The 144,179-nt window shown below is 40.4% G+C and overlaps 3 protein-coding genes across 3 annotated transcripts; 2 read left to right on the forward strand and 1 right to left on the reverse strand.

The window, feature by feature from the left end:
- Nucleotides 1–8,423: 8,423 nt before the first annotated feature.
- LOC122738873 (serine protease inhibitor Kazal-type 1-like) lies at nucleotides 8,424–26,054 on the forward strand. Its single transcript, XM_043980762.1, has 2 exons — nucleotides 8,424–8,478; nucleotides 25,987–26,054. The coding sequence occupies exons 1-2, from the start codon at nucleotides 8,424–8,426 to the stop codon at nucleotides 26,052–26,054; spliced, it is 123 nt and encodes a 40-aa protein (XP_043836697.1).
- A 33,079-nt stretch (nucleotides 26,055–59,133) lies between these two features.
- Nucleotides 59,134–71,422, forward strand: LOC122743742 (serine protease inhibitor Kazal-type 1-like). Its single transcript, XM_043988874.1, has 4 exons — nucleotides 59,134–59,247; nucleotides 63,363–63,394; nucleotides 66,829–66,935; nucleotides 71,289–71,422. Exons 1-4 carry the CDS (start codon nucleotides 59,193–59,195, stop codon nucleotides 71,332–71,334), a joined length of 240 nt encoding a protein of 79 aa, XP_043844809.1. The 5' UTR covers nucleotides 59,134–59,192; the 3' UTR covers nucleotides 71,335–71,422.
- Nucleotides 71,423–130,232: 58,810 nt separating this feature from the next.
- Nucleotides 130,233–130,664, reverse strand: LOC122740183 (40S ribosomal protein S12-like). Its single transcript, XM_043982077.1, has one exon. The coding sequence runs from the start codon at nucleotides 130,662–130,664 to the stop codon at nucleotides 130,266–130,268; it is 399 nt and encodes a 132-aa protein (XP_043838012.1). The 3' UTR covers nucleotides 130,233–130,265.
- Nucleotides 130,665–144,179: the final 13,515 nt, after the last annotated feature.

Here is a 144,179-nt window from a genome sequence, read left to right on the forward strand (position 1 = left end):
GATTCCTGACATGCCAACCAGTGTGCCAGGCGATTGGAGTCCATAAGCACCAGGTGCCAAGAGATGCCAAGTAGTGTGCCAGACAGGGCTGGTCCCCAAGAATTCAAAGGGTTCATTAAAGATGAGGAATGCCATGTCTAGTGATACAGAAAAGGAAGAAAGTACACCTCCCTAAAATTCCCAAAGACAGCCCTTTGGGAGACAAATTAGAAATCTGGAATACATTTGAGAAGTATAGAGGAAAATGCAAGAAGAGAATGATAACATATTGTTGCCTAATATGGGCTGGGGTTCCCCTCAAGGGAGGTTCAGTCCTTTTGCCTAAATTTGGGTCTAATGAAAATTGGGTATGCCAAGCCTTAAATGTATATGTGATCCTTACTTGGGAAGGGAAACAGAGTTCCCAATAATAGAAATGAAAAGCATGTTTCTCAGATATTTCTGGCCTCTCTGCCTCTGTTTCTTTACTCTGACAGAAGGGACTTCTGGCCCAGACTCCTTGAGTTTCCAGCTCACCAATTTAAGCCTGGAGACTGGGTTTTGATAAGAGCCTGGAAGAACAACAAGTTGGAACCTGATTGGAAAGGGCCTTTCCTGGTGTTACTTTTCACTGACATTGCAGTGAGGACTGTGGAGCAAAACTGGACTCACTACTCTCAAGTAAAAGGGACACCTTTTCCAGAAGAAAAACCAGAGCCAAAACATGAGCAGTGGACTGTTAATAAGGAACCTGATCGACCAAGGGTGAAGTTTAAAAAAACTTTAATGTACAATATACCAAGCCTGGTACAAAAAAAAGGGGAAGGGAGGTAACATTTTGAGCAGTGGGAGCTGCTCAGGCAAACAAGTAGTGGAGGAACAAAAAGGATTTTGTATATGGGCATCTGAAGGAGGAACTGATCCCGTAGGAAAATCTCATGGATCCTACATCCCCCTATCCTTTTAAGACTCCAGAAATAACCTCTCCAAGCCCAGAAGGGAAGTTAGGAAACCCAATAGGCCAGTGAAGTTAAGGATGTGAGACAGACAATGGAGACAGAGACTGGGGTTGGAGATTCAAATGCTCGGATGGAATGGGTCAGTGCTTTGGGAAGACCAGCTGCCCATACTCTAAATCCAGATTAGCCTGGAGGGGTTCTGGTGTCTCCTTCAATTATACCAGAATGGGTTGGCAAAGAGTGAGAGTTGCAGGGATTTGGGAGCTACTCTTCCCCGTGATAAAAATGACAGCAGAAAAGATCATACCCACTTTTGTTGGAGTCCCAGGAAACCATCCTGCCTGTCTCTCCAGATAGGTAAGAGGTTTTTTGGTCTTGGGTAATATGAGTTGTGTCCAAACATGGGAAGTAACCGAGAACAACTCGGTAGATTTTTTATCCCTGATCCTCCCCTGAGCTGACCTATGGTGGTATTGTGGTGGAAGATCAACCTTACCCCCTAAGTGGGCTGGGACTTGTGGGTTGGTGCAGCTAGCCACTCTCTTTACCATGGCATCTGAGCATTTCTCCAAATCTGAGTCTAAATCAACAAAGAAACACAGCCCAGAGGGGCAAAAAGGGTCATCTGATGCTCTAATCTGCCTAGATAGCATAGGATTCACAGATTTAGACCAAAAGGCAGAGGAGATATTCAATAAATAGAATGAGAGGAGCCAAATAGTTAAAAATAAAGAGGAGGGATTGTGAGAAATGGGTAGTTGTCTCCTCTCAATGTGGATATAACAAGTCAGTCATACTCCCCTGACCTGTTTGTAGGACAAAGGTCTCAGATCCCCTCCTCCCCCTCAGGTTAGCAAGGTCACATGGTTCAAGGAGCCCTGGTCTCAATTAGGTCCTCTCCAGAGTTCTGTCCATATAAGGAAGTATAAGGTCCACTCCTGAGTTATGCCCATACAAGAAAGAGGGGTGGGAATACTGCGTTCCAATTAGCTAGTTTTTGCACGTAGATTGTAACCCCAAGCAGTGATGAAAAAGGGGAAGGTCCATTCGTGTTAGGGACTAGGGTATAAAACAAGGCCTGCGAGCCCCCTTTCTGGGCACCCACTAGCTGCACACTAGGGTGCCTCCTTCTCATGAGAAGAAAATAAAGCCTTTGTCACCTTGCTGCTGAGTTCCTGAGAATTGAGAAGAGGATGAATTTTTCCCTCACAGTTATACATGAGTAGTCATGAAAAACATCTCTACATTATCCAGGTTGTATAACTATAAACCTTAATCAACAGAACTAGAAATTAGCAGTCAAAGAACACACAGATGAAGGACTCATTTTCTCAGGGCTCACTGCAAAGTCCTTATCCATAAAGTGTCTCTAGTGGCCCTGGCTATTTTGATCAGTCTATTCTCATCTTCCTGCAGGGATAAGAACCAAACATGACCAGACTGCCTCAGGGGAAGAAGCAGTGAAAGGAACACCCATTCTGTACCTGATGCTGAAACATGAGACACTGGTTACTGAAGGAAAAAAAGACAGTCTTTTCTTGGAAGAAAGTTACTGCTCCATCATAGATTTTGTGACTCTGGAGAGAAAAAATAGCTATCATCTGACATACACCTTAGTTTGAGGGAGGGCAGATGTCAGAGCATGCAGAGTTGAAATCTGCCCTCAAACACTTACTAGCTGTGTGACCCTGGGCAAGTCACTTAATCCTGTGTGTCCCCATTTCCTCATCTACTACAAAAAGAGCTAGAGAAGGAAATGGCAAACCACTCCCATATCTTTGTGAAATGATGTTACAAACAGTCCGACAAGACAGAAATAACTAAAAAACAACAACAAAGTTTCAGAGGATTCAGAGAAAGAATATATAGGTTCCTGTGGCCTAAAATTTTTTATGGGAAGTGCACCTAAGGGAGATTGAAGGGAAGTTTTCAAGACTCCAGTTCTAAAGAGAAACACCCTACAGGGCCATAACAGAGAAAGAAAATTACCAATCAATTTCCCTAATGAATATTGGTGCAAAATTTTTAAATAAAACATTAGCAAAGAGATTACAGCAGTTTATCATCAGGAAAATACACTATGAACAGGTGGGATTTATACCAGGAATGCAGGGCTGTTTCACCATTAGGAAAACTGTCAACATAATCAACTACAACAATAACAAAAGGAACCAAAATCATATGGTTATCTCAATAGATGCAGAAAAAGCCTTTGACAAAATATTGCACCTGCTTCCTAATAAAAACATTAGAGAGCAGAGGAATAAATGGAGCTTTCCTTAAAATGATAAGAAGTATCTACCAGAAATCATCAGCAAACATTATATGTAATGGGGATAAGTTAGAGGCCTTTCCAATCAGGCAGTGAAACAGGGATGCCCGTTATCACCTCTATTATTTAATATTGTACTAGAAATGATAGCATTAGCAATAAGTGAAGAAAAAGGAATTTCAGGAATTAGAAAACGCAAGGAGGAAAGAGAACTATTAGTCTTTGCATATGATATGATGGTATACTTAGAGAATCATACATAATCAACTAAAAATAACTTGAAATGGGCAGCTAGATGGCACAATGGATAAAGCACAGGCCCTGGATTCAGGAGGACCCGAGTTCAAATCCGGCCTCAGACACTTGACACTTACTAGCTGTGTAACTCTGGGCAAGTCACTTAACCCTCATTGCCCCGCAAAAAAATAAAAAGAAAAACAAAACAAAAGAAAAACTTGAAACGATTAACAGCTTTAGCAAAGTCTCAAGATGTAAAAAAATCACATAAATCAGCAGCATTTCTATACATGACCAACAAATCTCAGAAGCAAAAGATAGAATGAGAAATGCCATTTAAAATAACAGTAGACAATAGAAAATATTTGGGAGTCTACATGCCAAGATAAACCCAGGAACTTTATGAACAAAATAAGAAAACACTTTTCTCACAAATAAAATCAGATCTAAACAACTGGAAATATATCATCTGCTCATGGATAGGCCAAGCTAATATAATAAAAATGACATTTCTACCTAAATTAATTTACTTATTCAGTGCCATAACAATCAGACTACTGAAAGTTATTTGGTAGAGCTAGAAAAAATAATAATAAATTCATCTGGAAGAAAAAAAAGTCAAGAATATCAAGAGAACTGGGGTAGCTAGGTGGCACAGTAGATAGAGTACTGGCCCTGGAGTCAGGAGGACCTGAGTTCAAATCCGGTCTCAGACACTTGACACTTACTAGCTGTGTGACCCTGGGCAAGTCACTTAATCCCAACTGCCTCACAAAAAGCAAAAACAAAACAAACAAAATAAACTTATGGGGCAGCTAGGTGGCACAGTGGATAGAGCACTGCCCCTGGAGTCAGGAGTACCTGGGTTCAAATCCGGCCTCAGACACTTAACACTTATTAGCTGTGTGACCCTGGACAAGTAGCTTAACCACAATTGCCTCACTAAAAAAAAAAAAATATCAAGGGAACTAAAGAAAAAAAATGCAGATGAAGGTAGCTAGCCATAACAAATCAAAACCTATAGTATAAAGCAGCAGTCATCAAAACTATTTGGTACTGGCTAAGAAATAGAGTGGTAGATCAGTGGAATAGATTAAGCACAGGAGAAATGATAGAAAGGACTCTAGTGATCTACTTTTTGATAAACCTGAAGACTTCAGCTTCTGGGATAAGAACTCAATATTTAACAAAAACTTCTGGGAAAACTGGAAGATAGTATGGCAAAAACTAGGCATAGATCAACATCATACACCACATACCAAAATAATGTCAAAAAGGATACATGATTTAAACATAATGGGCAATACCATAGGCAAATTAGCAGAGGAATGAGTAGTTTACCTCTCAAATATATGGAGAGGAGAAGAATTTATGACAAAACAAGAGAGAGAGAGAATTTTATGAAATTCAAAATGAATGATTTTGATTACATTAAATTAAAAAAGTTTTGTACAAACAGAAGCAATGCAGCCAAGATTAGAAGGAAAGCAGGAATCTGGGAAACAATTTTTTCCAGCCAACGTTTCTGATAAAGGCCTCATTTCTAAAGTACAAAGGGAACTGTTGAAATATTTTGTTAAGTAGGGCTAATTTTGGGGGGCTAAACTATGGATGACTAATCTGGGGACTTTTGACTATTTGGCTATCTGACTGTGTTTAATTTAATATGGGCCGTTTATAAAGTTCTGCTCCACTACCAAATTGATAAGCACAGGATTAAGAAGCCTCTTAACTAAATAATCCTAGCAGAGTTTATTTATGAGATACTATTGAAAATTAAGAATACAGGGAAATAAAGTGTACAACCTGACTGCTTTCCTGCTGTCTCTTTCCACTGAGTCTCTTTCCCATCTGCTGCACTTCGAACTTCTTGAATACAATAAGGGCCTTAGCCGCCTCTGGCCTCAGGGCACGTTACACTTTCCCTGGTTTGTATTAAGGCCTGTAACCTTCTGTCTGTCTGCTCTGTCAGTTTGCCCTTCGGCCTCTCTTTTGCCTGCTTCTAGTCCTTCTCATCTTCTCCTGCGTCCTTGTAGCCCAGTCTCTAGTCTCCAATCTTTGCCGTCTCCTCAGCCACCCCTTGACCTCTTCTTGTCTGTCCGAACCCTTGAGTCTTGTCTATCTATCCATCCTCAGCCCATCCTCTAGTCTGTCCTTGCTCCTTTTCTATCTAGTCTGTCTCCCCACCTCCTGTCTCACTCCCAGGTCTATATATACCTTTTCTTCTCTCCACTCAAATCTCGGGGCTTCCTTCGCCCCCACAGACCAAGCTAATCCACCAGCCAGAGCTGCAGCTGGGAGGGGGGGAGGGGGGAGGAGGGCGGTGTGCTCTTGAGCCTCATGCCTCAGCACAGGCTATCTTTCAGATAGCTCCGCTTAGGTCAGAGGGAGCTGGGGGCTTTGTTTTTTCCCCCAGCTGTCTGACCTGGCGTCCTGTATAGTCCACGGGGCTTTTTCGCTCAGCTAAAGCTGAGGAGGAGGGGGAGAGAGACCCTGAGGGCCTAAGGCTTTCTAATCTCAGCCTAAAGGTAGGGTCCCCAAATCAAAATAAATTTCCACAGAACTAAATCAAATGTATAAGAATACAAGTCATTCTCCAATTGAGAAATGGTCAAAGTTTATGAATAGGCAGTTTTCAGATGAAGAAATCAAAGCTATCAATTGCCATATTAAAAAAAAATGTTCTAAATCACTATTGATTAAAGAAATGCAAATAAAAACAGCTCTGAGGTACCACCTCACACCTATCAGATTGGCTAATATGACAAAAATGGAAAAAAATAAATGTTGGAGAAGCTGTGGAAAAATTGCAACATTAATGCATTGTTGGTGGAGTTGGGAACTGATCTAGCCATTCTGAAGAGCAATTTGAAAGTGTGCCTAAAGGGATATGGGGCTGTACATACCTTTTGACCAGGTAATACCACTACTGGGTCTCAATCCCAAAGAGAGAAAGTTGTGGTATATGATTATGATAGAATGCTATTGTGCTGTAAGAAATGATGATCAGGCATATTTCAGAATAACCTGGAAAGACTTAAATGAACTGATACTGAGTGAAATGAGCAGAACCAGGAGAAGATTGTACACAATAATAGCTACATTGTGCAATGATCAACTATGATAGACTTAGCTCCTCTCAACAATACAATGATCTGAGACAATTCCAAAGGATTCATGATGGAAAATACTCTTCACATTCAGTAAAAAAGAGTTGCCGATTCTAAATGCAGATTGAATTATACTATTTCTACTCTTTTTTATTTTTTTCATTTTTTTCCTTTTGTTCTGATTCTTCTTTCACAATATGACTAATGCAGAAATGTTTAATGTGATCATACATATATAACCTACATCAGATTGCATTCTGTCTTGGGGAGGGAAGGAGAGAAAGGAGGGAGGGAGAAAAATTTCGAACTCAAAATCCTATAAAAACAAAAGTTGAAAATTATCCTTACATATAGCTGGAAAAAATAAATACAATTAAGACTGGAAAAAAAAAGGAGAAATCCTCTATTCTAATGAAGAAGAAAAGGAAAAAAGCTGCCTAAAGAGAATAATGAGACTGCTTAAAATCATGTAAATAAATAAAGTACATAGTAGTTCAAATATTAAGTGCACAAAGAAATTATTGAGCAATTAAATTTTTTTAAAATATAGACATAATAATGATGATGATGATTTTGGGGCGTTTTGGGGCTATAAAAGGATGGAAAAGAAGAGCCAAGAAGTGACATGGCTCCTTATACATAAGAGGGGACAATGATAATGGAAAGGAGGTGTATTTGCTCAGTTGTTATTTTGGTCCTATTTTCCTTGATGAAAATGATCTCAGGACGGGGGCGGGGGAAGGTAACATGTGGTGGAAACCCAAGATCAGGGAGGAAATGGTAAAATAGGACCTAACTTCCCTCACTGAGTTCATATCACTCCACCTAGAAAAACAATTCCCAGCATAGAGATGAACCAGAAGAAAAGGAAAAAAATCACTAAAAAACAAACTAAAACAAGTATGCTTCAAACTCCATTCAGACTCCAAAGTTCTTTCTCTGCATGTGGAGAGCATTTTTCATCATGAGTCTTTTGTAATTGTCTGGGATCACTGAATTGCTGAAAAAAGCTTAGTCAATCACAATTCATCATCTCACAATGTTGCTGTTAAATTTTCCAATCTTCTCCTGGTTCTGCCCACTTCACTCTGCATCAGTTCTTTTAAGTCTTTCCATGTTTTTCTTAAATCCACCTGCTCATCATGTCTTAGAGCATAAGAGTATTCCATTATTTCCATATACCACATGCTGTTCAACCATTCTCTGATTAATAGGTAACCCTTCAATTTCCAATTCTGTCCTTCCACAAAAAGAGCTGCTACAAATATTATTGTACAAATGGGTCCTTTCCCCCTTTTTATGATCTCTTTGGGATACAGGCCCAGTAGTGGTAGTGTGAGATCAAAGAGAATGTAGAGTTTTATAGCCCTGTGAGTAGAGTTCCAAATAGCTCTCCAGGTGAGATTATAAGAACACAGACAATCACAAATGGGAGCAAGACTGGATAAAAGCACACACCGCAAGGGGAGAGAACAGGAACACAAACACAAGGGAGAAGGGGTTGCACATGACTGAAGAAGTGAAAGGTTGGGGGTTGAGGGTAAAGACATTAAAATATTTACTCACCAAATAGTGGGGGTGAGGGAGGAGGAGGACATAATTCACCTACAGGTCTAGGAACACACACAGAAGAGAAGATGGGGGTTGGGTGGGGGCAGGGAAGGTGGAATTGGACTGGTCCAGAGGAAGGTTCATCTCTAGGCCAGCTGGGCAGAAGGGAAGAGGCCTGGTGTGAGAGCATGATGTAATACAGCAGGTGGAGCCCATGGCCCCTACATAAGACAACCTTCCAGGCTTCTATGAATTCAGGACACCTTCCCTCTCTTGAAATCTTTCAGCTTCAGCTAGAGGTAAAGAAGGCTGATTATGAGGCCTCTTGGCATAATCCTGCTGCTCTCCCTGGCTCTGTACTGCTTTGTGGGTAAGTTTCTCCTTAGGAACATTGCTTTCACACTGGAGCCAGTAGCCCTCATAGCCCTTCATCCAGAGCCCAATTTGACTTTATCTGCACCCTTCTAGGAGTTTGTCAAGGATCATGTACAGGGACTAAATGCTGGTGATACAGCTGCAAAAAGAAAGCTGCTGAGGCTAGAAGCTTTCTCTACAACCATGCTGTGTGGGAGGGAACAGAAGTAGTGTTAGTCTTGCTTTACAGAGGAGAAAACAGATACCAGAAAGGGCACCTGACCATACAACTAGCCATTTGGAGACCCCACCCTTGAACACAGGTTTTGTAGCCATGTAAGAAACAGGTAAACTGAGGCACAACTCCTTGTCTAGTGCAAAACAGGAAGGCCATTTTATTATGACCTTGCAAGAAAGGACACACATCTCCAAAGAAGTTGTGCAAAGCATGCTCGTTGTAGTGAGCCTTAAATTACGTCCCTAAGCAAATATTCTCTCCCCTATTTTGCCATTTATCGGGCTACTCTGGATGCACATTCTTCTTGACACTCCTAAACTTGATTTTTACCAATCATATAAAATTCTCTTACCCTCTTATTCTCTCTCAAACCCACTTCCCCTCAACAATTTTGGAAATTTTAAAAAATTCATCATATTCACCCTTCTCCTGGTCTTGAAGGTATTACCCTTGTAGGATTGTAAGGGTTAAACATTAGTCACTTTAAACAGGCAACAAAGCATATTTTGATGGAATTATCAAATAAAAAGGAGGAAAAGGAGGAAAAGAAGGAAGGTTCAGTTCCATAGGAACCCAGAAAGGAGAGAATGCCTAGGATATTGAGTGCTCAACATGGTGAGAGTTTCACAAAGAGATCAAGATGGATAAGGACTGAGAGGACAGTGAATTTAGCACTTAGGAGATTATTGGTAACCTTTGAGAGAATAATGATTATCCAGGCACATCAGGAATGTTCTCATTTATGTGACTGCTCAGTTTCCTTTCCTTGAAAGGCACGTCCTTCCTATGTCTATCTGTCATAATACCAATTCCAAAACCAAACTCCTCCAAGAAGTCTTTGCCTTTAACCCATTGCTTAATGGATTTTTCCATTGTATTATATTACATTATATATATATATATATATATATTTTTTTTTTTTGAGGGGCAATGAGGGTTAAGCGACTTGCCCAGGTCACACAGTTAGTAAGTGTCAAGTGTCTGAGACCAGCTTTGAATCAGGTCCTCCTGATGGTGGTCTAAACACTGGGCCACCTAGCTGTGCCTTGTTTTCTATTATTTTTATTGGTATCTTTTCTCCTAGTTAGATCTCTTGTCTTATTTCTATTTGTATACCATTTTAGTTTCTCCAACATTAGACTCTCAATAAACCTTGATTAAATTTTTTAAAAGAATATAGAACAGAGGATGTAGAATATGGGGTACAGAACATAGGGTGCAGAACAGAAACTCTTAGAGCTGAAAGTGACCTTTGAACACTAAACATCAAACGTCAGGACTGGAAGAGAACCCTTAGATTATTTAGTCCAACTGAAAGGAAAGTGAAATGAAGTGACAGAAAGAGACTTGTTTAAGGTCACACAGTGACTGAGTAGCACATAGGACCAACCCCCAGGGCTTCTGATCCCTGGAGCCAAGAATTTCTAAGTGAAATAAAGGGTGGAAAAACACCTATGTCTTTGTTCAGTTGACTGGACTTTTGTCTAATTCTGCCACATTTCAGGAGGCAGGGGCTTGTGGGAAGACCAGTGTGGTGGCATCAGGCAGGCTGCAGAGATAGAGAAGGGTGGGTGGAGGGGCTGTGGCTGGAATCTGGAATCCTCTGGCTCCCTTTTTCTCCCTCCCCCAGCCCCAAAGTATCTCTCTTACAAACAAGGCAAACCTAACCTTGTCAAACTTTGTTTCCTAGATACTGCTCGACATAAAAAAAAAGACTACAAAGTAAGAAGCGCTTCTGCTTTATCATTCTAACACATCTCCCATGCCAGGGTGAAGGGACCATTGATGCACACAGTCCATTCAGCATTCACCACCTAAGGGCATTCAGGCACCATTAAAGAGCTAAGGGCATTCAACACCAAAATGGCGCCATTCTTTGGCTGAGATCAAGTTACTGAACCTTAAGCAAGTCACTTCCTCTTTCTGGGCCTCAGCTTCCTTCACAGTTAAATGAAGAGATCATAGAAGATGATCTCTGACATTCCATGTCCTATGTTCTGGTCTCCCTTACAACCCTATATACTCTGACATTCTGCATTATGTATTCTGAAGTCCCTTCCAGCTCTAAGATTTCATGTTCTATTCTCTGAGATGGCATATCCTATGTTCTTATCTCCCTTCTAGCTCTGTCTTCTGTGTTCTATGTTCTTACATTCTGTGTTTGGTATGCTAGGTCCCTTCCAGCTGTAACATTTCATGATTTGAGTGCTGACATTCCATGTCCTATGTCCTGGGCTCTCTTCCAAGTCTATCTGCTCTGTTTTATGTTCCAACATATCAGGTTCTGGATTCTGAGGTCTATTCCAGCTTTGACATTCTGTGTTCTAGGTTCTAAGCAGGCTTCTAGCTCTATCATTCTGTGTTCTTTTTTTTAAGTTCCTTGCAGCTCTGAGTCTTCTACAATATTTAATCTATCTCCCAGCTCTCCTGTTGTAAGATTCAAAGACATTCTGAATAATGAATCAAACCTCAGTGCTTGTTTTATCAGTGATCATTTCAGTGTCTTTTCTGATTGTTAAAAGATGCTTATTGATTAAAAACAAAACAAAAATTAAAAAGAAGTATCCAGGAAAGCTTGTCAGAAAGGAATAGAGTAGCCCAAACTATGGGACTCAGAGGATTTCTCTGCATCAGCTATAAGTAATCAGTGCTAGACTTCTCTCCACTCACCTACTTTCAGATTGATCATGGGGTAGCTGCCACTCAAAGTCTCCATCTCTGCAGTGCTTTCCACTTCATAATGTGATTGCCACATATTGCCTCACTTGGACCTCACAAAAGTCTCCCAAGGGAGTGAGAGCAAGGGTTATTTATTTCATTTTACGAAAAAGAAGACTGAGGCCCCAAAAGGGAGTATTATAAAATACTATTTGGAAATTATATTAGGTCCCACTTAGTCCTATCTTTTCATTTATAGATAGTGGAGAGAAATTATACTGATGGAATTCTGAGTTACATTAGGAGGCATCTTGTCCAGAACAAAAGAAGTGATAGTCCTATGACACTCTGCTCCAATCAGACCCCAACTACCACATTTATTATATCCCTCATGGGCAACCTGTATTAGGAAAGGCATTGTTCAACTGCAGCAAGAATGCAAGGATGAGTAAGGTTGCTGTTAGGACAGAAGATTATGCCCTCTGAAGAGCATGTAAAGAATTGTGAATATTAACCTGGGGAAGAGTAGATTTAAAGGAAACATGATTGCTGAAGGGTTGTCATGTAGAAAGTGATTCACTTGAGTTTGTTCAGATCCAGGAATATGAAGAAGTAAGATTCTCTCTCCAGAGAAGTAAGATTAATGAAGGGCACCTACAAAGAGGCAGATCTTGGCTCAGTGTAAGGAAGGGTTAGGGATTGACAATTCCAACTGTACTAAAGGGAAATAGACTGCCTTGGAAGGGACAGAGCTGCCCATCAGAGGAAGCCTTTGAGCAGAGGCTGGACAACCCTTTCTAAGATGTTGTAGCAGAGAATGCCTTTTAGGAATAATGGGACTATTTCTCTTCTGAGATTCCATCATTTTGCCAAGTGCCTTGGCAAAGGTCACTTGGCCAGACTGAGACATACACCCAAGTCATTTGATTCTTCATATACTCCAACAATTCAGTTCAACTCAACATGCCAGGTAAGAAGAAACATGACATATGCATAGAGAGCAGGCCTTGGAATTAGGAAGACATAAGTTCTAGCCCAGTATCTGTCACATCCTGTCTATGTGACTCTGAATATGTCACTTAAGCTTGTGGCAACCTCAATAAACCAATATTATAATTAACTCTTACAGATCAATTATGGATGTGCATGGATAAAGGGTGTTTTCTCACCAAAAGGTCCATGTACAAATGAAATTATTAGTGCCTCCCACCCCAACCTGAGAAAGAAGTGTCAGGCACTGTGGCAGGCTATGGGAAAAACAAAGACAAAAACAAAAACCATGCTGGAATTGAAAGAAGTCAAATTGGACCTTATACAGATAAGTGTAACTCCAGAATCCATTAAAGTGAATACAAAGCACCTTCTGGAAGAAGAGGGGCACTAAATGAGAAGTCAATGAAGGGCTGATTTAGAAGATTCTACATGAGTTGAGCCTGGAAGGGAGGTGGGGATGACAAAACAGGGTGAGGAAGGAGGGCATTTCTGGCCCTGGGAGCAGCCTTTGCAAAGATATGGAGGCTCTGGAGAGAGAATGGAGATCCTGGGGAACACCAGGCAGACCATAGGCAGGGAACTCTATTGACCTGACCAAGTGGTCATCTATTGTCAGAGAAGCTCCACACCAAATTCTCCATGGCAGCCTTGTGTGTACAGATGCTCTTTACTAAAGATATCCATAAGCACAGCAGGGGTGTTCAAGCAAAGGCTGAATGAATTTTTATCAGGTACCTTATAGAGGGGAATCCCTGTTAAATAGTGGATTGTGCTACAAGTCTACCTTCTACAGGAAACTTCTTCCCATCCCCCTTATTTCTGCCTTCCCTCTGTTGCATATTTCGATTTTGTCTGTTATATAGTTTGGATCAAATATCTTGCTGTTTTTGAGTCATTTTCAGTCATGTCCAACTCTTCGGGACCCCTTTTTGGGGTTTCCTTGGCAAAGATCGTGGAGCATTTGGACATTTCCTTCTCCAGTTCATGTTACAGGGGAAGAAACTGAGATAAATTAAGTGACGCATAAAAGGATTACAAAGTTAATAATTGTCTGTGGCTGTATTTGAACTCAAGTCTTCCTGACTCCAGGCCACTTAACCACTATGCCCCCTAACTATAATTGGTTGTACGTTACCTCCCCCGTTGGCCTGTTGATGGTGTCTTTCTATCCACAAGCAGGCTTGTCTTCCCACCCTTTGATGGCAGGGACTGTCTTTTACCATTCTTTGTATGCTCAGTGCTGAGTATACTGCCTGGCACATAACAGGTGCTTAATAAATGTTTTTTCACTGATTGGCTCAGTGGCTGGTACAGATTACTCCCAGCTCCAAAGTTCTGAGCATGTGGGTTTCTATGATATAACAGAAAAATTGATCTGTGCTTGTTACTCTTCTAGGGTTTGGTATTTATATATGTTCAATGCCTGAACATGTATAAGCATAGCCATGTCTGTGGCTCTGATGGAATGACTTACATCACTCCATGTGAAGTGCGTGTGCAAAATTTGTAAGTACCACCAAGACTTTCTTTAGGGACAACATTTTAAAGCTCAGTGTGTCCATTTCCTTAAACTTGGATTTTGAGGGGACCTCATAGGTGATCTAATCCAGAATTTGTAAATTTGGATCCCCAGCCCATCCCCCAGAAAACAGGTCAGTGGAAAAACTTCATGAAGTCCATGAACTTGGATAAGAAAAAAATTATATCTTTATTTTCAATTATTTCAAATGGAAATTTCTCATTTTCTACAATTAAAAAAGTAGGGAACGGGGCAGCTAGGTGGCACAGTGGATAAAGCACCGGCCCTGGATTCAGGAGTACCTGAGTTCAAATCCGGCCTCAGACACTTGATACTTGCTAGCTGTGTGACCCTGGGCAAGTCACTTAACCCTCATTGCCCCACCAAAAAAAAAAAAAGTAGGGAACAAAATGATAGGTGATCTGTGAGCTTTGCCAAAGTGGCAAACAGGTTCACACCTCTCTCTCTCTCTCTCTCTCTCTCTCTCTCTCTCTCTCTCTCTCTCTCTCTCTCTCTCTCTCTCTTTCTCTCTCCTTCTCACAGACCCACATACACACACACACACACACACACACACACAGATTTTTTAAAAAACCTGATCTAGTCCAAAACCTTCCTTTGACAGAGATCATGAGGAAGAAGATACTGACTTGCCCAAGGCCTCCCAGGTCATAACTTAGAGAAATGGTATTCAACCCTAGCTCTACTAGCAACTGATCCTGTGCTCTTTCTACTATACGACAATGACTCTAAGTACTTGCATCTGTCTAGATGGGAACAAGTTCTACACAGTCAGCTGGGTCAAAGGGACAGTGAGAGAAGAGTGGAGATAATGGAAATTGGGGCACCATTATAATTTTGTCAAGGAAGAGAGTACAATGGACAGTGAAGAGTCTCTCATAAAGTATTCTCTTAAGTACATTTTAAAACATGGAAGGAGAGGAGGAATTATCCTAGTCTTGGAGCCTGTAAACTTGGGATCTAGGCCTAACTCAGCTGTGATATTGCTCCATGATCTGGCCAGGTCAATTAAATTCTGTATGGTTAGGTTTCCCCTTCTGTCACATGGAGGATTTGGACCAGATGGTCTTTAACTCCCCTTACTTTTTTTTTTTTTTTGGCGAGGCAATTGGGATTAAGTGACTTGCCCAGGGTCACACAGCTAGTAAGTGTTAAGTGTCCGAGGACAGATTTGAACTCAGGTCCTCCTGAATCTAGGGCTGGTGCTATTATCCACTGCGCCACCTAGCTGTCCCATTAACTTCCCTTACTTGAACTACTATACAGAATCAGAGGTTTGCATCTATATTCCTCTTAGCAGCAGCTCAAGGAGTATTAGCCAGTGTTCTGCACAGGTTAAGTGTACAGGGGTTAGGGCATGGCCTACAAGTCAAAGCCCATGGACTTCAACTCTGATTCCCCCTTTACCGACATTTCCACTGGCCAAGATTTGCTACATTCCTTTTCCTCAAGGGTTCTCAACACTCTAGCTGGAGACACTAGACACATACACTTGAAATAATAGAGGAATCAGGAGGGCTAAATAGCAAGGTGTGTACTCATAGCTTCATTGTTAGTTAATCTCCTTCATGTACTCTGAATCTCAGCCCAACTGACTTATTTGCTGTTCCCTACAACATGGAATTCCATCTCTTCCCTTGTGCCTTTGCACAGGACATACCCTATGTCTGAATGCCATCCCTCCACACTTCTGCCTCTTGGACTCCCCAGCTCCATCAAGGCTTTTTTTCAGTTATGACCTACTGCAAGTAGTAGGTGATTTTTCTTAATCCTCCCAGTTGTTGAGTCATTCTCCCCATTGCTCCAAACAATTAGTTGGTGATTACTCAAATAAATTGAGCTTCTTGAGGGCAAAGATTGTTCTATTTTTGTGTTTCGTTTTTTTATCCCTAGTGCCTAGCACACAGCAGGGGCTTGATAAATGCTCCCTAAATTGAATTAAATCAAATTTGAAACACTCCTCAAAGTATAGAACACCTGATCTGGAAGGGACCTTATAGACTATGCAGGCCAGCTACTCTATTGCAAAGAAGAGACTGAATTAACCAGGGAAGATAATTTACTTGCCCAAGGTCACACAGATCATTAGCAAAAGAGCTATAATGCAAATCAGATCCCCAGTTTGCTATTCACTGCTCTTTCCTAAGGGCTACCAAATCTGCCCTCAGACACTTGCTAACTGTGTGTCAGTTTTCTCATCTGTAAAATGAGCTGGAGCAGGAAATGGCAAACCACTCCAATTGTTGTTTTTCCATCTCTCTCAAAGAGGACCAGTATCTTTGCCAAGATCGCTCCAAATGGGCTGACCAAGAGTCAGACATGACACAAAGAGTGAAGAACCATCACACCAACAAAGGAGTTCAAAGCAGGGAGATGTCAGTGACTTGTGGAGGAACAAGGGAGGTGGAGACCATGAGACTTGAAGAATGAATATAATTTGAACCAAGTTAAGGAAAGGGGAGGGCCTTCCATACCAAAGGAACAACTTGATGAGAGGGCCAAGGGAGGGCTTATGCCTGGTCAGACTATGGAATCTGAGTCCTAAGGCTGAGATTGATGATTAAGGTTTACATTTCTTCCCTGTATAGGACACATTTCCAAATTATCTTGCAACTTTACCCTGGCTTTGTCCCCCATCACAGGCCTCTTCCTTATTAAGGGCTGGGAGAGTTGGGAACTGACCAAAGCTGATATGCCATTTTGGTCCCATTTCCTGGGCCTGACTTAGTATTTTGTGACATTCCATGTGGCTGATGTTGTCCACCCATTTACAAATGTTGCTGAGGTGAACTTGGCCTGGCTAAGTTGTTGACATGAACTTAAATCTTTATCATCATGAGGGGCCACAAACAAAAATCATGTGACCTGGATTTTCAGAAAACCAACAGGTTCCAAGGTAAAATCATAAACTCATAGATATAGACTGTCAGGGCTGGAAATGACTTTAGAATATAGAGTTTAGAATGTACCTATACCTTAAAATTGTATTTTCCCATTGAGTAGAATCTCAAGGAAAGTTCTGTATAAAGACCTAAATCAAGGATCCTTATTTTTTTTTTGGTCATGAATCCTTTAGCTCCCTGGTGAAACCCTTCTCAGAATCATGTTTTTAAAAGCATAAAACAGGAGACAGGATTACAAGGGAATTGGAAATAGTAAACAAAATAAAAACAAAGAAAACATTAACAGACTCCAGGTAAAGAACTCTTAGCTGGACTTTTACTGACTACCCTGTCCAGATTCAGGGTGATGAAAATGTTATGCTACATTATACATCAAAAGTAAGCCATTTATACTCCCTGAGCAAATTTGGTTCTATGATCTTCGATGTTAAGTTTTATGTGTAACTTTTTTTTTTAACAAAAAAAAGAGTAGATTGTGCATAGGGCAGAAGGAATAATCAAGGTGATTAAACTGAAGGGGAGCCGGGTTCTAGCATAGAACTCCATTTAATTCATGTGGCAATGAGGAGTCCTGGGGGAAAGAGGATAGGAAGAATGGAGGGATTCTGAGGCACTTATTAGTAATAGCTATGGTACCCACAATGTGCAAGGTAATGTGCCAATCACTTTACAATTATTACGTCATTTGATCCTCATAAAATCGTTGGGAGGAATGTGCTATTATTCTTCATTTTGAAGATCAGGAAACCGAGGCAGACAGAGATTAAGTGACTTGCAGAGGGTCACAAAGCTAGTAATTGTCTGAAGTTGGATTTGAACTCAGATCCTCCAGACTTCAGGCTCTCTACTTCTATCACCTGTGCTTCCTAGCTGCACTTGAATTTATCCAGACATAAAAGATCATTGTTGTTTTCAATCTCTGGGTATGTAAAAGCCAGAGAACAGAAAAGAAAGGGTGTTAGTGAGAAAATCATAGAGGAGGGGATATTATTCACTGCCTTTCAATATGGGGAGGATTGTTGAGGTAGGAAGGATGTACTTTGTTCTTCTTAGCCCTAAAAGGCAGAAACTAGCAATGAGCAGAAATTGCCAAGAGGCCGATTTTGGTCCAAAAGAAGTTTCTGACAAAAAAGAATCTGGCCATGAAACAACTGACATTGAGATGCTCTTTGCTCTAGGTTTCCTTCCAACTTTTACATTCTGTGTTCTAAGGTTCCTCCCTGTTCTATTGTTCTATCTTGTCCTTGTTCTAATGACTTTCTGGGTGGAGTTTTCTTTCTCACTTCAAGGTCTAGATTTTTGTACTAGTGTGACTCACAGGCCTCTGTTTTTTCATGTCTTCTACAGCCATACAGGATATAATGTCCAGATCGTAAAATATAAGAAATGCTGAGGAACCAAAAGACCCTGAGGTCCTGAGGGGAGAGCCCCATGGCTGGCCACCTTGATTCTTTAATAAATTTATGAAGTTGATTGCTATTCTTTAGGTGATTCCTTGTGAAAAATATGTTGGAGAAAGTATGGCATTGTGGATAGAGGACTGGCTTCTGGGTCAGTACATATCCTGTACCTAACCCCTACTGTCTGTGTGACATATCACCTCTCAGTCTCTTAAGCAACTCTCCAAGAACATAACACACAGAGCTTACTTTCTTACATTGATAAAAAGAGGTATTCCCCAGAAGCTCCATATAATGATCAAAACATAGTTCTGATTCAAAAAAGAAGAAGAAGAAAATAATGGCCAAGATCTAGAGGAGAGGTTAGGAACAGGGGCTAGTAACCACTCTAATTCCTTATATTTGTATAGGGGCAGCTAGGTGGTGCAGTGGATAAAGCACTGGCCCTGGATTCAGGAGGACCTGAGTTCAAATCCGACCTCAGACACTTGACACTTACTAGCTGTGTGACCCTGGGCAAGTCGCTTAACCCTCATTGCCCCTCCAAAAACAAACAAAAAACATTTGTATAGGGCTTTAAAATTATCAAGACAACTATAGTAGTTTATGCCATGCAATGCTTGCTACAACCCACTATGTAGCATAAATATTCTCATCATCATTTTATAAGTAGGAATTCCAAAGGTTAAAAGAAGTGACTTGTCCAGAGTCACACCTTAAGTTAATGAAAGAGCCAGGATAAGAATACAGCTCTTCTGACTGCCAGCCCAAGACTCTTTATATTGCATTACATTGACTTTCAGCATGACCTGCAGGATGGGGAGATGACAGGATCCTAGTAGTTTAGAAATGCAAAGGATGTTACTGACCATTTATTCACATCCCTTCCTTTTATGTTAAATAGTCATTTTGCAAGTAAAAGACCAGAGAGGTTCAGTGATTTGTCCAAGATCAGATACTGGTACAAAGTCAAGATTCAAACTCTGATGGTCTGTCTCCAAATCCATTGTTCTTTCCATTGTGTCACCCTGTCAATAAGGACACTATGATTACAGGAAAGGGCTGATTTCTCCTCCCTGACTCCCATGAAAGCTGCATTGCATATTAAAAAGAAACACTCATTAGAGGAAATCCAAGAACAGAAGGGAGAAAACATGATGGAGAGCCTTCTGGTAGGGATCAATGAAGGAGATAAAACAGAAGAGATGTTGTCACACAAGAAGAATAGAGGAAAGAGGGCCAGAAGATGATAGATAAAGAGTTCAGGACACAAAGTCCAAATACAGCATGCACCTACACTACAACAACAAAGAAGGGCTTCAGTGGATTCTCTGAGCACCCCCAGGAGCTCCTTCTAAGCCCACATCAGAGCAGCTGACACATTCCTGACTTGCTGTGAATAATCATTTCATTTTCCCAAAGGTTCATTTCTAAGTTCAAGGCAGACAGAGGCACAGCTCATGCTAATGGGAACTTGCCACACAGAAGTTAATTAAGAGCAAAAACAAAGACCATAGTGAAGGGCATGTGCCAGTCTCTTGTGAAGCCACCCAAGTCCAGGCCTGTCTCCTCATTATGCCATGGAGTAGCAAGGCAGGATGTTCCACTAGGATCTGGCCAGCTCAGGCAGGACTGATAACTAACTCATCACAAGTGCCCTCTGCCCTTACCTAAGGCACCTTTGCCAACAAATGAAATAGTCAGAGGTGTTTTACAAATCTAATACCCAATATTGCTATCACTATGAATCTTAACCATCTAAACCAGAAATTAGCAGTCAAAGAACACATAGAGCAAGGCCTCAGTTCTTCAGGGCTCACAGCAAACTCCTCCATAAAGTGGCTCTAGTGGCCCTGGCTATTTTGGTCAGTCTGTTTTCCTCATCTTCCCCTGGTCATAAGGACCAAATGTGACCAGACTGGCTCCGGGGAAGAAGCAATGATAAGGACACCTATTCTGTACCTGATGCTGAAACATGGAGACAGACACTGGTTATTGAAGGAGAAAAGACATGTGAGATTTAAAATTGGATATTAGATCATAAATCTCCCCTCTTTAACCTTTCCCTTAATTTATCTCCCAGACTAGTAAATGGAAGAAGCTTCTGGTTTTCTAGATGGAGCTTTTTTCCTGCTCTGCTGGTCTCCTGACTGCGCTGCACAGGCAGCGCTTGCTCTCGCGCTTTCCTGGGGACTCTGGTGGAGAGTGGAGCTAGAAATGTGCTCTCCCTTTAATAGATAGGAATCTAGGCCTTTCTCTTTCTTTACCAAATTCTTATTCTCCTTAATAAATGCTTAAAAGTCTAACTCTTGCTAAAGCTTATAATTTAATGGGGACCACTCATTAGATATTTTAGACAGTTTAGCTAGAATTTTAGCCCTTAACAGACAGGAGTCTTTTCTTGGGAGTAAGTTACTGCTCCATCAGAGTTTGTGACTCTAGAGAGAGAATATGGATATTATTTGACACACACTCGAGTTTGGGGGAGGGCAGATGTCAGAGAATGCATACTTCAAATCTGCCCTCAAACACTTCATAGCTGTGTGACCCTGGGCAAGTCACTTAACCCTGTGTGTCCCCATTTCCTCAGCTACTACAAAATGAGCTGGAGGAGGAAATGACAAACCACTCCAGAGATTGCAAATATATATAACCTAAGTATAGAAAATGATAATAATAGTTAAGGTGTTTACTATAAGCCAGGCTCTATTCTTAATGCTATACAATTATTATCTGATTTGATCCTCAAAACAATCCAGGGGTTGGGGGGATAGGTGCTATTATTATCCCCTTTTTATAAATGAGGAAACTGAGGCAAACCAAGGTTAAGAAACTTACCCAGGGTCACACAGCTAAAAAGTGTCTGACCATAGATTTGAACTCAGGAAGATGAGTCTTACTGACTCCAGGTCAAAAACAACAAAACAGTAACTCCAATCTGGAGATTTCTGAGGTGGAAATACTCATACAAAAACAATAACAGTCACTTTTCCAAGTCAGTTAGAGCTGGCTCTGGCACATGCAAGCCTAACTTTCAGCTATGGTGGGTTCAAGAGGGCTTCCTTTCCCAAACTGAAAGTCTCTGTGCAAAATATTGAACAGAATAGGATGGAGGGAAACAGTTAACAATAGTAATCATGAAAAAGAGAAAAGGGGGAAAAGTGTTCAAAAAATATTTAAGCAACTCTGTGATAGCTAAGAATTGGGAATCAAGGGAATGTCTATCAATTGAGGAATGACTGAAGAAGCTGTGGTATATGATTGTAGTGGAATGGTATTGTGCTATAGAAAATGACAAACAGGATGATACCAGAAAAATCTGGAAAGACTCATATGAACTAATGTATAGCGAAGTGAACAGAACTGGGAGGACATTGTACATAGTGACAGCAGTATTGTTTGATGAGCAATTCTGAATTACTTAACCACTCAGCAATACAATGATCCAAGACAATTCCAAGGGACTGATGATGAAGCATACTATCCACCCCCATAGAAAGAAATGATAAAAAGAGCACTTGTGAATTGTACATATATAACCTGTTTGATGTCTTATGGAGGGGGTAAGAAAGGAAGGGAGGGAGAAAAAAATGGAACTCTAAATCTTATGAAAATGGATTTTGAAAACTACCCTTACATGTAACTGGAAAAAATAAAATAAATGTTTATTGAAAAGAAAAAAAAAAAAGATAAGACCAATGCATTACTGAGCAACAAACAGATGATTCTGAACAAGCTGAAAATTGCTTTAATTTCCATTTCATTGGTGGTGAAATCACCCATTTCATTTTTGATACTGGTAATTTGGTTTTCTTCTTTCTTTGTTTTAATCAAATTAACCAATGGTTTATCTATTTTCTTGTTTTTTTTTTTTTCATAAAACCAGCTCTTAGTTTTATTGAATAATTCTATAGTTTTCTTACTTTCAATTTTAGACAACAAAACTATACTAGTGGGGGATCTGAACCTTCCCCCTTCAAAAATAGATAAATCTAACCACAAAAAAATAAAGAAGAAGTTAAAGAGGTAAATAGAATGTTAGAAAAGTTAGATATGATACATATCTGGAGAAAATTGAATGGGGATAGAAAGGAATATGCCTTTTTCTCAGTGGTATATGGCACATATGAAAAAATTTAGCATGTATTAGGTCACAAAAACCTCATGGTCAAAGGCAGAAAGGCAAAAATAGTAAATGCATCCTTCTCAGATCATGATGCAATAAAATTTACATGTAATAAAGAGCCATGGAAAGGTAGACTGAAAATTAATTGGAAACTAAATAATTTCATTCTAAAGAATGAGTGGGTCAAACAACAAATCATAGAAACAATCAATAACTTCATCCAAGAGAATGACAATAATGAGACAACGTACAAAAATCCATGGGATGCAGCCAAAGCAGTGCTTAGGGGAAATTTTATATCTCTAAATGATTACATCAATAAAAAAGAGAAAGAAAAGATCAATGAATTGGTCATGAAACTTAAAAAGCTAGAAAAAGAACAAATTAAAAATCCCCAATTAAATACTAAATTAGAAATCCTGAAAATTAAAGGAGAAATTAATGAAATTGAAAGTAAGAAAACTATAGAATTAATCAAATTAATGCTTTAAAAAAAAGTCTAGGATGACTCTCAGGTTGTAAATCCAGCTGCCTCAAGGCATGGTGGTGTCTTTGATATGAATAGATACAGTTGGAAGGAGGGTACATTTTAGGACAATATTTTGGACAAGTTAAGACTTAGAATGCATGTGGGACATCGAGGATGGGGTGACCAGGGCACAGTACATGATGCAGGATTAGAACTCACATGAAAGACATGAGGAGTACTTTGTAGCACTATGAGTCATCTGCAAAAAGATTACAGTGGAATTATGAGTTGATCAAATCACTAAGCCAGAGAATGTTAAGAGAAAAGGGAAGAGAACCTATGACAAAGCCCTGGGGAATGTCTCTGTAAAGGTTTCAGGATATAGATGAAGAGGCAACAAAGCAGATTGTGATGGAGCTATCAAACAGAAAAGAGGGAAACCCAGAAGGAGCCATGCCATAGAAACCCAGAAAGGAGAGAATGCCTAGGATATTGGAACACTAAACAATGTTGAAAGTTTCAGAAAGAGATCAAGATGGATGGGGACTGAGAAAAGGTCCCTGAATTTAGCAGGTTGGAGATATTTAGCAACCTTTGAGAGAACAGTGATTATTCAGGTGCACCAGGAATGCTCTCATTTCTGTGACTGCTCAGTTTCCTTTGCTGTCTAATTCTACCTGTCACAAGACCAGTTCCAAAACCACAGTACTTCTTGAAGTCTTGCCCTTTCCCACATTAGTTAATGGGTTTCTCATTTCATTTTATTATTTGTATTTGTATCTTTTCTCCTGGGGAGGTCTCTTGTCTTATTTGTCTTTGTATCCCATTCTAGCTTCTCCAACATTATAGACTCTCAATAAACCTTCATTAAATTTTTAAAAGGCAGTGTGATGAGATAATGGGATTTAGCAGATACTCAAAGACCCACCTGGAGATTAATCTAGACTGATTGAATCAAGTGAGAGTGATTGACTGCTGATTAAGCCTACTTCAAGTTAATTGGATTGTAATCACACCTGGCTATCCCTTAAGAAGGTATTGTTCTCAGAAACTAGACTGTGAACTCAACTTGAGAACACCTTCAAAGCCAATGGATTTGGATGAAGCCAACCAATCAGCTTGAAGCAGTGTGTAAGGACTGCCTCTGTTCCAGATCTATAAAAAGCTTCCACAAACAGCTTGCTAGAGTGTTCCTGATTAAAGCAGGCTCGTGGAGGAGGACTTCAGGAAGAACCCAACCAGGCTGGAACTCTAGGCTAGACTGGAGTTGAAGCTTCTGATTTAAGGCGACCACAATTTAGATTTTAAATGTCACAGCAAAATCCAGAACAGAGGATGTAGACTATGGAACACAGAACATAAGGTGTAGAACAGAGACTATTAGAGCTGAAAGTGACCTTTGAACACCATACATCAAATGTCAGAACTGGAAGGGAACCCTTAGATGATCTAGTTCAACTGAAAGTGAAATGCAGTAGTGGAAAAGACTGGTCCAAGGTGACAGAGTGATTGAGTAGCACAGTTAGGACCAAGCCACAGTTGTCTTGATTCCTAGAGACAAGGATTTGTAACTGAAATAATGGATGGAAAAACATTTCTTTATTTGTTCAGTTGGCTGGAGTTTTGTCTAATTCTGGGGGCAGGGCATTGTGGGAAGACCAAGGTGATGGCATTTATTAAACCATTTCTATGTGCCAGGTAAGAAAAAACATGGCATATGCAGAGAGACCAGGCTTTGGAGTTAGGAAGACCTGTCTCTATCACATAATGTCTATAAGACCCAGAGCAAGTCATTTAACCTTGTGGTAACCCCATTAAACAAAAATTTTCATTAACTATTATAGAACACTTATAGATCTGAAAAGAGAAAAGGTGTTTTCTCACCAAGAGTTCCATGTACCAGTGAAATTATAAGTCCATCCCACCCCAACCCTTCAAAAAATGTCAGGCACTGTGCTAGGCCATGGGCAATACAAAGATGAAAAGACAAAGTCAGTACCTTCAAAGAAGTCATATTGGACCTTACACAGATAAGTGTAACTCCAGAATACATTCAAAGTGAATACAAAACACTTTCAGGAAGAAGAGGAGCACTAATAATGAGAAGTCAATGAAGGCCTCATGTGGAAAATTCTACTTGAGTTGAGCCTGGAAGGGAGGTGGGAATGACAAAACAGGGTGAGAAAGGAGGACATTTCAGGCCCTGGGAGCAGCCTTAGCAAAGATAAGAATGCTCTGGAGCTAGAATGGAGATCCTGGGGAACACCAGGCAGATCAGTTTGGAGGTGGGGCTCAACTGCAAATATCCCATAGGCAAGGAACTCTACTGGCCTAACCATGTGCTCATCTATTGTCAGAGAAACTCCACACCAGATTCTCCATGGCAGCCTTGTGTACACAGATGCCCTTTCCTAAGGGTATCCATAAACACAGCAGACAGAGGTGTTCAAGCCAAGGCTGGATGAATTTTTGTCAGGTACCTTGTAGAGGGAAAGTGCTATTAAATAGTGGTACCAGCTATATTCCCATCTTCTACAAGAAGCCCCTCCCCATGCCCCTTTATTCTGATGCCTCCCCTTTTTGCTTATTTCCATTTTATACTATATGGAGTTTGGATCTGATTTGTTGTTGTTGTGGAGTCATTTTCAGTCATTTCCAACTCTTTGGGACCCCTTTTGGGGTTTTCTTGGAAAAGATACTGGGCCACTTTGCTATCTCCTTCTCCAGCACATTTTACAGAGGAAGAAACTGAGGCAAACAAGGTTAAATGACTTGACCATGATTACACAACTAATAAGTCTCTGAGGCTGGATTTGAACTCAAGTCTTGCTGACTCCAGGCCTGGCGCTCTAACCACTATGCCACCTAACTCTCTATAATTGGTTGTATGTTACCTCCCCCATTGGCCTGTTGATGGCATCTTGCTATCCATAAGCAGGCTTGTCTCCCCACCCCTTGATGGCAGGGACTGTCTTTTACCTTTCTTTATATCCTCAGTGCTGAGCATACTGCCTGGAACATAAGAGGTGCTTAATGAATGTTTATTCACTGACTGACTCAATGGTTGGTACAGATCCCTCCCAGCTCCAAAGCTCTGAGCATGTGAGTTTCTATGATATAGCATGAGAATCAACCTGTTTTATTACTCTTCTAAGTTAACTGTGATAAGTATACAGCTAAATGCCCCAGAAACTAAGTTCCTGTCTGTGGCACTGATGGAATGACTTATGGCAATGAATGTGTGCTGTGTCTTGAAAATGAGTAAGTACCACCAGGACTTTCTTTAGGGATAACATTTTCAAGTTCAACGTGTTCATTTCCTTGAACTTGGAATTTGAAGGGACCTTAGACCTCATCTAATGAAAACGTTCTTTTTTTTCTTTTTTTTTTGCAGGGCAATGGGGGTTAAGTGACTTGCCCAGGGTCACACGGCTAGTAAGTGTCAAGTGTCTGAGGCTGGCTTTGAACTCAGGTATTCCTGAATCCAGGGGCGGTGCTTTATCCACTTCGCCATCTAGCTGCCCCCTAAATGAAGACATTCTTAACCATGGGTCTCCAGGTTTGCCTCCCTGCCAGCAAGTCAGTGGAAAAATTTCATGAGGTCCATGAACTTTGATAGGAAAAAAATTATATATTTATTTATACTAAACTCAAATCGAAATTTCTCATTTCCTAAAGTTATAGAAATAGGAAACAAAATGAAAAGGGGTCTGTACATTTTGACAAAATGGCAAACAGGTTCATTTCTGCCTATGTCTCTGTCTCTGTCTCACTCAGTCTCACTCAGTCTCACCGTCTCACCGTCTCTGTTCTCTGTCTCTGTTCTCTGTCTCTTTCTATCTGTCTCTTTCTGTCTGTCTGTCTGCTGTCTGTCTGTCTCTCTCACACACACACACATATACACACACACAAATTCAAAACAAAACCTTATCTAGTCCAAAACCTTCTGCTGGCAGAGACCATGAGAAGGAAGATACTGACTTGCCCAAAGCCTCCCAGATCATAACTCACTGAAATGGGATTCAACCCTAGTTCTGCTGGCACCTAATGCAGTGCTCTTTCTACTACATGATGATGCCTCTAAATACTTGCATCTGTCTAGATGGGAACAAGTTCCACACAGTCAGCTGGGTCAAAGGGACAGTGAGAGAAGGGTGGAGAACATGGAAAATGGGTCACCACTACCATTTTGTGAAAAAAGAGAGTACAGTGGACAGTGAGGAGTCTCTCATAAAGAATGGCCTTGGGTATATATATATATATATATATATATATATATATATATATATATATATATATATATATATATATATATATTTTTTAGTGAGGCAATTGGGGTTAAGTGACTTGCCCAGGGTCACACAGCTAGTAAGTGTTAAGTGTCTGAGGTCGGATTTGAACTCAGGTACTCCTGACTCCAGGGCCAGTGCTCTATCTACTGCGCCACCTAGCTGCCCCCCTTGGGTATATTTTACAACATGGAGTGGGAGGGAGAACAATCCTGGTCTTTGAGGCTTGAAAATTTGTATCTAGGCCTAATTCAGCTCTAATCTTACTGCATGATCTAGGACAAGTCACTGCCCTTCTGTAAGATTAGGTTTCCTTCTCTGTCAAATGGAGGATTTGGACCAGAAAGTCTTTAACTTCCCTTCCCTGAACTCCTAAATAGAGTCAGAGATTTGTGTCTATATTCCTCTGAATAGCAAATCAATGAGTGCTACCCTGAGGGGATGCTTCTGCACAGGTTAATAGTCCAGGGGTTAGGGCATGGCCTCCAAGTCAAAGCCCATTCACCTCAACTATGACTCCCCTCTACCACCATAATCACTGGCCAATCTTTGCTATATTCCTTTTCCTCAAGGGTTCTCAACACTCTAGCTGGAGACACCAGACACACACACTCCATATAATAGAGGAATCAGGAGGGCTAAATAGCCTGCTGTGTACTCATAGCTTCATTGGTAGTTAATCTCCTTCATGCACTCTGAATCTCAGCCCAACTGACTTATTTGCTGCTCCCTATACATAGAATTCCATCTCCTCCCTTTGTGCCTTTGCACAGGACATACCCTATGTCTGAATGCCATCCCTCCACACTTCTGCCTCTTGGACTCCCCAGTTCCGTCAAGGCTCTTTTTCAGTTTTGACCTACTGCAAGTAGTAGGTGATTTTTCCCAATCCTCCCAGTTGTAGAGTCATTCTCCCCATTGCCCCAATCAATTACTTGGTGATTACTAAAATAGATTGAGCTTCTTGAGGGCAAAGATTGTTCTATTTTTGCTTTTTGGTTTTTATCCCTAGTGCCTAGCACACAGCAGGGGCCTAATAAATGTTTCCTAAATTGAATTAAATCAAATCTGAAACACTCCTCAAGGTATAGAACACCTGATCTGGAAGGGACCTTATAGACTATGCAAGCCAACTACTGTATTGCAAAGAAGAGACTGAATTAACAAGGGAAGATAATTTCCTTGCACAAGGTCATATAGGTCATTAGCAAAAGAGCTATAATGCAAATCAGATCCACAATTTGCTATTCACTGCTCTTTCCTAAGGGCTACCAAACCTGCCCTCAGACACTGCCTAGCTGTGTGTCTCTGGGAATGTCCCTTAAGCCTGTTTGCCTCAGTTTTCTCATCTGTAAAATGAGCTGGAGCAGGAAATGGCAAACCACTCCAGTTGCTGTTGTTTGGCCCTCTTTCTCAAAGAGGACCAGTATCTTTGCTAAAAAAGCTCTAAATGGGGGCAGCTAGGTGGCACAGTGGATAGAGCACCGGCCCTGGAGTCAGGACTACCTGAGTTCAAATCCGACCTCAGACACTTAACACTTACTAGCTGTGTGACCCTGGGCAAGTCACTTAATCCCAATTGCCTCACTAAAAAAAAAAAACAAAAAAAAAAAACCTCTAAATGGGCTGACCAAGAGTCAGACATGACAGAAAGAGTGAAGAACAATCACACTAACAAAGGAGTTCAAAGCAGGGAGATGTCAGTGACTTGTGGAGGAGCAAGGGAGGTGGAGACCATGAAACTTGAAGAATGAATATAATTTGGACCAATTTAATGAAGGTGAAGGACCTTTCATACCAAGGGAACAACTAGATGAGAGGGCCAGGGGAGGGTTTGTGCCTGGTGAGATTATGGAATCTGAGGGCTAAGGCTGAGATTCAGGATTAAGATTTACATTTCTTCCCTGCACAGGACACATTTCCAAATTATCCTGCAACTTTATCCCAATTTTGTTACCCCATCAGAGGCCTCCTCCTTATTAGGGACTGGAAGAGTTGGGAAATGCTCAATTCTGATACACCACATTAGTCCCAGACTTGTGTCCCTCAGTGTGAGGTATTATGAAGAGCCCCCATTTCCTAGGCCTGACTTGGTATCTTGAGACATTACAGGTGGCTAATGGTTTTGATAAAGGGTTGGGACATATCGAGGAATTAAAGGATTATTAAAGTTTAAACTGGTCAACTAGCTATCATGATGGACACACCCAAGAAGTAGGGGGAGCTTAAATTCTATTGCAAGAAACTCAGGCCTATCTATGACCTGAGCTAGGAGACAGAGATAACTCCAGAAGTCAGGACTATCATTCTGTTATGGGAAAATTGATAGGGGTTTGGAGTAGGGGTCCTTCAGAATTCCTCTTTAAAGAATTACATCCTCTAGCACACAAATCCAATTAGAATAAAATAATAGGTTATTTAGGTGCTAGGGAAAGGAAACCAAGAGAGAAGTCCTTGGACTTCTTCTCATGGGGAGAACACATGGCCCAGAGGCATGGCTCTCTGAGATACCTTTCTACATGGAGCAGGAGACAGACAGATACTTTTATAGAGGACTGATGGTGGTCCAATGAGGTGATCATCTTGATGTGGGATGGAATTTAGGGTCAAATTGATCATGAGTCATCCCAAAAGAATTACAAGACTCAGTGACACAGTTTCCCGAGCTTTATGGCAATACTGTGAGTGACCACCAGGAGAGAACCAGAAAAGTGGAAAGGTATCTCTCAAATAGGTAAAGAAAAGATCATTATATTTATAGTATTGTCATGGGGTGCAGAGCACCCCAGAAATTCTCTGGGGCACATCAAGGAACCTTCTCCTTGAGAAACTAAACCAGAGGACAGATAACGCCTAGAGAGATAAACTGAACCAAATCAGACTGAGCTAGCTTCAGATTCCCACCCTTCATTCTGGTCTCCCTTGGGTGTGGCTGCAGCCTTTGTGTCCTGGAGAGCCACACCTCACCGAATTCCTCTAGTCACTACCAGTGGGGGATGGTCCTCCACTCCTCACCCAATTCCCCCAGCTACCACCAGTGGGGGATGGTCCTCTCTCACTAAAGGAACTTTTCACGGGCAGATGGTCCACCCCCCATCAGTCCTCTATAAAAGTACCTTCCAGTCTCCTGTTCGAGAAGATTTGGTACCTCTGAGCCAAGTGCTTTGTGCCTATCTCCCCATGAGAAGTCCAAGGATTTCTTTCATGGTCTCCCTCCCCCCACCCTTCCCTTCCTTTGCTTCTAAATAAACTACCACCTTATTCTAACTACTTTGTGTGTGCAAGAGGGTGTAATTGTTTAAAGAGGAATTCCTAAGAACACCAACCCCTACCCCAAAACCGTACTCCATTTTCCCCCTTTACAGTATGGATAAATTGATTATCAGTCTCATTATAATAATCTCCACTTTAGGGAGGTACATGGGAGGGCTTATCCTAATTTGGAGCTCCTGGGGGCTTGAGCCAACACCTGAGGTGGATACCTTTTTCCATGGTGGTGTGTTTTGGGGGTTTAAATGTCATAAGGTGAATCTGGGGACAAATTTGGCCTTTTCTGCACATGTCACTTTTTGATTCCCATGTCCAGTTTCAAAATATCTTCATTTATCAGTTTGAATTTCTATGCCCTATCTGTGTATCATTGTTATAATTAAGGTCTCTATGACCTGCCTCTTTATGTTCTTGTTATGGGTGCTAATTAATATAGGTAACAGAAACCTAGGCCCTGACTTGTATTAATGAAGACTCAAATCTTAAATTATCCATTAACTGGGGGTCTGAATCCCTTTTAGAGCTCATATCTGAATTAGAGCTTGGGTCTTAGGTTTTTCTGTTAACCCTTTTTTTGCCTCCCACATCAATCTGACTGTGATTATCCCCCCAATGGTGGTGGCTAGGGGAAGTTGGGTGAGGGGCAGCTCTGGATCTCTCAAGCCATCTCTCTCCCTCTCAAGCTACAAAGGCAGTAGCCATACCTAATCTTATCTCCCCAAGGCATGGGGGAGACTGGAATGAAGGGTGGTGGTTTTGGAACTAACTCAATCCTGAACCCAATGCCACTTATCTCTTTAGGTGTCCTTTGGTTTAGTTTCTCAAGGAGAAGGTTCTTTGATTTACCCCCAAAAAACTTCTGAGGTACCCAGGGCCTATTATAATTCCAAAAGAAAATTCTTCCAGACTCTCAGGAAGATTTCCCCACCCCCAAAGGGAACTTTCCATAGTCAGATGGTCAACCCATCCATCCCCCCACCACCTGTCCTCTATAAAGACTTTTCCTCCCTCCTTGTCATCGAGGAGCAAGATGTTTCTAAGATATCTCTTCCCCTCAGAAAGAAAGCTTTGACTTCCCTCTTGGCTACTTTCTGTTAGCATCTAAATAAAAGACTATTTTACTCTAATTGGATTTGTGTTTCAAAGTTGTAATTCTGTGAAGAGAAATACCTAAGGATCCCCCCACCACCTATTTCCTCCATGAGAGTTTCCACCCATTTACAAATCTTTATAAGGTAAACTTGGAACCATCTGGTAATTTTCCCACGGCCTGGCTATGTTGTTGACATAAACTTACATCTTTATCAGCATGAGGGGGCCACAAACAAAAATCAGGTGACCTTGATTTTTAGAAACCCACCAGGTTCCAAGGTAAAATCTATTAACCTGGAAATTAAGGAAACAATCAATATAGGAGAAAATAAGGTCTTTAATGGGGCAGAGGAACTATAGCTCCTGGTATCTCAAAGCAAGAATTAAGGAATACCCAAAGATGGAAAGGAAGACACTGTTTTTATGGGGTAACAGAACAAAAGGAACCAAAAGACTCCTCTGGAGTCAAGTACAGAAACATCTTAACTACTTAATGTAAATGAACCTTTAACCAAAGAAAATATGGGACTGCTCCAGAGTTAATTATAGATGCTATTTAACTCTGAATAGAAACTACTTAATGTAGGTGGATGCTTTTACATAACAACATAAAGTCCAGGGAGTCAGGTAGGGGCTCATTTTTCTTGGGGGGAAGTCCATAAGTAGGTCATGAGTCAGCCCCAGGCAATTCACTTGCCTGGGCAGGGGACTGGGTGGGGATCAATCAGTTCTCAGTAAATTTGTAGTTATCAAATCATAACCCATAGGATACAAATTGTAAAAGCTAGAAATAACCTTAGAACTGATAACCACAAATTTATTGAAAACTGACTGATCATCACCTACTCCCCCTTCCCAGGCCAATGGATTGCCTGGGGCAATCCAGACTCTTGATTGACTTATGGATCTCCCCCAAACAAAGTATCCCCTCCCAAATATTCCCAACCTTACTACCTGGACTTTAGGTTATCATTTGAAAGGGACCATTTACATTAAATAGTTTCTACTTTGAGTTAAGTAGCTTCTATACTTAACTCAAGAGCAGTTTCAGGGTTCCCTTTGTTCTGTTACCCCATCCCCCATACCCCTGTCCTCAGTCCCCATCTTTGGGTATTCCTGGCATCTTTCTTTGCTATACCAGGAGCTACAGTTCCTCTGCCCCAATTAAAGACCATATTTCTCCTATATTGATTGTTTAACAGGTTAACAGAACACAGAACTTAGAATGTACCAATACCTTAAATACATGTTGTCATATTGACTAGAATCACAAGCAAAGCTCTGTATAAAGGCCTAAATCAAGGATTCTTGATTTCTTTTTTGTCCTGAATCCTTCAGCTCCCTGGTAGAACCCTTCTCAGAATCATGTTTTTAAAGGCATAGAACAGGAGACAGGATTACAAATATTATGGGGGAAATGGGGTGAGGGTTGGGGGTTAGGGGTTGGGGTTCTTAGGAATTCCTCTTTAAAGAATTATACCCTCTTGTACACAAAGGCAGTTAGAATAAGATGGTAGTTTATTTAGGTGCAAGGGAAGGGAAGGGGTGGGGAGGGAAACCATGAAAGAAATCCTTGGACTTCTCATGGGGAGAGAGGTACGGAACAAAGCACGTGGCTCTGAGGTACCAATCTCCTCGAGCAGGAGACCAGCGGGTACCTTTATAGGGGACTGATGGGGGTGTGACCACCTGCCTGTGGAAAGTTCCTTTAGTGAGGGAGGACCATCCCTCACAGGTGGTAGCTGGGGGAATTGGGTGAGGGGTGGCTATGGATCTCTCAAGCCATCTCTCTCTTCAGAACACAAAGGCCATAGCCACACCCAAACTTATCTCCCCAGGGGTAAGGGAGACCAGAATGAAGGGTGAAGGTCCCAAAGCTAGCTCATTCCAAACTGGTTCTGCTTATCTCTCTAGGCTTATCTGTCCTCTGGTTTAGTTTCTCTAGGAGAAGATTCCTTGATGTGCCCCAGAGAATTTCTGAGGTACTCTGCACCCCATGACACAAAGGAAATGGAAATAGTCAACAAAATACCAAAAAAAAAAAAAAAAAGCAGTTAACAGACCCAGGTTAAGAACTCTTAGCTGTACTTTTCCTGACTACCCTGTCCAGATCCAGGGTGACGAAAATGTTATACTATGTTATGCATCAAAAGTAAGTCATTTATACTCCCAAAGCAAATTTGGATCTATTGATGTTCAATGTTAAGTTTTAGGTGTAACATTTTTCTTTAAGAAAATAAAAAGAGTAGATTGTGCACAGGGTAGAAGCAATAACCAAGGTGATTAAACTGAAGGGGAGGGACAGCTCGGTGGCACAGTAGATAGAGCACCTGCCCTGGAGTCAGGAGTACCTGAGTTCAAATACAACCTCAGACACTTAACACTTACTAGCTGTGTGACCCTGGGCAAGTCACTTAACCCCCAAGTGCCTCACTAAAAAACAAACAAAACAAACAAACCAAAAAAAAAAAAATTTAAGGGGAGCATAGTTTTAGCATAGCACTGCATTTAATTCATGTGGCAACCAGGAGTCCTGGGGGAAGAGAGGATAGGAAGAATGGAGGGACTCTGAGGCACTTACAAATACTAAAATAGCTAAAGTACTAATGGGCCAGGTAATGTGCCAAGCACTTTACAATTACTGCCTCATTTGATCCTCACAAGAACCTTGGAAAGAAGGTGCTGATACGAGCCTAGGATAATGCAGAAGTTTTGTGTAGGGGCTAGATTGGAATAGGTTAACTAAATATAGTATGATTTCTGTACTTGAGCAACAGCCCCTGTGTCATCAGCTGGAAGACCAGCAATATGACATCAGGGCTATAGCCAAGATACAGAAGTACAAGTTATGAAGAACAAGATACAAACATATGATTAGATAGAATGCACTAACAGAGTGTTTTGGTCATACTAGCCGAAAAATATCCCATTCCTGATATTCATCATTGTGAAAGTTCTAATGTTACATTGATTAAGTTTGCTCCACTGACATAGATATACTGGTCAGCCTTCTGATATGTTTTTTATATGTGCTCAACATCCTGTGATTAAATTTTGTCTCTTGTGGATGACTTGAGACCCCTGCTCTTCTCGTTTGTTTTGTCCTTGAGAAGCAATACTAAGGGGCAGCTAGGTGGCACAGTGGATAAAGCACTAGCCCTGGATTCAGGAGGACCTGAGTTCAAATCCGGCCTCAGACACTTGACATTTACTAGCTGTGTGACCCTGGGCAAGTCACTTAACTCCTATTGCCCTGCAAAAAAAAAAAAAAGGAGAAAGAGAGAGAAGCAATACTAAAGGATGGACACACCTAAGGAGAGGCACCCAGGGGCAGAGATAACTCCAGGACCAACACACTTCATTGAAGCCTTTCCCATCCTATCCCTCATTCAAACCCTTCCCACCCCACCCCTAATGAGGGACTTTCCACTTTCAGATGATCACCCCACTTACCCTCAATAAAATCATTGTTCTTAGTCTGGTTGGAGGGAGGTAAAAGTTTTAAACTTTTCTCTAGGTGAGGTTCCCTTATACTGAATAAAACTGTTTTTTCTCTTTAATCAGGACCTGTGGGACAGTGTAATTCTTTACCAAGGAATACCTAAGGACCCTCATAACCTATTTCCCCCTTGACCACTGTATGGGACAATTGCCTCAGTTTACCCAAATAATTCGAGAAGACCACCAAGTCAACCAGAGACAAATTTATTTCATTATCATGAGAATGGGCTACGTCTTGCAAGGAATGAGGAGCGAGTAGATGAGCTCATGAGTTGGGCTTTTATGGAAGTTTGAGGGGGCAGTCCCCTGGTATACAAGGTGGGCTCATAATCTAACATCCTATCATGTCCCACCTGATACAAATGCTGAGCTTGTGACCAGGGTATGGAGGCATGCTCAGGTAGGTCCCAGAGCTGGGTAGAAGGGGATGGGGAAAGGGTGCAGGTGGTTATGAAAAGTGAAGGGCAGGGGGAAAGGGGGAAACCACTCCATTCATGTAAGGAGGCAAGGGGAAGAAGGGAGGGGTGGTACCAGGAGCTGGGCTTAGGAATGCAAGAAGGGAGAGGTAGTACATGGGTGGCTTTGCACTGACATGAGACAGCTCTCCTACTTGGCCACAGAATAAGGGGGTATTGGCAGCGTGGAGAGATGTGTTTAGCAATGGGATGGAATATGGACAGAATGGTCTAGCAATAACAGGCACTGGGGGCTGTGTACTCTTCAGACCCCAGCCTCAGAGTCTGAAATGAATCAAGTCCACTATATCCTATCCCACTCAACCATGCTATTATCATTCATTTGAAGAAAAGGAAACTGAGGCAAACAGATTAAATGACTTGCAGAGGGTCACGTAGCTAGTATCTGAGGTTGGATTTGAACTCAGATCGTCCAGACCCCAGGCTCCACTGTGCTTGCTAACTATACTTGATCTCATCCATACATAAAAGTTTGTCCAATAAAGATGCTGTTTGAAAGCTCTGGATATATTAAACCCAGAGAACAAAAAAGGCAAGGGGGCGAGGAAAAAAGCAGACAGGAGGGGATATTAATCACTGCCTTTCAATATGGGAAGGATTATTGAGATCCAGAGACTGTACTTTGTTCTTTCTAGCCCCAAAAGTCAGAAACAAGAAGCAATGAGAAGAAATTGCCAAGAGGCTGATTTGGGTTCAAAAGAAGAAGTTTCTGATAAAAAAGAATCTGGCCATCTATGAAATAGCTGACATTCTGATGCTCTTTGTTCTAGGGTTCCTTCCAATTTTTACATTCTCTGTTCTAAGGTTCCTTTCTATGTTAATGTTCTATCTTGTTCTTCCTTGTTCTAATGATGAATTTCTGGGCAGAGTTTTCTTTCCTGCTTCAAGATCTAGATTTCTTTAAGAGTGTGACTCACACCATTCTATCTTTTCATTTCTTCTACAGAGAAAGAGAAACCGAGGTTCAGATCCAAAAATTTGGGCAGTACTGAGGAAGTAAAATATCCTGGATTCCCCATGGAGTAGCACCATGGCTGGCCAGCCTGATTCTTTAATAAACTTAGGAGGTTGATTGCTGCTGTTTATATGATTTCTTCTTGCTTTCTTGCTTTCTTGCTTTCTTTCTTGTGGGGCAGTGAAGGTTAAGTGACTTGCCCACGGTCACACAGCTAGTAAGTGGCAAATATCTGAGTCCGGATTTGAACTCAGGTCCTCCTGAATCCAGGGCTGATGCTTTATCTACTGTGCCATCTAGCTGCCCCTTATGTGATTTCTTCTAAAAAAGTTGGAGAAAGTATGGTGTTATGGATAAAAGGCTAACATCTAGGTCAGTTCAAATCTAGCCCCTGACCCCCTATTCCCTGTGTGGGTTCAATCTCTGCCCCATTCCTCCTTTTATCTGTGTAAATTCAAGCCTTGTCCCTGACCCCTACTTCCTGTGTGTCATATTACCTCCTAATCCTCCAGTCAACTCTCCAAGATTATAACATGCAGAGAGTGCTTACTTACATTAGTAAATAGAGTTACTTCCCAGAAGCTCCATATAATGATCAAAGCATAGCTCTGATTTGAAGAAGAAGAGGAGAAAACAAAAGAATGGCCAAGATCTGGAGGAGGGGTTAGGAATAGGGGCTAGCTACCACTCTAATTCCTTACATTTGTATAGGGCTTTATAGATATCAGGACGATTACAGTAGTTTATGCCATTCAGTGCTCACTGCAACCCACTATGCAGCACAAATATTGCCATCATTGTTTTATAGGTAAGAATTCCAAAAGTCAGAAAGGAGAAGTGACATGCCCAGAGTCACACCTCAAGTTAATGACAGAGCCAGGATTAGACTACAGCTTTTCTAACTGCCAGTCCAAGGCTCTTTACATTGCATTACATTGTCTTTCAAAGCCATGGTCTGAAGGATAAGATCTTTACTTTAGAATTGGAAGGAACCTTATTGACCATTAATTCAAATCCCTTCATTTTATGTCAACTGGTCGTTTTACAAATGGAAGACAAGAGAGGTTCAGTGATTTGCCCAAGATCACACATCTAGTACACACAGATGTGATTCAAACTCTGATGGTCTGTCTCCATATTCATTGATCTTTCCATTGTGGCACCCTGTCAATAAGGACACTATAATTAAGGAAAAAAGCTAATTTCTCCTCCCTGACTCCCATGAAAGCTGCATTGCATATTTTTTTTTTAATTCATTAGAGGAAATCAAGGAACAACAGAAGGGAGAAAACATGATGGAGAGCCTTCTGGTGGGGATCAATGAAGGAGAAAAAACAGAAGAGAAGTTGTCACACAAGAAGAAAAAAGAAAACAGGGCCAGAAGATGATAGATAAAGAGTTCAGGACACAAAACCCAAATACAGCAGGCACCTACACTACAACAACAAAGAAGGGCTTCACTGGATTCTCTGAGCACCCCCAGGAGCTCCTTGTCTGCCCACATCAGAACAGCTGACACATTCTTGAATTTCCATTGTCACCACAGGGGAAATAGGTAGATGCTGGTTCTTAGGTCCTGGTCCTCTTTAAAGAATTACAACTCTAGCACACAGTCCAATTAAAATATGATAGTCTTTTATTTGGGCACAAGACAAAGTGACCAAGAGTGAAGTCAAAGAATTCTCCTCCAGGGAAGGAGAGGGCTTAGAGACATCTTTCTCCTCAACCTGAAGAAAGACAAAAACTTTTATAGAGAATCGATAGGGTGAAACCTGACAAGGGAAAGTTCTCTTTGGGAGTGGGGTGGGGGAAGCTGGAATGAGGGGAGGTGGTCCTGACTTCTAGAGTTCTCTCTGACCTCTGGTGCTTCTCAGGCAGCAGCCACACCAAAAGAGATTATCTCCAGGTCAGGTGGGAGAGGCTTGAATGAGGGGTGGTGGTCCTGACTTCTGGAGATATCTCAGTCCAGGGCAGGCAGGCTTATCTCCCTTGCTTCTTAGGTGTGTCTTTCCTTTAGTTTAGCTTCTTAAGGAGAAAGTTTTCTAAATTAACTCAGAAAACTTCTGAGGTACCTCAGACCCATACCACCTTGAATGATCATGTCATTTTCCCAAAAAACCATTTCTAAGTTCAAGGCAGACAGACGTACAGCTCATATTAATGGGAATTTGCCTCACTGGAGTAACTAAGAGCAAATACAAAGGCCACAGTGAAGGGTATGTGCCAATCTCTTCTGAAGTCACCCAAGTCCAGGCCTGTCTCCTCATTCTGCCATGGAGTAGCAAGACAGGAAGCTCCACGAGGAGCTGGCCAACTCAGGCAGAACTGATAACTAACTCACCACAAGTGCCCTCTGCCCTCACCCAAGGCATATTTACCACCAAATGAAAATGTCAGAGGTGATTTATAAATCTAATACCCCAAACCTCTATCACTATGAATCTTTTTTACTTTATTTAGAATTTTATCTTTCCAAATCACATGTAAAACAAATTTTGACACCATTTTTTAAAACTTTGTGTTCCAACTTCTCTTACTCCCTCCCCCCCAAGAACTCAAAGAATTCAATATGAGTTATACTTGAGTAGTCATGCAAAATATCTCCATATTAGTCAACAGGTATCACTATGAATCTTAACCATCGGAACCAGAAATTAGGAATCAAAGAAGACACAGACGAAGGATTCATTTCCTCTGGGCTCACTGCAAAGTCCTTATCCATAAAGTGTTTCTAGTGGCCCTGGCTGTTTTGGTCAGTCTGTTCTCCTCATCTTCCTCTGGAGATAAAAACCAAACATGACCAGACTAGCTCAGGGGAAGAAGCAATGATAAGAATACCTATTCTGTACCTGATTATGAAACATGAGACACTGGTTACTGAAGGAAAAGAGACAGGAGTCTTTTCTTGGGAGAAAGTTACTGCTCCATCGTAGATTTTGTGACTCTGGAGAGAGAATATGGATATCATCTGACACACACTTTATTTTGGGGGAGGGCATATATCAGAGCATGCAGAGTTCAAATCTGCCCTCAGATACTTCCTAGCTGTGTGACCTTGGGCAAGTCACTTAGCCCTCTGTGTCCCCATTTCCTTATCTACTACAAAAAGAGCTAGAGAAGAAAATGGCAAACCACCCCCATATCTTTGTCAAGAAAACCCCAAATGTTCTTACAAATAGTATGACAGAACTGAAATAATTCAACAACAACAACAACAAAGTTTCAGAGAATTCAGAAAAAGAATATGCAGTTTCCTATGGCCTAAAATTCTTTGTGGGATGTGCACCTAAGAGAGATAGATGGGAAGTTTTCAAGACTCCAATTCTAAAGACAAACAACCTACAGGGCCATAACATGGAAAGAAAATTATCAATCAATTTTCTAATGAATATTGATGCAAAATTTTTAAATAAAACATTACCAAGGGGATTACAGCAACTTATTATCAGGATAATACAGTATGAACAGGTTGAATTTATACCAGGTACGCAGGGCTGGTTCAACATTAGGAAAACTGTCAAAATAATCAACCACATCAATAACAAAAGTAACCAAAATCATATGATTATCTCAATAGATGCAGGAAAAGCCTTTGACAAAATATTGCACTGCTTCCTATTAAAAACATTAGAGAGCAGAGGAATAAATGGAGCTTTCCTTAAAATGATAAGAAGTATCTACCTGAAACCATCAGCAAACATTATATGTAATGGAGATAAGTTAGAGGCATTCCCAAGAAGTTTAGGGGTGAAAAAAAGAATGTCCATTATCACCTCTATTATTTAATATTATACTAGAAATTTGCTTTAGCAATAAGAGAAGAAAAAGGAATTGAAGGAATAAGAATAATCAAGGAGGAAAGAGAACTATCACCTTTTGCAAATGATATAATGATATACTTAGGAAATCATACAGAATCAACTAAAAACAACTTAGAATAATTAACAGCTTTAGCAAAGTTGCAGGATATTAAAAAAAATAAATAAATCAGCAGCATTTCTATACATGACCAACAAAGCTCAACTGTAGATAATATAAAATATTTGGTAGTCTACATGCCAAGACAAACCCAGGAACTCTATGAACAAAATTACAAAACACTTTTCTCACAAATAAAATCAGATCTAAACAATTAGAAAAATATCAATTGCTCATGGATAGGCCAAACTAATATAATAAAAATGACACTTCTACCTAAATTAATTTACTTATTTAGTGCCATACCAATTGGACTACCAAAAATTATTTTATAGAGCTAGAAAAAATAATAACAAAATTCATCTGGAAGAAAAAAATGTAAATAATATCAACGGAACTAATGGGGGAAAAATGCACATGAAGGTGGGCTAACCATACCAAATCTAAAGCTATACTATAAAGCAGCAGTCATCAAAACTGTTTGGTACTGGCTAAGAAATAGAGTGGTAGATCCATGGAATATGTTAGGCACAGGAGAAACAATATTAAATGACTACAGTAATCTGCTTTTTGATAAACCCAAAGACTTCAGCTTCTGGGATAAGAACTCAATATTTGACAAAAACTGCTGGGAAAACTGGAAGATAGTATGGAAGAAACTAGACATAGACCAACATCATATGCTGCATACCAAAATAATGTCAAAATGGGTACATGATTTAGACATAATGGGTGATACCATAGGCAAATTAGCATAAGAGGAGTAGTTTTCTCTCTATGGAGAGGAGAATTTATGACCAAACAAGAGAAAGAGAATATTATGAAATGCAAAATGAATGATTTTGATTACATTAAATTATAAAGGTTTTGTACAAACAGAAGCAATGCAGCCAAGATTAGAAGGAAAGCAGAAATCCGGGAAACAATTTTTTCCAGCCAGCGTTCCTGATAAAGGCCTCATTTCTAAAGTACATAGGGAACTAAATCAAATGTATAAGAATACAAGTCATTCCCCAATTGAGAAATGGTCAAAGGATACGAACAGGCAGTTTTCATATTAAGAAATCAAAGCTATCAATTGCCATATGAAAAAAAAAATGGTCTAAATCACTATTTATTAAAGAAATGCAAATTAAAACAACTTTGAGGAACCACTTCACAGCTATCATATTAGCTAATATAACAAATATGGAAAGAAATAAATTTTGGAGAATCTGTGGAAAAATTGCAACACCAATGCATTGTTGGTGGAATTGGAAACGGATCTAGCCATTCTGTAAAGCAATTTGGAACTATGCCCAAAGGGATATGGGGCTGTGCATACCTTTTGACCAAGTAATACCACTAGTAGGTCTCAATCCCCAAAAGATCATAAAAAGGGAAAAGTACTGATATGTACAAAAGTATTTATATCTGTTCTCCTTTTGGTGGCAAAGAATTGGAAATTCAGGGGATGTCTATCAATTGGGGAATGGCTGAACAAGTTGTGGTATATGATTATGATAGAATACTGTTGTGCTGTAAGAAATGATGACCAGGCATATTTCAAAATAACCTGGAAAAACTTAAATGAACTGATGCTGAGTGAAGTGAGCAGAACCAGGAGAACCTTGTACACAATAACAGCTACATTGTGCAATGATCAACTATCATAGACTTAGCTCCTCTCAGCAATACAATGATCTAAGACAATTCCAAAGGATTCATGATGGAAAATGCTCTCCACATCCAAAAAAAAAAAAGGAACTGTGGATACTAAATGCAGATTGAATCATACAATTTCTAGTCTTTTCTTGTTTTTTTTTTTCCTTTTTTGAAGTTTTCCCTTTTGCTCTGATTCTTCTTTCACAACACAACTAATGCAGAAATGTTTAATGTGATCATACATATATAACCTACATCAGATTGCATTCTATCTTGGGGAGGGGGAGAGAGAAGAGAGGGAGGGAGAAAAATTTGGAACTCAAAATCCTATAAAAACAAAAGCTGAAAATTATCCTTATATATAACTGGACAAAGAAGATAAATGCAATTAATAATGGAGAAAAAAAAGAGAAACATCCTCTATTCTAATGAAGAAAAAAGGAAAAAGCTTCCTAAAGAAAATAGTGATACTGCTTAAAATCATGTAAATAAATAAAGTACATAGTCGTTCAAATAGTGTAAGTGCACAAGGATATTATTGAGCAATTAAATTTTTTTAATATAAAGACATGATGATGATGATGATGAGAGGTAACATTTATATAGCTCCAATATCTACTAGGCTCTGTATTAAGCACTTTCCAAACAGATTCTCAGTTCCTCTTCACAGGAACTCTGGGAAGTAGGTACAATTATGGCCACCATTTTATGGGGGAACTGAGACAAACAGAAGTCAAGTGACTTGTCCAAGATCAAACAGACAAGTATAAGAGATGCAAGGAAGTACAGGTGTCAAAGGAAACATATGAGAGTGACAGTTTAAAAAGCACAGCACTAGAATCCCTAAATTCAAAATCAGCTGATCCTGAGGAAGGGTATCAAGGACAACAAAAAAGGGATTTTGTTGTGTGGGGGTTTTTTTTTAGCTATAATAGGATGGAGAAGAAGAGCCAAAAAATAACAAGGCTCCTTATACATAAGAGGGGACGATGATAATGGAAAGGAGGTGTATCTGCTCAGTTGTTATTTTGGTCCTATTTTCCTTGATGAAAATGATCTCAGGACAGAGGGAGGGGGGCAGGGGGGGGGGCGGGGTAAGGTAACATGTGGTGGAAACCCAAGATCAGGGAGGAAATGGTAAAATAGGACCTAACTTCCCTCACTGAGTTCATATCACTCCACCTAGAAAAATACTTCCCAGCATAGAGATGAACCAGAAGAAAAGGAAAAAATCACTAAAAAACAAACTAAAACAAGTATGTTTCAAACTCCATTCAGACTCCAAAGTTCTTTCTCTGCATGTGGAGAGCATTGTTCATCATGAATCTTTTGTAATTGTCTGGGATCACTGAATTGCTGAGAAAAGCTAAGTCAATCACAATTCATCATCTCACAATGTTGCTGTTACTGTTTCCAATCTTCTCCTGGTTCTGCCCACTTCACTCTGCATCAGTTCTTTTAAGTCTTTCCATGTTTTTCTTAAATCCACCTGCTCATCATGTCTTAGAGCATAAGAGTATTCCATTATTTCCATATACCACATGCTGTTCAACCATTCTCTGATTAATAGGTAACCCTTCAATTTCCAATTCTGTCCTTCCACAAAAAGAGCTGCTACAAATATTATTGTACAAATGGGTCCTTTCCCCCTTTTTATGATCTCTTTGGGATACAGGCCCAGTAGTGGTGGTGCGAGATCAAAGAGAATGTAGAGTTTTATAGCCCTGTGAGCAGAGTTCCAAATAGCTCTCCAGGTGAGATTATAAGAATACAGACAATCACAAATGGGAACATGACTGAATAAAAGCACACACGCCAAGGGGAGAGAACAGGAACACAAACACAAGAGAGACACTGGGAGAAGGGGATACACATGGTTGAAGAAGGGAAAGGTTTGGGGCATAAGGTGAAGACATTAACATATTTACTCACCAAACAGCAGGAGTGAGGGAGGAGGTAGAGGTAAGTCACCTACAGCCCTAGGAACACACACAGAAGAGAAGATGGGGGTCGGGTGGGGGAAGGCAGGTATAATTGGACTGGCCCAGGATAAGGTCCATCTCTAGGCCAATTGGGCAGGAGGAAAGAGGCCTGATTAGGGGTGGTGTGAGACCATTATGTAACTCAACATGTGGATGTGGTGGCCCATAGGTAAGGCAGCCTCTCAGGCTCCTATGAACTCAGGACACCTTTCCTCTCTTGAAATCTTTCAGCTTCATCTAGAGGTAAAGAAGGCTGATCATGAGGCCTCTTGGCATAATCCTGCTGCTCTCCCTGGCTCTATACTGCTTTGTGGGTAAGTTTTTCCTTGGGCACATTGTCCTCACATTGGGTCCATTAGCCCTCAGACAGCCCCTTATCCAAAGCCCGCCACCCATGGGACAACTTCTGGACGGGGATTTCAAGGTTCTCCTGTTATTTAACGTTAGACAAATAACTGGTAGCTCAGCAGGAAAAGTAATTTGAACAATGTAGTCTGTCCTAGCTGAGAAGAACATTCTCCACTGGTTCCTCTCAATTGTAACTGCTGGCTCAGCAGTAAAAAGAAGGGGATGTTGGGGAGAAGAAACCCCCGGGGCGTGAACAATAGGAAGAGTACATTTGATTCTCTCAATCCTTCCTCTTTTATTTCTTCATTTCTGTCTCTCTTCACCCTTTTTTCTCCTCCCATTCCAAATAAATCTTATCCACCATTTTTTCCACATCCTGATCTAGACTTTGTTTAATCCCTTGTCAGAGGATCATCATTTGATATCCTTCTCCAGCTCCTTTCTGTAGAGTTACTACCTGCATCTCCTCTACCACCCTAATAATTAAGTTAATAAAGCAAGCAATTAGATGTGGACTTAGTATCAATCCAGAAAGTTTACATAATACAAAGAAACCAACTTGTTTCCACCAACTTCAGTGAGCCATGATATCCAGTCACTATTCCTATAGGAGTTCTACTTCCGTACTGGCATGTTCACCATTTTTAATATTAATTGCTATTCCCTTCACTACTCTCCTATTATTATCAATTTTTAGGCAACAAGTGTTTAAATTTAATTTCCCATAGAAACCCCCTTCTTTGGTCAACAGATAGTCTAGGACCATCCTTATGTTGTAACACACCTTCCCTCATCTTGAGTAAATTGATCTGCCAATAGTTCAGTGGCAGTCTGACTGGTTATTATCTCTAACATATCTTACAGTCTGATAAGCCTATTTAGAATATAGATTGGGGTTCAATAACCCCAACTCACATCTTATGCCAAAGTACCTGGCCCATAAATCTGAATTATTCTCTGTGAAGGCCATTAGCATTCCCTGTAGCAGCAAGTCCTGTGTCTATACTTCTTTTTTCTTTTCCTAGCTCTTCATACAACTGAATACCTAATCCTGTCCCATAGGTATTTTTCAGGAAGAAAAATTAGGGCCTAATTAACCCAATAAAGCATATACCTGTCCAACTTTGGGGGAGGCATGTGTAAGTAGTCTGGCCACAAATCCAATAGTGTCCTTTCAAGACTGGTTTTGTTACTTGGAAAATTCTATCCTCATTGTATTTTTGGTAACAACCCCCAGATATAACAAGATTATAACAGCAAGCATGGTTAACTGCATTACCTAATATCAAGTCTCTTTGTAATTTCAGTAACACACTCCCAGTGTCCATTCAATTAGCAATTTCATCTTGGATCTCAGATGTCCCACATAGTTATCTGGTCTCTGGAACTCTTTTTCTTGGGGCAGTCTGGAAGATGTTTTGCCTCCAGTGCACCTCTCCAGTAGACTTACTTCTCTGGTTTCAGATTAATTATAGAGACGCCCCAGATGTTCCTCTTAAAATCACTTGCAAAAAAATATCAATACAAATTGGTATAATCTCTCAAATTATGCTCCTCCATGTGGTAGAAACTACCTCAAACCTTATGGTTTTGATCTTATTATCAAAATCAAGGTCTCATAGTTTACCTGAACTTTAACGAATTTGTAACATGAGTGCCCTCTGCTGTTTATAGATTTATCTAATTCTTTATCTCACAAACATTATTAACAACACACTAAATGGTTGCCACTACCTTGATACATGCAAACCATATAACCTAAATGTTTCAAAATACCACAGAAGACAGAACTATTAAATTCTTCCAAATTACATATATATCCATTTGACCTTATTTCTCCAAAAATTTTTACTTAATTGCTTAAGATCTAGCCCTCACATAAAGCAGGTTATACAATATTTTGTAAGAAGATGACCACAAATAAACTTAAATAAATATTACCAAGTTAACTTTAATTGTAGTAAAAGACTTAGGATGACACTTAGGTAATTAGTGTCAAAATGGTGCACATCAAATAAATTGTCCATTATAAACCATGCTTGTACTATAGGATATGCTCTACAGACAGGTGTTATTTCCACGTTACATAATAAACTTGAAGTTGATCTTTCCATAAGTGTAACAAAACATTCTATGTTGCCCTGTCTAAGAAAATTGGTTTCATTAAAATTATTTTCTTCAAAACAAACTTGAGATATTTCTAATCCATTTATAAAATACATAACTGATAACAGACATATGACAAAGCTGGATGCTTATACATTCTAGTTGTTTAGAATCCAAAAAGCACTAGAATTTCCAGGTTAAACAGTTTGAATCTCATATGAGCATCTCACCCAGGTATTACAATATTAACCTAAGGGATGAAGATGCAATACTATGTTCATGCTGAACACCTGACATGATTATAGGAATTTGCCATAAAGAAGAGGGACAAAACTCTCAGAGAATAATGCTTCCCAAAACTTCATATCCGCTCCAGGAAGGAGTTGTATAGAGATCCAATTGCAGTGGGCCAGACTTAGAATCAGCCAGGTGAGACAGTTTACCTTCCGTGTGTCATATTGGGAAAATTGAATCAGGAGAATCCTACCTCAGCCTTTGCCAAAAATCATTCTCCCAGCCTTTCCTAAGAGAATTCCACCTGCAGTACACACATGTAAAAACCCTATACGGTTGCTGGCATCATGGGTCATATTGGCACTTTGATGATCATACCTTGAGTTAGATTCAGAATAATAACAGCAAGCTCTAACAATCAGTACTTCAAGTGAATTTCACTTCTCAATGATCGTATATGCTAGGTAGCAAGCATTAACCATACTTGTACTTATATTAAATAGATGCTTTTCATCCCTAAGTTAACATTACAGAAAAGAATTTCCTTTGAGATGCTTAAACACAAACATCAAGGATTGAAATAAGCACAAATCATCCCAAATTGCAAACAGAGAACAGACTAGAAAATGTTTCACGTAATAGTATATAGTAAAACAGGTTTAGTTATTAACCATATAGGTGTAAAAATAAGATACTGCCCTCAGAATTCCTTTAAACAATGAGAAAATCTTTGAGATGATTCATCTGATTTACTTGTGTTTCTAGTCCCAAATTAAATAACGAACATGGCAGTTCATAAGTTACTACTGTCCACTAGCATATCTTATTAAGTCTTAATACCAATAAATTCAGATCCAAACAGAAAGTTCTTTCTCACAGTTTATTACAGTAATTTAGATGCTTTAGTATTAAATTAATAATCAATTAATTCAATATTGCAATAACTTTCCACTTTGTCTACCCTGATGATAAAAATATACACACAAACCTAAAAATGAAAGAGAATATTCAGTATCCCAGAAAAGCTTACCCCTCAATTAATAAAACCTCACAAATCACAGTAGGTTTGAACATAATTATCATCAATATCAAATTGTCCCTGCAACAAATTAGCTTACAAATAAGATTGCAGGCCTTCTAAAATCACACATGTATTTATTGAAAATGCACAGAATATATCGTGAAAATACTTTTCTTTTGAGAAACAGGTTAAAATTTTTTCCTGATTTTAGGAAAAATATTCACCAAACTTTCATGAGATAAAATACTTTCACAATGACAAATCTCTCTCTCTCTTATTCAATCTTCAATTCCAAAAAGGAATTTTACCAGGCCCTTTAAAATTCTCTCATCATCTCATTCTCCTTTTTTTTTGTTTCAATTTATAGTAGTCCAAAATATTATAACACAAAATCAATGAGGCTAATAATGTAACCTAACAGTTTTCAGCTAGACCAGGTCTTTTTTCTCTAGATTTTGTTTTCCTGTCTTTAACCATAAGGAGCTGCTCTAATGGTTTCCAAGTCCCATCCGCCTTGGAATACAAACTATTATATACCATTGCATTTCATATATACATATATATATATATATATGTCATTGCTTCATGATTATATTATCTACTAACTACTTGCTCTGATCATAGAAATCTGCTTATGTAAGACCAGGACTATCCTCTCAGTCTTTTCCCAAATACCTCCAATTGTAACAGCACATTCTCTTCAAATCACTTGTGGCATTCTGTACAGAAGTAGATTACTAAGTTAATGATCCACCAGACAATTATACCTGAATTCAAAACTCAAAACAATATCAATTACAGTCCCAAAATATTTTATCACGTTTAAACTTATCCTGCTGTAAAGATCAATCATTAACGATTATTTTAAACCCAATTTAAAAGTTACTTTAAAATTGACCATTACTTAACTTTGGTTTGCAAGACTCCTTAAATATCCAACTACATCTTTCAAACAAATTACTTTTGGTTCTTCCCAGACTCATAGAGCTATTAATTGCAGGTAAACACTTAAACTGACAGTACACTCTTTTTCTTCTTTTTTTCTAAAGTTTCCAAACTTTATTTTTAGATTCTGTATCCACACTGTCAGTGCAAAAGGGGTATAACTTTCTTTCTACTGGCTTTTGCCAATCATACAAAATTCTCTTACTCTCTTTTTGTCTCTCAATCCTCCACCCCCTTCAGCAATTTCAATAAAATTCCTCCATGTCTTTGCCTTTCCCACATTACTTAATGGATTTATCCATTATATTATTTGTATTTGTATCATTTCTCCTAGGTAGCTCTCTTGTCTTACTTATCTTTGTATCCCATTCTAGTTTCTCTAACATTATAAACCCTAAATAAACTTCGATTAAATTTTTTTTTTTTTTTTTAGTGAGGCAATTGGGGTTAAGTGACTTGCCCAGGGTCACACAGCTAGTAAGTGTTAAGTGTCTGAGGCCGGATTTGAACTCAGGTACTCCTGATTCCAGGGCTGGTGCTCTATCCACTGTACCATCTAGCTGCCCCGATTAAATTTTTAAAAAGAAGAACAGAGGATGTAGATTGTGGGGTACAGAATATAGGGTGTAGAACAGAAACTCTTAGAGCTGAAAGTGACCTTTGAACACCAAACATCAAATGTCAGAACTGGAAGGGAACCCTAAGATTATCTAGTCCAAATGAAAGGAAAGTGAAATGCAGTGACAGAAAGAGACTTTTCTAAGGTCACACAGTAACTGAGTAGCACACTTAGAACCAACTCCCAGAGCTTCTGATTCCCAAAGCCAAGGATTTGCAAGTGAAATAAAGAGTGGAAAAACACCTTTATCTGGGGAACCTAGATGGCGCAGTGGATGGAGCACCAGCCCTGGATTCAGGAGTACCTGAGTTCAAATCCGGCCTCAGACACTTAACACTTACTAGCTGTGTGACCCTGGGCAAGTCACTTAACCCCAATTGCCTTACTAAAAAAAACAAAACAAAACAAAAACACCTTTATCTGTTCAGTTGACTGGACTTTTGTCTAATTCTGCCACATTTCAGGAGGCAGGGGCTTGTGGGAAGAACAGTATGGTGGCATCAGGCAGGGTGCAGAGATAGAGAAAGTAGGGTGGAGGGGCTGGGGCTGCAATCTCAATTCCTCTGGCTCCCTTATTCTCCCTCCTTCAGCCCCAAAGTATCTCTTTTACACACAAGGCAAACCTAACCTTTTCAAACTTTGTTTCATAGATTCTGCACGAACTAAAGGAAAAGTCCGAAATGTAAGAAGAGCTTCTGCTTTGTCATTTTAACACATCTCCCATGACATGGTGAAGGGACCATTGATGCACACAGTACATTCAGCATTCACCACCTAATGGCATTCAGGCACCATTAATGAGCTAATGGCATTCAGCACCAAAATGATGCCATTTGTTGGCCTGAGATCAAAAGTTACTGAACCTTGGACAAGTCACTTCCTCTTTCTGAGCCTCTGTTTCCTTCACAGTTAAATGAAGAGATAGCACAAGATGCTCTCTGACATCCTGTATGTTCTATGTTCTGATGTCCTTCCCAGCTCTAACATTTCATATTCTGTGCTCTGACATTCCATGTCCTAAGTTCTGGGCTCCATTCCAGGCCAATCTGCTCTGTTTTATGTTCTGACATACTGGGTTCTGGGTTCTGAGGTCTATTCCAGCTTTGACATTCTGTGTTCTAGGTTCTAAGCAGGCTTCCAACTCTAGCATTCTGTGTTCTTTTTTTTTTTTTTAAGTTCCTTGCCGCTCTGAGTCTTCTACTCTATTTGTCCTAATATCTCTCCTAGGTCTCCTGTTGTAAGATTCAAAGACATTCTGAATAATGAATCAAACCTCTGTGCTTGTTTTCTTTGTCTTATCAATGATCATTTCAGTGTCTTTTCTGATTGTGAAAAGCTGCTTATTGATTAAAAACAAAACAAAAATTAAACAAACAGAAATAGCCAGGAAAGCTTGTCTGAAAGGGATAGAGTCCTCTATCAGAGGATTCCCTGGTATTATTTCTCTGCATCAGCCAAAAGTAATCAGTGCTAGACTTCTCTCCACTCACCTACTTTCAGATTGATCATGGGGTAGCTGCTATTCAAAGTCTCCATCTCTGCAGTGCTTTCCACTTCACAATGTGATTGCCACATATTGTCTCATTTGGACCTCACAAAAGTCTCCCAAGGGAGTGAGAGCAAGGGTTATTTATTTCATTTTACAGAAAAGGAGACTGAGGCCCCAAAAGGGAGTATTATAAAATACTATTTGGAAATTTTATTAGGGCCCACATAGTCCTATCCTATTTATAAGATATATTATTTATCCTTTTTATAGATGATGGGGAATTAAAGCCCAGGGAGTTTTTACTGATGGAATTCTGAGTTACATTAGGAGGAAACTTGTCCAGAATAAGGGAAGTGATAGTAATACTACACTTTGCTCTGATCAGACCCCATCTATAGCATTTAGTATATTGCCTTATAGGCAACCTGTATTAGGAAAGGCATTGGTCAACTGCAGCAAACAAAGACAAGATGAGTAAGGCGGCTGATGGGACAGAAGATTATGCTCTCTAAAAAGCATGTAAAGAAATTGTGAATGTTAGCCTGATGAAGAGTAGATTTAAAGGAAATATGACTGCTGAAGGATTGTCATATAGAGAGCGATTCACCTGAGTTTACTCAGATCCAGGAATTAGAAGTAAGATTAATGAAGGGCACCTACAAAGTGGCAGATCTTGGCTCAAAGTAAGAGAGGGTTAGGGATTGACAATTCCAACTGTACTAAAGGGAAATAGACTGCCTTGGAAGGGACAGAGCTGCCCATCAGAGGAAGCCTTTGAGCAGAGGCTGGACAACCCTTTCTAAGATGTTGTAGCAGAGACTGCCTTTTAGGAATAATGGGACTATTTCTCTTCTGAGAGTCCATCATTTTGCCAAGTACCTTGTGTAAGGTCACTTGGCCAGACTGAGACATACATCCAAGTCATTTGATTCTTTATATACTCCAACAATTCAATTCAACGTGCCAGGCAAGAAGAAATATGACATATGCATAGAGAACAGGCCTTGGAATTAGGAAGACATAAGATCTAGCCCAGTGTCTGTCACATCCTGTCTATGACTCTGAATATGTCACTTAAGCTTGTGGCAACCTCAATAAACCAATATTATAATTAACTCTTACAGATCAATTATGGATGTGCATGGATAAAGGGTGTTTTCTCACCAATGTACTAATGAAATTATTAGTGCCTCCCACCCCCACCTCAGAAAGAAGGGTCAGGCACTGTGGCAGGCTATGGGGAAAACAAAGACAGAAACAAAAACCATCCTGGCATTGAAAGAAGTCAAATTGGACCTTCTACAGATAAGTGTAACTCCAGAATCCATTAAAGTGAATACAAAGCACCTTCTGGAAGAAGAGGGGCACTAACAATGAGAAGTGAATGAAAGGCTGATTTGGAAGATTCCACATGAGTTGAGCCTGGAAGGGAGGTGGGGATGACAAAACAGGGTGAGAAAGGGGGGCATTTCTGGCCCTGGGAGCAGCCTTTGCAAAGATATGGAGGCTCTGGAGAGAGAATGGAGATCCTGGGGAACACCAGGCAGACCTGTTTGGAAGTGTGGCTCAACTGGAAATGTCCCATAGGCAGGGAACTCTAGTGACCTGACCAAGTGGTCATCTATTGTCAGAGAAGCTCCACACCAGATTCTCCATGACAGCCTTGTGTGCACAGATGCCCTTTCCTAAGGGTATCCATAAGAACAGCAGAAGTATTCAAGCCAAGGCAGGAAGAAATTTTGTCAGGTACCTTGTAGAGGGGAATCCCTGTTAAATAGTGGTCCCAGCTATATTCCCACCTCCTACAGGAAGCCTCTCCCCATCTCCCTTAATTCTGATGCCTTCCCTCTATTGCGTATTTCTATTTTGTCCTATATGGAGTCTGGATCTAATTTGTTGTTGTTGCTGAGTCATTTTCAGTCATGTCCAACTCTTTGGGACCCTGTTTTGGGGTTATCTTGGCAAAGATACTGGACCAGTTTGCCATTTCCTTCTCCAGCTCACTTTCTAGAGGAAGACACTGAGACAAACTAAGATAAGTGACTTAGAAAAGGATTGCAAAGTTAATAATTGTCTGTGGCTATATTTGAACTCAAGTCTTGCTGACTCCAGGCCTGGCACTCTAACCACTATGCCCCCTAACTCTCTATAATTGGTTGTATGTTACCTCCCCCATTGGCCTGTTGATGGCATCTTGCTATCCACAAACAGGTTTGTCTCCTTACCCCTTGATGGCCGGGACTGTCTTTTACCTTTTTTTGTATCCTCAGTGCTGAGCATACTGCCTGGCACATAATAGGTGCTTAATAAATGTTTATTCACTGTCTCCCCTAGTGGTTGTTACAGATCCCTCCCATAGCTCTGAGCATCTGATTTTCTATGATCCAGCAGGAGAATTGATCTGTTCTGTTACTCTTCTAGGATTTGGTCCATCTATATGTTTATTGCAACAAAAACTCTATCCAAAAGCCAACCTGTGGCTCTGATGGAATGACTTACAACACTCCATGTAAACTATATGCGAAAAATATGTAAGTACCACCAGGACTTTCTTTAGGGATAAAATTTTAAAGCTCAATGTGTTCATTTCCTTAAACTTGGAATTTGAGGGGACCTCTTAGGTCAGTCATCTAATCCAGAACTACCTAACTTTGGATCCCAGCTCAGCCCCCTGCAAACAGGTCAATGGAAAAACTTCATGAAGTCTTGGACTTGGACAGGGAGAAAATCATATCTTTATTTTGACTAATTTCAAATGGAAATTTTTCATTTCCTACAATTACAAAAGCAGGCAACAAAGTGAAAGGGTGTCTGTAAGCTTTGTTAAAATGGCAAACAGGTTCACCTCTCTCTCTCTCTCTCTCTCTCTCTCTCTCTCCCTTAAATACACACATACACACACACACACACACACACACACACACACACACGCACGCAGATTTTTCAAAACAAAACCCTGATCTAGTCCAAAAGAAACCTCTTAGAGAGACCATGCTATAGGGGCTGCTAGATTGCCCAGGCCTCCTGGGTCCTAACTTAGAGAAATGGAATTCAACCATAACTCTGCTAGTACCTGATCCAGTGCTCTTTCTACAATATGATGATGCCTCAAAGTACTTGCATCTATCTAGATGGGAACAAGTTCCACACAGTCAGCTGGGTCGAATGGACAGTGAGAGAAGGGTGGAGAAGATGGAAATTGGGTCACCACTACTATTTTGTCAAAGAAGAGAGTACAGTAGACAGTGAGGAGTCTCTCATAAATAATTCCCTTGAGTACATTTTATAACATGGAAGGGGAAGGGGAATAATACTGGAGCCTGGAAACTTGGGATCTAGGCCCAACTCAGCTCTGATCTTGCTCCATGATCTAGGCCAGGTCACTTGCCTTCTGTAAACCTAGGTTTCCTCTTCTATCAAATGGAAGATTTGGAACAGAAAGTTTTTAACTTCCCTTCCCTGAACTCCTATATAGAGTCACAGGGAATGCTTCTGCACAGGTTAAGTGTACAGGGGTTAGGGCATGGCCTCCAAGTCAAAGCCCTTGCACCTCAACTCTGATTCCCCTCTACCACCATATTCACTGGCCAATCTTTGCTATATTCCTTTTCCTCAAGGGTGCTCAACACTCTATCTGGAGACAACAGACCCACACACTTCATATAATAGAGGAATCAGGAGGGCTAAATAGCCTGCTGTGTACTCATAGATTCATTGTTGGTTAATCTCCTTCATGCACTCTGAATCTCAGCCCAGCTGACTTATTTGCTGTTCCCTACACATGGAATTCCATCTCCTCCCTTTGTGCCTTTGCACAGGACATACCCTATGTCTGAATGCCATCCCTCCACACTTCTGCCTCTTGGACTCCCCAGCTCCATCAAGGCTCTTTTTCAGTTACCACCTCCTGCATGTAGTAGGTGATTTTTTCCAATCCTCTCAGGTATTGAATCATTCTCCACATTGCCCCAACCAATTACTTGGAGATTACTCAAATAGATTGAGCTCCTTGAGGGCAAAGATCATTCTACTTTTGTTTTTTTCTTTTAACCCTAGTGCCTATTACACAGCAAGGGCTTAATAAATGCTTACTAAATTGAATTAATTCAAATCTGAAACATTTCTCAAAGTATAGAACACCTGATTTGGAAGGGACCTTATAGTCTATGAAGGCCAGCTACTCTATATAAAGAAGGGAAGATAATTTCCTTGCTTAAGGTCACACAGATCATTAGCAAAAGAGCTATAATGCAAATCAGATCCACAATTTGCTACTCACTGCTCTTTCCTAAGGGCTACCAAACCTGCCCTCAAACACTGCCTAGCTGTGTGTCTCTGGGAAAGTCCCTTAAGCCTGTTTGCCTCAGTTTTCTCATCTGTGAAATGAGCTGGAGCAGGAAATGGCAAACCACTCCAGTTGCTGTTGTTTGGCCCTCTTTCTCAAGAGGACCAGTATCTTTGCCAAGAAAGCTCCAAATGTCCTGACCAAGAGTCAGACATGACACAAAGATTGAAGAACAATCACAACAACAAAGAAGTTCAAAGCAGGGAGTTGTCAGTGACTTGTAGAAGAGGAAAAGAGGTGGAGACCATGAGACTTGAAGGATGAATGTGATTTGGACCAACTTAAGGAAAGGGGTGGACCTTTCATACCAAGGGAACAACTAGTTAAGAGGTCCAAGGAAGGGTTTGTGCCTGGTGAGGCTATGGAATCTGAGAGCTAAGGTTGAGATTGAGGATTAAGATTTACATTTCTTCCCTGCATAAAACACATTTCCAAATTATCCTGAAACTTAACCCTAGCTTTGTCCCCCATTAGAGGCCTCCTCCTTATTAGGGACTGGGAAACTTGGGAACTGCCCAAGTCTGATACATCACAATAGTCCCAGACTTCTGTCCCTCAGTGTGAGGGATTATGAATAACTCCCATTTCCTGGGCCTGACTTGGCATCTTGAGACATTCCATGTGTCTGATGGTTTACACCCATTTGCAAATCTTGCTAAAGTGAACTTGGAACCATCTGGTAATTTTCCCATGGCCAGGAAAAGCTGTTGACATGAACTTATATTTTTATCAGCATGACGGGTTACAAACAAAAATCATGTGACCTGGATTTTTAGAAAACCACAAGGTTCCAAGGTAAAATCATAAACGCATAGGATACTGACTGTCAGGGCTGGAAATGACCTTAGAACACAGAGCTTAGGAAGTACCTCTACCTTAAAAACGTATTTTCTTGTTGACTAGAATTTCAATGGAAGCTCTGTGTAAAGACCTAAATCAAGGATTCTTAATTTCTTTTGGGTCATGGATCCTTTGGCTCCCTGGGGAAACCCTTCTCAGAACAATGTTTTGAAAGACATAAAACAGGAGACCGGATTATAAAGTAAATTGAAATAGTCAACGAAATACAAAGAAAACATTAACTGACCCCTGTTGAGAAACTCTTAGCTGGACTTTTCCTGACTAGTCTTGATAGTAAAGAATCAGGGTGATGAAAATGTTATGATCCATTATGCATCAAAAGTAAGCCATTTATACTCCCTAAACAAATTTGGTTGTATTAATGTTCAATATTAAGTTTTATGTGTAAAGTTTGTTTTATTTTTTTAAGAGTAGATAATGCATCAGGTAGAAGTAATAATCAAGGTGATTAAACTGAAGGGGAGTAGGGTTCTAGCATAGCACTGCATTTAATTCATGTGGCAACTAGGAGTCCTGAGGGAAGAGAGGATAGTATAATACCTAAAATTTGTAAGGTAATATGCTAAGCACTTTACAATTATCACCTCATTTGATCCTCACAAAAACCTTAGGAGGAAGGTGCTATTATTCTTCATTTTGAAGATAAGGAAACTGAGGCAGACACAGAGATTAAGTGATTTGCAGAGGGTCACATAGTTACTGAGTGTCTGAAGTTGGATTTGAACTCATGTCTTCCAGAAATGAGGCTCTCTATGAACTGTGCCTCCTAACTGCACTTGATTTTATCCTGAGATAAAAGATCAACCTATAAAGTTGTTGTTTCAAGTCTCTGCATATGTTAAACCCAGAAAAAAGAAAAAGAAAAAGAGGGGAGAAGAAAAGCACAAAGGGGGGTCTATCGATCACTGCCTTTCATTATGGGGAGGATTGTTGAGGCAGGAAGGATGATTTTGTTCTTCCTGGCCGTAACAAACAGAAACAAGCAATGAGCAAAAATTGTCAAGAGGCTGATTTTGGTCAAAAACAAGAACTTTCTGACAAAAAATAATCTGGCCATCTATGAAATAGCTGACATTTTGATGCTCTATGCTCTAAATTTCATTCCAACTTTTACACTGTGTGTTCTATGGTTTCTTCCTACTCTAATGTCCTATCTGGTCCTTGTTCTAATGATGACTTTCTGGGCATAGTTTTCTTACTCACTTCGAGGTCTAGATTTTTGTAATTGTGTGACTTACAGTGCTCTATCCTTTCATTTCTTCTACAGCAAAGAAGGATATCATGTCTATATCACAAAACTTACGCCCTGTTGAGGAACCAAAGTACCCTGGGTCCTGAGGGGACAGCACCATGTCTGGCTATCTTGATTCTTTAATAAATTTATGCAGTTGATTGCTGCCCTTTATATGATTTCTTGTGAAAAATGTGTTGGAAAAAGTATGGCATTGTGGATAGAAGACTGACCTCTGGGTCAGTACAAATCCTGTACATGACCCTCACTGCCAGTATGACATATCACCTCTCAGTCCCCCAGGCAACTCTCCCAGATCATAACATGCAGAGAGAGTACTTTCTTACATTTGATAAAAAGAGCTATTCCCCAGAAGTTCCATATAATTATCAAAACATAGTTCTGATTCAAAAAAGAAGAAGAAAAAAAAACAAAAGAATGACCAAGATCTGGAGGAGGGGTTAGGAACAGGGGCTAGCACCATTCTAATTCCTTACATTTGTATAGGGCTTTACAATTATTGAGATGACTACAGTAGTTTATGCCATGCAGTGCTTGCTACAACCCACTTTGTAGCACAAATATTCCCATCATCTTATTTTTGTTTGTTTGGTTTGGTTTGGTTTGGTTTAGGTTTTTTTGCAGGCAATGGGGGTTAAGTGACTTGCCCAGGGTCACACAGCTAGTAAGTGTCAAGTGTCTGGGGCCAGATTTGAACTCTGGTACTCCTGAATCTAGGGCCAGTGCTTTAACCACTGTGCCACCTAGCTGCCCCTCCCCCCCGACCCGTCATCTTTTTATAAGGAAGAATTCCAAAAGTCAGAAAGGAGAAGTGACTTGCCCAGGTCACAGACAACCCAGGTGAGATTCCTTTTTTGTAATATTATTTTCTTTTTACTAATTACATGAAAAGATAATTTTCAACATTCATTTTTAATAAGATTTTGAGTTCCAAATTTTTCTCCCTCTCTCCCTTTCCTTCATTTCTTCTAAGAAAGCAAGAAATCTGACATAGGTTATATGTGTACAATCATACAGGGCCTATTTCCACATTAATCATATTCTGAAAGAAGAAACAGAACAAAAGGAAAAAAGAGAAAGTGAAACTAGTATGCCTCAAATTGAATTCAGAATTCATACATATTCCTCTATTTGTGGAGAGCTTCTTTCATCATGAGTCTTCTGGAATTATCTTGGATCACTGGATTGCCAAGAGGAGCTAAGTCCATTAGAGTTGAACACCTCAACAATGTTGGTGTGACTGTGTACAATGTTCACCTGGTTCTGCTCCCTTCACTCAGGATCAGTTCATTTAATTCTTTCCAGTTTATTCTGAAGTCAACTTGCTCATCATTTTTTATAACACTACAGTATCCAATTACATTCATATGCCACAACTAGTTCAGACATTTCCCAATGGATGGGCATCCTCTCAATTTCCAATTCTTTGCCATCACAAAAAGAGCTTCTATAAAGATTTTTGCACATATGGGTCCTTTCCCCCTTTTTATGATCTCTTTGGGATACAGACTTAGTAGTGGTAGGACTGGATCAAAGAGTATGCACAGCCTTATAGTCCTTTGAACAGAATTCCAAATTGCTCTCTAGGCAAGATTATAAGAACACACACAATGACATATGGGAGGTAGACTTGATATAAGTACATGCCGTAAAGGGGAAAGACCAGGAAAACAAACATGAGAGAAAGAGTGGGAGGAGATGCACAAGTCTGAAGAAGGGAAAGGTTGGGGGCTGAGGGTGAGAACATTAATATATTTACTCAGTAGACAAAGGGCGAGAGGGAGGAGGAGGAGGGAAGTCACCTACAGCCCTAGGAATACATACACAGAACAGGAGGTGTTATTGGGTGGGGACAGGGCAGGTGGAATTGGACTGGCCCAAGATAAGGTCCATCTCTAGGCCAGTTGGGCTGGTGTGTGAGAGCATGATGTAATTCAGCAGGTGGAGCCCATGGCCCTACATAAGGCAGCCTCCCAGGCTCCTATGAACTCAGGACACTTTCCCTCTCTTGAAATCCTTCAGCTTCAGCTTTAGCTAGTGGTAAAGAAGGCTGATCATGAGGCCTCTTGGCATGGTCCTGCTGCTCTCCCTGGCTCTGTGCTGCTTTCTGGGTAAGTTTCTCCTTGGGCACACTGAACTCACACTGGGCCCAGTACCCTCAGATAGCCCTTCATCCAGAGCCCAATTAGACTTTAGCTGTACTTACTAGGAGTTTGTCAAGGATCATGTACAGGGACTTGATGCTGGTAAAACAGCTGCATAAAGAGAGCTGCTGAGGCTAGAAGCTTTCTCCACAACCCTGCTGTGTGGGAGGGAACAGCAGGAGTGTTAGTCCTGCTTCAAAGAGGAGAAAACAGACACCAGACAGGGCACCTGGCCACACAACTAGTAGGCTGGAGACCCCACCTTTGAACTCAGGTCTCCTGTTTATACGACCCACAATACAGACTGCAGCAGTGATAGAGGAAGGGAAGTGATAGGTATATCATAGACAGGATTCCTCCACTAGATGGGAGGTTGCATGAGAATGTTGACTTACATTTATGCAAAAAGAAAATGACACAGATACAGAGAAAAAGAGGCAGAGAAAAGCCAGAGGCAAACAGACAGACACAGAGAGAGAAAGAGACAACCAGGTGGCACTCTTGGATTCAGGAAGACCTGAGTTCAAAACCTACCTCAGAAATTCACTAGCTCTGTGACCTCCTGCAAGTCACTTCATGTCTTTCAACCAGGCTCCTCATCTATAATATGGGGAAAATAATAGTACCTAACTCACAGGGACATCATGAAGGTATGAGATGAACATGTAAAAAGCTTTGAAAGCCTTAAAGTGCTACATAAATTATAGCTATTATTTCTTCTTATTATTATTCTTATTTTCATGCTTTCATGTCACCCTAACCACCCTAGACGGTAAGTGTTTTAGCAATTGTTGCATTTCTTTTACACAGGGGGAAGTGGACTTAAGGGAATCATTCAGAGTCAAACAACTGTTGACTGGGTCAGGATGTGGGCCCAGATCCCCTGATTCCCAAACCAATACCCTTGCATCCATAGTATGTTGTTACTTGTGTTATCTGATTACAGATTCAATAAGCTGAGAGGTAGAGGAAAGATCCCTAAGCTAATGGCCAGGATACTTGCCTTAGAATCTTGGCTCTTATTTTGAGTTATGTGACAATGAGCAAGTTGATTCATCTCCCTGAGCCTCAGTTTTCTGATCTGTAACTTGGGAATAATAATGATCTGTCTGTTTATCTCATGAGACTGTGGGAGTAAGGGCTTTTATACATGCTAAAGTGTCATCTCAGTTGTTGGCTTCTAACAAAATTCTAACATCCATAGAATGATATAGGACCATAGGATCATAAGGGGATCCTACCCTCTGCATTTTTATAGAAGAGGAAATTAGGCACAAGGAGGTTATGTGCCTTACCCAGGTACTATGTGTCTGAGGTAGGATTTGAATCTACATCTTCTTGACTGTTAGAATGTAAGGCCACTCTCTGGCACTGGGAGTTTCAGAGCAGGTAAGGATCTGTCTGGGTTGAGAGAATACACTGAGTCAGAGCTCAGACATTGAGTCCATCCTCCCTCCTGGGCCAAGAATCCTTTCTGCAGATATCCCAGGAGGGAATCACCCAACCTCTGCTTGAAACATGCCAACGACAAGAAGCTCATTGCTTCCCAATGTTATCTATTCCATTTTTGGACAGATTCCCATATTAGAAAGCTCTTAGATTCAGCCCAAACAGTTACCTATACCTCTCCCCCCACGCCATTCTGCTCTCTGAGGCCAAATCAAACTAGTCTAATCCCTCACTGATGTGGCAACATAGGATCACAAAGAACTAGCAGAGCTTCGTCAAGAACAGGTCATACCTAATAAACTGAATTGCCTTTTTCAGTGGGGCAATTTACCTGGAGAGGTCAAGAGAGTACTGCAAATACAGACCACCTTAGATTATAGGCAAATATTTGACAAAGGATCTCATGCCATTCTTGTAGACAAAGCAGGTTGTCACAAGCCACACAAGAGTATGAGGAGGAGGCTTCAGAGACATTTTAATGGACAGAGTCAAAGAAAATTCACAGGACCATAGATTTAGAGCTGTAAGGGACCGTGGAGGTCATCAATCCAATGCCTTCATTTTATAGATGAAGAAAGGGAAGGGCTCAGGGCTAGGGTCTAAATGACCTGCCCCCATCCCCAAAGTAGCAAACAACAGAGGCGCACTTGGAAGCTAGGCCCCTTCAATCCAAATCCATCATTCTTCCCACTGCATCATGCCACTCCCATCATTCCTCCTTGAATATCAACTTCCTTGGGGAAAGGTCCCTACTGGAGGGTCCCAGGAAATTGTGCTGGCTCATAATTTTCTGTATATTTATAGTATATCAATATTATCAATATTATATATTACATAAAAACTAGAATTATTTTACACTATTTGTAAATTATGGTGATTGATAATTTTATAAGTGACTCTAAAAAAGACAAAGTTGGCATGCACTTTCAAATGAGATCATTGTATTAATAAAACTGAAAGTAACCACAAAAAGGGGCAGAAGAAGATGTCACTTCATATTTTACATGGGATAGGCTTGTTTCAGTCACTCCCTAAGAATGCAATTATTGGCTTAATTATGAATATTTGTGATTGGGCAAAGAAAGTCGTCTATTTCATTACATAGATCAAATTAATGGTTTAAAAAAAGAAAATCTAAGATGGCTGTCAGGTTGAAAATCCAGCTGCCTTGATGCATGGTGGTTCCCATCATAGAAACAGGGACAGTTGGAGGGAGGGTAGGTTTGGGGGAGAGTGTGATGACTTTTCATATTAGACCTGTTGAGATGGAGGATATTTATGCCACATCCAGGATGAGGTGGCTGGTTGACTCCATGATGTAGGATTAGAGCTCAGGAAAGACATGAGGGTTTGCCATGTAGCTCTCTGTGTCATCTGTAAAGAGATGACACTTGAACTATGGGAGCTGATCCAGTCAATAAGCCAGAGAATGTTGAGAGAGAAGAGAGCCCATGACAAAGCCCTGGGGCATGCATGTGCAAAGGTATGATGAGGCAAAGAAGCCAATTGTGATGGAGCTGTCAAGCTGCAAGAAGGAAACCAGAAAGGGGAGAATGCCTCGCATATGAGAGTAGTCAACAATGCTGAGAGCTTCAGAAAGAGACCAAGATGGAGGAGGACTGAGAAAAGGTCCCTGAATTTAGCAGTTCAGAGACATCTGGTAACCTTTAAGCAAGGGGTGATTACCCAGGCAAGACCACTTAGTTTCCTTTCCTTGAAAGGAACTGCCTTCCTATATCTACCTGTCACAATACCAGTTCCAAAACCACAATACTTCTTGAAGTCTTGGCACTTTCCAAGTCACTTAATGGATTTTTGCATTGCATTATATTATTTATATTATCTTTTCTCATGGGGAGGTCTCTCTTCTTCTCTATCTTTGTATCACATTCTAGCTTCTCCAACATTATAGAATCTCAAGAAACCCTGATTAGATTTTATTTATTTATTTTTGCGGGGCAATGAGGGTTAAGTGACTTGCCCAGGGTCACACAGCTAGTAAGTGTCAAGTGTCTGAGGCTGGCTTTGAACTCTGGTCCTCCTGAATCCAGAGCTAGTGCTTTATCCACTGTGCCACCTAGCTGCCCCCAACCCTGATTAGATTTTAAAGAGGAAGAAAATAGAGCATAGGATGTAGAATATAGGACAGAACATGGAGTGTAGAACAGAGACTGTTAGAGCCGAAAGTGACCTTCAAACACTAAGCATCAAATGTCAGGACTAGAAGGGAACCCTTAGATAATCGTGTTCAAGTGAATGGAAAGTGAAATGCAGGGAAGGAAAGAGATTTGTCCAAAGTCACACAGTGATTGAATAGCACAGTTAGGACCAAGCCCCAGGGGTCTTGATTCCCAGAGACAAGGATTTGTAAGTGAAACAATGGATGGAAGAACACCTCTGTCTTTGTTCAGTTGACAGGACTTTTGTCTAATTCTGCCACATTTCAGAGGCCAAGGGCTTATGGGAAGACCAGTGTGGTGACATCAGGCAGATTGCAGAGATAGAGAAGGGTGGGTGGAGGGGCTGGGGATGTAATCTGGAATCTTCTGGCTCCCTTTTTCCCCCTCCTCCAGCCCCAAAGTATCTCTCTTACACACAGGGCAAACCTAACCTTTTCAAACATTGTTTCCTAGATGCTGCACGAGCTGAAGACAAAGCCCAAGATGTAAGGACAACTTCTGTTTTATCATTTTAACACCCCTCCCATGCCAGGGTGAAGGGACCATTGATACACACAGTCCACTCAGCATTCAGCCCCTAAGGGTATTCAGGCACCATTAAAGAGTTAATGGCATTGAGCACCAAAATGGTGCCATTCTTTGGCTGAGATCAAGTTACTGAACCTTGGGCAAGTCACTTCCTCTTTGTAGGCCTCAGGTTCCTTCACAGTTAAATGGAGAGATCATACAAGATGATCTCTGACATTCTCTGTGTTCCATGTTCTGATGTCCCTTCTAGCTCTGACATTTCATGTTCTGTGCTCTGACATCCATGCCCTATGTTCTGGGATCTCTTCAAGCTCTGATCCCCTGTGCTCTGGGTTCTGATACTCTGGGTTCTGGGATCTGAGGTCTATTTCAGCTTTGACATTCTGTGTTCTAGGTTCTAAGTAGGCTCCTAGCTCTAGCATTCTGTGTTCTTTGTTCTAAAGTCCCTTGTAGCTCTGAATCTTCTACACTATTTGTCCTAAAGTCTCTCCTAGCTCTCCTGTTGTAGGATTCAATGACATTCTGGGTAATGAAGCAAACTTCAGTGATTTCCTTTCTCTTATCAATGATCATTTCAGTGTCCTTTCTGATGGTGAAAATCAGATTGTTGACTAAAAAAATTAAACAAACTGAAACAGGAAAGATTCTCAGAGAGCTAAGGGGCCCCAAGAATATAGGACCCAGGGGGCAGCTAGGTGGCACAGTAAATAAAGCACTGGCTCTGGATTCAGGATAACCTGAGTTCAAATCCAGCCTCAGGCATTTGACACTTACTAGCTGTGTGACCCTGGGCAAGTCACTTAACCCTCATTGCCCCACCAAAAAAAAAAAAACCAACAAAAAAAAAAAACAGACAATAAAACATAGAGGATTCCCAGGGGGTGGTATGTCTCTATATCAGCTAAAAGTTACATGTGCTAGACTTCTCTTCACTAACCTAGTTTCAGATTGAACATGGGGTAGCTGCCACTCAAAGCCTCCACCTCTGTATCTACCTTTAACTTTACATTGTGATTGGCACATATTAACTCGTTTGGATGTCACAAAAGTATTCCAAAACACTAAAAGAAGGGTTATTTCTCCCATTTTACAGAAAAGGAAACTGAGGCCACAAAAAGAGAGAAATATTAAACATGAGTTGGAAAGTAAATAAGGGTACACTTAGTCTATCCCTTCCTTTTATAGATGATGGAGAACTAAAGCCCAGGGAGGTTATACTGATTGGATTCTGAGTTACATTAGGAGGAATCTTGTCTAGAGTAAGAGGAGTGATAGTCATACTACACTCTGCTCTGATCAGACCCCATCTACAGCATTTATTATATTCCCTTATTGGCAGCCTATATTAGGAAAGGCTTTGGTCAACTGCAGCAAACAAGGCAAGGATGATCAAGGTGGCTGATGGAACAGAAGATTATGCCCTCTGAAGAGCATTTAAAGAAATTGAATATGAGACTGGGGAAGAGTAGATTTAAAGGAAATATGAATGCTGAAGGATTGTCATGTAGAGAGTGATTCAGCTGAGTTTGCTCAGACCCAGAAAGTAGAAGTAAGATTAATGAAGGATACCTACAAAGAGATACATCTTGGCTCAATATGGGGGGGGGGAGCGGGGATTGACAATTCCAACTATCCTAAAGGGAAATATACTGCTTTGGAAGGTAGAGAGCTCCCCATGAAGGAATGCATTTGACCAAAGGCTAGACAACTCCTAGGATGTTGTAGCACAGATTCCATGTTAGGAATAAGGACTATTTCTCGTCTGAGATTTCTTCCAACTCTGGGATTCCATCATTTTGCCAAGTTCCTTACCCAAGGTCAGAGGGCCAAACTGAGATATACACTCCAATTCATTTGATTCCTAATATACCCCAACAATTTAATTCAATTCTACAAGCATTTATTAAACACTTTCTATGTACCAGCTAAGAAGAATTATGACATATGCATAGAGAGTAGGTGTCAGAATTAGGAAGACTTGGGTTCAAACCCTGTATCTATCACATAATGTCTAAGAAATCCAGAGCAAGTCACTTAAACTTGTGGTAATCCCAGTAAACAAAGATTATCATTGAATATTATAGAACACTTACAGATATGAATAGAGAATTGGTGTTTCCTCACCAAAAGTCCCATGTACGATTGAAATTATAAGTCCCTCCCACTGCTGATCCCTGAAAAAAATGGTCAAGCACTGTGCTAGGCCATAGGGAAAGCAAAGATAAAAACAAAAACCAGTCCCTGCATCCAAGAAATTATATTCTACCTTACATAGATAAGTAACTCCAGAATCCATTCAAAGTGAATAGAAAGCAACTTCAGGAAGAAGAGGGGCACTAACAACAAGAGTCAATGAAGGCCTCATGTGGAAGACTCTACTTGACTTGAGCCTGGAAGGGAGGTGGGGATGACAAAACAGGGTGAGAAAGGAGGGCATTTCAGGCACTGGGAGCAGCCTTAGCAAAGATAAGAATGCTCTGGAGAGAGAATGGAAATCCTGGGGAACACCAGGCAGACCAGATTGGAGGTGGGGCTCAACTGCAAATATCCCATAGACAAGGAACTCTAGTGACCTAACCATGTGCTCATCTATAGTCAGAGAAACTCCACACCAGATTCTCCATGGCAGCCTTGTGTGCACAGATGCCCTTTCCTAAGGGTATCCATAAGCACAGCAGAGGTGTTCAAGCCAAGGCTGGATGAATTTTTGTCAGGTACCTTGTAGAGGAGAATGCCCATTAAATAGTGCTCCCAGCTTCAACCCCATCTTCTACAGGAAGCCTCTCCTCATCCCCCTTTATTCTCATGCCTTCCCTTTCTTGCTTATTTCCATTTTATCCTATATGGAGTTTTGATCTGATTTGTTGTTGTAGAGTCATGTTCAGTCATTTCCAGTTCTTTGGGACCACTTTTATGGATTTTCTTGGAAAAGATACTGGGCCACTTTGCCATCTCCTTCTCCAGCACATTTTACAGAGGAAGAAACTGAGGCAAACAAGGTTAAATGACTTGACCATGATTACACAACTAGTAAGTCTCTGAGACTGGATTTGAACTCAAGTCTTCCTGACTCCAAACCTGGAACTCAAACCACTATGCCACCTAACTCTCTATAATTGGTTGTATGTTACCTCCCCCATTGGCCTGTTGATGGCATCTTGCTATCCACAAGCAGGCTTGTCTCCCCATCCCTTGATGGCAGGGACTGTCTTTTACCTTTCTTTGTATTCTCAGTGCTGAGCATACTGCCTGGCACATAAGAGGTGCTTAATGAATGTTTATTCACTGACTGGCTCAATGGTTGGTACAGATCCCTCCCAGCTCCAAAGCTCTAAGACTCTGATTTTCTATGATATAGCAGGAGAATCAATCTGTTTTATTATTCTTCTAGGCTAACTGTGAAAAGTATACAGCTAATTGCACAAAAGAGTATCACCCTGTCTGTGGCACTGATGGAAAGACTTATGGCAATGAATGTGTGCTATGTCATGAAAATAAGTAAGTACCACCAAGACTTTCTTTAAGGAAAACATTTTCTTTTTTTTTTTTTTTTTTTTTTTTTTAGTGAGGCAATTGGGGTTAAGTGACTTGCCCAAGGTCACACAGCTAGTAAGTGTTAAGTGTCTGAGGCCGGATTTGAACTCAGGTACTCCTGAATCCAGGGCCGGTGCTCTATCCACTGAGCCACCTAGCTGCCCCCAAGGAAAACATTTTCAAGTTCAATGCGTTCATTTCTTTGAACTTGGAATTTGAAGGGACTTAGAGCTCATCTAATGAAGACGTTCTTAACCATGGGTCCCCAAGTTTTCCTCCCTGACAGTAGGTCTGTGGAAAAACTTCATGAGGGCCATGAACTTTAATGGGAAAAAATTATATCTTTATTTAAACTAAACTCAAATTGAAAGTTCTCATTTCCTACAATTATAGAAGTAGGAAACAAAATGAAAAGGGGTCTGTACATTTTGACAAAATGGCAAATAGGTTCACTTCCGCTTATGTCTCTGTCTCACTCTGTCTCTCTGTCTCTCTGTCCGCTCTGTCTCTCTCTGTCTCTGTCTCTCACAAACACACACACACACATAGAGTTTCAAAACAAAACTCTGATCTAGTCCAAAAACCTCCTCTTACAAAGACCATGATGAAGAGACTACTGACCTGCCTAAGGTCTCCCAGGTCATAACTTAGAGAAATGGGATTCAACCCTAGCTCTGCTAGCACCTAATGCTGTATTCTTTCTACTATATGATGATGCCTCTAAGTAGTACATCTGTATAGAGGGGAACAACTTCCACACAATTAGCTGGATCAAATGAACAGTGAGAGAAGGGTGGAGAAAATGGAAATTGGGTCATCACTACCATTTTGTCAAGGAAGAAAGTACAGTGGACAGTGAGGAGTCTCTCATAAAGAATTCCCTTGGGTACATTTTACAACATGGAAGGGGAGGGGGAATAATCCTGGTCTTGGAGCCTGGAAACTTGGGATCTAGGCCCAACTCAGCTCTGATCTTGCTCCATGATCTAGGCCAGGTCATGTCCCTTCTATAAACCTAGGTTTCCTTCTCTGTCAAATGGAGGATTTGGACCAGAAGGTCTTTAACTTCCCTTCCCTGAATTCCTCTACAGAGTCAGAGGTTTGTGCTCTATATTCCTCTTAGCAGTAGCTCAATGAGTGCTACCCAGAGGGGATGCTTCTGCACAGGTTAACAGTCCAGGGGTTAGGGCATGGCCTCCAAGTCAAAGCCCTTGCACCTCAACTCTGATTCCCCTCTACCACCGTATTCACTGGCCAATGATTTGCTATATTCCTTTTCCTCAAAGGTGCTCAACACTCTATCTGGAGACAACAGACCCACACACTTCATATAATAGAGGAATCAGGAGGGCTAAATAGCCTGCTGTGTACTCATAGATTCATTGTTAGTTAATCTCCTTCATGCACTCTGAATTTCAGCCCAGCTGACTTATTTGCTGTTCCCTACACATGGAATTCCATCTCCTCCCTTTGTGCCTTTGCACAGGACATACCCTATGTCTGAATGCCATCCCTCCACACTTCTGCCTCTTGGACTCCCCAGCTCCATCAAGGCTCTTTTTCAGTTATCACCTCCTGCATGTAGGAGGTGATTTTTCCCAATCCTCCTAGTTGTTGAGTCATTCTCCACATTGCTCCAATCAATTACTTGGTGATTACTCATATAGACTATGTTCCTTGAGGACAAGGACCATTCTATTTTTGGTTTTTGGTTTTTATCCCTAGTGCCTAGCACACAGCAGGGGTTTAATAAACACTTCCTAAATTAAATCAAACCAAATCTGAGGGACTTCTCAAAATATAGAACACCTGATCTGGAAGGGACCTTATAGACTATGCAGCCCAGCTACTCTATTGTAAAGAAGAGGAGACTGAATTAACCAGGGAAAATCATTTCCTTGCCCAAGGTCACACAGATCATTAGCAAAAGAGCTATAATGCAAATCAGATCCACAATTTGCTACTCACTGCTCTTTCCTAAGGGCTACCAAACCTGCCCTCAGACACTGCCTAGCTGTGTGTCTCTGGGAAAGTTCCTTAAGCCTGTTTGCCTCAGTTTTCTCATCTGTGAAATGAGCTGGAGCAGGAAATGGCAAACCACTCCAGTTGTTCCTGTTTGTCCATCTTTCTCAAGAGGACCAGTATCTTTGCCAAGAAAGCTCCAAATGTCCTGACCAAGAGTCAGACATGACACAAAGATTGAAGAACAATCACAACAACAAAGAAGTTCAAAGCAGGGAGTTGTCAGTGACTTGTAGAAGAGGAAAAGAGGTGGAGACCATGAGACTTGAAGGATGAATGTGATTTGGACCAACTTAATGAAAGGGGTGGACCTTTCATACCAAGGGAACAACTTGAAGAGAAGGCCAGGAGAGGGCTGTGCCTGGTGAGGCTATGGAATCTGAGGGCTAAGGTTGAGATTGAGAATTAAGATTTACATTTCTTCCCTGAATAGGACACATTCCCAAATTATTCTGCAACTTTACCCTAGCTCTGTCCCCCATCAGAGGCCTCCTCCTTATTAGGGACTGGGAGAGGGTTGAGAACTGCCAAGTCTGATACACCACTTTAGTCCCAGACTTCTGTCCCTCAGTGTGAGGGATTATGAAGAACCCCCATTTCCTGGGCCTGACTTGGTATTTTGAGACATTCCATGTGTCTGATGGTTTCCACTCATTTACAAATCTTGCTAAGGTGAACTTGGAACCATCTGATAATTTTCCCATGGTCTGGCTAAGCTGCTGAGAATGACTTACATATTTATCAGCTTTAGGAGCCACAAACAAAAATCAGGTGACCTGGATTTTTAGAAACCCACCAGGTTCCAAGGTAATTGTCAGAGCTGGAAAAAACCTTGGAACAGAAATCTTAGAATGTACCTATACTTTAAACATGTATTTTCCTATTGACTATAACCTCAAGGAAGTTCTGTGTGAAGGCCTAAATAAAGGATTCCCAATTTCTTTTGGGTCATGAATCCTTTGGCTCCCTGGTGAAACCCTTCTTAGAATCATGTTTTTAAAGGCATAAAACAGGAGACAGGATTACAAAGGAAATGGAAATAATGCACAAAATACAAAGAAAAAACCATTAACAGACCCCAGGTTAAGAACTGTTGGCTGAACTTTTCCTGACTAGTCTGACAGTCCAGATTCAGGGTGATGAAAATGTTATGATGCATTATTCATCAAAAGGAAGTCATTTTAAAGCACCAGCTCTGGATTCAGGAGTACCTGAGTTCAAATCCGGCCTCAGACACTTGACACTTACTAGCTGTGTGACCCTGGGCAAGTCACTTAACCCCCACTGCCTGCAAAAAAAAAAAAAAAAAAAAAAAGGAAGTCATTTATACTCCCCAAGCAAATTTGGATCTATTGATGTTCAATGTTAAGTTTTAGGTGTAATATTTTTCTTTTTTTTTTAAAAAAAAGAGTACATAATGCACAGGGCAGAAGCAATAATCAATGTAATTAAACTAAAGGGGAGTATGGTTCTAACACAGCACTGAATTTAATTCATGTGGCAACTAGGAGTCCTGGGGAAGAGAGTATAGGAAGAATGAAGGAACTCTGAGCCACATAAACATAATAATATCTATAGCACATACAATGTGACAGGTAATGTGCCAAGGACTTTACAATTATTATCTCATTTGATCCTCACAAAAACCTTGGGAGGAATGTGTTATTATTCTTCATTTTGAAGGTAAGGAAACTGAGGCAGATACATAGATTAAGTGACTAGCAGAGGGTCACATAGCTACTGAATGTCTGAGGTTGGATTTGAACTCAAGTCTTCCAGACCCCAGGTTCCCCCACTACATCTATTGTGCCTCCTAGCTGCACCTGACCTTATGTAAAGGAAAAAGATCAACCAATAATGTTGCTGTTTGAAAGCTCTAGATAGGTGAAACCCAGAGAACAGAAAAGGCAAGGGGGTGAAGAGAAAAGTAGAGGGGAGGGGAATATTAATCACTGCCTTTCAATATGGGGAGGATTGTTGAGGCAGGAAGAATGTACTTTGTTCTTCCTAGCCCCAAAAGGCAGAAACAAGAAGTAATGAACAGACATTGCCAAGAGGCTGATTTTGGATCAAAACAAGAAACTTCTGACAAAAAATAATCTGGCCATTCATGAAATAGCTGACATTCAGATGCTCTTTGCCCTAAGGTTTCTTCCAACGTTTACATTCTGTGTTCTAATGTTCCTTCCTGCTCTTAAAGATGAGTTTCCAGGCAGAGATTTCTTTCCCATTTCAAGGTCTAGATTTTTGTAACGGTATGACTCACAGTGCTCTATCTTTTCATTTCTTCCACAGGAAAAGAGGAACTCATGTCCGGATCAAAAAATCTGGGCAATGTTGAGGAAGCAAAATATCCTTGGGTCCCCTATGTGATAGCACCATGGCTGGCCACCCTGGCTCTTTAATAAACTTATGATTTTGATTGCTGATGTTTCTGTGATTTCTTGTGAAAACATATGTTGGAGAAAGTATGGCATTGTAGATAGAAGATTGGACTCTGGTTCAATTCATATCCTGCCCTTGAGCCTCTATTGCATGTGTGAGTTCAAGCCCTCCCCCTAACCATGAATTCCCTGTGTGGGTTCGAACCCTGCTCCACATCTCATATTACCTGTGTGGGTTTAAGCCCTGACCCTGACCCCTACTGGCTGTGTGGCTTATCACCTCTCAATTCCCCACACAACTCTCCAAGATCATAACATGCAGAGAGAGTGTTTACTTACATTGATAAAAAGAGCTACTCAACAGAATTGCCATATAATGAGCAAAGCTTTGCTCTGATTTGAAAAACAAGAAGAAAAAACAAAAGAAATGCCAAGATCTTAGGGAGGGGTTAGGAACAGGGCCTAGCACCACTCTAATTCCTTACATTTGTATAGGGCTTTTACAGTTATCAAGATGATTGGAGTGGTTTATGCCATTGAGTGCTCACTATAACCTTCTACATAGCACAAATATTCCTATCATCATTTTATAGCTAAGAATTGCAAAGATCAGAAAGGGGAAGTGACTTTCCCAGAGCCACACCTCGAGTTAATGACAGAGCCAGGATTAGAATACAGCTCTTCTGACTTCCAGTCCAAGGCTCTTTACTTTGCACTGCATTGTCTTTCAAAGCCATGGCCTGCAAAATAGGGAGATCACAGGATCCTAGTAGTTTAGAATTGGAAGGCACCTTATTGATCAATTATTCAAATCCCTTCATTTTATGTTACCTGGTCATTTTACAAATGGAGGACCAAAGAGGTTCAGTGATTTGCCCAAGATCACACAGCTAGTACACACAGATGAGATTCAGACTCTGATGGTCTGTCTCCAAATTAATTGATCTTTCCATTAGGCCACCCTGTCAATAAGGACACTATAATTATAGGAAAGGGCTGAATTCTTCTCTCTGACTCTCATGAAAGTTTCATTGTATATTAAAAAGAAACACTCAGAGGAAATGCAGGAACAGAAGGTAGAAAACATGATGGAGTCTTCTGATGGGGATCAATGAAGGAGAAAAAACAGAAGAGATGTTGTCACACAAGAAGAAAAGAGGAAACAGGGCCAGAATAAAAGATAAACAGATAAGGAAACATAAAGATAAAGAGATAAAGAGTTCAGGAAACAAAACCCAAATATGGGAGGCACGTACACTACAACAATCCAAGAAGGGCTTCACTGGATTGTCTGAGCACCCCCAGGAGCTCCTTCTCAGCTCACAGCAGAACCACTGACACATTCTTGATTTGCCTTGAATGATCATTTCATTTTCCCAAAGGGTCATTTCTAAGTTCAAGGCAGAGAGAGGTGCAGGCTCATGCTAATGGGAACTTGCCTCACTGGAGTAAAGTGATTCTTGAGCATTCTCTAAGTATACCATCATATCATCTGCAAAGAGTAATAGTTTTATTTCCTCCTCGCCTATTCTAATTCCTTTAATTCCTTTTTCTTCTCTGATTGCTAGAGCTAACATTTCCAGTACAATATTAAATAATAGAGGTGATAATGAACATCCCTGTTTCACCCCTGATCTTATTGGAAATGCTTCTAACTTATCCCCGTTAAATATAATGTTTGCTGATGGGTTTAGGTAGCTACTGCTTATTATTTTAAAGAAAGCTCCACCTATTCCTATGCTCTCTAGTGTTTTTAATAGGAATGATTGTTGTATTTTATCAAGCACTTTCTCTGCATCTATTGAGATAATCATGAGTTTGGTTAGTTTTGTTATTGATATGGTTGATTATGTTGACAGTTTTCCTAATGTTAAACCAGCCCTACATTCCTGGTCATAGTGTATTGTCCTGGTGATCACTTGCTGTAACCTCCTTGCTAATATCTTATTTAATATTTTTGCATCAATATTCATTAGGGAAATTGGTCTGTAATTTTCTTTCTCTGTTTTGGCTCTGCCTGGTTTAGGTATCAACACCATATTTGTGTCATAAAAGTAATTTGGTAGAACTCCTTCTTCACCTATTTTTCCAAATAATATGTATAGTATTGAAATTAATTGTTCTTCAAATGTTTGGTAGAATTCACTTGTAAACCCATCTGGCCTTGGAGATTTTTTCTTAGGGAGTTCATTGATGGCTTGTTCAATTTCTTTTTCTAAAATGTTTTTGTTTTTTTTTTTTTTGCGGGGCAATGGGGGTTAAGTGACTTGCCCAGGGTCACACAGCTAGTAAGTGTCAAGTGTCTGAGGCCAGATTTGAACTCAGGTACTCCTGAATCCAGGGCCGGTGCTTTATCCACTGTGCCACTTAGGCGCCCCAGCTAAAATGGGCTTTTTTAAGGAATTTATTTCCTCTTCAGTTAATCTGGGCAATTTGATTTTTGTAAATATTCATCCATTTTATTTAGATTGTCAAATTTATTGGCATACAATTGGTCAAAATAGCTCCTAATTATTGCTTTAATTTCCACTTCATTGGTGGTAAAATCACCCATTGCATTTTTTAATTTTATTTATTTATTTATTTGTTTGTTTGTTTGTTTATTTAGTTATTTAGTTATTTATTTATTTATATTGGGGGTGGGGGTGAGGCAATTGCGGTTAAGTGACTTTACCAGGGTCGCACAGTTAGTAAGTGTTAAGTGTCTGAGGCCGAATTTGGACTCAGGTCCTCCTGAATCCAGGGCCGGTATTCTATCCACTGCACCACCTAACTGACCCCCTTTCATTTTTGATACTGGTAATTTGGTGTGTTTTTTTTTAATCAAATTAATAAAAGGTTTATTATTTTGTTGTTTTTTCATAAAACCAGCTCTTAGTTTTATTGAATAATTCTATAGCTTTCTTGCTTTCAATTTTATTAATCTCTCCTTTGATTTTCAGGATTTCTAATTTAGTATTTAATTAGGGATTTTTAATTTGTTCTTTTTCTAGCATTTTTAGTTGCATGCCCATTGATTTCCCCTTTCTCTATTTTATTCATGGAAGCATTTAGAGAGATAAAATTTCTAGGTTTTGGTATGTTGTCTCATTATCGTCATTCTTTTGGATGAAGTTGTTGATTGTTTCTATGATTTGTGGTTTGACCCACTCATTCTTTAGGATAAGATTATTTAGTTATTAATTTTCAGTTTACCTTTCCATGGCTCTTTATTACATTTTTATTGCATCATGATCTGAGAAGGATGCATTTACTATTTCTGCCTTTCTACATTTGACTATGATGTTTTTGTGCCCTAATACATGGTCAATTTTTTAATATGTGCCATGTACCACTGAGAAAAAGGTATATTCCTTTCTATCCCCATTCAATTTTCTCCAGATATCTATCATATCTAACTTTTCTAACATTCTATTTACCTCTTTAACTTCTTTATTTTGTGGTTAGATTTATCTAATTCTGAGAGGTGTGGTAAAAACATATGAAAGTTTTTTAAAAGTCAGTTAGGATAACTGAAAGACGCCAGTTTTTTTTTTTTTAAGGACCACCCTTTCGGGGAGGAGACCAATGGCATGAGCTACGCATGCCAGTCCGCCTGCTTCGCACGCCAGACTGCCTGCTAGCACTCCACTTCCAGGGTGCGAGCTAAAAAGGCAAGGAGAGAACGGAAGTGGGAGTTTTTTCCTGCTCTGCTGGTCTCCTGACTGCGCTGCACAGGCTGATGCTGATGAGAGTTCAACTGGGCCCGGCTCGCGGTTAGCAGCAGCACGTGCTTGACATGGTCTCTCTCTCCCCAAAGGTGGCCTTCGGCTTTTGGTGAGTTTTATATGGAATATAGACTAAGCTTAGACTTAAGACGATTTGTATTGTGTTTCAACTTTCCTATCCTTCTAATCAACATCACCTTGTGACTACCATACAATAAAAGCTCTAACTAGAAAACCAGAAGCTTCTTCCATTTACTGGTCTGGGAGATAAATTAAGGGAAAGGTTAAAGAGGGGAGATTTATGATCTAATATCCAATTTTAAATCTCACAGAGGGGAAGGTTTGGATCAACCACTAGTATAGTTTTGCTGTCTATTTCCTCTTATATTTCATTTAACTTCTCTAAGAACTTGGATACTATACCACTTGGCACATATATGTTTCGTATTGATATTACTTAATTATCTATTTTACCTTTTAGCAAGATGCAGTTTCCTTCCTTATCTCTTTTAATTAGAATTATTTTTCCTTTTGTTTTGTCTGAGATAAGAGTTGCTACCCCTGCTTTTCTTACTTGAGCTCAAGCATAATATATTCTGCTCCAACCTTTTACCTTTACTCTGTGTGTATCTCTCTGCTTCAAATGTGTTCCTTATAAACATATTGTAGGATTCTGATTTTTAATCCACTCTGCTATTCACTTCCATTTTATGGGAGAGTTAATCCCATTCACATTCACAGTTAAGATTACTAACTGTTTCATTCCCTCCATGCTCTTTTCCCCTTTGTTTGTACTTTTTTTTCTTCTTTGACCCTATTCCTCCTCACAAGTGCTTTGCTTCTGCCCACTGCCTCCCTCAAGCTGCCCTCCCTTTTATCTTCTATCCTTTCTTTTATTTCCCCTTTCTTCCACTGCTTCTGCCCTCCTTCCTATTCTCCTTACTCTTTTACTTCCTTAAAGAGTAAGCTAAGTTTCTTTATGCAAATGGGTGTATATGTTATTCCCTCCCTGAACCAAATCTGATGAGAGTAAGGTTGAAACAATGTTCACCCCTCCCTTCTTTCTCTCTATTATAAAAGGATTTTTTTGTGCCTCTTCATATGATGTAATTAACCCCATTCCATTTCCCCTTCTCTCTCCTCCCCCATTCTCCTTTTATTCTGCCCATTAAGTTTCTTTGTATCACCACATCAAAGTTTACTTAATAACAATACCCCAATAGATAGATCTCAAGAGTTAAAAGTATTATCCTCCCTCATAGGGATGTAAACATTTTAACCTTATTGAACAGCCCTTTCCTCCCTGTTTACCCCCTTTATACTTCTCTTGAGTCTTGTATTTGAAGATCAAATTTTCTATTCAGTTCTGGTCTTTTCTTCAGGAAACCTTGGAAGCCCCCTATTTCATTGAATGTCCATCTTTTCCCTGAAAGATAATGGTCAATTTTGCTGGGTAGTTGATTCATGGTTATAATTCAAGCTCCTTTGTCTTCCAAATATCATATTCCAAGCCTTGCAATCCTTTAATGTTGAAGCTGCCAGGTCCTGTGCAATCCTGACTATGGCTCCATGATATTTAAATTGGTTCTTTGTGGCTGCTTGAATTACTTTCTCCTTCACCTAGAATTTGACTGCTGATTCCTTGGAGTTTTCCTTTTGGGGTCTCTTTCAGAAGGTGATTGATAGACTCTTTCAATGATGATTTTATCCTATGAATTTGCAATATCATGGCAGTTCTCCTTGATAATTTCCTGGAATATGGTGGCTAGACTCTTTTCTTGATCATGGCTTTCAGGTAGTCCAATAATTCTTAAGTTATCTCTCCTGGATCTATTTTCCATGCCAGTTGTCTTTCTAATGAGGTATTTCACATTTTCTTCTATTTTTTTCTGTGTTTTTATTCTGCTTGTTGTCTCATGGAGTCATTAGTTTCCACCTGCCCAACTTTAATTTTTAAGGCATTTTTCTCAGTAAGCTTTTGTATCTCCTTTTCCATTTGGCCAATTGTATTTTTTAAGGAATTGTTTTCATTAGTCAATTTTTGTACTTCTTTTTCCAGAGTAACTCTCATTTCTCTCCTTTCTTTTCCCATTTTTTTCTTCTGTCTCTCTCATTTGATTTTTAAAAGCATTTTTTAGCTCCTCCAAGAAGGCTTTTTGGTTTCTGTCTCTGCAGTCCCCTTCTCCAACAAGTGAATTCCTTCTTCCACCTGGCATTATCTTCCTCAACTCCTTTTTAGGTGTCTTCCCTTATTAGAATATCACGTGGGAATAAGGTGACATTGTGGATAGAGTGCTGAACCTGGAGGGAGAGAGATTCATCTTTCTGAGTTCAAATCTGGTCTCGGACACTTACTAACTGCGTGAACCTGGGCTTGTCACTCAACCATGTTTGCCTCAGTTTCCTCAAATTCTCAGACTTGGAAATTGTCTGATTTGTCCAAAGTTTTAAAGGTCTGGTTCTTATTTCTCCCATTATGTGCCATGGACAAACCAAAAGAGGGAAAAAAAAAAAAGGACAACTCTCCCAACCTTCAGCCACTCATGTGAGATAAACACCTATGAAATGTTCTTCTACTGCCCTAGGCAAACTTATCCTGAGACAGACCATGAGGGATATGAGAAAAGATGAGCAAAGGACAATGGGGTCTTTAACACTTTTTAGGTGGAGTTAGAAATTTCTTTTAAAAAAGGTTGAAATGACAGTGAGGAACAATGACTCAAACTTAACCCCATAAAATGAAGAATTGTTGTCACATCTGAGCATGTCTCTTGAAAGGACATGTGTCCCATTACTAGCACAGCTGCCATCCTGCAAGAGGGCAGCAGGTGCCCTGTCTGCTATTGTCACTGATGACATGATTCTTTTGATATGGCTAGAGGACTTTCTGACTTCAGGCCTGGTGTTCCATGCACTGCCCTACCTCACTGCCCTCAAATAAGACTAAATGGTCTCTAATGTACTTTCTAATTCTGAAGCTCAGTGAAACAAGCTGACTTAGAGAAGACTCAGAATGCTCATCCCTCCTGCCCTGGGGCCTGTAACCAGGTGCATGCTGGCAAAGGATTAACAATTGGCCTGGGGAAGGCAGAGGGGTGCAGAGAATACACACACACACACACACACACACACACACACACACATATATATATATATATATATATATATATATATATATATATATATATATATATATATAAATAACTTAAGTCTAGAAAATGATAATAATAGTCAATATTTATATGGTGCTTACTATGTGCCAGGCTTTATACTTAGTGCTTTACAATGTGGTAAAAAAAATATGAAAGTTTTTTAACAGTAGGTTAGGATAACTGAAAGACTCCAGTTTTTCTTTAAGGACCACCCTTTCGGGGAGGAGACCAATGGCATGAGCTATGCACGCCAGTGTGCCTGCTGCGCATGTCAGACTGCCTGCTATGCACTCAACTTCCGGGGTGCAAGCTGAAAAGGGAAGGAGAGAACGGAAGTGGGGCTTTTTTCTGTTCCGCTGGTCTCCTGGCTGCGCTGCACAGACAGACGCGGACTGGAGTTTGACTCCGCCTGGCTCTCGGTTAACAGCACGCGCTTGACTCAGTCTCTCTCCCCAAAAGTGGCCTTGGGTTTTGGTGAGTTTCATACAGAATATAGACTAAGCCTAGACTTAAGACGATTTGTATTGTATTTCTACTTTCCTATCCTTCTAATCAACATCACCTTGTGACTACCATACAATAAAGGCTCTATCTAGAAAACCAGAAGCTTCTTCCATTTACTAGTCTGGGAGATAAATTAAGGGAAAGGTTAAGTAGGGGAGATTTATGATCTAATATCCAATTTTAATCTCACAACAATTATTGTCTCATTTGATCCTCAAAACAACCCAGAGAGGGACAGGGGAGCAGGTGCTATTATTATTCCCTTTTTATAAATGAGGAAACTGAGGCAAACAAAGGTCAAGAGACTTACCCAGGGCAACACAGCTAGAAAGTGTCTGACCATAGATTTGAACTCAGGAAGATGAGTCTTCCTGACTTCAGGTCAAAAACAACAAAACAGTAATTCCAATCTGAAGATTTCTGAGGTGGAAATACTCACACAGAAACAATAACAGCCACTTCTACAAGCCAGTCAGAGTTGGTTCTAGCACAGACAAGCCTAATTTTCAGCTATGGTGGGTTCAAGAGGGCTTCCTTTCCTGAACTGAAAGTCTCTGTGGAAAAGATTGAACATACAAGTTCTTTGTTCTCCTTTTCTTTTTATTAAAAAAAAAATGCTTTTATTGATATTGTCTGCTTATCCAAAATATACCCCTCCCAGCCCCCTGATGCAGAGGACCATCCCTTGTGCACAGCTGTAACGCCCTACCTCTGTAAAGAAGAGCACAGACATATTCTATGAAAGCACAGAAATGAGGTTTGAGGCAAGGGGAAAAAAAAAGAAATAAAGCAGCCCAGATTCCTCAGGGCATCTTTTCTGCCTCAGGGCAATGAAGAGAGAAGAACAAGAATAAGAGATACTTGCAAAGCTCAGAGACTCTCACAGCTCCCAGAACCAGGCACAATACTCCAGGAGGAGTCTGACCAGGGAGATGGCATTCCTATTGCACACAGAGGATGCTGCCACATTAAAGAACATTTGAGATTCTCAGGTCTGAGAGTTCATTCCTGGAGCCTTCTCCTCAGCTGGGCCTGACACCCTTATATCATGTGGGTGTCAAGTGTCTCCATTATCAGGCTTCCCATTATCCATCTGACCAGGAATGTCTAATAAGGCTGTTGAGGGAAAGAGATTCTTGCCTCTGACCTGTTTCCATCTTCCTTCCCTACTCCCTATAATGCTGGCTCAGTGGACTAAGGGCCAAGAGGCCATTGTTTTAGCTGTGACTCAGCCAAGAACTCCCTCCTTCACCTGGAGGAATTGCTCTGAGCTCTCTGGGTCTTAGCTTCCCATCTGTAAAATGGAGAAAATAACTCCTGTCTTCTTTCCCTCGTGGCTGCTATCAAGATGAGGTGAGGGAAGGGGAGGCTCTGTAGTTTCAAAAGGAAAGAAGATCCTTCTCCCATGTGGAGTGCAGGAGGGACTGGAGCTGAAACAGGCCCCAGAGGTCTCTACTCCTTTATCCCAGCTCCCATTTTACAGAGAAGGAAACTAAGGCTCAGGTCAGCTAAAGAGTTCACTCAAAGAGACACAGAAAATTAGGAGTAGCAGAGGGGGTTTGAACCTAAGGCCTCTGACAACAGACAGTGGCCTCACCACCTGCCCATGTCTTTCCAAGTAGTATAAACAGTCAGATGTAGGAGGAAATTGTAGAGATTATTTTGTCCAACTGAGACTCTGGTGGAGTGGATACTACTCCTCTTCCCCTAAAACAAAGCAGTAGAAGGAAGGAAACTGGCATTTATCAGATTTCAACTACATTGCAGGCCCAGTGCTAAGAGCTTTACAAATATTATCTCATGTAATCCTCACAACAACCCTGGGAGGTAGATACTGTGACTATTCTTATTTTAAACTTGAGGAAATTGAGGAATATGGAAATTAAGTGATTTACCCAGGTTCACACAGCTAGGAATGCCTGGGGCCAGATTTGAATTCAGTTCTTCTTGACTGCGGGTCCAGCTTGTTATCTACATCTCCACTTAGAGGTCACTCTCACACAGACAAATACACACACACACACACACACACACACACACACACATATATTTGTGTGTGTGCATGTGTTTATATGTGTGTGTATGTATATATATATATACATATATATACATATGTATATAATCACACACAAACACACACACATATGATGGAGGCCTACTGAATAGGGTCAAGAATGAAGGAAGTTATAGGTCACAAACAACCCAGGTGAGATGCTTCTTTTTTTTAATAGTATTTTCTTTTTTCTCAATACATGAAAAGATAGCTTTCAACATTAATTTTTTATAAAATTTTTAGTTCCAAATTTTTCTCCCTCCCTACTTTCCCTCATTCCAAGGAAGCAAGCAATCTGATATAGGTTGTATATATGCAATCATGTTAGAAATATTTCCACATTAATGAAGTTCTGAAAGGAAAAACAGAATAAAAGGAAAAAAACACTAAAAAACAAATGAAGTGAAAACTATTATGCTTCAATCTGCATTCAGATTCCATAGTTCTTTCTCTACATATGGAGAGCTTTTTCCATCATTAGCTTTTTGAATTGTCTTGGATTGTCAGAATTGCTGAGAAGATCTAAGTGTATTACAGTTTATCATCTCACAATATTGCTATTACTGTGTACAAAGTTTCTCCTGGTGATGCTCAAATCACTCAGGATCAGTTCATTTAAGTCTTTGCAAGTTTTTCTGAAATCTACCAGCTCATCATATCTTATACCAAAATAGTATTCCATTATTTTCATATAACACGCCTTGTTCAGCACTTCTATGATTATTGGGCATTCCCTCAATTTCTACTTCTTTGCCTCCACAAAAAGAGCTGCTATAAATATTTTGGTACATGTAGGTCCTTTTGGTTTTTTTATGATCACTTTGGGATACAGGCCTAGTAGTGGTGGTGCTGGATGAAAGGGAATGCAGAGTTTTATTAGCCCTGTGAGCAGAGTTCCAAATTGCTCTCCAGGAGAGATTATAAGGACATGCACAATTAAATATGGGAGGAAGACTGGATAGAAGCACACACCCGAAGGGGAGAGAACAGGAACACAAACAAAAGAGAGACACCGGGAGAAGGGGATGCACATGACTGAAGAAGGGAAAGGTTGGGGGCTGAGGATGAAGATATAAACATATTTAGTCACTAGACAAAGGGGGTAAGGGAAGAAGAGGTAATTCACCTATAGTTCTAGGAATAAACACACAGAACAGAAGGTGAGGGTTCAGTGCAGCAGGACAGGTAGAATTTGGCTTAGGATAATGTCCATCTCTAGGCCAGTTGGGCAGGAGGGAAGAGGCCTGGTTAGGGCTGGTGTGTGAAAGCATGATTTAATTCAGCAGGTGGAACCCATGGCCCCTACATAAGGCAGTCTCCCAGGCTCCTATGAACTCAGGACACCTCCCCTCTCTTGAAATCCTTCAGCTTCAGCTTCAGCTTCAGCTTCACCTAGTGGTAAAGAGGGCTGATCATGAGGCCTCTTGGCATGGTCCTGCTGCTCTCCCTGGCTCTGTGCTGCTTCCTGAGTAAGTTTCTCCTTGGGCACACTGACCTCACACTGGGCCAGTAGCCCTCAGATAGCCCTTCAGCCAGAGCCCAATTAGACTTTAGCTGCATTTAATGCAGCTAAAGGGGTCATGTACAGGGATTTGATGCTGGTGAAACAGATGCATAAAGAGATCTACTGAGGCTAGAAGCTTTCTCCACAACCCTGCTGTGTGGGAGGGAACAGCAGTAGTGTTAGTCCTGCTTCACAGAGGAGAAAACAGACACCAGACAGGGCACCTGGCCACACTAGCAGGTTGGAGACCCCCACCTTTGAACTCAGGTCTCCTGCTTATACGGCCCACAATACAGACTGCAGCAGTGATAGAGGAAGGGAAGTGATAGGTATATCAGACAGGATTCCTCCACTAGATGGGAGGTTGCATGAGAATGTTGAATTACATTTATGTAAGGAGAAATTGACACAGAGACAGAGAGACAGAGGCAGAGAAAAGCCAGAGGCAAGCCGACAGACACACAGAGACAGAGACAGACAACTAGGTAGCACTCTTGGATTCAGAAAGACCTGAGTTCAAATTCTGCCTCAGACACTCACTAGCTCTGTGACCTTCTGCAAGTCACTTCAGGTCTCTCAACAAGGCTCCTCATCTATAATATGGGGATAATAATAGCACCTTACTCACAAGGACATCATGAAGATATGAGAAAAACATGTAAAGAACTTTGAAAGCCTTAAAGTGCTACATAAATGATAGCTATTATTTGTTATTATTATTATTTTCATGCTTTCATGTCACCCTAACCACCCTAGAAGGTGTTTTAGCAATTGTTGCATTTCTTTTACACGGGGGAAGTAGAGTTAAGTGAATGACTCAGTCATACAGCTGGATACTGGATCAGGATGTGGGCCAGATCTGATGATTCCCAAACCAATTCCCTTGCATCCACAATCTGTTACTTCAATAAGCAGAGAGGTAGAGGAAAGAGCTATAAGCTTAAGGTCAGGATACCTGACTTGGAATCTTGGCTCTGATTATAAGCTGTTATAATGAGCAAGTTGATTCACCTCTTTGAGCCTCAGTTTTCTGATCTGTAACTTAGGAATAATAATGATCTATCTGTTTATCTCATGAGACTGTGGGAGTAAGGGCTTTTATACATGCTTAAAGTGTCATCTCAGTTGTTGGCTTCTAACAAAACTCTAACATCCATAGAATGGTAGAGGACCATAGGATCATAAGGGGATCCTACCCTCTGCATTTTTATAGAAGAGGAAATTAGGCACAAGGAGGTTATGTTCCTTACCCAGGTACTATGTGTCTGAGGTAGGATTTGAATCTACATCTTCTTGACTGTTAGAATGTAAGGCCACTCTCTGGCACTGGGAGTTTCAGAGCAGGTAAGGATCTGTCTGGGTTGAGAGAATACACTGAGTCAGAGCTCAGACATTGAGTCCACCCTCCCTCCTGGGCCAAGAATCCCTTCTGCAGATATCCCAGGAGGGAATCACCCAACCTCTGCTTGAAACATGCCAATGACAAGAAGCTCATTGCTTCCCAATGTTATCTATTCCATTTTTGGACAGATTCCCATATTAGAAAGCTCTTAGATTCAGCCTAAACAGTTACCTATACCTCTCCCCCTACCCCATTCTGCTCTCTGAGGCCAAATCAAACTAGCCTAATCCCTCACTGATGTGGCAACATAGGATCACAAAGAACTAGCAGAGCTTCATCAAGAACAGGTCATACCTAATAAACTGAATTGCCTTTTTCAGTGGGGCAATTTACCTGGAGAGGTCAAGAGAGTACTGCAAATACAGACCACCTTAGATTATAGGCAAATATTTGACAAAGGATCTCATGCCATTCTTGTAGACAAGGCAGGGAGTCACAAGCCAAACAAGAGTATGAGGAGGTGGCTTCAGAGTCATTTTAATGGATAGAGCCAAAGAAAAGTCACAGGATCATAGATTTAGAGGTGGAAGGGACCTTGGAGGTCATCGATCTAATGCCTTCATTTTATAGATGAGGAAAAGGGAAGGGCTCAGGGCTAGAGTCTAAATCACCTGCCCCGCCCCCCCCATCCCAAAAGTAGCAAAAAGCAGAGCCACAGTGTGAAGCTAGGCCCCTTCACTCCAAATCCATCATACTTCCCATTGCATCATGCCACTCCAATCATTCCTTCCTGAATATCAACTTAATTGGAAAGAGGTCCCTAGTGGAGGACTCCAGGGAACTGTGGCTTTACCTTATGCTGGGTGATAATTTTATAAGTGACTCTGGAAGGGGTAGCTAGGTGGCGCAATCGATAGAGCACCGGCTATGGAGTCAGGAGGACTTGAGTTCAAATCCAGCTTCAGACACTTGACATTTACTAGCTGTGTGACCCTGGGCAAGTCACTTAACCCTCATTGCCCAGCCAAAAAATAAATAAATAAATAAGTGACTCTGATAAAGACAAAGTTGGCACATTTTCAGATGAGGTCATTGAATTAATTAAAACTGAAGTTAGCCACAAAAAGGGACAGTAGAATGTGATGTCACTTCACATTTTACATGGTATAGGCTTAGTTCAGTCAGTCCCTAAGAATGTAACTATTGGCTTAATTATGAATATTTGTGATTGGGCAAAGAAAACCATCTATTTCATTATATAGATCAAGTTAATGGTTTAAAAAAGAAAGTCTAAGATGGCTGTCAGGTTGAAAATCCAGCTGCCTTGATGCATGGTGGTGCCCACCATAGAAACAGGGATAGTTAAAGGGAGGGTAGGTTTGGGGGAGAGCGTGATGACTTTTCATATTAGATGTGTTAAAATAGAGGATGCTGGTGGGCGTCCAGAATGAGGTGGCCAGTGTACAGCCCATGATATAGGATTAGAGGTCAGAAAGACATGAGGGCTGGGTATGTAGCTCTGTGAGCCATCTACAAAGAGCTGACATTTGAACTATGGGAGCTGACCCAATCATGAAGCTTCATTATTTTTTTTTTTAAGTGAGGCAATTGGGGAGACACTTAACACACACTTACTAGCTGTGTGACCCTGGGCAAGTCACTTAACCCCAATTGCCTCACTAAAAAAAAAAAAAAAAAGAATATAGTACAGAGAATGTAGAATGTGGGATGAAAAACATAGAATGTAGAACAGAGACTGTTAGAGCTGAAAGTGACCTTCATACACCAAACATCAAATATCAGCACTGGAAGGGAATTCTCAGATTATCTAATCCAACTGAAAGGAAAGTGAAATGCAGAGATGGAAAGAGACTTCTCGAAGGTCCCACAGTGACTGAGTAGCACATTAAGCCCAAGCCCCAGGGCTCCTGATTCCCAGAGCCAAGAATTTGAAAGTGAAATAAAGGGGGGAAACACCTCTGTCTTTGTTCAGTTCACTGGACTTTTGTCTAATTCGGCCACATTTCAGGGGTTTTACTTTAAGCAGGGTAATAATTTTATAAGTGACTCTGATAAACACAAAGATGACACGCTTTCAGATGACAAAAAGCTGAGAGGGAGAACAAGCACACACTGGGTGACAGGAGTCATAAAAATATTGACAGGCTAGAATATTAAGATAAAATGTTAAAAAGCATATAAAATCTTATACTTGAGTTCAAAAAATCAACGTCACAAATACAAGATGAGAGTGTGACTAGATTACTACAGTTCATCTTTAAAAGATGTAAGGGTGGGGCAGCTAGTGTCAAGTGTCTGAGGCTGGATTTGAACACAGGTCCTCCTGAATCCAGGGCCAGAGCTTTATCCACTGTGCCACCTAGCCACCCCCAGAGGTTAAATTTAAGAAAGAACATTGATAAACTGGGGAAATTCCAAAGAAGATAGACCAAGAGAGTGGAGGATTTTTGTATCATGACATATGAAGATTCTTGAACTGAACTGGAGATGTTTAGCCTGGAGAAGAGAAGACTTAGGAAGGATAGGATAGCTCTTTTAGTCTTTGCTTTTTGGTGTTTTTTATTTGTTGTTTTGTTTTGGTTTGGTTTGGTTTGATTTTTTGTGTGGGACAATGATGGTTAAGTGACTTGCCCAGGGTCACACAGATAGTTAAGTGTCAAGTGTCTGAGGCCAGATTTGAAGTCAGGTCATCCTGAATCCAGTGCCAGTGCTTTACATACACACACACACACACACACCACTGAAGGTGTTCAATGTTCAAATAAATCCAGAAGACTAGTTGTTAAGTATTTTCTGGGGGCTATTCCTGGTGAGTTGCTCACTAAATCAGATGGCACCTGAGGTCTCTTCCAAGTGGAAGATACTATTTTGGTCTTGCTAAAATGTCTTTTCTTCTCCAAGGTAAATATTGTCAGTTTCTTTAGATGATCCTCATATGGATTGACTTCCAGGTCTTTTCCCACAATTCTGGGATTGATCAGAGACCCAGTTTTAGTATTCTTATATTCAACAATGCCATTTCTTAGAATGGTAATGCTAAGATCCAGTGATTTTAGAATTCTAAGATTCCCTTATTTGAGAATTCAAGAATGCTCTGATTCTAGGAAATTGTATAATTGAAAGTTACTTTCTCATAATGGCTGCCCTGCAAAATAGGCTTGGTCTTGGCTATTTGATCTATATCTGCTTCCAACCCTTGTGGCACAACCTGGAGCAATGGTTGGAAATGAAAAAGGGAAATTCAGGCTTGATGAAAGGAAAGCTTTCCTAACATTGAGAGCTGTCCAGTAGTGAATGACCTGTTCTCCAGATGTGGTGAGTTTCCCTCCTTGGAGGTCTTCAAGCAGTGGCTGGATGACCATTTGTCATGTATATTGGTATAGGCATTCCCTCTTGGAAGGCTTGGACTAGATGAGGTCCCCATACAATTCTCAAATTCTGTCATTCTCTGCCTACAAAGCTACCTGAGCCTCCCTCTATCCATATAAGAAAAACCCTCTCTACATCATTACCACTTATTTTCAACCTCTTTTTTCTTCTCTTTCTCAGCCAAACTCCTTGAGACAAGCCACCTCCAGTGGGTAACTCCAAGTTCTCTGCTCTCACACTCTGCTAAACCCTCAATAATCTGATTCTGGCCTAATCACTCAAATGAAACTGTCTTCTCTAAAGTTACCTATGATGTCTTACTTCCCATATCTAATAGCTTTCCTTCAGTCCTCGTCCTTTCAATGTGCAGCATACAAAAGTGTTAACCACCCATTTCTCTCTTGGTTTTCATGACAGTGTTCTCTATAGCTTCTCTCCCTACCCATCTGACTGCTCCTCAGTCTCCTTTACTAGATCACCATCAGTGTCATACTGCCAACTCTGGGCTAATCCCCAAGACCCTGGGATGGCTTTCTTCTCTTTTCTCACTGTTCTTTCTCATGTGATCACCTCTTCAATCCATCTAGGTTCAATTATCAACTCTTAGCAGTGTAACGATTGGAATAACGCCGCCTGCTGGATACTTACTGTAGAAGAGTTCTGCCCATGAAGCGAAGGTCTTTGAGGGCAAGACCAGGAGTCTTTTCTTTGGTATCAGGAAGTGACGCGGACTAGTGGGAGGAGGAAGGAGGAGACTGGGGGCTCTTTCCTGAGGACGCTGGCGGAGAAGGGAGCTAGAAATGTGCTCTCCCTTTAATAGATAGGAATCTAGGCCTTTCTCTCTCTCTTTACCAAATTCTTATTCTCCTTAATAAATGCTTAAAAGTCTAACTCTTGCTAAAGCTTGTAATTGATTGGCGACCACTCATTAGATATTTTAGACAGTTTAGCTAGAATTTTAACCCTTAACAGCAGATGACTAGAAGAACTCTGTATTTGGTCTTGCCTTTCTCTAGGACCTCACTTATGTATCACCAACTACCTATTGATTTTGCAAAAGGGATATCCAAGAGACATCAAATTCCGGATACCCCCCCAAAAGGATCTTTTCCTCAAAACACATCTCCCAAGTATCCCTATTGTTTTCAAAAACATCACCATCCAGTAATTTAAATTCACAACCTTGGTGTAAAATTCATTTTCTCAGTCTCACTAACCTCATATATCATACCAAATTCTGACATTTCTTCTTCCATAACATCTCTGCTCTCCACTTACACAAGCAGCACCCTCATTTAGATCCTTTTCCCTTTTCAACCATGACTATTGCAATATTTGTCCTCCTGTTGGTTTCCAGTCTCTCATCTATCCAATCTGTCCCCTACCCAGAAGCAGAAATGATTTCCCTAAAGCATAGGTCTAACCATGTCACTCCCCTACTCGGTAGTTTGGAAACCTCCAGTGCTTTCCTCTTACCTCTAGGATCAAACATAAAACTGCTCTACCTGCCATTTAAAGCTCCTCACAAGTTGACTCCCCCTTGATTCTCCAGTCTCCACACCACTGCCCTCCACATGCTCTACAATCCAGCCATACTGGACTCTGTTTCTTCTCACACCAGAGAGTGTATCTCCCGTTTCTGTTCCTTATTCCTGCTGTTCACTATGCCTGGAATGCTCTCCCTCACCTCTGACTTTTGGAACCCCTAGTTTTCTTCAAGCCTCAGTCACCTTCTGCTGAAGTCCTTTGTGATCTCCTCAGTAATTGGTGCCTTTCCATGCAAGGCTACATTGTCTCTGTTATGTGGCTCCTTTACATAACTCTACATGTATAAATTGTGTCCCCCATTTGAACATAAGGTCTTTGAGGGCAGAGACAGCTTGCCTGTGTAGCTGCAGTGCCTAAAATAGTTCCTAACATATAACAGTCATTTGATAAAGACTGATCAATTGAATGACTGAACAAGCCTGTGAGATATTTCTTTTACTTATTGTACAATAGGGGAAACTAAGCCTTAGAGAAGTGAGGGATACCTGCCCAAGACCACAAAGCTAGTCAATGTCAGAGACAAATTTCAACCCCAGGCCTCTCATTCTAGTTCCATTCTGCTTGCAGCTCCCCCAACCCACCATCCAAGTGATACACATTTGAGAAAAGTCTAGCAGAAGAAATGCTTTCTAAATGTTGAGCATGCTTTGTGTTCATTCAGCACTTTATCCCTACTCAAGCCCTTTTGGACCTCCTATCTAATTAGGGTCCCATCACAGTCCATTAAAATAGATAGAACAAAAGTTGCTATGTCCATTGTGCAAATGGACAAGCTGAAGTCCAGAATAGAGCAATAACTGAGGCCAGAGCCATGACTGAAGAAGCCTGCATCTTCTTCCACAAAGTACTCTGCCTGTAAATCATTGAAATCCTATTTCTGGTAGCTAGGGGATAACAAGGGTTTTGGATCATCCCTAATCTATCCAGTAATTAGGGTGACTTTTCTCCCAGCTGAGCTACCTTTCCTGGGACTCCCTTTCACACCCCCAACAAACACAATAATCCAGATGGAAAAGTGATTCTCTTACAAATGGAAACACCTGTCAGCAGAGCTCAGGGGATCATTACTTTAAGATTTCCAGAGATCTTAGATTGCTTTCATGAGAATTCTCCTTCTTCCAAACCAACTTTGCTACTCCTCTCCTTCCCCTCACAACCAACCAGCATCGTATTGGACTTTTTCATGGGCCAAACATGCATCCCCTAGGAACCATCTTTCCAGTGAGAAGCATTTCCACAATTAGCCAGGCTGGTCACTCAGACCACAAACACCCCTTCCAACATTACACAGGCAGCATTACTAGCTTGAAAGGATCTGCCAAAGCTCTCCTCATATAGCCTTTAAACACTTCAATTATTATTTCATACCTTCGATGAGTCAGTAGAAGAGGGTTTTAGTGAAGACAGCCAAGAATAATAATTCAGATAAGAGAACTGGGTTTCAAATCTTCCATTTATTACCCAAGTATCCTTGGGTTTCAGTTTCTTCATTTATAAAATCAGTGGATTAGACTACATGATTCCAAGGTCCTTTCAAGCTCTATACCTATGAGCCAGGAAGGAATGTTTTTATTTGCAAAGTAGTTTATTTACAACAGTTCTGCAAGTCAGGTAGCATAAGTATCATTATTACTATTGTACAAATTAGGAAACTGAGTGTCAGAGAGAGGAAGCAACTCTTCCACAATCTCCACAGAGGAGTGACTGGCAGAGTCAAGACTGAAATCCAGTTCTTTGGGCTCAAAATGCAGTAATCTTTGCATTTCTCAAATCTGGGGGGAGGAGACGAAGAAAGAAAGCACAACAGGGAGTTTGATTAAGATGCAACTCATTTCACAATTCATCTAGAAAAGGGGAAGAAAAACAATGTCCCAGAATTATTTATTGGACTCCCTTCAAAATAGATTTGGAGAATAACAGAGGTACATAGAAGGGCTTTCAGATGATGAAACATACTATCCATTACAGAGAGTTGATGGATTTAGGATACAAATAAGATAGATATTCTTATGTACATTCATTGGGGGAATTTCTTTCATTTGAATATGCATATTTATTACAATTTTTCATTTTTTCCCAACAATGGGATGCAAAGAAGAAAAATTAAATTTCTATTCATTTTTTAAGTAGAGAAGAGGGGGGAAGATGCTATATATGTGACCTAGGGACTGCACTTTCAGATTAAGTAATTGTATCAATAAAACTGAAAGTGCCCCCCAAAAAGGAACAGTAGAAGCTGATGTCACATCATATTTTATGTGTGATAAACTTTCTCCAGTCACTCCCTAAGAGTATAACTAAAGACTTAATCATGAATATTTAAGATTGGGCAAAAAAGCAGACTATTTCATTATATAGATCAAATAATGGTTTAAAGAAAGAAAATCTAGGATGGCTCTCATTTTGTAAATCCAGCTGTCTCAATGTATGGTCGTGCCCATCATAGAAAAAGGAACAGTTGGAGGAAGGGTACTTTTGTGGAACAATATGATGAATTTTCGCTTTGGATGTGTTAAGATTGAGAATACTTGTGGCACATCCAGGATGAAGTGGCCAAAGGACAGTCTATGATGTAGGATGAGAGCTCAGGAAAGACATGAGGGCTGACCATGTAGCTCTCTGAGTCATCTGCAAACAGATGAGACTTAAACTATGGCAACTGTGGAAATTTATTTTGATTTGGGGACCCTACCTTTAGGCTGAGATTAGAAAGCCTTAGGCCCTCAGGGTCTCTTCCCCTCCCCCTCTGCTTCAGCTGAGCCCAAAAGCCCCTGGGCTGTACAAGACGCCAGGTCAGGGGGCGGGGGAAGCCCCCAGCTCCCTCCGCCCTGAGCGGAGCTATCTGAGAGATCCTGAGCTTGTCCAGGCTGGGCTCTGGTGTAGCAGGTAAGGCTGGAGCGCACCCCTCCCCCGCACCAACCGCAGACCTGGCTGGCAGATTAGCTTGGTCTGTGGGGGCGCAAGAAGCCCCGAGATTTGAGTGGAGAGAAGAAAAGGTATATATAGACCTGGGAGTGAGACAGCAAGAGAGTTCGGTTTGGACAAGGACGGGCGAGAGAGGCTGAGAAGAGGTCAAGCAGTGGCTGACGAGATTAGAAAGGAGAGACGGGACAAAATGAACAGCAATGCAGGACTAGGAGCAAAGGCGGCAGAAGACAGACTGAACAGGAGGCAGCGGAGAACACAGAAGCAGTCAGCACAGGGTATAGGTTGGAGAAAGTGAAGATTAAGAGGAGTTAGAATAAAGTACCTGAGTGCCCTGAGTGGAGAGGCAGCTAAGGCCCTTATTGTATTAAAAAATTTCGAAGCAGCAGGTGGGAAAGAGACCGCAGGAAAGCAGTCAGGTTGTACATTTTATTTCCCTGTATACTTAATTTTCAATAGTAACTCATAAATAAACTCTGCTTTGATTATTTGGTTAAGAGGCTTCTTAATATTTTGCTTATCAATTTGGGGGTGGAGCAGTGTGGTGGAACTTTATAAACGGCCCACATTAAATTAATAGCAGTCAGATAGCCAAATAGTCGACAGTCCCAGATTAAGTACCCCAATCAAATTAGTCCCCCCAAAATTAGGCTAGTCAATCCAAAAATATTCTACATTTGAATGGCAACTGTGGCAGGACTTACAGCCCAATTATAATTTTTCTAAACCTATAATTTTTCATAAGTCCAAAATTATATATAACTTTCCAGGTTAGATTAGATATACTTATTAATAATTAATTTTTTTACAATAAGATGAGACTTAAACTATGGCAACTGATCAAGCCACTAAGCCAGAGAATGTTAAAAGAGAAAAGAAGAGAGCCCATGACAAAGCCCTGGGGTACACCTGTGCCAAGGGTGGAGGATATGGATGATGAGGCAACAACAGAGAAAGGAGGGAACCCAGAAAAGAGAGAAAGCCTAGGATGTGGGAATGATCAACAATATTGAAAGTTTCAGAAAGAGATTAAGATGAACGGGGAAAAGGTCCTTGAATTTAACAGTTAGGAGATTATTAGGGACCTTTGAGAGAGTGGTGATTATCTTAGCATGCCAAGCATGCTCCAGATTCATGACTGCTCATTTTCCTTTGCTGGAAAAGCACTGCCTGTCTACGTCTGCCTGTCACAATACCAGTTCCAAAACCATATTTCTCCAAGACATCCCACAGTACTTAACCAATTTTTTCATTGCATTATATTATTTGTATTTCTATCTTTTCTCCTAGGGAGGTCTCTTGTCTCATTTATCTTTGTATACAATTCTAGCTTCTCCAACATTACGAGACTGTCTATAATTAATTAAATTTTTTTAATTTGATTAAATTTTTAAAAAGTATATAGAACAAAGGATGTAGAATATAGGACATAGAACATAGGGTGTAGAACAGAGAGCTGAAAGTGACCTTAGATAATTGTGTTCACCTGAATGGAAAGTGACATTCAGGGATGGAAAGAGACTTATCCAAGGTCACACAGTGACTGACTAGCACAGTTAGGACAAAGCCCAAAGGCTCCTGATTCCCAGAGACAAAGATTTGAAAGTAAAATAAAGGGGGGGAAAACACCTCTGTCTTTGTTCAGTTCACTGGACTTTTGTCTGATTCTGCCACATTTCAGGGGGCAAGGCCTTGTGGGAAGACCAGTGTGGTGGCATCAGGCAGGTTGCAAAGATAGAGAATAGTGGGTGGAGAGGCTGGGGCTGTAATCTGGACTCTTCTGGATCCCTTATTCTCCCTTCCCCAACCCCAAAGTATCTCTCTTACACACAAGGCAAACCTCACCTTTTCAATCTTTGTTTCCTAGATCCTGCACGAGCTGAAGACAAATCCCGAGAAGTAAGAGGAGCTTCTACTTTATCATTTTAACACATCTCCCATGCCAGGGTGAAGGGACCATTGATGCACAAAGTCCATTCAGCATTCAGCCCCTAAGGGCATTTAGGCACCATTAAAGAACTAATGGCATTCAGCACCAAAATGGCACCATTCTTTGGCTGAGACCAAGTTACTGAACCTGGGACAAGTCACTTGCTCTTTGTAGGCCTCAGCTTCCTTCACAGTTAAATGGAAAGATCATACAAGATGCTCTCTGACATTCTCTGTGTTCCATGTTCTGATGTCCCTTCCAGCTCTGACATTTCATGTTCTGAGCTCTGACATTCCATGTCCTAAGTTATGGGCTCCCTTCCACCTCTATCTGCTGTGTTCTATGTTCTGACATTCTGTGTGTGGTGTTCTAGGTCCCTTCGAGCTCTAACATTCTTTACGTCCTTTCAAGCTCTGTCATTTTGTGTTTTGTGGTTGTCATTCAGTGATCAATATTGTCCTGTGCAGCTGTGATTGACTGTGCTCTGTGTTCTGATATTCTGGGTTCTGAGGACTCTTCCAGCTTTGACATGCTGTGTTCTAGGTTGTGAGCAGGCTTCTAGCACTAGCATTCTGTGTTCTTTGTTCTAAAGTCCCTTGCAGCTCCAAGTGTTCTACACTATTTGTCATAAAATTTCTCCTACTGTAAGACTCGATGACATTCTGGGTAATGAAGTAAATTTCGGTCATTGTTTTCTTTCTCTTATCAATGATCATTTCAGTGTCTTTTCTAATCATGAAAACCTGTTAACTGATTAAAAACAAAACAAAAATTAAACAAACAGAAATAGACAGGAAAGATTCTCAGAAAGGGATAGGGGCCCCAGACTATGGGACCCAGAGCATTTCCTGGCTTATGTTTCTGCATCAGCTTTAAGTAATGAGTGCTAGACTTTTCTCCACTGACCTACTTTCAGATAGATCATGGGGTAGCTGCTACTCAAAGTCTCCATCTCTGCAGTGCTTTCCAATTCACAATGGGATTGGCACATGTTCTCATTTGGACCTCAGAAAAGTATTCCAAGGGAGTGAAAGCAAGGGTTATTTCCCCCCAATTACAGACAGAGAAACTGAGACCCCAAAATGAAGAATTATTGAATACTAGTTGGAAAGGACATTGGGATCCCCTTAGTCCAACATTTTCATTTATAGATGATGGAGAATTAAAGCCCAGGGACATTATACAGACATGATTCTGAGTTACATTAGGAGTCATCTTGTCAAGAATAGGAGAATTAATAGCCTTACTACACTCTGCTCTGATCAGACCCCATGTACAGCATTTATCATATTCCCTTATGGCCATCCTGTATTAGGAAAGGAATTGGTTAACTGCAGCAAACAAAGAAAGGATGAGCAAGACTGCTGATGGGACAGAAGTTTATGCCCTCTGAAGAGCATTTAAAGAAATTGTGAATGTGAGTCTGGGGAAGAGTAGATTTAAAGGAAATATGACTGCTGAAGGGTTGCATGTAGAAAGTGATTCATCTGGGTTTGATTAGACCCAGGAAGTAGAAGTAAGATTAATGAAGGATACCTATAAAGAGATAGATTTTGGCTCAATGTAAGAGGGATGGGGTTGGGGATGGACAATTCAAACTGTCCTAAAGAGAAACAGACTGCCTTAGAAGGTAGAGAGTTCCCAATCAATGGAAGCATTTGAACAGAGGGTGGACAACCCCTTCTAGGATGTCGTAACAGAGATTTCATCTTAGGAATTATGCGACTATTTCTCGCCTGAGATTCGTTCCCATTCTGAGATTCCATCATTTTGCCAAGTGCCTTATCCAAGGTCACAGGTCCAGACTGAGACATAAATCCAAGTCATTGGGATCCGTCATATACCCCAACAATTCAATTCAATTCAATTCAATTCAACAAGCATTTACTGAACCCTTTCTACATGTCAGCTAAGAAGAAACATGGCATATGCACAGAGAACAGACCTTGGTTTTAGGAAGACCTGGGTTCAAGCACTGTTTCTGTCAGATCCTGTCTATGTAATTCTGATTAAGTCACTTAAGCTTGTGGCAACCTCAGTAAACCAAGATATAATTAACTATTACAGATCAGTTACAGACATCCATAGATAGAGTGTTTTCTCACCAAGAATTCCGGGTATCAGTGAAATTATAAGTCTCTCATACACCTGCCTCAGAAAGAAGCATCAGGCAATGTGCCAAGCCATAGGGAATACAAAGATGAAAATAAAAATCATCCTGGCATGGAAAGAAGTCATATTGGATCATACACATATAATTGTAATTCCGGAATCCATTCAAAGTGAATACAAAGGGGCAGTTAAGTGGCACAGTGGAAAGAACACCAGCCCTGGATTCAGGAGGACCTGAGTTCAAATACAGCCTCAGACATTTAACACCTACTAGCTGTGTGACCCTGGGCAATTCACTTAACCACAACTGCCTCACCAAAAAAAAAAAAAAAAAACCCAACAAAATTAATACAAAGCACCTTCAGGAAGAAGAGGAACACTAAGGATGAGAGGTCAATGAAGGCCTCATGTGGAAGACCCTACTTGACTTGAGCCTGGAAGGGAGGTGGGGATGCCAAGACAGGGTGAGAAAGGAGGGCATTTCCAGCCCTGGGAGCAGCCTTTGCAAAGATAAGGAGGTTCTGGAGAGAGAATGGAGATCCTGGGGAACACCAGGCAGACCAGTTTGGAGGTGGGGCTCAACTGCAAACATCCCATAGGCAAGAAACTCTAGTGACTTAACCATGTGGTCATCTACTGTCAGAGAAGCTCCACACCAGATTCTCCATGGCAGCCTTGTGTGCACAGAGGCCCTTTCCTAAGGGTATCCATAAGCACAGCAGAGGTGTTCAAGCCAAGGCTGGAAGAATTTTTGTCAGGTACCTTGTAGAGGAGAATCCCTGTTAAATAGTAGTGCCAGCTACATTCCCATATTCTACAGGAAGCCTCTCCCCCTTCCCCTTAATTCTAATGCCTTCCCTTTCTTGCTTATTTACATTTTGTCCTATAAGTAGTTTGGATCTAACTTGCTTTTCTTGTAGAGTCATTTTCAGTCGTTTCCAGCTCTTTGGAACCCGTTTTGGGGTTATCTTGGCAAAGATACTGGACCATTTTGCCATCTCTTTCTCCAGCCCATTTTATAGAGGAAGAAACTGAGGCAAACTAAGTTAAGTGACTTGACCTAGATGACATAGTTAGTGTCTGAGGCTGGATTTTAACTCAAGACTTCCTGACTCCAGGCCTGGCACTCTAACCACCATGCCACCTAACTCTATAATTGGTTGTATGTTACCTCCCCCATTGGCCTGCTGATAGCATCTTGCTATCCACAAGCAGGCTTGTCTCCCCACCCCTTGATGGCAGGGATTGTCTTTTACCTTTCTTTGTATCCTCAGTGCTGAGCATACTGCCTGGCACATAATAGGTGCTTAATGGATGTTTATTCACTGACTGATTGGTTGGTACAGATCCCTCCCAGCTCCAAAGCTCTGAGACTCTGTTTCTATGATATAGCTGGAGAATCAATCTGTTTTTATTATTCTTCTAGGCAGAATGTCATAAATATACAACTAGATGTCCCAAAATCTTTCACCCTGTGTGTGGCACTGATGGAAAGACTTATGGAAATCAATGTATGCTGTGTTTACAAAACAAGTAAGTGCCAACAGGACTTTCTTTAGTGATAACATTTTAAAGTTAAGGTGTCAATTTCCTCGAACCTGGAATTTGAGGGGACTTAAAGGTCATCTAATCCAGAAGTTCTTAACCTGGAGTTACCAAGTTTGGATCCCTGCCAACAGGTCAGTAGAAAAACTTCATGAGGTCCATGAACTTGGATAGGGAAAAAAATACATCTATATTTTCAGTAACCTCAACTGAAATTTCTCATTTCCTTCTTTTATGAAAGTAGGTAACAAACTGAAAAGGGGTCTGTAGGCTTTGCCAAACTGACAAACAGGTTCATCTCTGTCTCCCTCTCTCTCCCACTATCTCTCTCTCTCTCTCTCTCTCTCTCACACACACACACACACACACACACACACACACAGATGTTTTCAAAACAAAATGGTAATCTAAACCAAAACCATCCTTGGACAGAGACTAGGAGGGAGGGGCTGCTGGCTTCCCCAAGGCCTTGCAGGTCATAATTTACAGAAATGAGATGCAACCCTAGCTCTGCTAGTACCTGATCCAGTGCTCTTCCTACTACATGATGATGCCTCTAATTACTTGCATCTGTCTACTTAAGGACAAGTTCCACACAGTTGGCTGAGTCAAATGGACAGTGAAAGAATAGTGGAGAAGATGGAAATTGGGTCACAACTATCACTTTCTCAAGGAAGAGAGTACATTGGACAATGAGGAGTCTCTCATAAAGAATTTCCTTGAGTACATGTAACAACATGGAGGGGGAGGGGGAAAAACCCTTGTCTTGGAGCCTAGAAACTTGGGATCTCGGCCTAACTCAGCTCTGATCTTGCTCCATGATCTTGGGAAGGTCACTGCCTTTCTGTAAGCCTAGGTTTCCTCCTCTTTCCAATGGAGGATTTGTACCAGATGGTCTTTAAGTTCCCATCCCTGAACTCCTATATAGAGTCAGAGGTTTGTGTCTATATTCCTCTTAGCAGCAACTCAATGAATGCTACCCAGAGGGGATGCTTCTGCACAGGATAAGAGTCCAGGGGTTAGGGCATGGCCTCCAAGTCAAAGCCCATATACCTCAACTCTGACTCCCCTCTACCACCATATTCCCTGGCCAAGATCTGCTATATTCCTTTTCCTCAAGGATGCTCAACACTCTAGCTAGAGACACATTCACTTGATATAATAGAGGAATCAGGAGGGCTAAATAGCATGGTGTGTACTCATAGCTTCATTGTTAGTTAATCTCCTTCATGCACTCTGAATCTCAGCCCAGTTAACTTATTTGCTGTTTCCTACACACAGAATTCCATCTCCTCCCTTTGTGCCTTTACACAGGACATACCTTATGTCTGAATGCCATCCCTCCACACTTCTGCATCTTGGACTCCCCAGCTCTATCAAGGCTCTTTTTCAGTTATCCCCTCCTTCCCAATCCTCCCAGGTGTTAAATCATTCTCCCCATTGCCCCAGCCAATTACTTGGTACTTTCTCAAAGAGATTAAGCTCCTTGAGACCAAGGATTGTTCTATTTTTGTGTTTTGGTTTTTATTCCTGGTGCCTAGCACACAGCAGGGGCTTAATAAATGCTTGATAAATTGTGAATTAAATCAAATCTGAAACACTCCTCAAAGTATAGAACACCTGATCTGGAAGGACCTTATAGACTATGCAGACAAGCTACTGTATTGTAAAGAAGAGGAGACTGAATTAACCAGGGAAGATAATTTCCTTGCCCAAGGTCAACACAGATCATTAGCAAAAGAGCTGTAAGGCAAATCAGATCCACTGCTCTTTCCTAAGGGCTACCAAACCTTCCCTCAGACACTGCCTAGCTGTGTGTCTCCAGGAAAGTTCCTTAAGCCTGTTTGCCTCAGTTTTCTCATCTGTAAAATGAGCTGGAGCAGGAAATGGCAAACGATTCCAGTTCTTCTTGTTTGTCCATATTTCTCAAAGAGGACCAGTATCTTTGCTAAGAAAACTGAAAATGGGCTGACCAAGAGTCAGAAATGTCACAAAGAGTGAAGTACAATCACACCAACAAAGGAGTTCAAAGCAGGGAGATGTCAGTGACTTGTGGAAGAGCAAGGGAGGTAGAGACCATGAGATTGAAGGATGAATATGATTTGGACCAACTTAATGAAGGGGGGAGGGCCTTCTGTACCATGGGAACAACTTGATGGGAGGGCTGGAGGAGGGCTTGTGCCTGGACAGACTATGGAATCTGAGGGCTAAGGTTGAGATTGAGGATTAAGATTTACATTTCTTCTCTGCATAGGACATATTTCCAAATTATCCTGCAACTTTACCCTAGCTCTGTCCCCCATCAGAGGCCTCCTCCCTATTAGGGACTGGAAGAGGGTTGGAAACTGCCAAGTCTGATACACCACTTTGGTCCCAGACTTCTTTCCCTCAGTGTAAGGGATTATGAAGAACCCCCATTTCCTGGACCTGACTTGGTATCTTGAGACATTCCATTTGTCTCTTGGTTTCCACCCATTTACAAATCTTGCTAAGGTGAACTTGTAACCGTCATATAATTTTCCCATGGTCTGGCTAAGTTGCTGAGAGCAACTCACTTTTATCAGCTTAAGGGCCACAATGCAAAATCAGGTCACCTGAATTGTTAGAAACCCACCAGGTTCCAAGGTAATTTTCAGAGCTAGAAATGACCTTAGAACACAGAGCTTAGAATGTACCTATACCTTATACATGTATTTTCCTATTGACTAGAACCTAAAGAGAAGTTCTATATAAAGGCCTAAAGCAAGGATTCTCAGTTTCTTTGGGGTCATTAATCCTTTGGCTCCCTGGTGAAACCCTTCTCAGAATCATGTTTTTAAACACATAAAAACAGGAGACAGTATTACAAAGGAAATGGAAATAGTCAATACAAAGAAAACATTAACAGACCTCAGGTTAATAACTCTTAGCTGGACTTTTCCTGACTGGTCTGTCCAGATTCAGGGTGATGAAAATGTACGATATATTACTCATCAAAAGTAAGCCATATATACTCCCTAAGCAAATTTGGATCTATTGATGTTCAAAGTTAAGTTTTAGGTATAACTTTTTTTTTAAAAAGTGAGTAGATTGTGCATAGGGCAGAAGCAATAATCAAGGTGATCAAACCAAAGGGGACCAGGGTTCTGGCATAATACTGCATTTAATTCATATGGCAACTAGGAATCCTGGAGGAAGAGGGGATAGGAAGAATGGAGGGACTCAGGCATTTACAAATAATAATAGCTAAAGAACCATATACCAGGTAATGTGCCAAGGACTTTACAATTATAACCTCATTTGATCCTCACAAAAACCTTGGGAGGAACGTGCTATTATTCTTCATTTTGAAGATCAGGAAACTGAGACAGACACAGAGATTAAGTGACTTGCAGAGGGCCACAATACTACTGAGTATCTGAGGTTGGATTTGAACTCAAATATTCCAGACCCCTGGCTCCCCACCTTTATCTATTGTGCCTCCTAGCTATATTTGACCTTATGCAGAGGAAAAAAGTTCAACCAATGATGCTGTTTGAAATCTCTAGATATGTTAAACCCAGAGAACAGAAATGGCAAGATGGTGAAGAGAGAAGTAGAGGGGAGGGGATATTAATCACTGCCTTTCAATATGGGGAGGATTGTTGAGGTGGGAAAGATGCACTTTGTTCTTCTTAGCCCCAAAAGGCAGAAACAAGAAGCAATGAGTAGAAATTGCAAAGAGGCTGATTTTGATTCAAAAGAAGAAGTTTCTGATAAAAAAAGTATCTGGCCAATCCATGAAATAGCTGACATTCTGATGCTCTTTGCTCTAAGGTTCCTTCCAACTTTTACATTCCGTGTTCTAAGGTTCCTTCCTGCTCTGATGTTCTATCTTGTCCTTGTTCTAATGATGACTTTTTGGGCAGAGTTTTCTTTCTCACTTCACAGTCTAGATGTCATAATTGTGGTGATTCACAGTGCTCTAGCTTTTGATTTCTTCTACAGAGAAAAAGGAACTCATGTCCAGATACAAAAAGTGGGGAAGTGCTGAAGAAGTACCAAGGGGGCAGCATTATGGCTGGACAGCCTGATTCTTTAATAAATTTATGAGGTTGATTGCTGCACTTTAAGTGATTTCTTGTGAAAAATATGCTAGAGAAAGTAAGGCATTATGGATAGAAGACTGACCTCCGGGTTATTTCTGATTCTGCCCCTTACCTCCTATTGCACGTGTGTGTGCAAGCCCTACCCCTAACCCTGTATACCCTGTGTGGGTTCAAGCCTTGCCCCTGATTGTCTATTGTCTTTGTGGGTTCAAGCTCTGCCCCATACCCTCTTTTACCCATAATGGGTTCAAGCCCTGTCCCTGACTCCTACTGCCAGTGTGACATATCACCTCTAAGGCCCTAGTCAAGTCTCCAAAATTATAACATGCAGATAGAGTGCTTTCTTACATTGGTAAAAGGAGCTACTCCCCAGAAGCTCCATATCATAATCAAAGCAGAGCTCTGATTTGAAGAAGAAGAGGAAAAAAACAAAAGAATGGCCAAGATCTGGAGGAGGGGTTAGGAGCAGGGGCTAGCAACCACTCTAATTCCTTACATTTGTATAGGGCTTTATAGATATCGGGACGATTACAGTAGTTTATGCCATTCAGTGCTCACTGCAGCCCAGTATGTAGCACAAACATTCCCATCATCATTTATATGTAAGAATTCTAAAGGTCAGAAAGGAGAAGTGACTTAACCGATTCACACCTCAAGTTAAGGACAGAGCCAGGATTAAAATATGGTTTTTCTAACTGCCAGTCCAAGGCTCTTTACATTGCATTACATTGTCTTTCAAAGCCATGATCTGCAGGATGTGGAGATCAAAAGATCTTTACTTTAGAACTGGGGCAGCTAGGTGGCACAGTGGATAAAGCACCGGCCATGGATTCAGGAGGACCTGAGTTCAAATCCAACCTCAGACACTTGACACTTACTAGATGTGTGACCCTGGACAAGTCACTTAACCCCCATTGCCCCACAAAAAAAAAAAAAGAATTGGAAGAAGCCTTATTGACCATTTATTCAAATCCCTTCATTTTATATTAAATGGTCATTTTACAAATGGAAGACCAGAGAGCTTCAGTGATTTACCAAAGATTACACAGCTAGAACACACAGATGAGATCCAAACTCTGATGGTCTGGTCACCTAATCCATTGCTCTTTCCATTGTGCCACCCTGTCAATAAGGACACTATGATTACAGGAAAGGGCTGATTTCTCCTCCCTGACTCCCATGAAAGCTGCATTGCATATTAAAAAGAAACAGTCATTAGAGGAAATCCAGGAACAGAAGGGAGAAAACATGATGGAGAGCCTTCTAGTGGGGATCAATGAAGGAGAAAAAACACAAGAAGAATAGAGGAAAGAGGGCCAGAAGATGATAGATAAAGAGTTCAGGACACAAAGCCCAAATACAGCATGCACCTACACTACAAGAACAAAGAAGGGCTTCACTGAATTCTCTGAGCAACCCCAGGAGCTCCTTCTCAGCCCACATCAGAACAGCTGACATATTCCTGACTTGCTGTGAATGATCATTTCATTTTCCCAAAGACCCATTTCTAAGTTCAAGGCAGACAGAGATGCAGCTCATGCTAATGGGAACTTGCCTCACTGATGTGAACTTAGAGCAAAAACAAAGAGCATGCATAGTGAAGGGCATGTGCCAGTCTCTTGTGAAGCTACCCATGTCCAGGCCTGTCTCCTCATTCTGCCATCGAGTAGCAAGACATGAAGTTCCACCAGGAACTGGACAGCTCAGTCAGGACTGATAACTAACTCACCACAAGTGCCCTCTGCCCCCTCCCAAAGCATATTTGCCATCAAATGAAATTGTCAGAAGTGTTTTACAAATCTAATGCCCAAAACCTCTGTCACTATGAATCTTAACCAGAAATTAGCAGTCAAAGAACACACAGATGAAAGATTCATTTCTTCAAGGCTCACAGCAAACTCCTTATCCATAAAGTGGCTCTAGTGGCCCTGGCTGTTTTGGTCAGTCTGTTCTCCTCATCTTCCCCTGGGGATAAGGACCAAACATGACTAGAGTGGCTCAGGGGAAGAAGCAATGATAGGAACACCCATTCTGTACCTGATGCTGAAACATGGAGATACTGGTTACTGAAGGACAAAAGATAGGAGTCTTTTCTTGGGAGTAAGTTACTGCTCCATCAAAGAGTTTGTGACTCTGGAGAGAGAATATGGATATTATTTGACACACATCCGAGTTTGGGGGAGGGCAGATGTCAGAGCATGCAGAGTTCAAATCTGCCCTCAAACACTTCCTAGCTGTGTGACTCTGGGCAAGTTTGTCCCCATTTCCTCACCTACTACAAAATGAGGTGGAGGAGGAAATGGCAAACCACTCCCACATCTTTGCCAAGAAAACGTCAAATGGAGTTACAATGATTCTGACAACAACAAAGGTTTCAGAGGATTCAGAGAAAGAATATGCATGTTCCTATGGCATAAAATTCTTTGTGGGAAGTGCACCTAAGGGAGATGGATAGGAAGTTTTCAAGACTCTAATTTTATTTTATTTATTTTTGTTGTGGGGCAATGAGGGTTAAATAACTTGCCCAGAGTCACACAGCTAGTAAGTGTCAAGTATCCAAGGCTATATTTGAAATCAGGACCTCCTGAGTCCAGGGCCAGTGCTTTATCCACTGTGCCACCTAACTGCCCCCAAGACTCCAATTTTGAAGACAAACATCATCTATTCTAATGAAGAAGAAAAGGAAATAGCTGCCTAAAGAGAATAGTGTGATTGCTTAAAATCATATAAATACATGAAGTATATGTTTCCAAATAAGAACACAAAGAACTTAATGAACAATTCAATTTTTTTTATAATTTAAAGACATAGTAATGATAGCTTGTATTAATAGAGCTCCACTATCTGCCAGCCTCTGTACTAAGCACTTTCCAAATAGTTTCTCATCTGATCTTCACAAGAACTCTGGAAAGTAGGTACTGTTGCGGCCTCTATTTTATATGAGGGAACTGAGATAAAACGAAGTCAAGTGACTTGTCCAAGGTCACATAGACAGACAGCTATAAGAGATGGAAGCAAGTGCAAATGTTTGAGGAAGAATATAAGAGTGACAGTTGGATAAGGACAGCTCTAGGATCCCTAAAATTCAGAATGAGCTGAATCTGAGGAAGTGTACCAAGGACAACAAAAAAGGGTCTTTTGTTACGTGTGTATGTATGGGGTTTGTAGCTATACTGGGATGGAGAAGAGCCAAGAAATGACAAGGTTCCTTGTACAGAGGAGAGGGCAATGATCTTGGAAAGGAGCTGCATCTGCTCAGCTGTTACTTTGCTCCCTTTTCCTTGCTAAAAATGATCTCAAGATGGAGGGCAGAAAAAAAAAAGGTAGCATGTTGTGGAAACTCAAGATCAAGGAGAAAATGGTAAAACAGGACCTACCTTCCCTCACTGAGTCCATATCACACCACTCAGTCCCCAGCCTAGTAAATAACTTGGCAGATGGAACAGCTGAGGTACTGTCAGTGATATCCCAAAGACAGGGAAAACAGCAGGTGTACAGTGGGTCAATGTCCTGACTATTAAGAAAAGACAAAGAAGAGGAAGAGCCTCCAGTTTTCAAACTACAGGCTAATGAGCTTAATTTCAAATCCTGGCAAAAATATTTTTTAAAAATTATTAAAAGGGGGCAGCTAGGTGGCACAGTGGATAAAGCACTGGCCCTGGATTCAGGAGGACCTGAGTTCAAATCCAGCCTCAGACACTTGACACTTACTAGCTGTGTGACCCTGAACAAGTCACCTAATCCTCATTGCCCCACCCAAAAAAACCCCTCAAAAAACCTGATTAAAAGGCTGTTTGGAAGCATTTAAAAGGAAAGTGATATTAGCAGGCTTCTATCCCAAAAACAGCAAAGAAAAAGGGAAAGGACCCACCAGTACAAAAGTATTTCCAGCAGCTCGTCTTTATGAGTGGCAAAGAAATGGAAACTGAGGAGGTGTCCATCAACAGGAGAGTAGCAGAACAAATGATGGTATGTGAATATAATGGAATTCTGTCACGCTGTAAGAAATAGGAGGAAGGAAAGAAATACATTTTTATAGCACTGTGCTAAGTGCATTTTAGTACTTCACCTTATCCTTATCACAAACTTAAGGGGTAAGTGATATTATTAATTCCAATTTTACAGTGGGGGGAACTGAGGCAACTTGCCCAGAGTCACACAGCTACTGAGTGTTTGAGACCAGATTTAAACTCAGATCTTGACTCTGTCAGGCCCAGTGCTCTGTGCACTGTAGTGCCACCTAGCTGCTACTAGAACAATCATTTTAAAAATGATCAATTTTGAAAGACTTAAGCTCTCCAATCAACACAATGACCAGCCATGATTGCAGAACCTGCTACCTGCTTCCTGATCAGTGATGAAGTCAGGGTGCAGACTGAAACTTAAGTTTTTATAAGGCCAGTGTGGCCAATTTCTCAACCCAGGACATTCCTCTATCTCTGCAGTCCCCTTCTCCCATTGGAGAACTCCTCCCACCTGGCATTTTCTTCCTCGGCAACTTTTTAGGTGTTGTCTTCCCTTATTAGAATATCACATGGCAGCAAGGTGACATAGTGGATAAAGTGCCGGGCCTGGAGTGAGGGAGATTCATCTTTCTGAGTTTAAATCCTACCTCTGACACTTAGTAGCTATGTGACCCTGGGCAGGTCACTTAACCCTGTTTTCCTCAGTTTCCTCATCTGTCAAATGAGCTGAAGAAGTAAATGGCAAACCACTTCAGTATCTCTGCCAAGAAAATCCCCAATGGGGTCAGAAAGAGGTGGACACAATTGAATCAACAACAAGATACTTAACTGATGTCCTTTTGTAACAGGATTGCTGGATTGGTAGATCATGGGAATACCACAGATATAGTACATTTGAATTTCAGCAAAGCATTTGACAAAGTCTCTCTTTGTATACTTGCAGGCAGGATAAAGAGATGAAGGCTAGCCTCGTTGAATGACTGAACTCAGATTCAGATGAGTAAATGCTAACAAGGAGGGAGGTCTCTAGTGAAATGCCCTATGTATCTCTTTGTCTTTGGCTCTTTGGCATCACCAGAGATGCCAAACACACTGCTAAGTGCAGCCAGAACTAAATGAAAATATAATTGGGGAACATTTAACAAAATAAATAAAAATACAATAGAACATAGATGACATTAACATGTGCTTTTCTAAGTCACCAGGAGGCAGCAGAGATTCTTGTGCATGGTGAATTTGATACCACTATTATAAAACAATTTTTAAAAATCAATGACTTGGATAGTCACAGATGGCAAGCTTATCAGATTACCAGATGATGAAAATCTAAGGATAGTTAACAAATTGGATAACAGTGTTCAGATCCAAAAGGATCTCAAAAGACTATAACGATAGGCCAAATTTAGTGAAATGATATTTAGGTATTAGTTTAAAATCCTGCACTTGGGTTCAGAAATCAACTGTACAAGTTCAAGGTGGAAGAATCAAAGCTAGAAAATAATTCTATGGGAGAAAGAAACTGGGAGTTTTAGTGGGCTACAAGCTCAATGTATGTCTCCAGTATAACATGGCATGTAAAAAACTAATATAGAGATAAATCATTTATTAAGTGCTTAGATTGCCAGGCACTTTGATTCGCAATGGAGACACACAACAAATAAACAGGCCAATTCTGCCTTTAAGGAGCTTATAGTCTAATGCAGGTAAACAACATTTATAGGGGATCTGGAAAGTATAGGGGAAGGGGGAAGACCTCAGAGAGGGAATCTTTCTAGGTTGGGAAGGTGGTTGGTGAAGAAGTGAAAGAAGTCCAGAGACTGAGTTGGGTAGTAAGTGAAGCAACCTTTGATTGCATTAAGAGAAGCATCATGTCTAAAATGAAGAATTTACTAGTCCTGCTACACTCTACTGTGATCAGACTAAATCTCCAGACCAGGAGGCAGGCAGACCAGTAAGATATAGTATAAAAAGCTTGTGTTCAGTTCTAGAGTGAGATCAGTGACAAACTGGAGCAGGCCCAGAGATGGGCAAAAATGAGAATAATGGGAGCTCAAGAGGCCACGCCATTTCTGTCAGCCAATGGAACTCTGATCAAGAGAAGAAGACTTGTATGAGATATAATAGTTATCTTCGAGTATCTAAGGAGTTCTCATGAGAAAGAACTTGATCTGCTGGCTACAGAGTATAGAAACAAGAGTAATGGGTCAGTCGCATGAAGGTGCATTTAGGAAGGATATAAAGAAAAGCTTCCTAATATTAACAGCTGTCCAAAAGAGAAAAGAGTTGAGATGTATGTAGTAGGTTCCCATCCATAGAAGTCTTTAAGCAGAAACTGTAGGATCACTTGGTGGGGAATTTATAGAGGGGATTCAGGTCTTGATGACATCTAAGTTCAACTCAATTCTAGGTATCATAGTCTAGTCACACCCTCTGGGGAGAACCCAGAGGCTTGGGCATGGTCTTTGCCATGATTTGGCTCAACCTTGCCAATCTGTATCCCCTTTACTGGCTAACGTGGGAGCCAAGTGACCTCCCTGAATAAGGATCATTGATAGAAATCCTTTCCTTCTCTACAAATTTGCTTGTGGCTCCCAAGAAATGATTAGAGTGCTGTCTTGAAATGTCATGGGAACAAGATGGTCCTGAGATTTAAGTGTGCCCACTAGGTGGTGATATGGTTCCACCCATTGACCTTCCCTATTACCAAGTATAGATAGCTGCCCACAAATCAAAGCAGGCATAAGGTACCATAGTTGCCAGGGAGGGATGTACCCAAATACTGCAAAGCATGAGCTTGTGGTTAGAATTAGATTTGCCAAGTCATGCAATGTCCAAATTGAAAAAAAATCAAAATACTTCAGAATCATTAAATGTTAGATCCTAAAGAAGAGAATATAGTATGCCAGAGCTCAAAGGCAACAGACTGTAACAGCTGGGAGGACCATAAAGAATGGACTATCTTAGCTGGAAGGAGCCTTGGAAACATAGAATATAGAGGAGAGATAACAGGATATAGATTTAGATGATGAAAAAACAGAGATCTAGAGTGGAGAAGTAACTTGTGAAAGATCATATACATATTAGCAAAGTCTGAGTTCACATTCAGATCCCCTGGTTCCAAACCCAAAATTCCTTCTATTGTACCTCACTACTCTTCCTACCTCCAATATAGCCTTCTCCAAACCAACCTATGAACTGTTGCCTAATTAACCCTTGACCTTCTAAAGGAGAAGGGGGGAAGAAGACAGAAGGAAAAGGGGGAAGTTGGAAAGAGAAGAGGAGGGGAGGGCAGAGAGAGAGAGAGAGAGAGAGAGAGAGAGAGAGAGAGAGAGAGAGAGAGAGAGAGAAACAAATAGGAGAGTGGTGAACAGGGAAAGATACTGTGGTCTGGCAAGTGACAAGGATAGTGAGTGGGGCCACAGGGAGGTAGATTGGTATATCCCTTCCAGGAACAATCACAGAGTTGATTTGATCATGGTTCCAGATCTGAACAGTGAGAAGGTTTGGGGTTGGGAGATTATTTATGTATATAGGCATGATGTATGTGTCTTATGTATATGAATGTGTACATATGTATACATATATATGTATAAATTGCTATGGCCAGGCTGAAATAGGGAGGCAACAAGGGAAAGAGAAAAGCTCCAAAGATGAAAGGGTTAAAAAGTTTCAGGGCATGGTTTCTGATCTCCAAGTGGACAAGGCTGGAGAGAAGGGAGAGAGATATTGCATGTCTGTAGCCTGACTGTCCCAAGACTAAGTCAAGGCAGAAGGGGATAAAAAAAATAAAAAGCAGTCCCAAGGCTTTGCAGACAGCTCCTGCTGTCTAACTATCCTGCTTTGAATTGGGACAAATGAAAGGTGAGAATCCACCAGCCAGAATACAGCACCTATCAGCCTGTAAGGACTCAGGTCCACGCATCTATCCCCAAAGAGTTTCATCCAGCATGGCATCTCTACCCATTCAACTCCTGTCCTTAAAAGCCTTTCAGGCAAAGATGGTGGAGGAAAGGCATTAAACACTCAGACTTCCTGACACAATTACTCCAAAAGATCTCCAGCCAGAAAACAACTCCTGGAGCAGCAGAACCCACAAAAAGATGGCTGAGATTATTTTCTAGCCAAAGACAGTTTAGAAGTTCAGCATAAGGGGGAGCTGGGCTAGGAGTGAAGTCCAGCCCCATGATCAAGCTGACACAGATCCAGCCCCAGGCTGACTGAGACAGAGAAACTTACCCCAGGGCCTCCGAATTAGCTGCAGTGCCAGCATCTTCTGAAACTAAGCTCACGGTTTGGTGAGAGGGTTGAATGGCTGGCAAGGGGAAGTCCACAGGGATGTATGCAGAAGATAAGGGGGATTTGGATGTCCTACCCCAGCAGGGAACAGTGATGGCCCAGGTCGGGGAGGGGTGCAGGCTCATTGGAGCTAGCAACCACAGTACACAAAGTTTTTCTGCCTGGTTGATTAGCAAGTTGGCCTGGAGTTATCTACAGACCAGAGAAAGGGCCAGGAGAGTGAAGAAACTGCCCCTCATTAAATCATAACACTTGGGACCCCCTGAAGCTTGGTACAGTATATCCTGGAAGCAGGACCCCACACTAAGAAGGAGTTAAAAGTCAAGTGAAAAGCAGGCAGGATGAGCAGGCAGAGAAAGTTGTGAACCATAGAAAGCTTCTTTAGTGACAAGGAAGATCAAGGTGCACTCTCAGAAGAGGATAGCAACATCATGGCCCCTACATCTAAAGCTTCCAAGAAAAATTTGAATTGGTCTCAGGCGATAGAGGTGCTGAAAAAGGACTTTGAAGATAAAGTTAGAGAGGTAGAGGGAAAAAATGGAAATAGAAATGAGAGTGATGCAGGAAAGACATGAGAAAAAAGTCAACAGTTTGAAAAGCCAAATGGGAAAGGAGATACAAAAGCTCTCTGACAAAAATAATTGCCTAAGGATTAGGCTTGAACAAATGAAAGCTAGTGACTTTGTGAGAATCTAAGACACAATAAAGCAAATCCAAATGAATAAAAAAAAATAGAGGGCAATGTGGAATATCTTCTTGGAAAAACTGCTGACCTGGAAAATAGATACAGGAGAGATCATTTGAAAATCATTGAACTACCTGAAAACTATGATTAAGGAAAGAGCTTAGACATCATCTTCCAAGAAATTGTCAGGGAAAATTGCCCTAATATTCTAGAAGCAGAAGGCAAAATAGAAATTGAAAGAATCTACCAATCACCTCCTGAAAGAGATCCCAAAAGGAAAACTTCCAGGAATATTATAGCCAAATTCCAGAGCTCCCAGGTCAAGGAGAAAATATTGCAAGCAACCAGAAAGAACTAATTCAAATACTGTGGAGCTACGGTAAAGATAGCACAGGATCTAGAAACTTCTACATTAAAGGATTGGAGGGCATGGAATATGATATTCTAGAAGACAAAGGAATTGGGTTACAACCAAAAATCATCTACCCAGAAAAAAAGAGTAAAATCTTTCAGGGCAAAAAATGGGACTTTAATAAAAAAGAGGATTTTCAGGTATTCATGATGAAAAGACCTGAACTGAATAGAAAATTTGACTTTCAAATGCAATACCCTAGAGAAGTATAAAATGATAAATAGGAAAAAAGCAATCATGAGAGATATTAAAAGATTAAACTGTCTACATTCCTTCATGGGAAGATGATATGTCTAAATCATAACAGCCTTCTGAGTATTAGGGCAGATGATAGGAATAAACACAGGGCACAGGTATGAATTGATTATAAAGGGATGATACCTGTAAAGCATTTATTTTTTTGTTTCTCTTTTTTTTTTTTTGGAGGGGTGGGGGAGGGTGTTGAGGTTGATGAGTGTCTTGAGTCCAAGGCTGGATTTGGGCTCGGTCCTCCTGGGTCCAGGGCAGGTGCTTTGTCCACCTAGCTGCCCCATGATGACATCTTTGGAGTATAATTGAGGGGGGGAGAGGAATACACTGTGGGACGGGATAGGGGAGTGGCAGAATAGAGTGAAATCTCACATGAAAGAAGCAGGAAAGAGCATATGGAGTGGATGGAGAGATGGGGGAGGTATAGGGAAGTGAAGGAGTCTTACACACATCAGAATTAGTTCAAAAACCTTAATCTCATCAGAGTTGGCTCAGGGAGGGAAGAACATATGCACCCAATTGGGTGGAGTAATCTATCTAACCCTGCAGGCAAGTAGAAGAGGAAGAGGATAAGAAGGAAGGGTGAAAGAAGGGAGGGCAGAGAGGGGGAGGGGGCAGTCAGCAGCAAAACACTTTTGAGGAGGAATAGGGTAAAAGATGATAGAGGGGCAGCTAGGTGGCGCAGTGCAAAGAGCACCAGCCCTGGAATCAGGAGGACCTGAGTTCAAATCCAGCCTCAGACACTTGACGCTTACTAGCTGTGTGACCCTGGGCAAGTCACTTAACCCCAATTGCTTCACAAAAAAAAAAGAGACACTAGAAAATATAAAATAGTAAATATAATGGGAAGGGAATAGGATGAGATTCTGTGGTCTTGGCCAGATCTCTGAGACCTTTGAATGCCTGGCTGAGAAATTTGGTCATCATGCCTTGTGGAAATTTTGCATTTCCCCCAGAATAGTGCTCCAGACAGAGCAGGCACTTAATAAATGGTTTGCTGAGTTGATAAAAAGCTAATGCTGGCCTAATAGAATTATAATGAGAGCAAAAGCAATAACAGTCTTGCTCTTTATTATCCTCATCAGACCCTGTTCGGATGCCATCCAGTATTAATTCTTGATGCCACATTTGAGGAAAGATAATAAGTAAGTTGACACTAAACAAATTATGGACCAGCATACACTGGGGCTGGGGTAAAGGTGGTTGAGAAGGGAAGGTGGAAAGGTTAAGCAATAGCCAGAGTTATTGGATATTTTTTTGGTATAACTCCTGGGCAAATATATCCACTTTTTTTAAAAAATGAAAACAAAGTTCAAATCAAAGTCAACAAAAGCAAGACTAAAATGGTAAATTTGTTCCAACTTGTGGGAGGGTGGCAGAAGAGAAGAGAGCCACCTTCAGGTTATGGGCAGTAAGGAATGAGCCTCTGACATTGCCTCACTGAAGCCTACATACTGGGTATTAATATTTTCTTCCTGCTTTTGGCACAGGCACTGACAGCAAGTAGAAAAAAAAATAGGTCCTTTTACTGGAAGGACAGTCTAGACACAGAGCAATGGTAAATCCATAAGGTAATATGATCATCTCCACCCTATAGTGGATGCAACTGAAGTTTATTCTACTACCTTTGGACACAGCACCTGCAGAAGTGCCAGGGTGACATTACCTCACTGACCCAGTCAGTGTTGGCCCAGGATTTCCTAGTCCTATGTCTTCCATTCACCCACAGATTTATCAGGTCCTCTAGACCAAGCAGAATGATGGGTACCCACTGTTTGAGGATAGGGCAGTATCTCAAAGGCTTTCCCCAAACCCTTGTCCCATATACCTGGCCTACAAAGGTTTAAAGATACATGGGACTGCCTGCTACCTTTGTGTTTTCCTCTTTGCCTTTCTGAGACAGTCGAGTACAATGGAAAGAATGTGAGATGTGGGGGTCAAATGACCTGGGTTCATATCCTGGTTTGGCCCATTTGCCCACCTCTGTAACCTTGAGAAATTCAACTAACTTCTCTGGGTCTCAATTTCCTATCCTGACATGACTTTAAAGATTTCTTCTAATTCTAAATCTATGTATGATCTTTTAACAGTGAATTCAGTGCAATGATTATTTATATTGTGTGTATGTTTAAGATCTGTATTGTAACAAAAATTATAATAAAGTCCTAATTTTCTTTGAACAAAATATGAGCTAAGAAAAATATCTGCGTAGATTTTTTTTAAACAAAAAGTGAGGGCCGCATTTTTTTTAATTAATAAATTATTTTATTTTTTTTCCGTTACATGTAAAGATAGTTCTCAACTTTTGTTTATACAAGCTTTCCAATTTCAGATTTTTCTCCCTCCCTCCCCTCCCTCCCCCTCCCCTAGACAGCAGGTAATCTGATATAGGTTTTATATATATATATATATATATATATATATATATATATATATATACACACACATATACATATATATACACGCATATACATACATACATATATACACATACATATATATACATATATATGCATAATAACATTAATCCTATTTCTGCATTAGTCATGTTATAAGAGAAAAAATCAGAGCAATGATGAAAAACCTCAAAATAGAAAAAAACAACAGCACCAAAACCAAAAGAAATAGTATGGTTCATTCAGCATCTATACTCCACAGTTCTTTTTTTTTTTTTCTTGGATTTGGAGATCCTCTTCTATCATGAGCTCCCTGGAACTCTTCTGTACCATTGCATTGGTCAGAAGAATATAGTCCATCACAGTAGATCAACACTCAATGTTGATGATACTGTGTACAATGTTCTTCTGGTTCTGCTCATCTCACTCATCATCAGCTCACACAAGACCCTCCAGGTTTCTCTGAACTCCTCCTGCTCATCATTTCTTACAGCACAATAGTATTCCATTGTATTCATATACCACAACTTGTCCAGCCATTCCCCAATTGATGGGCATCCCCTCAACTTCCAATTCCTTGCCACCACATAAAGAGCAGCTATAAATATTTTTGTACATGTGGGTCCCTCTTGAGGGTCACATTTTTTGGCTAAAAAAAGGGGGCACTACATAAAATTTGGAAATCACTGGACTAAGTGAATGGTATTTTGGCAACACCACAGGAGGAACTATGGGAGAAATTGCGGATAGTGAGTCTGGAGAAGGCAAAACTTAGCAAGAATAGAATCCATGTCTTCAAGTATTTGAAGGGGAATCACATGGAAGGATAAATAGACTGGTTCTACTTAGCTTCAAAGGGTCTAGCCAGGAATACCAAGTGGGAATTGAAAAAAAATTTAAATTTCAGCTTAATAAAAGGAAAACTTTCCTAACAAAGCTGTCCCAAAGGGCAAAGGGCTCTATCCCATAAAGCTGTAAGCTCCCTGTCCCTAGAGGATTTCAAGGAAGACCAGATGAGTACTTTTCAGGAATGTTACAGAAAGAATTTCTTATTAAATGTGGGCCTAATTGGACAACTTCCTCAGTTCCTTCTAGCTCTAAGAATCCATGGACATATGTATTGAATTAAGCTCAAACTAATGTGGTCAGAAGCTCCACTACCCTCATTCCTATAGCACAACAAAGTAATTACCTTTCCAGATACATTCTTCACATCCTTCATTGCTGAACTGCATCTGCCCCCTAGAAATCATCCAAAGTGAAGGAAGACCTTTAAAAAAAAGGGTTCGAATGAGCTAGGTGGTTGCTGCAATGACCTCATTCATTTGGGCAGTGATGCCCTGGGACCGGTTTAAAGCATTAATACTTTCAGGGAGGGAAGACAGGCTAGAAATTTCTTTCTGACAGCTAGCATAGGAATTCATGATTATTTTACTTTTACAGTCAAAGCAGGTTGGAGAAGGTGCTTATCAATCATATACCTGCAGAAGAAAGACAGACCTTTCTTAAGGGAGTCAGAGGTAGTACAGCACAGACCCCCCCCCCCCACAGTTGGAACACATGAAGTTTGCTCCTTTCTCCTAAATGGAGGTACAAAGGGATCTATGTGTTTCTGGTCAGGGAACAGAGATAAGGATCTATCAGGCTTTTCTAAATGGTTGCTTAGAAAGCATAGAGACAAGGGCTAGAAGGATTCAGAGGTGTTTAGTAATATGTAGTGCCTTATGGCTGCAAAGCCCTCATTTAGATATCATTAGCTCCCTACATTATAGAATAAGTTGGATGAAAGAGTTAGAAAAAGAAAAGGCATTGCCAGTCAGACTTTAGAAGATCAAATTTAGTAAGGAAAAATATAAACTCATTTTTGTCTACCAAAAAATCATCTGAACAGTCTAGCAATCAATTAACAAGCATTTATCCTATACCTCCTATGTTCCAGGCACTGTCTTGTGTGCTGGTCATATAAAGACAAGAGTGGTACCATCCTTGTCCTGAAGAATCTTTCATTCTATTGTGGGAATATTATTTGTTCACAGAAAAGTAAATATAGGAGAGACAGATGATAGATGAATGGATGGATAGAGACAGATATAGATACGTGCATATGTATATATGTTTTGTTTTGTTGTTTTTGTTTTTGGGGGGTTTTTGTGGGGCAATGAGGGTTAAGTGACTTGCCCAGGGTCACACAGCTAGTAAGTGTCAAGTGTCTGAGCCTAGATTTGAACTCAGGTCCTCCTGAATCCAGGGCTGGTGCTTTATCTACTGTGCCACCTAGCTGCCCCCACATATGTATATATGTAAGTATATTTTATATATGTATGATATGTATGTATTGTATGTATATACATACATATATACATATGCACTACATACATACACATGAAAATACAAAGTGATTTGAGGTTATGAGATGGGAGGAAGCCTATTACCATCTGACGGTATCAGGAAAAGTCTCTTAAAGGAGTTGACCAGGGGCAGTTAGGCGCCACAGTGGATAAAGCGCCAGCCCTGGATTCAGGAGGACCTGAGTTCAAATCTGGCCTCAGACACATGATATTTCTTAGCTGTGTGACGCTGGGCAAGTCATTTAACCCTCATTGCCCTGCAAAAATAAATAAATAAATAAATGAGTTGAACAACTGAGCTGAACCTCAAAGCGAGCTAAGAATTCCACAAAAGGAAGGTGAGGTATGAGTACACTCGGGCAGGAGATGGAAAGTTATGCACAGAGGTCAGTTTGGATTACTTGAGAGGCAGAAGGGCACAAAGGGTAGACTAGTAATCAGACTATGAGGGTCTTAAATGCCCAACAGAAGAGTTTGCATTTTATCATAAGGGGCCAATGGAGTCTTGAGCAAAGGACTGATGTGATCAGACCTGTGTTTTAAGAATATCAGTTTGTCAACTGTGAGGAGAATAAATCAGAAAGCAGAGAAACCACAGTGAGGAAGATCAATTATAAAGTTATTTATGACTAAAGTCAAGATGACTAAAGAAGAAGGAAAGGGGGAAAGAATTTACTAAGCTCCTACTCTATGCCTTAGACAAAAATAAGAATAAGAAAAATTAAAAAGTTGAGGAACGGGGTGGGTTTGGAAGGAAAGATAAGTTCTGTTTTGGGGTTTTGGGGGTTTTTTTTTGGTGAGGCAATTGGGGTTAAGTGACTTGCCTAAGGTCACACAGCTAGTAAGTGTCAAGTGTCTGAGGCCGGATTTGAACTCAGGTCCTCCTGAATCCAGGGTGCTCTATCCACTGTACCACCTAGCTGCCCCTGATAAGTTCTGTTTTGGAAATGTTAAGTTTGAGGTATTTAGGGGACATCCAGGTGGAGATGTCCACTGAGCAAATGAAGATGGGGTACTGGACCTCAGGAGAGAGATGACAAATGGTTTTATAGATTGAGGAGCCAGCTACACAAGAATGATAGTCAACTTTATGAGAGCTGATGAGATCACCAAGAGAGTACGGAAAGAGATGAGAAGACACAAGATAAAACATTGGTGGTATACCCTCAAATATGGAGTGTGACAAGGATGACCACTCCTAAAAAGGAAATGAAAAGGAGCAGTCAGGAAGGTTGCAAAATTAAGAGAAAATTGTGCTATCAAAACCCCAGGAGAGGAAAGTATCCAGAAGAAAAGAATAGTCAGCATTCCAATTTTGCAGAGAGCAGAAAAGGGTAATTTTTCCATCCTCATTCTCCCTGACCTCGGCAGTCTTTAACACTGTTGATCACTCCCTCCTCCTTGATCCTCTTTTCTCTCTAGGTTTTTGGGCCACTACTCTCCTGGTTCTCCTCCTACCTCTCTGACCACTCCTTCTCCATCTCCTTACTAGATCCTCTTCCAGATCACTCCCTCCAACCTTAGGTGTCCTTCAGAGTTCTGTCCTGAATTCTCTTCTCTTCTCCTTCTATACTACTTCATTTAGTGATCTCATCAGCTCCCATGGACTTAATTGCCCTCTTTGTACTGATGATTCTCAAATCTATCTTTACTGACCCAATCTCTCTGCTGATCTCCAATCTTATATCTTCAACTGCCTTTCGGTTATCTTGAATTGGATTTCAGTAGACATCTACTAAACTCTACATGTCGAAAATCTCACTATCTTCCCCCCTAAATCCACCTTACCTCTTACCTTTCCTAATACTGTAGAAGGAAATACCATCTTCATAGTCCCTTGGCTTCACACCCTAGGAGTTATCGTGGACTCCTCATTATTTCTCAGGCTGCCACATCCAAGTGGTTGCCAAGACCTGTCAATTTCACATTTGCAGCATCTCTCTAATATGTCCCCTTTTCTCCTCTGACATTGCAAGTACTCTAATGCAGGCCCTCATCACCTCATTGCTTTATTTTATTATTTTTTTACTTCATTGCTTTATTGCAATAGTTAGCTGGTGGGTCTGCCTGCCTCAAGCGTCAAGCCTCCAATCCATTCTCTATTCAGCTACCAAACTGATTTTCCCAAAACACAAGTCTAATCATGTCATGGCCTTAATGGCTTACTGCCTCCAGATATAAATATAAAATGCTCTGTTTGGCAATCAAAGCCATAACCTATCCTCCTCCTACCTTTGCAGTCTTCTTATACCTGATTCCCCAACATATTCTTCTTCAATCCTGGCTGTTCTATTTTTGGGGGGTTTTTTGTTTTGTTTTGTTTTGTTTTGCTGGGCAATGAGGGTTAAGTGATTTGCCCAGGGTCACACAGCTAGTGTCGTGTCTGAGGTCAAATTTGAACTCAGGTCCTCCTGAATCCAGGGCCAGTGCTTTATTCACTGCACCACCTAGCTGCCCTCTCCTGGCTGTTCTATTAACAATGTACTTCATCGGGGCAGCTAGGTGGCGAAGTGGATAGAGCACCGGCCCTGGAGTCAGGAGGACCTGAGTTCAAATCCAGCCTCAGACACTTAACACGTACTAGCTGCGTGACCCTGGGCAAGTCATTTAACCCCAATTGCCTCACTAAAAAACAAAAACTAAAACTAAAACAAAAAACAAAAAACAATGTACTTCATCCCCCAAGTTCAGGCATTCTCTCTGGCTGTCCCCCATGCCTGGAATGCTCTTCCTCCAGCATTCCAACTACTGAGCTCCCTGGTTTCCTTTAAATTCCAACTAAAATCCCACCTCAAGACTTCCACAACCCATCTTAATTCCAGTGCCTTCTCTGTTAATTCTTTCCTATTTCTCCTGCACATACCTTGCTTTGTATATATTTGTTTATATGCTGTCCCCTATTAAATCACAAACTCCTTTATGGAAAGGACTATCTTTTGCATCTTTTTGTATTTCCCGTGCTTAGCACAATACTTGGCATATTAAATTGATAAATTAATATTAAAATTGGCAATAAAGAGATCAATGGTCACCGTGAAGAGCAGTTTTAGTCACCACTTAGAGATGGAAACCAGATCACAAAGGAGTGGTTCATAAGAAAATGGAGGTAATGATTATATACACTCCCTACCCCATCCTAGGAGTTTAACTGTGGATGGGAAGGAAGACTTAGAATGGAATGGGAAGGTTAAGTAAAGAATTCTTTGTTTTTGTTTTGCTTCTTTTTTTTTTAAGTGAGGCAATTGGTGTTAAGTGACTTGCCCAGGGTCACACAGCTAGTAAGTGTTATGTGTCTGAGGCCAGATTTGAACTCAAGTACTCCTGATTCCAGCGATGGTACTCTATCCACTGCGCCACCTAGCTGCCCCCTTTTGTTTTGCTTCTTAAGAATAGGGGAGATCTGGATATGCCTGTAGGAAACAGGGCAGAACCAGTGGATGGAAAGCTGAAAATTAAAGAATGTTGAAAGAATTAAACTCTCAGAAAAGAGAGGGGATGGGATCAAGAGCACAAATAGCATCCAATGAGCCTCAGTGTCTCCCTTCAAGATCAAATATAAAGTCCTGTTTCATATCTAAAACTCTTCCTAACCAGGCCCATTCCTAGGAGCAACCAGATGGCCCAGTGGATAAGAGTGTCTGACCTAAAATCATGAAGACTCATCTTTGTGAGTTTAAATCAGGCCTCACACAGTTAGTAGCTGTGTGACTCTGGACAAATCACTTAAGGAGACAGAGATGGAGAGGGAGAGGAAGAGGGAGGGAGAGGGAAGGGGAGGGAGGAGGAGGGAGGAGGAGCGAGGGGGGGAGGGAGGAGGGAAGGGAGAAGGAGGAAGGGAAGGAAGGGAGAGAGACACAGATACACAGAGAGAGAGGTGGGGGAAGAGGCGGCCAACAGTAGGGAAACAGACAGCTGGAGGAAAAAAACCCTGAAAATCACCCAGAAGGAGAGGAAATCTGTGTCTCTTCCCAAAGTGCCCATCGTTACTCAGGTCGGTAGCCTTCCCTCACGGCCCCCTCCTCAAATACGGATTCTCAAAAGGCCTACAAGCAAGCGCTCCTGGGCCCCGCTCTCCCTGCAGGCCGGCGCTCTGGGAAGTCCTTGGCCGAGCACGAAGCGCAGTACGCGCAGGCCCAGAAGCGCTCCCTGGGTAGTGCCGGCCTTGAGAAGAACAAGAGAAGCCCATCCTACTCAGGCTGACCAGGATCTCCCGGCCCGAAGACAGCCCCCTGGGTACTGGTGGTTCACAGGGCTTTTCAAGATGAGCCGGTAAGTGTAGGTGCGAGAAGATGCTGCCGCTCCCGCCACCACCAGAGCCCTCCACCAGGGGTCGCACTGCTGTGGCGGAGAGCTGGACTTGGGCAAAACGAACGACCTGATTTACTTGCAAAGCTACTGGACTTGGTTGTCCGTTTCCTTTCGATGGATTAAAGCAAGCGGGGGGGGGGGGTTAAGTGACTTGCCCACATTCACTCAGCTAGTAAGTGTCTGATGTTGGATTTGAACTCACATCTTCCTGACTGCAGGCCCAGCCCCGGAACATAATAGGTGTTTAAATGCGTGTTGACTAATATCAATATTTGTTGCATAGAAGAGTTAGCGTTAGCAAGGAGAAACACACTTTATCCTCTAAGACTTCAGTAAAAGAGGAGAGAATGAGCAATGATGTTGAGATTATTTGAATGGGGAAATGAGGAAGAGAGGAAGGAAGTTATTGGCGAAGGAACTCAATTTATTCAGTGAAGTGGGAGGCAAAATCTTCTCCTGATAGCAAGAGAGAAGGGGGGGGTGACATATGTAGGTGGCATGAAGCTAGAGAGCATTTGGAACAGTAGCTGTTACGAAGGTCCTTCTGCCCCAATCAGACAAGAGTAAAAGGATCAGTGTGCATCGTTGAAGTTCCAGTTGAGTTGAGATAGCATAAATCTGTAGTGGGCCCGTGAAAGCAGGACCCTAGGACCTCCTAGCTTCATATCACTGAAGAGATTTCTGGACAGGCTTGATACTGCTAGCATGAGGAAAATATGAGGAAATGAGTTCCTGTAGAAAAGAATGCTGTCCCTGATGCAAAGCACCAGCTCAACTGGCAGTACTTGTTCCTAGAATTTTCCAGTCATACCTATTTCCCTATCCCAATAATCATGTCTTCATCAATTTCCTAACTTTCCCAGCATTGTACTATACCCATCCCCACTGATCTTTCAACTCTGTACCACCTTTCACTCTACCTGTCTGACCTGAACCTGTCGCTTAATATCCATGGGTCTCAACTTCCTCATCTGTAAAATGGGAGGATTTGAACACATGGCCTCTGAGGTCCCTTCCATCCCTGGATCTATGATTCTGTGACCCTATGTGTGCAGAACTTGGCTCTCTCCTGCAGCCTTTTATGTCACTTAGTCAGAATTCCCCCTTCAATATTATATTTTTAAATTGAGCACCTGAACCAGATAGAGTACCAGAAGAAACACAGTTGGAAAAAAAATGTAAAAATTCTAGTGATGTCCTCAAATATATCACATTCAAAGAAATAAAGTAAGAATTAGTACAACTAAATGGGGGAAAAACAAACAAGACTGAAGAAAGCAAGAAAAGAACATCAAAGGAGGAAATCAAGCTAGAATTCATTTTTTTTAATTAGGAAAAAATCATGAAGAAAATAGAGACAAGAACAGAAAAAACTGAAACTACAGAACCAACCAATGATAGCCTTAATATTGTGGATAGATTTCTAGCCAGAATAGATCAGCTAGAGAAAGATATAAGTGCTAAAAATCACTGAATTATCCCAAGATAATAGATAATAGGTAATAAATAGATATAATATGTTAAATAATATATACAATTATATATAACATAATTATGTTTATATCTAATTATATAATTTATATGTAATATATAAATAACATGTAAATAAAATACAATATCTACTATATATAACATATATAATATAGAGAAATAAGTAATGAGCCTGGGTGCAGCAATCTCAGAATTTCTGACCCCTCAGAAATTTTAGAAAAACTAAAGAATTTTAAATCATCAAAGAAAACATTGTCAGCCTAACAAAAACAAATTGTGATATACAAAGAAATAGAATTTACAGGACTCCAAAAGGAAAAAATGAAAGATTTAATACTGTTAAATGCATTATCCTTAAAATTCAACATTACAAAAATGAGAAAAACTATCTCAAGCTGCCAGGTGACAGAAATAATCTACTGAGGAGCAATAAATCCAGATCAAAGCAGACTTCTCAACAAGAATAAGAAAAAATATCAGCAAAATTGGAATGTAATACATATAAAATTAAGAAACATTGGCCATGAGCCCTCAATTATCTCCCCCACAAAGCACAGCACATGTTTCAAGGTAAGATGGAGATTTGAAAAGCAGTCAGCCTGAAAGACGGGAAACTAGAGGCAACCCAGCTGAACTCTCAACATTCCTCTCCCAACAACTTTAAAATAATGCTTCAAATCAGATTTTGGAGTAGCAGAGCCAACAAAAGGTTATTTTTCAGACCTAAGAAAATTTAGGAGGTTGACAGGAGAAGTTTGTGACACTGCCATGGAAGTCTATGCGGAGCCCACACACTTAGTGGCAGCAACAGTGGCCACAGCCACAGCTCCAGGACCTCTCAGCACAGAGACAGTAAAGCAGTAGGACAACTGGACAGAAAGAGATTACAGGGAACCCTTTGGCTGTACTGTGTACAGCTGCAGTCATTGGCAAGTCTATTGCTCATATGCAATACTTGGTTGCAGTTCCAGGGCAAAGAAGAGCTCTGAGGGTTGATCACAAGGGAGCAGGGGCCCTGGTCACAGTTCCAAGGCAAAGAGGGAGTGCTAGATCTTCTAACTACAGGGGAAGGAGGACCCTTTCCCAGGTAAAGACCAGAGTGAAGAACTGAAGAGCAGTGACCATATCTCTCCCAGGATCACACCACCTTGGAAGCAGCAAAAACTTGCAAATCCCCAGAACTAGCTTTGAAAACAGCAGCATGAATAAACCTAAAGCTTGGGACAGTGCCTCCCCAATCCCAGAGGCCAACTTTAATATAAAATTCAAAGTCAAAAAATTGGTTGGAAAAATGAGCAAACAAAAAAAGAAAAGAATTTGACCATAAAAAAACTAATTAGTCAACAAGGAACAGCAAGACATCAACTCAGAAGACAACAAAGTCAAAATTGTTACATCCAAAGGCTCCAAAGAAAAATATGAATTGGTGTCAGGCTCAAAAAAGAATTCCTAGAAGAACTCAGAAAGGATTTTAAAAATTAAATAAGAGAAGTAGAGGAAAAAATGGGGAAAGAAATAAGACTCATGCAAAAAAAAATTTTTTTTAAAGAGTCAACTGCATAGTAAAAGAGGCACAAAAAATGCTGAAGAAAATAATGCCTTAAAAAAAACAATTGGCCTAATGTCAAAAGCAGCACAAAAAGTCACTGAAGAAAAGAACTTCTTTAAAATAGATTTGACCAGGGGGTAGCTAGGTGGCTCAGTGGATAAAGCACTGGCCCTGGATTCAGGAGGACCTGAGTTCAAATCTGGCCTCAGACACTTGACACTTACTAGCTGTGTGACCCGGGCAAGTCACTTAACACTCATTGCCTTGCCAAAATAAATAAATAAATAAATAAATAATATATGTGGTCAAGCATGACTTAAAAAAAATAGAATTGACCAGATAGAAAAAGAGATACAAAAGTTCACCAAAGAAAATTCCTTAAAAATCAGAATTAGGTGAGTGGAAGCTAATGACTCCATGAAATATCAAGAAGCAATAAAACAAAGCCAAATGAATGAAAAAAATAGAAGAAAATGTGAAATATCTTATCAGAAAAAATAACTGACCAGGAAAATAGATTGAGGAGTGATAAATTAAGAATTAATAGACTGTTTGAAAGCCATGATCAAAGAAGATTATATTTCAAGAAATTATTAAGGAAAATTTCCACAAAATGTTGAATCCAGAGGGTAAAATAGAAATTGAAAGAATCCACCAATCACCTCTTGAAAGAGATAACAAAATTAAAACTCCAGGAATATTATAGCCAAAATCAGAGTTCTCAAGTCAAAGAGAAAATACTTCAAGCAGCCAGAAAGAAACAATTCAAATATTGTGGAACTACAGTCAGAATCACACAAGATTTAGTGGCTTCCAAAGTAAAACGTGAAAGACTTGAAATATGATATTCTGGGAGGCAAAGGAGCTAAGATTACAACCACAAATACCCTACCCAGAAAAACTGAGTATAATCTTTAAGGGAGAAAAATGAATATTTAATGAAATAGAAAACTTTCAAGTATTCCTGATGAAAAGACTAGAACTAAATGGAAAATTTGACATTCAAACACAAGACTTAAGAGAAGCATAATAAACACAGAAGAGTAATCATAAGGCTCTCAATAAAGTTAAACTGTTTACATTCCTATATGGAAAGATGATGCATATAACACCTAAGAACTTTATCGTTATTAGGGCGGTTTAAAAGAGTTTACCTAGACAGAGGGCATGAGTATGAGTCAATTATGTTGGAATAATCTCCAAAAAAAATGAAGGGGTAAGAAAGAGGGATGAACTAAAAGACAGAAGAGATAGAATGGGTAAAGATTTTTCCCATAAAAGAGTCAAGAAAGACCTATTTCAGTGGAGAGAAAAATGGGGAAGATGTCAGGCAATGCTTGAACCTCACTCTCGTCAGAATTGGTTCAGAGGGAAGAATACACACACACACACACACACACACACACACACACACACACAGAGTTGTGTATAGACAAGTAATTTACCCAATAGGGAAAGAGGGAAGGGGATAAGAGGATGGGGGTGGGGTAGATAATAAAAGGGAGAGTCGATTAAGGGAGGTAGTGGGTAGAAACAAAATAAAATTTTGAGGAGGAACAAGATAAAAAGAGAGAAAGAAGAAAAAAGAGAAGAAACTGGGATGGAGGAAAAGACGCGGTTAGTAATGATAACTGTGAATGTAAATGTGATGAGCTCACCCATAAAAAGGAATCAGATAGATGAATGGATTAGAAACCAGAATCCAACAATATGTTGTTTACAAAAGATACACTAGAAACAGAAGTACATACACACACACATAGACTTGAACTCAAGGGTTGGAGAAAAATCTAATATGCTTCAGGGAAACTAAAAAAAAAAAAAAAGGAAGAGGTAGCAACCATGATGTCAGACAAAGCAAGAGTATAATTAGACCTAATTAAATGGGATAATTGAGGAAACTACATTTTGCTAAAAAGTACTGTAGAGAATGAAGTAATAAAAAAAATTATAAGAAGTTTCTCTGATAAAGGCCTCATTTCTCAAATATGTAGAACTGAGTCAAATTTATAAAAATAAGAGTCATTCCTTGGTTAATAGTCAAAGGGTATAAACAGGCAGTTTTAAGAAGAAACAAAGCTATAGTCATATGAAAAAAATGGTCTAAATCACTACTGATTAGAGAAAGGCAAATTAAAACAACTCTGAGGTACCTATCAAAAATTACAGGTGCTGGAGGGAAAAATAGGTATACAAATAAACTGTTTATGGAGTGGTAAACTAGTCCAACCATTCTGGAGAACAGTTAGGAAATATACCCAAAGGACCATAAAACTGTGACCCTTTGACCTAGCAATATTACTAGTAGGTCTGTATCCCAAAGAGATCAAATAAAAAGGAAAATGACCTATATGTACAAAAGTATTTATATCAAATCTTTTTGTGGTGGCAAAGAATTGGAAATCTTTCATTATTTGGGGAATGACTGAATAAGTGACATATGATTATAGTGGAGTACTATTGTGCTGTGAGAACTGATAAGGGAGATGTTTTCAGAAAACTATGTCCAGACCTATATAAACTGCAAAGTGAAGTGAAAAGAAACATTAGGTCATGTGCACAGTAACAGCAATGCTATAATGATGATCAACTGTGAAAGACTTAGGTACTCTGATCATTACAATGACCCAAGAAAATTTCAAAGGATGGGAAAAAAATGCTATCTACCTCCAGAGAGGGAACTGATGAACTGAGAACAAATTGAAGTATCATTTTCTCACTTTCTTTATTCTTGCTTTTTTGAAAAATATGGCTAATATGGAAATATATTTTTGCATACTGCTTGCCTTCTCAGTGGGTGGAAAAGGGGTGGGAGGGAGGGAAAGAATTTGGAACTCAAAATTTCAAAAGAAAAGAATGTTAAAAATAAATGATAATTTTTTAAAGATTAAAAAAGAAAAAGAAAAGCAGTCAACCCTGAAAAGTTGTTGAAAGACTGTTCATTTAAAGGAGGTCTTACAACAGCAACCAAAGCCCCAAGCCAAAAAAGACAAATATTTAAAACAACTCATTCTTCTTAAATAAATATAAACCAGTTTCCAACAATTCCTCAGAGTAACGTACTGGCTAAAAGAACAAGTATTTAAGAAGAATTTGAAAAATATAATACAAAATTTAAAAGAGGGGAAAGGTAGAGAAGGAAGTTAGAAGTCATCTCAAAATAGAACTCCAATATTTGATCAAATGGAAGTCCACATTCACAAAATCATAGATTTGGGGCTGAAAAGTTTATGTCCTAAAGTTTATGTAATTCAATGCCATTATTAATACATGATAGTAACAGAGACCTAGAAAGGCTAAAGGACTTCCAACATCACAAAGGTAATAAGTGACTAAGCTAGAATCTGAACCAAAGTGCTTTGATTCCAAATGAACTCTCTCTTCAGGAGACCACACTGCCCTAAGATATCTACATAGTAATAGAAGAGTTTTGTTTAGAGTGGTTTATTTAAGTCTGGGTTAACAACAGAAAAAATTAAGAAATATGTCTTCCCTTTCTTTGGAATGACTGAATAAAAGACAACCCTGAACAAAAGGAAAGGTAAATTGGAACCAAAAGGAGTAATATATGTGTACCACATGTCTAATTAGTTCCAGATCTTTTCATTTCTATTTCCACAACATCTCCACCTTATGGCCCCTCCTCTCTACTCATACAGTCATCACTTCCATTTAGTCCTCATTACTTCTCACCTGGTCTACTTAAATAGCCTCCTGTTTGTTTCCCTAGGTAGTTATCTCTCTGCTCCATTCCATCCTCCACAGAACCACCAAAGTGATTTTCCTGATGTATGGGTCTTAAATTACACCCTCTTCCTCAATAAGGTACTCCCATGACTCTTCCTTGTCTCTGGGATCAAATATAAGTTCCTGTTTGACATTTAAATCTCTTTATAGCAGACCTTTTGGGTTTTGACACACCATTTTCCTTCTTTCACTCTGTAGTCCAAACATACTTGCCTCCTCACAGTTCCACATGTGCTGACAGTCCATCTCCCATATCAGTGTCACTGCTCCAGGTATTCCCCATTCTTGTAATTCACCAAGCCTCTGCACCCTCAGAATCCCTGGCTTCCTTCTAGACTCAGCTTGGGTACCACCATCTACATGAATCCTTTCTTGATTCCCCCCCAATTGATAATGCACTCTCTTCCCAAACCATTTCTTTTGTATACATCATATATATGTATGTATGTGTATCATATATATCCATGAGTTTGCATTTATCATATGTGTGTACATATATACACACATACATCATGCACACATGTGTGTATATCTCCATACGTTTTTTATACATTATATTGGCTGGTTGGTTGTTGTCCTGCATTTTTGAAGAGGACCAAAATGATATCACCATGTTAGAGTCAAGTTACAGTTTGTCTGACTGTAACTGATCAGACCAAAATGAGCTCAGAATACTCTACCACTGGTCAGGCACAAATAGTCCATGTGAACATTTGGGGTAGATTCTCTAAATTTGCATGTCTCATGTTTCTATTGAGCTACATCAATTCTGCTTTGCTCATAAAACACAGTACCTTCTTTGATAAGGGCACATTGTGCTGAATGGTCCTTTGCTGGTCTCTCCCATGTCACAATCAATTCCAAAGTTCTTCAGAGAGACCTTGCGAGTATCCCTGTATCACTTTTTCTGACCACCATATGAGCACTTGCCTTGTGAGAGTTCTCTGTAAAATGGTCTTTTAAACAAGTGTACGTGTGGCATTTGAACAATGTGGACAGCCCATCAAAGTTGCACTTTCTAGAGTAGACTGAATGCTTGAAAGTTTAGTTCAAGAAAAGACCTCAGTATCTGGTGCTTATCCTGCTAGATGATCTTCAGCATCTTCCTAAGACAATTCAAATGGAAGCAATTCAGTTTCCTGGCATGGTGCTGATAGACTATCCAGGTTTCATAGGCATACAACAATGAGGTCAATACAATGGCTCTAGAGACCCTCAGTTTGGTAGGCTGTCTAATATCTCTTCTCTTTTACACTTTCCTTTGAAACCTCCCAAACACTGAGCTGGATCTGGCAATGTGTGTGTCGACCTCATTATCTATGTGTACATCCCTGGAAACTATACTACCAAGGTAAGTGGACTTATCCACAGCACTCATGGTGAGCCAAAAGACAAGAAACATCACTGTTGGGACATTTGTTTAATCCTTTCATTTTGCAGTGTCTACGTTAAGCACTGGCAAAAAAAATCACCACAAAGATTACTTGATCTGAAGAATAAAATAGAATTCCAGAGGATGAGGAGATAAAGAAATGTCATGAAGACCTGAATTATGAATTATGGTATTATATACCATATTTAATTATATAAATTCTAAAATTAACATAATACAAAACATGTATAATCATTATATAATTCAAGTATTATATTATCTGAATTATGAAGACCCACCAAATTAAATCAATTTATACTTTAATATTTGGTGACTTCAAAACAAAGATGGGCATAAAGGAGAATAGCAAGATATGTTGGAAAAGAGAGGCTAGGAGTGAGAAATGAGAGGCCAAAGGCTTATATAATCATGAATTGTTGTTTGTCCTTTATTCTCATAAAGGACCAACAACATCAAGGGTGATATTTTGACTTGCACATGAATTGTATTTAAGTGAAGCAAAGCTTCACAAAGTTGTCAGCCTCACTCTCTCCTCCAGTCAAAGAAGTCCAGTGGCAAGATAAAAGTCAAGATGACTGGTGATGATGTTGGATGCAATGAATGACCTTGGCCTTTCTCATAATCATGAATATTTTTTCAAAGAAGAGAGGTCACAGGCACTAGGATATAGCAAGTACTAAATACTAAAATATTCAGGTGGATCTGTACTCACCCAATAACTTGCCTCAGGTTCTCAGCCTGCTCATCTGAACTCATGTTGACTTTCCCAGAGGGACCTCTCTTCCAGCACTCATGGCCACTGGATCTCTTTTGTACAATCCTGAACTAGACAAAGGAGCTTACTGATGTTTCTCTTTGGAATTCTTGATCATTATTCAATCTGGAGTATACATGGGTGAGCTGGGCTCCTCTGTGGCCTTTTATACTGCCATCATCACTGGAAATCAAAGCCTATCATTTTAACATCATTACATTGACTGCAAGTCATGAAATACAGTTTTCAAAGAATTAAAGTTAAAGTTCATACAATAGACAATGGAAAGACACATGTTGGGGTTATTTCTATCCTCCCCCCTTTCACTTCTTTCTCCTCTCTCCTCCCCTCTCTTCTCCATTCTTCTCCTCCTGAGTAGGGTGCAACTCATTAACAATCAAGAATTAGGCAGTAAAATGTGCATAAAGGATGTCATTAGAGAGATACACAGATAGAAAAGGAGGTAGGCTTGCAAGTGAGGGATAACCCATGTATTCCATTGGCAATGCCAAGGGGGTAGAGACAGACCACCAGCATACTAGTTAGAACCACCTGGAGGATTTATGTGAGGATAAAGACAAGAGTTACACAAGATGAGAAAGTGAGGATCAGTTCTGATGTATACCATTGGAAAGAGTATCTAGATCACTGAGATCACAAATCCATCAAGGTACTGAAACATAATAAAGTAAAAGGATAAAATACCATAAAAATGAGGCAAGGAGGAAATCATGAAAAGATCTGTATGGTATGATGCAAGAAGGAAGAGGAGGAGAAGGAGGAGGAGGAGGAGGAGGAGGAGAGGAGGAAGAAGAAGAAAGAAAAACAGAATGCTGTACAAATTGATGATTAATATATATATTCAAAATCAAACCAAAGGGAGCAGACTCAGGGGTCAACTTGGAAAGGGACACACAGCAAACACAGTTCTTTGGGTTTTGTTCATTTATTTGCTACTGTGCTTTTATATAATAAGGAATTGATGTAACATCCCTTATTTTGAATATTTGTTCATATTTTTGACTTTGTTGACGGGTAATAGTTTAATTATATAGTTTATAATAATTTAATAAAATAAATCTTATGATGATTTAATGAGGAAGAAGAAGGCAATGGTAATTGACATTTATCTAGTTGCTTAAAGTTCTCAAAGTGTTTACTTCTTCTGAACCTCACAACAACCCTTGGAGGTAGAGGCTATCCATATTAAGGTAGTGTGGAGTGAGGAAGAGGACTCTGAATTTAGAATCAGAAGAGCCAGATTTGATTCCTGGCTCAGCCACTTACTCGGTGAACTTGGTCAAGTCCTTTCTGGTCTTTGGTTTTTTGATATGTAAAATGAGGGGGTTGGACTAGATCAGTCATGTAAAACCCAAATATAAATGGATTCTTAAGGGCTACATATGGACTTTTAAAACCACAAATTAATATTATCTATGCTGTGTGTTTTTTTTAATTTTGTTAAGCATTTCCCAATTATATATTTTTTTCAAATCAGACCAAGACTTTTATTTACTCATTTCTTGCATTTAAAATATTCTTTGATGACATCTTTGGCCTGAGATTCCTTGCCATAGTCTTTAACAACAACGAAACTGCAGCCAACCACTTTGTGGGGCTTCCCCTCTCTGTCAATTTTACAGAGGCCTACCCATTCACCCAGCTTCTTGTTGTCATCAACCTTGATCAAGTGAATTTGGTGCTCAGCACACAGGGCTTCAACCAGTTTTACGTACATAGGTTCATCACAGTTGAAAGCAACAACACAAAGATGGGCTTGGCATTTGTCCAAGGTTTTGGTGGCTTCACGAATTCCACGAGCTAGGACATTGTGGTTGAGTGCGGTTTTCAGTACTTCTTGTAGAGCGGTGTTAATGTCCATTACACCTCCAGCAGCAATGCCTTCTGCACCCATGCCAGCGGTTCACGAGTGAAGCTAAATCTTGAAAACACCCAGGAGCCTCTGCCTCCGCTCTATTCAGTGGTGACAGGGAAAGAAAGCTACCCAATTATATATATATATATATATATATATATTTTTTTTTTTTAAGTGAGGCAATTGGGGTTAAGTGACTTGCCCAGTGTCACACAGCTAGTAAGTGTTAAGTGTCTGAGGCCGGATTTGAACTCAGGTACTCCTGACTCCAGGGCCAGTGCTCTATCCACTGCACCACCTAGCTGCCCCTACCCAATTATATTTTAATCTGGTTCACCCCTTGGGAATTTTGTAGGCCTCATCTTTAACACTTCTGAACTAGGTGATCTCTAAGGTCACTTCTGACTCTAAATCTATAATCTTATTATTCTCATTTAACAGATGAAAATATTAATACTAGGAGAGGTTGAATGACTTACATATAATCATAACTCTAGTGTCAAAGGTGAGCTATGAAACCAGGACTTCCTGACTTTATATCCAGTACTTTGTCATACTGCCTATCATGACAATTATCTTTCCTAGTATAGTCAAACCAAGAACCTGATTTTTAGTTCTGATAAAGGATTTTAAATAGCACTTTCTTCTTTTAATCACAATATAGTCTCACAATAAACACATTCTTCTCAGCTAAGACATCCTGGTCCAGATCCCGGGTCACATCTAGCAATGGAATAAAAATAGCTCCTACGCCAGTTAAACATTGCTGGTATCCAGAATGGGTTTATTTGGGAAATGAGGAAAGTCTGGTTGCCCTCGGTCATTATTCTCCCAGCTCCAATCCCTGTTCTGCTTCATACTTCAAACTGGTTTCCCTGAAAGAGGCTCCCAAATAAAAATTTCATTGCTGGAAAAGCCCACCTTCTCCCTCTACACATCGTTAATCAGCCCTTCCCAAACCATAGTTAGCTAAAGATGTGGACTGATTTACATTGGTTTCCAACCACTGTAGTGCAGAATAGTGAAAAGTGAACTTGAATTGATAATTAACTGGTGAAATTATGGAATCAGGCAGGCACACTCAGTTCTTTGGGTACTCAGCAAGGAAGACCATGATGTAGGAAGTGGGCAGCAATTACACTTTAATTAAACACAAAGGGTATTGGGACAAAAAGCCCAGAAAGGCAGAGACAAGCAGCTTAAGTAAGGAGGGATACAGAGGCAGACAGCAGCATGGGGACAGGGAATGGAGTGATGAAAAAAGGTGGACAGTATGGGGAAAAGGATGGGGAAGAGAAGCAGAGGCAAAGAAGCTCACTCTCATAACTATGGATTAAAATTGGGAGCACTAGGGAGAACTGACCATTGCAGATGGATGAAGATAGGAAAGAGGGGGAGTAAGAAGGAGGGAAAAAGGAGAAGGGGATAGGATTTTGAGGTCTCATTTTTATAGCTCTGGGTTTGGGTTTTTTGTTTTTGCGGGAGTCGGGGGGAGTGCGGTGAGGAAACATCAGCTCCTTTGGGGTTAGTTTATTAACATATCCAAATCATCTCAAAATTACCGGTACAACTTCAAAGTTTTCTTGTCTCAAAGTTCTCAGCACCTTTTTGATGTTCTGCTGGTCCAGAACTGTGGAGGCTTGGATTTTGTCTGGAATTTACATAACATAGGACCAGAAACTTTGACAAGCAGAAAGTAGATGGTTTTCCCCGATTCGGCACATATTAGCAAGGCTGTTACCAAGGATGGGAATTTTGGTTAATACAAGCTACATTTTGCAAGTTATGCTCCTCTGACCTTTGGGATAGTTTGTATGTGACTTGATGGTTCCCCTTTTTTATCTTTTTTCCTGCTATTCCTCCTTTATAGTGGGTGCTTTGTAAATTTATTTACTATACTGAAGGGAAGGGAGGGATGATCAGGAGGAACAGAACAAGACACAATTTTAACACAGACCTGGTCTTAGAATCATGGGAGACTTATGTTTGAAAATACCTCTGACACTGGTGGCCTTCTCTAAACCTCATAGAATCATAGATTTAGAACTGGAAGGCCTCTTGGAAACTACCTAGTCCAACCCCTTCATTTTGCAGATGAGGAAACTGAGGTCCAGAGAAGTCAAATGAACAAAGTCTCACAGCTAGTAAAAGTTTTGAGTGAAATCTGAAGCCAGATCTTCCTGACTCCAAGTTCTGCACTCTATCCACTTGGCTACCTCAGTTCCCTTATCTGTAAAAATAGAATCGATAATGCCTAAAGTACCTCCCTCATGTTGTTGTCGTGAAAATTGAATGGGAATAAGGGAAGAGCTTTGCAAACCTTGTAAAAACCTTGTAAAAAAAAAGCATCAGTTGTTCCTATTATTACATTTTTTTTTATTAATATGATTGATCAAAGTCCTCCACTAGATTCCTCCCAGGATTGTTCATTGTGTACCAGAAGTAACCTGGTACACCCCTTCTAGCTTTCACATTCTCTGATATTTACCTGGTATTATTATCATTATTTTTTTTTATTGAGTATTTTTGTTGTTCAGTCGTTTTCAGTCATGCCTGACTCTTCACTCCTATTTGGGATTTTCTTGGCAAAGATACTAGAGTGCTTTGCTATTTCCTTCTCCAGCTCATTTTACAGATGAGGAAACTGAGGCAAACAGGATGACGTGATTCATCCAGGGTCACACAGCTAGTAAGTGTCTGAAACCAGATTTGAACTCAGGTAGGGGAGTCTTCCTGGCTCTAGGTCTGGCAATCTGTCTCCTGTGTCACATAACTGCCCCAGTATTGAGTATTTAATGTATCCTTGTTCCCTTTCAAGTCTTAGTCATAGGGCTAAGAAGAAACCTTAGAAGATAGGAGTGAAAATGTCAAGGTTGGAAGAGATTTAGAACATGTAATTTAAGAGTGGGAAGTGATGTTGGAACAACATAGAATGCCCTAGCTAAAAAAGATCTTAGAATATAGAAAGTTAAGACACAGAATATCAAAGCTGGAGAGGGCCTCAGAGTATATACAGACTCTGAGTCTGGAAAAGACTTCTGGCTACAGACTCTTTCTAATATTTGAACTGGAAAGGACATTAGGACATAGATACTGTTCATGTTTGACAATTAAAAAAAAATTCAGTGTTCAAATTCCAAGAGAGGCAAAACAAATAAAATGGAGGGATTTTTTCAAAACCATAACCAGATTTTCTTTGGAAATAGCCTCTATGATAGCTTAATAGTGACTGTTTGTATTCTTGACTTTCACACCTTTGAAAATGAAATCAGCAGCAAAAAATGACCATCAGAATGAGTACTCAAGTAATTAAATCAACTCTCTTTCTCTATTTCTCTGGATTTGTCAGTCTCTCCCACTCTTTGCCCCTATTTAAAGTAACATTTTAAAAGAAATGATTGGAAGGAACATTTAGTGATGAATGTGTTTTAAAAGAACAAGTGAGGAGCAGCAATAAATGGGGGCTTTTCTGGCTAAAAAAGAATAAGTGAGCAGTTCTACCTCGTCCCAGAAAACCAATCTGACAACACCATATCAAGGAATCTGAGGGGATGAGTGTAATTAATTAGATCCAATTGGGTTTGTCCCCTCCCTGAAATATGGGCACCTATATGCCAACATTTCAACAGGATTTCATCCACGTGGGCATTCCTTCTGACCATGCGGATCACAACCTATACAGGCTTCTCATACTATGCACCTCTTCTCCGTGTCCTTCCAAAATCATCCATAGTGAGGAGGGGAAAATGGAGACTCCCTCCCCATCCTGCATGAATATGAATACAGCAAGCAAGTTTTCTCTTCTCCTCCACTCTGACTGAGGGGCCTCCTTTTCTGATCATTTCTCTGATTATCTTCCTCATGCTTCTTGCATAAAATTTCTCATGTGTAATGTTCTTCAGTCTACTTGCACCCTCCATACATCTGTCTCTCTGTTGACCTTTCAGTAATTTGCACTTTAAATTCTTTATAGATGGTGATATTCCATGACCTGTGCAACTAGACAACATCGCTATAATAATATTGATTTCTTCTGCTTGTTTGTTTCAGGGAAATGCTTGGGGTTGTTGAAAGTATTATTCAATTTTCCAAATGCAATCCAGCCAGCTTTCTTCCTCTTGTTCAAGTCTAGGCTCTACTTACTGTTTTTCTGCAGTGTCTGTCCAAGATATTTTACTGAAGGAGACAGCTCTATCATCTGTCCATCCAATTGAAATGTCATAGTTAGGAAAATAGATATTCAACATATGCCAAAGGTGTTTGCTACTGTCATGAGGGATCTCCAGCAGAAAATTGGAATGGAAAATGAATTGTTGCTAGAGCAAGAGTTCGTAGACTGGGGTGCATGGATAGATATCAGAGGATTCATGAATCGAGTTGGGGAAAAATTTGTCTATTTTCACTAGCCTCTAACTTTCCTTTAATTATGAATGTAGACAACAAACATTATTTCAAGAAGGAATGCTTAGAATTCACCACACCACCAAAGGGGTCCAGGAGACAATAAAGGTTGAGTAACCCTACCCTAGAAAGTAAGGTCCTCCAGATGCAGATAATATTATGCAGATTTCAGAGGTGTGAAACTTGAGGCACCAAGTGCTGCCCAGAATCTGGCTCCAGCCAGATTAAAATGTAATTGGGAAATGTGTAACAAAAGAAATAAAAAACACAATCCAATGTAAATATTATTAATTTGTGGTTTTCTAAATCAATAAATGTCCTGCAAGGGTCCATTTCTATTTGAGTTTCACACCAATGGATTACAGCAAGCCCTCAAATACTACAGAACCTCCTAAATGAGATCTACCTCTGCTTAAAAGAATTAGATTTAACAATGTACTTGTGTACACTGAAAAAAAAACGAAGAGATGAAGAATGCCTGTTTTCTTATATACTTATCATAAATTTTTACATTGTAGCTATGTCTCATCACTAGTCTACTGGTTCTTCAAAGGTGGGATCCTGTCTTATCTAAACTTTTTATCTGTTTCTGCACTTAGCAATCTCTCTGTACACAGTCAATAATACATCAAAGACCAGTGATTTCCCTAAGTGATAACTCCTAGGGTGGGGACTCTCCTCTGCCAGAGATCACAACTGGATCTATGGTCAAATAATATAATCTTTTTTTTTAATTAATAAAGTGTTTTATTTTTTTCCCCATTACATGTAAAGATAGTTCTCAACTTTTGTTTATACGAGCTTTCCAATTTCAGATTTTTCTCCCTCCCTCCCCTCCCTCCCCCCTCCCCTAGACAGCAGGTAATCTGATATAGGTTATATCTATATATCTATATATATATCTATATACATATAGATATAGATATATGCATACATATATATGTATGTATGTATATATATATACATACACATAATAACATTAAACATATTTCTACATTAGTCATGTTATAAGAGAAAAATAAGAGTAATGACTAAAAACCTCAAAATAGAAAAACATCAGCACCAAAAACAAAAGAAATAGTATGGTTCATTCAGCATCTATACTCCACAGTTCTTTTTTTTTTTTCCTGTATTTGGAGATCCTCTTCTATCATGAGTTCCCTGGAACTCTTCTGTACCATTGCATTGATGAGAAGAATATAGTCCATCACAGTAGATCAACACTCAATGTTGATGATACTTTGTACAATGTTCTTCTGGTTCTGCTCATCTCACTCATCATCAGCCCACGCAAGACCCTCCAGGTTCCTCTGAACTCCTCCTGCTCATTGTTTCTTACAGCACAATAGTATTCCATTGTATTCATATACCACAACTTGTCCAGCCATTCCCCAATTGATGGGCATCCCCTCAACTTCCAATTCCTTGCCACCACATAAAGAGCAGCTATAAATATGTTTGTACATGTGGGTCCCTTTCCCCTTTCCATGATTTCTTTGGGGAAAAGACCCAAAAATGGTATTGCTGGGTCAAAGGGCATGCACAGCTTTATCGCCCTTTGGGCATAATTCCAAATTGCTCTCCAGAATGGTTGGATCAGTTCACAGCTCCACCAACAATGCATTAGTGTTCCAATTTTTCCACAGCTTCTCCAACATTTATTATTTTCCTTTTTTGTCATTTTAGCCAATCTGATAGGTGTCAGGTGGTACCTCAGTGTTGTTTTAATTTGCATCTCTCTAATCATTAGAGATTTAGAGCATTTTTTTCATATGGGAATAGATAGCTTTGGTTTCTTCATCAGAAAACTGCCTGTTCATATCCTGGCTAAGAAATAGAGTGGAGGATCAATGGAATAGGCTAGGCGCAGGAAACACAGTAGCCAGTACCAGATAGTTTTGATGACTGCCACTTTATAGTAAAGCTCCAGGTTTGGTACCACTAACCCACCTTCCTGTGAATTTGTTTTCATTATTTCCCTGGATATTCTTGATTTTTTGTTTTTCCAGATGAATTTTGTTATTATTTTTTCTAGCTCTATAAAATAATTTTTAGGTAGTCTGATTGGTATGGCACTGAATAAGCAAATTAATTTAGGTAGTATTGTCATTTTTACTATATTAGCTCTGCCTATCCATGAGCAATTGATATCTTTCCAATTATTTAGATCTTATTTGATTTGTGTGAAGAGTGTTTGGTAGTTGTGTTCATAGAGTTCCTGGGTTTGTCCTCGCAAGTAGACTCCCAAGTATTTTATGTTATCTGCCGTTACTTTAAATAGAATTTCTCTATCTCTTGCTGCTGGACTTTGTTGGTCATGTATAGAAATGCTGATGATTTATGTGGATTTATTTTATATCCTGCTACTTTGCTAAAGTTGTTAATTGTTTCAGGTAAATTTTTTTGGTTTTTTTTGTTGTTGTTGTTGTTGTTGTTGTTTTTAGTGAGGCAATTGGGGTTAAGTGACTTGCCCAGGGTCACACAGCTAGTAAGTGTTAAGTGTCTGAGGGCGGATTTGAACTCAGGTCCTCCTGAATCCAGGGCCAGTGCTCTATCCTGTTTCAAGTAATTTTTGAGTTGATTCTCTAGGATTCCTTAAGTATACCATCATATCATCTGCAAAGAGTGATAGTTTTGTTTCCTCCTTGCCTATTCTAATTCCTTTAATTCCTTTTTCTTCTCTGATTGCTAAAACTAACATCTCTAGGACAATATTAAATAACAGGGGTGATAATGGACATCCCTGTTTCACCCCTGATCTTATTGGGAAGGCTTCTAATTTGTCTCCATTGCATATAATACTTGCTGATGGTTTTAGGTAGATACTGTTTATTATTTTAAGGAAAGCTCCACTTATTCCTAAACTCTCTAATGTTTTTATTAGGAATGGGTGCTGTATTTTGTCAAAAGCTTTCTCTGCATCTATTGAGATAATCATATGATTTTGGTCAGTTTTCTTATTGATGTGGTTGATTATGTTAATAGTTTTCCTAATGTTGAACCAGCCCTGTATTCCTGGTATAAATCCTACCTGGTCATAGTGTATTATCCTGGTGATCACTTGCTGTAATGTCCTAACTAATATCTTATTTAAGATTTTAGCATCAATATGCATTAGGGAAATTGGTCTATAATTTTCTTTCTCTGTTTTTGCTTTGCCTGATTTTGGTATCACCACCATATTTGTGTCATAAAACAAATTTGGTAGAACTCCTTCTTCACCTATTTTTCCAAATAACTTGTATAATATTGGAATTAATTGTTCTTTAAATGTTTGGTAAAATTCACCCATAAACCCATCTGGCCCTGGGCATTTTTTCTTAGGGAGTTCATTAATGGCTTGTTCAATTTCTTTTTCTAATATGGGTTCAAATAATATAATCTTAAAGAGTGCATGAGGCTCAAGGATGTTAAATGATTTGTCCAAGGTCTCACAGCTAAAGGCAAAGAACTCTGTCAAAGGGTTTGGACCTAGATCTTTCCAACTCCAAGTCTAACCATATATCTACTGCCTCTATTTTGCAAGTGGTTAACAGCTATAAATGATTGTTGAATTGAATCAAGATCCTGACCAACTAAGATGAAGCTTGGGGGCTGTAGAATAAGGAAATGAACTTGAATTCAGAACAGCTAGATAGGCAAATCCCAAATTGGAGATGAGAGTGTTCTAAGAAGGGAGCAATCGCTTTGAGGGCCATGACTAAAGGAAGTCAGGAGCTCAGCTAAGACCAAGAAATTGTCGACAGGCATAGTAGCACATACCTGTAATTCTTGCTACTGTTATAAAATAATGGAATTTAACAGATACTCAAAGGCCCACCTGGAGATTAATCTAAACTGATTGAATTAAGTGAGAGTGATTGACTGCTGATAAGCCTACTTCAAGTTAACTAAATTGTAATCACACCTGGCTAGCCCTTAAGAAGGTATTGTTCTCAGAAGCTAGAATGTGAATGCAACTTGAGAACACCTTCAAAACCAATGGATTTGGAGGATGCCAACCAATCAGCTTGAAGCAGTGTGTAAGGACCACCTGTGTTCCAGACCTAGAAAAAGCTTCCACAATCAGTTTGCTAGAGAGTTCGTGATCGAAGCAGGCTCCTGGCGGAGGACTTGAGGAAGAACCCAACCAGGCTGGAACTCTAGACTAGATAGGCTTTTTCTTAACTTTTTAATAAATGTTTAATGCCCAAATACTGGTGCTGAAGCTTCTAATTTAAGGCAATCACACAACATGGATTTTAAACATCACACTACTGTTGAGAAAGCTGAGGTTGGTGGATCTTTCAGGGTCAGGAATTCTGGGTGATGGGGAAGCTAGGTGGCACAGTGGATAAAACACCAGCCCTGGATTCAGGAATACCTGAGTTCAAATCTGGCCTCAGACACTTGACACTTACTAGCTGTGTGACCCTGGGCAAGTCATTTAACCCTCATTGCCCCACACACACAAAAAAAAGGAATTCTGGGTGGCAGTGGACTATGCTAAAATGTCTATTCTAAGTCTTGCACCAATATACAGTGAGCACCCAGGATCAGGGTGCCACCAGGTCACCTGAGGAAGGGTAAACTGGCTCATGTCAGAAACACAACAGATCAAAGGTCCCTTGCCAAACAGTAATGGGATCAGCTATGAGTTGTCCCCTGGTCTGCCACTTTGGATAGATAAGAAGAGCCTGTCTTAAAAATAATAGTAATACTTTTTTAGGAGACCAAGAAGCTGTATCTAGAGGGTTCATTAGCTTTTAGTCTGGGACCAAGTGGTTTTCTTTTATGTATATTTCTAATAACTCCCTCTGATGTAATATGTCTGAATTTTTAACAAATTCTAGAAAATAAAATTGTGGAGTCCCCCCGGTATCAAACTCAAATAGAAATGGATCACTACAGGCTGTACATTGACTTTAAAAACCACACATTAAGACTATCTGTGTTGGATTGCATTTTTATTTATTTTGTTAAACATTTCCCAATTATATTTTAATCTAGTTCCAGCCCCCACTCCAGAGTTTTGTTGGCACCTTTAATCTAGAGTGTGTGGACACAGGCAGGTGAAAAAACAGGGAGATAGGTGCTGGAAACAGCCACCAAGACCCACAGAGTCACAAAAGTTCAGAGGAAGATGGGACTTCAGAAATAGAGAATCCAGTCAGATCTGTAGCTGAGCAGCAGACATGCCTAATGAGTGGTCAACCATTCAGTTTCTGCCTGAAGGTCTCCAGTGCCAGGAGTTCATTCCTTTTAGAGACAGTCTTTTCTAGGTTTTTGGATAGCTCTCATTGTTAGGAAATTTTTTTCTTGCATTGAATCAAAATCCACTTCCCTTTCATTTATATCCATTATGCCTAGTTCTTCCCTCTGGTAACAAATAAAACACATATCCATCCCTGCTTTCTCATTTCAGCCCCTCAGATACATTTCAGATACATTCAGACAGAAATTATATCCTCTGCCACTCAGCCTCTAAGTCTTCTCTTCATTCAGGCTAAACAACCCCTGGTGCTTTCAGCTGGTCCTATGTCAAGAACCTTTTTCCCATCTCAGTCTCTTTTCTCTGAATGTACTACTCCAATTTGTCTTTCTGAAAATGCAACACCCATTAGTGAACACAATGATATAAATGGAGTTTAAAAGAACAAGAGAAGGCAGTAGCAATAATGTGATTGTTGTTGTTTGTCCTTCCTTCTCAAAGGGGACCAATGACATCTCGGAGATGATATCTTGACTTTCACATTAATTGTATTTAAGTGAGGCAGAGCTGTGCAAAGTCATCAGCCTCCCTCTCTCCTCTGAGTCATTGAAATCCAGTGGCAAAACAAAGGTCTAGACAGCTGGCAAGATCCCAAGATGTATTGGGAGACCTTGACCTCTCTAAATTAAGGTCTTTCTCAGGTCTCAGTTTGTCTGACACCACACCCATTCAATATCTAAGGGCAAGGTAAGAATTGAGATAAAATACAGCCCAATTTACCATCACAAAGATATCCATCTGGGAGGGGAAGACCCTAAGAATTTCTGGCTAGAACAACAAAAAATTGCTATTAATACTCATTCTAAGCCATCAAAACCTAACCAATGAGTGACAGAGGTTTGTGACTATTATTGGTCTTTCAATGAAAGCCAGCATCCCCTAACTTCTGCTCCCATGACCAGGTTGGGTCCCCAGAGGATAGCTACTACTACAACTCCTCTCAGATAAAATGGTAAAGACAGTTAATATAAAACATTGTCCTTAGAATTTGGTTCATTCTTTCCCACAAATACACGTAGAATCTAGGGAAGGTGGTAGGAGCAGAAGAGAAAATAAGGAAATTTGGGTGGACAGTCTCTGAACTCAGGAAGCCAAGTAAAGTTCAGCAACAAAGAGATCCAAGGAAAAACAGAAAAAAAAATGTGAAAGAGCAAATCTCTGGGACTTAAAGTCAAAGGGTATCTGGGTCCACTCCAAGGGGAAACTAGTGGCTCAAGAAGTAGCTTTTAAGAGCAAAGCCTGATGTAGATGCCTCACATGGAGTAGGAGTCACAGTATTTCCACTATTAAAAATGTCCTACTAGAATTAAAACAATAAGCTTGGGAGAGGCAGCATAGGGTCTGCATTGGATGCAGTGGAGAGGACTGTAGTAGCAGTCTGGTAGGCCTGAGCCCAGTCAGGGATGCTCTGGCCTTGAGGGGGACACTATGACCATGGAGAAATATGGTTGATCAGCTTGCTGGGGTCAGTTAGAAATTACTCTTTCCTTGGAAAGGCAAATTAGTTAATTAACCAGGTAGTGGTTAGTCAAACAGATAATAAAGCAGTCATGTCAGGGACACCCAGAAAGCTGGGCACCTTGAATTTACAGCATGATCTTAGTTGGGAGCCAGTCCTGTTTGCTATGTGATTAGGACCAGGTAGTGACAATAATCTCAAGTTAGAAGTGTGAAATTTTTATTATTCATGTATCCAAATAGCTAACATCATCATTTTCAAACACCTGTTTCAGTCTTAAGTCTCTTCTCCCACCCCCTTCTCTCCTCTATAAAATTCTCATCTTCTCCTTTCTTTGGGGAGTTGAAGTGTGTACTTCTTCTCCCAGCCATACCTCCATGTGGCAAATAATAAAAACTTTTATTTAAATTTTGATTGGATCATACGGTCGAGTAATTCTTTGAAAGAGAAATATTTGTAGAACCAATCTAGTGGTAACAAGGACCATTGTTCTAATCTCATCTCTGATACTTAATTCCTGTGCATCCTTGGATTGATCAATTTCCTCATCTGTTTAAAAAAAAAAAAGGAGAGATGGCCTCTTCCCATTTTAAGTCTTATGATCCAAAAATTCTCCTATCCCTATTCCTATATTTTATATACTTATATGTGTACCAGTTGTTTCTCCACAATAAAATGTAAGCTCCTTGAGAGCTGAGATAGCTTCATTTTTGTCTTTGCCTAAGCACCAGAGATATAAAGACAAAAATGAGGGGGAAATGTCTTTATTAAATGCTTGTTGACTAATCTTGACCTGCAAGTACCTTTAATATTATCTACTCCAGGCCCAGAAGGGGAAAGTGAATTTCCTAGAATCATACAGGTAACAAGTAGTAGAGTCAACATAAAAATTTAAGTCATCTAATCCTTACCCTGTCCTTCTCTCAGAGAAGTGTGAGGGTAAAATCGGAGAAGTAATGATGTTTAGTGGTGGTGGTGGTGGTAATATCTACCATTTATGTAGCACTTTAAGGTTTGCAAAGGGCTTTATAATTTTTACCTTGTGTTGATATTGCTGATTCCCATCATGATTTCCATATTGATATTAGTATTTCCATTTTAGAGAGGAAAAAAGTGAGGCTAAGTAACTTGCCCAGGATCACACAGCTAATGCCTGGGGCAGGATTTGAACTCAGTTTTTCGTAACTTCATGTCTAGCCACCATGCCATGAAACTGCATTTATATACTTTAATACTCTGTGTGCCATGTAAGGAATTAGTCATTATATTAAGAAACTTCTCATTTGGGGCTCCTCATTGAGATAATTATTTCTCTCCCCTTACCCTCCCAGCAGGATTGCCTCCCTTTAACCTTCTATTCTTTTCCAAGAAAAGCAGGATGACCATTTGCCAAGCTAAAGCTTAAGTTCCTGGATTTGTGAATATAAAAAGCCATTAGCTGTTCCTTCAGCTGAAAAAACCTAGTGACCTCTAATGCACTAATGAAAAGGTCAAGCACTCAGAACCATAGAAACATGGAAAAGACCCAGGCTCATTTACTCCCAAGGCCAAGGAGATTGATTGAGTCAGATGAAGATGGTGCTTTCTTCTCAGGAAGAAAAGGGACTGGAGCTCTAATTCTGACTCTACCACTAACTCATTCTACTGCCACAGATAAATCCAATTCCCCTCTCTGAGCCTCAGCCCTTTTCTGGCAGACAAAGCTAACCAGTTACCAGATTTCTCATGTCTCTTAGACCTATCGAGTCTCAGCTCTGGAAGGATCCTTAGAATGTGCAGAATGAGACACAACATTTTTGGACATGTGGGGATTTGTCCTGTTTGATTATGACTATTTGTTATAAGGGTCTAGGTTTTTTTTTCCATATTTTCCCCCAGGGAGGGAGTGTAGAAGGAGAGGGAATGAATGTTTGTTAATGAAAAATCCATTATTTAAAAGGATATCTAATGTTATCAATTAATAAACCATGAACTGAGTGCCTGCTATATGCTAGGCAATGGGAATAACTGAAGAGGAGAATGGGGAAGATCAGGAAAGGTTTCATATGGAAAATAATGCTCCAGTTCAACCCTGAAGGAAACTAGGGATTCTCTGGAGCAGAGGTGAGAATGTATAGAGAACAGTAAGAACAGTCTAAATGGAACACAGCATATGAATGTCAGTAAGGTACAATAAGGCTAAAAAGGTAGGTTAGACCTGGAGCAGACCTCATAACATAGAAAACAGAATGCTAGCTAAAGCCTCAAGAGAACTTAAGAGACCAACTCCCTCATTTTAGAGATAGAGAAAATGAGGTCACGAGAAGGAAAATTACTTGCCCAAAGACAGTTGGTGGCAGATGTTTTTTCTTCAACTTTTATGTGGCTTTTTGCTCGTGCCTTTGGACCAAAACAGATTATTTTGGCTATCTTCACCAAACCTGATTCCTTGGCTATTTGTACA

The sequence above is a fragment of the Dromiciops gliroides genome, chromosome 2 (assembly GCF_019393635.1).
Source record: "Dromiciops gliroides isolate mDroGli1 chromosome 2, mDroGli1.pri, whole genome shotgun sequence".
In the NCBI taxonomy this organism is placed as follows: domain Eukaryota; kingdom Metazoa; phylum Chordata; class Mammalia; order Microbiotheria; family Microbiotheriidae; genus Dromiciops; species Dromiciops gliroides.

What these genes read in the sequence shown, in the direction of transcription:
- LOC122738873 (XM_043980762.1), top strand. Translation starts at nt 8,424, where the DNA reads ATGAGGCCTCTTGGCATAATCCTGCTGCTCTCCCTGGCTCTGTACTGC. An exon ending in GGCTCTGTACTGCTTTGTGG is followed by an intron (nt 8,479 to 25,986) that starts GTAAGTTTCTCC and finishes CCAGAAACTAAG; the next exon opens with TTCCTGTCTGTGGCACTGAT.
- LOC122740183 (XM_043982077.1), bottom strand. Translation starts at nt 130,664, where the DNA reads ATGGGTGCAGAAGGCATTGCTGCTGGAGGTGTAATGGACATTAACACC.
- LOC122743742 (XM_043988874.1), top strand. Translation starts at nt 59,193, where the DNA reads ATGAGGCCTCTTGGCATGGTCCTGCTGCTCTCCCTGGCTCTGTGCTGC. An exon ending in CTGAAGACAAAGCCCAAGAT is followed by an intron (nt 63,395 to 66,828) that starts GTAAGGACAACT and finishes TTATTCTTCTAG; the next exon opens with GCTAACTGTGAAAAGTATAC. An exon ending in GTGCTATGTCATGAAAATAA is followed by an intron (nt 66,936 to 71,288) that starts GTAAGTACCACC and finishes TTTCTTCCACAG; the next exon opens with GAAAAGAGGAACTCATGTCC.